General features: G+C 39.6%; 6 protein-coding genes across 7 annotated transcripts; 1 reads left to right on the top strand and 5 right to left on the bottom strand.

Moving 5' to 3' along the window:
• Positions 1-2,956: 2,956 nt before the first annotated feature.
• Positions 2,957-26,132, bottom strand: slc39a8 (solute carrier family 39 member 8). Its single transcript, XM_088353979.1, has 8 exons — positions 25,602-26,132; positions 23,369-23,537; positions 17,434-17,603; positions 17,229-17,351; positions 15,257-15,421; positions 7,105-7,312; positions 4,439-4,623; positions 2,957-3,359 (listed from the first exon to the last, which is right to left on the bottom strand). The coding sequence occupies exons 1-8, from the start codon at positions 25,827-25,829 to the stop codon at positions 3,213-3,215; spliced, it is 1,395 nt and encodes a 464-aa protein (XP_088210105.1). The 5' UTR covers positions 25,830-26,132; the 3' UTR covers positions 2,957-3,212.
• A 1,148-nt stretch (positions 26,133-27,280) lies between these two features.
• On the bottom strand, positions 27,281-44,924 carry manba (mannosidase, beta A, lysosomal). 2 transcript variants are annotated; one of them, XM_088353977.1, is made up of 17 exons: positions 44,680-44,924; positions 42,809-42,903; positions 41,738-41,843; positions 41,486-41,659; positions 41,185-41,308; positions 40,120-40,289; positions 39,944-40,057; positions 38,324-38,475; positions 37,681-37,798; positions 37,531-37,617; positions 35,540-35,707; positions 34,933-35,151; positions 34,472-34,636; positions 33,347-33,491; positions 33,146-33,291; positions 30,471-30,731; positions 27,281-28,692 (listed from the first exon to the last, which is right to left on the bottom strand). In XM_088353977.1, exons 1-17 carry the CDS (start codon positions 44,872-44,874, stop codon positions 28,468-28,470), a joined length of 2,664 nt encoding a protein of 887 aa, XP_088210103.1. In that variant the 5' UTR covers positions 44,875-44,924; the 3' UTR covers positions 27,281-28,467. The 2 variants fall into 2 exon arrangements, with proteins under 2 accessions (XP_088210103.1, XP_088210104.1); XM_088353978.1 differs by having other exon boundaries at positions 39,944-40,054.
• Positions 44,925-46,553: 1,629 nt separating this feature from the next.
• Positions 46,554-53,097, bottom strand: LOC148351981 (ubiquitin-conjugating enzyme E2 D3-like). Its single transcript, XM_088355159.1, has 7 exons — positions 52,637-53,097; positions 50,286-50,349; positions 50,180-50,211; positions 50,006-50,083; positions 49,244-49,349; positions 49,018-49,111; positions 46,554-47,270 (listed from the first exon to the last, which is right to left on the bottom strand). The coding sequence occupies exons 1-7, from the start codon at positions 52,658-52,660 to the stop codon at positions 47,225-47,227; spliced, it is 444 nt and encodes a 147-aa protein (XP_088211285.1). The 5' UTR covers positions 52,661-53,097; the 3' UTR covers positions 46,554-47,224.
• A 1,779-nt stretch (positions 53,098-54,876) lies between these two features.
• LOC148351980 (RING finger protein 145) lies at positions 54,877-66,683 on the bottom strand. Its single transcript, XM_088355158.1, has 10 exons — positions 66,081-66,683; positions 65,877-65,985; positions 64,905-64,981; positions 64,585-64,811; positions 63,098-63,276; positions 62,815-62,955; positions 60,900-61,082; positions 58,257-58,404; positions 57,718-58,074; positions 54,877-55,524 (listed from the first exon to the last, which is right to left on the bottom strand). The coding sequence occupies exons 1-10, from the start codon at positions 66,250-66,252 to the stop codon at positions 55,267-55,269; spliced, it is 1,851 nt and encodes a 616-aa protein (XP_088211284.1). The 5' UTR covers positions 66,253-66,683; the 3' UTR covers positions 54,877-55,266.
• Positions 66,684-71,621: 4,938 nt separating this feature from the next.
• Positions 71,622-90,113, top strand: cpxm1a (carboxypeptidase X (M14 family), member 1a). The gene is made up of 13 exons (XM_088355234.1): positions 71,622-71,975; positions 75,446-75,555; positions 78,204-78,343; positions 78,432-78,516; positions 80,933-81,083; positions 81,162-81,241; positions 81,312-81,435; positions 83,463-83,659; positions 83,728-83,907; positions 85,978-86,272; positions 86,358-86,497; positions 88,062-88,164; positions 88,233-90,113. Exons 1-13 carry the CDS (start codon positions 71,654-71,656, stop codon positions 88,544-88,546), a joined length of 2,241 nt encoding a protein of 746 aa, XP_088211360.1. The 5' UTR covers positions 71,622-71,653; the 3' UTR covers positions 88,547-90,113.
• Positions 90,114-91,947: 1,834 nt separating this feature from the next.
• dcaf10 (DDB1 and CUL4 associated factor 10) lies at positions 91,948-101,577 on the bottom strand. The gene is made up of 7 exons (XM_088355235.1): positions 100,969-101,577; positions 96,715-96,828; positions 96,371-96,568; positions 95,295-95,497; positions 95,137-95,214; positions 94,878-95,023; positions 91,948-93,929 (listed from the first exon to the last, which is right to left on the bottom strand). Exons 1-7 carry the CDS (start codon positions 101,400-101,402, stop codon positions 93,558-93,560), a joined length of 1,545 nt encoding a protein of 514 aa, XP_088211361.1. The 5' UTR covers positions 101,403-101,577; the 3' UTR covers positions 91,948-93,557.
• Between the last annotated feature and the right edge of the window lie 1,296 nt (positions 101,578-102,873).

Here is a 102,873-nt window from a genome sequence, read left to right as displayed (position 1 = left end):
AAACAGAAGGGAAGCCAATCTGTCAACGAGCCGTAGCTGGCGCCACACGGGCGGAGACGATTGGGCGCCATGGCAACCGTGACAACAATAATAAACGTTTATAAATAATTGACAATTTTAAAAGACTCTTATCTTTATGTGCCTAAAATTATTTAAATTTATTTTGACCTCTGATGATATCTGAAGGTTGAGAGTTGCAAAAACTACAGTAATGTCCTGTACTCGGGGAAAAGGTGCACACAATACAAAATCTAACTTACAGCAATGTCCGGATATTTTTTGCCATTCTGAAAAAAAATGTTCGTATCTAGTTTCCTTTTCAATCATACTTTTCAAAAATGTCATATAAATGTGAAATTGCTATCACACTTAGAAGTCAAGTCATATACAGACTACAGACTGTTTTGACACCATCCCCTGATCTAAAACCTACATGAGGGCAAGGAAAAACTCAAAAACCTAGACATGAGTTAAATGAAGAAACCTTGAGAAGGGACCGCACATGAGGTAATCTTCTTTCCAGGATGACCGGGCTGCCATATGTTAAAAAATTTAAATTTTGTGACGTTCATGTGTATGGAAAGTTACTTGTCTAAGATGCCTGTCTGCTATCGGTTAATGCTCTATGAGATGCTGGTCTGCTACTGGTTTGTGTCACAACATCATGAAAATGGCCAAATGCTCCTAGCTGAACTCCTTCCCAACAAGTATTCCTCACTCTCCATTCGTTCAGTTCAGAATCTCCATTTTTTTGTTCTGACTTTTGTCATCAAATTCAATATTTTTTTGTACTTTATTTATTTACTATGGGTGAGCAGTATTAAGAGGTATTTTTTGTATCGAAGTTTGATTCGTCGTTTCACATTTTATTTTACCGCCATCCAGATAAATCCGAACAAAGATAAATGATCTATAATTTCACATAAAAAGTATTAGTCCCGTTTGATTTTACTACAATAAAAAGAAAAATATTCTACAAAGGAAAATCAGAGGTAAAATAAAAATGATAGTCAGAATCCAGTTTGATCTGACAACCAACTGAAGCAAATAATAACAATAACATTATCCCAGTTTGCTTCCACAACAAAAAAATAAACAGTTCAGAAAAGGAAAACCAGAAGTAAAAAAATAAAAATAATTTACAATAGTTCACAAAAAAATCACTGTAAATTAAACAGATTGTTGTAAAATCAAACTAGAATAGTAAAGAATTAAACAGTAAAAAGAAATAATCTCAGGTGAGAATTAAACAAATACAGTGGTAATCCAGTTTGATTTTTTTACAAAAAAAATACAATAAAATATAAAAACATTCCAGTTAGATTTTACTACACAGGAAAAAAAAACAATTGGCAAAGGATAATCAGAGGTTTAAAAAAAATCATATTCCAGTTTGATTTTATAAAAAGTAAAGATAAATTATCTTTAAACTAATTTCAAATAATTCCAGTATGATTAAACAAAAAAGAAAAAAACCCACAGAAAAATCTGTTGTAAAAAAAGGACCAGTTTGATTTGACAAAAAAAAAATAGATAATTTCTTTATGAATTTATACCAATTATTATTAAAGTTAGATTTTACAAAAGCAAGGAAAAAAATCGAAAGAATAATCGAAAGTTAAAAAAAAAGATAATACAGTGATAATCTATTCTGATTTGTCAAAAAAAGTAAGACACATTGACTGTAAACTCATACAAATTATTTTCCCAGTTCGATTTCCTCTCCCCAAAAACCTTACAAAGGATATTCAGAGGTAGAATAAAAATAATACAGTAAAAATCCAGTTTGATTGGACAACAAACCCAAAAAGCTCTAAAAATTGGCATTAAACTACCGTTTTGTTAAAAACAAAGACAAAACCCTTTATAACGGAAAATCTAAGAATTAAAAAAAATTGTTATACAGTAGTAATCCAGTTTGATTTCACAGAAAATAAGGTAATTTTTCTAAGAATTAATGAATTAATACAAATAATTATTAGTTAGATTTTGCAAAAAAGAAAAACCTTTGCAAAGGATAATTGGAAGTAAAAAAATAAAGATAATACATTGATGATCTAGTCTGATTTGTAGAAAAAAGATATATTTACTGTAAACTGATACGGATTATTATTCCAGTTTGATTTCAACTCCCCCAAAAAACTTTACAAAGGATATTCAGACTCTGCCCTACAATACTTTTGAACGAGATTTTTGTATGGAATTTTTGTAAAGGTTTATAGAAATATGTTTAAGGCTTGTATAAGTAACTTGTAGTCTTTTGTACTAAAAAATAAACATTTCATAAAATAATATGCCCTCTAAAGATAAATAGAGTTAGGTTTAACTTACTTTTGGAAGATGCACTTCAAGAGTGAGGAGACTTCCTCCTCCGTGGCGAAAAAAAGCGTTCTGACCATTTTCTCAACCGCATCAAGCTTTCTTATTCCACTTTCATTTCAAAAGAAACGGCTCGCCTCTTCTTTACACTTTACACCAACCATTTTAAATGAAGGCACGAGATATTAAACAATAAAAATGTCAAAGTTCTAGATACAGAATAGAAAGTTTACACACAAACTAGGACGAGGAAGCAGATTTCTTCTTTGGGGTGGATGCTGGGTGACCTTTTACAGCACCACACAAAAGCATTACAATAGTGTCCTCTACTCGGAAAAAGGAGCACACAATACAAAATGTGACTTACAGCAAAGTCCGGATATTTTTCGACATCCCGAAAGAAAACTTCGTATCTCCCTTTTTTTGTAAGTCGAATGGTCGTAAGTAGGGGAGCGTCTGTATAGAGTAATAATAAGTTTGATTTCACAAAAAGATGAATTATCTCTAAACTAATATAAAATCAATATTAAAGTTTGATTTTGACCCCAAAAATTCTTCAGAAAAAAAAGACAAAGAATAGAGTCATAATATATCCTAAATTTAACAACAAACCTGAAAAAAGATGGACATCCTAATCCAAAATTGCGATTCCAGTTTAATCTCACAAAAATCAAAACGTGATATAAAATAAAATTATTTCAATATAGCACCATCTGAAATATCTTACAATATTCCAAGGTGGGAATGACAAGTCACTGTCTCTTTAAGACAAAATTAGACTCAATTTCATCAATGAAACGATTTCAAGTTCATTTGGTTTTGTTTGTACAAAACGTTTCGCAATTGTCCCGAACAGGACAGAACGTTTTTTCCCTCTTTTTTGGTCCTAGAGGTCATCCAAGGTTAATGTCTCCGGCGAACAGAGTGATGAGGAGGATGACCGCGAATCCGGTGAGAAGTCCGGCGTTCTGGATCAGCAGGAAGACCATTTTGGTGGAAGTGCCTTTCTGTTCCTGGGCGATGGCGTCCATTTCTGGGAACTGATTGAGGAAAAAAATGATAATATCGCGATAACAACGTTGATAACGACAGAGTGTGAACTTGTGTCCAGAGTTCCCTCCAAGCTGCTCGTACATTCTCAGCGCACAAGAAAATCTAGCCAGTGCACAAAAATGAGGGCTCAAAATTACTAATTAAGAAGCGACTTAAGTCAAAGTTACAGTGCATGAAGGTAAAAATACACGGGTTCCCCCGACGTTGTGTCCTAAATGCGGTATTTTGAAGTCGAGTCGAAGGAGAACGAAGTTGAGTAAAGTTAGTAGAGTTTGTCGGGGAACCGGCTTCTTCGGCTCAGCTCACTAAAAGGAACCGGCTCTTTCGGGTCCTAAACGGCTCTTCAGGTTGTTTTTGCTTCTTTAATCCCGATATGACCAAATATTATGTAAAATTATGCACGACATGACTTAAAGGAAGGGGGAATAGAAGAAAAAAGAAAAAAATACCAAAATGAAAAAGTAGTGAAAAGCCGAGAAAAAAAAACTAAAGGAAGATAAAAAAGAAGGAAAAGTTTAGAAAAAAAACGCCAGAAAAAAAGAAATGAAAGAAATGTAGGAAAAAAGTAACAAAAAAGTGGAAAGAAAACACGTTTTTTTCAGAGAAAAAGTTTGTGTGTTGCATTCAATTATTTGCCAATTATATCAAGTTGCCAACATTGAACTTCCACTAAAAAATGTGATTAAGTACAGTTCTGTATCTTATAACCGACTAAATAAGCCCCCAAAAATGTTAATATTATGCGACAAAATATGTCAGGAAATAAAAAAGAATTGTAAGAACAAACGACGTTTGTAGGCCGTTCAACCTTTGCAATAGTAGTGAGTCAATTCATTCAAAAGAGAAAAATAATTTTGCATTGCCGGAAACCCACTCAAAATGTAACTTGATGTCAAGTTTTGGACATGTTAGATAATGATTTAGTTCCCACACTTGGGACTATGGTTGCTCACGGTTATTTCAAGCGTTGCTCACCGACTTTGTGTGAACGCTCAGACCCGTAAGGAAAATTACAGGGAACATTGCTTGTGTCTCCATCGATTTTGATCAAACGAAATCAACCCACCATGTCAGCCAGCGCGATGTAAAGGAACATGCCTCCCGCCACAGCGAAGATGGCGTTCGGGGCGAAGGTGCTGCCCAAAATGATGCCGAGCACCAGGCCGGCGTAGCACGCGAGTGCCGAAAGCAGGTTGAAGAAAACGGCTTGCGGGACACTCATGCCCGAGTTTAGCAGGATCACAAAGTCGCCTGCAAGAGAAATGAACACAAAATGCGGTCACCAGAAGGTCATCTACGGGAAAAGCCTGATCCCCAAGCCATTACCTTTCTAAACAACAAGCCCCGCTAACCCAGCGAATTAGTCGGGCCTCATTGTCCCACTGTCGTGTATTTTTCTTATTCAGCTGTTTTTTGTGTTATGTAATGTAATAAACTGGTGAGGATGGCGGGCTCTGTTGTGGGCACAGATATGTACAGCCTGACAACTGTAGCTGAGAGACGGGCACCGAAAATGCTGCGGTCAATCATGAACAATTCATCAAATCCACTACACAGCATCATCTCCAAACGGAGGAGCAGCTTCGGCGACAGACTGCTGTCACAGCCTTGTTCCACGGACAGACTGAGGAGATTATTTCTTCCTCATGCCATGAGGCTATTTAACTCCACCCGGGGGAGAAAAGCCCACATTAAGCCACACCCCCACATTGCATATTACAGTGTGTATTTTCCATAGCACTATTTAAATATTCTATAGCAAAACGTTACATTGGGTATTTATGTATTATATTCCTTTTACTTTATTATTGTTTTTTTTTTCAACACAAGGATACTGCTGGAAGTGTGAATTTCCCTACGGGGATGAATAAAGTATCCATCTATCGATCTGTAGTGTCTGTTGTTTACCTTGGTACATTTGCTGGAAGTGAATTTCTCTAAGGGGGACCGATAAATTGGATTTAAATCGAATCTACTTGGTGTGGCCGCTAGATGTCAGTCAAAGGCTAAATTAGGCGTTCTCTTTCTGTTGCAATGACAGATACATTTCGGGTTCTACCGCCTTTTTCAAGGCAAAATTCAAGCACTTTTTGAGGACTTTCCAAGCCCATTTCTCCAGTACCATAAAAAAAATGAATCCGGTGTGAATCACAAAAACATCTGCGATTTTTCATTCCGCGTGTTGATTTATCAAGACATATGATTTTTCGATTATTTTTGAGTAAATCGCAAAGATATTTGTGGATCTGAACAATACGTTTGTAAATATTTTTGAGAGAAATGTCTCCCCATACAGGTGCTGGGTAAAAATGAATATAATCAAGTCAAGTCAACTTATAATTGGGCGCCATGGCAACTGTGACAGTATCATAAATATTTGAACGCAGAAAGTGTTTATTTGTAATCATTTTTATACGTGTATCATGTTTCATGCCAAAGGATTTATATCATTGCGTGTCCGAATTAAATTTTGTCTACTATTACTTAATTAACCAATGGGAGAACTTTATTTTAAATATCATCAACAAGAACTCCAACTGGTCAGAGGACACGCCTCCAGTGACTGACATCAGCAGCATTAAAAGAGAGGAGAACGCCTCTCTTAATCGCTTTTCTTCACGCCTTATCTCCCGGGACAGTGGTTTGAATCGGGGGCCGTATTGGCCTTTGCCCCCCGTGGGACCACAGGGACAAAGAAGGCTGGGATCTACGGCCTTGGCTCCTCGGCCAGGAGGCCTGGCGAAACCCAGCCACGAGGCCGGGTTTCCCCATTTACCTCTTTTCCCCTCTCCATCGGCTGAAAAAAAAGGCACGATGGATTCAAGAAAGGGATAGAGCCTTTTCTCAGTAGGGAGAGGGATTTCTTCCCCCTCCCCCTCTAACGCCGCAAATTCTTGTGTCAACAATGTTCTTTGTTCTTTCTTTTGATTCCTGGATTCAACTTGACTTGACTTCAATTTTCCTTCCCATGTACAATTAATCCTAGTTTGTTAAAATCAAACCACATGCATGATTTTTCTTTCCTTTCGAACTGATCAATCATTATCCTTATGAATGAACTGCAAAATCGATCATTTTAAGCTAAAAATACAATATGTTGTCAAAATTGCCTCCTTCTGGATGCTAGAGACACAAGAGGCGATTTCAGGAACTAATTTGTGTGGGAAATCGTGAGCACCACCATCTGGCCTCATTATTAATCACTGAATTAGATACTGATCCAAATAAATATAATTTACAGCAATTTTCTCTTCATCTGCATCAATGGAGGTCTAGTAGTAAACTTTTCAATGCTCTAATTCGGAAGTATATTGTTACGCACACCTATAATTACTGTATGCAGTTCCAATTTCATCCACCATATTCTGCTGTATATATAGCCTGACAGGTTATTAGGCGCACTTTTACATTTGTGGCCACTTTGGGGTTTATAGGTGCCCCTTATAGTCCAGAAAATACGGTAACGGAATATACTTAAAATAAAACATTTATTTATCATAATTCCAGGGGCACAAAAATAGAGGTGAATAACCATCAACAATTATAGGGGTAACAATAATAAGTTTCTTTTTTCAATTAAAATTCTATTACCTCATTTATCATATCTAGAAATAATTAGTATTGTACCTAATGGTATTACTAATTAATCCTATATTTGAATGCATTATAGATCAATATGCTGGTAAAATGCCCAAATTTTGCCCCAAATCGTGACTAGTGAAGGCGACGTACCGAGCTCGTGCGGGAATTCCTCGCAGACGATGGCGGTAGAGGTGCTGAATCCGGCCAGGGTGGAGACGGTGAAGGAGGCGCCGATCGCTAAACCGTCAATAAAATTATGCAAAGCATCGCTAAGCGTGATCATCCACGCAACAGTCTTGATTTTCGACAAACGTCGGCCCCTCAGCCAGCCGCACATAATTCCTGGCGCCTGCGAGTCCTGCAACAGGGAAAAAAAACAAAGACAGTCTTAATTTGATTTGAATGTCTAAAAACTTTATTGTGTTACGTTGATAACAAAATATTCAAACATTTGGATATCTAATTAAACTAAATTTGAAAATATTTAGTCATTGAAAGGATTTTTTCAGTTTTTGTTTATTAAAAGGAGCTGTACGGAATTTGGAACCTTAAGCCATCTACTGGCTTGTGCCATCAATTCAGCCTCAATTAGCTTGTACGTGCGAATCTTAAAGCCTTCTGAATAAACTCTTCCTCTATCATCTTTCATGCTGTTTGGGTTGGGGTTTGCACTTTACCTGGAACAGGCCGTTTCTTACTTTCACCGTTTTCATGCTATACTAACAAAACTCTCGAGGACAAGCATGACGTTACTCTCCAGCACTCCACTCACTGCTCATTCCTCTTACCTAATGTTTTCCTCCAAGAAGCTAAAAGTAAGATAAAAGTATAAAGGCGCTTGAGCATTGTTAACACATACTTAAAGAGAAAGTGTGTAATATTTTAGTGCCTCCTAGTGGTACAATCCAGTAAAAAAAAAAACATTGATTTGAACACTAGGCAAAAATACATCAAGTATCATACCAATGTTAATTTTTATAAAAAATCATAGTTTAAAAACTGTGTTTTTCTTTAACAACATGGAATCCCTTCTTAGATCAGTGCTATGTTCCTCCGGCATCCTGATGACACGGTCGGCCGTGTTTTACTGACCATGGAGTACATTGAGAATATATTCGTTTTGGAGACAAATTTCTGCCCTTCTAGGAAATTCTTCCCATCAGAATTTACCGCTTGAAAACGCTACTTCAATTTTTTGCATGGCCCATAATCTCATCTCATTAGCTGCACCGCTTATCCTCAGTAGGGTCGCGGGGGTGCTGGAGCCCATCCCAGCAATCATCGGGCAGTGGGCAGGGGACACCCTGAACTGGTTGCCAGCCAATCGCAGGGCACACAGGGACAGACAACTCGCTCGCTCATTCACACTAAGGGACAATTTGGACCGGCCAATCTACCTGAAATGCATGGAAACCCACGCAAGCACGTGGAGAACATACAAACTCCACACAGGAAGTCCGGTAGCTGGATTTGAACCCACACAGGAGGTTCCCAAGACCTTAGAACTGTGCCGCACATGCGCTAAACACTGCGCCGCCGTGCCGCCATGGCCCATAATAAATGTCCATAATTGATACGTAATCCATGTAGTAATACACATTTCATAGTGCCGTGTGGGTGAAGCATGCACCAGTTCTCTTGGGCATAACCCATAGGGGGCGATGAGGCTTTACAGGACAAAGCCATGCAAAAAAACCCAAGCTTCCGTTAATCAGAAGGAGGGGGTGCAATGGCAAAGTGAAGCTACCAGAGGGCAGTGTCTGTGTCATTTTTAAGAAGACTTGTTGAGAAACATAGCCACAATTCCAAGTATTTACAAGCACCTTACACAACATTCTGTCACTTTTCAATCCTTGTAAACACAACATTAAAATTCAAGCATTTAACATTTCCAGCACCCGTACAAACCCTGAATTTGGTATTCTTAAACTTATAATTAAATCCTTTCTTTTGTTGATTTTTTTTCCACACTCCAGAGCCTTCGCTCTGCAAATGCTAGTCTACTAGTGATCCCAAAAGTCAAGAAGAGATTGGCAGGTTCCAGGGCGTTCTTTATTCGGGACCCCGTGCTGTGGAATGCTCTGCCCTCTGAGATTCAATCTGCAATCTCAGTGGAACTGTTTAAATCTAGGTTTAAAACACACTTATATTCAATAGCTTATGAATGATCTATATTTTATGTTGACAATATACTGGACTGTCTCAGAAAATTAGAATATTGTGATAAAGTTCTTTATTTTCTGTAATGCAATTAAAAAAACAAAAATGTCATACATTCTGGATTCATTACACATCAACTGAACTATTTCAAGCCTTTTATTATTTGAATATTGCTGATTTTGGCTTACAGCTGAAAAAAACTCAAAAATCCTATCTCAAAATATTAGAATACTTCCTCAGACCAAGTAAAAAAAATAATTTTATAACAGCAAAACTAAATCAAACATTTGAAAATGTCCATTGATGCACTCAGTACTTGGTTGGGAATCCTTTTGCACGGATTACTGCATAGATCCGGCGTGGCATGGAGGCAATCAGCCTGTGGCATTGCTGAGGTGTTATTGATGCCCAGGATGCTTCGATAGCGGCCTTCAGCTCATTTGCATTTGCAGGTCTGGTGTCTTTCATCTTCTTCTTAACTATACCCCACAAATTCTCGATGGGGTTCAGGTCAGGGGAATTAGCAGGCCAATCAAGGACAGTGATGCCATGGTCAGTGCACCAGTTACTGGTGGTTTTGGCACTGTGGGCAGGTGCCAGATCATGCTGGAAAATGAAATCCTCATCTCCATAGAGCTTTTCAGCAGATGGAAGCATGTAGTGCTCTAAAATCTCTTGGTACACAGTTGCATTTACTCTGGACTTGATGAAACACAGTGGACCAACACCAGCAGCTGACATGGCTCCCCAAACCATTGCTGACTGTGGGAACTTCACACTGGATTTCAAGCAACTTGGATTTTGCTCCTCTCCAGCCTTTCTCCAGACTCTGGCGCCTTGACTTCCAAATGAAATGCAAAACTTGCTTTCGTCTGAAAAGAGGACTTTGGACCACTCTGCAACTGTCCAGTGCTTCTTCTCCATAGCCCAAGTCAGACGCTTCTTCCGTTGTCTTGAGTTCAGAAGTGGCTTGACCATGGAAATACGGCTATTGTAGCCCATTTCCCGGACACGTCTGTGAACTGTGGCTTTTGATACCTGGACTCCAGCTTCAGCCCACTGTCTTTGAAGCTCCCCCAAATTCTGGAAGCGGCTCTTCTTCACAATTTTGTTAAGGCTGCGGTCATCTCTCTTGGTTGTGCAGCGTTTCCGGCCACATTTTTCCCTTCCGACAGACTTTTTGTGGATATGCTTTGAAACTGCACTCTGTGAACAGCCTGCTCTTTGAGAAATTTCTTTTTGTGTCTTACCCTCCTGATGGAGGGTATCAATGATGGTCCTCTGGACAGCAGTCAGATCAGCAGTCTTCCTCATACTTGTGATTTAGTTTACTGAACCAAGCTGAGTGTTTTTAAGGCTCAGGAAACCTCGCAAGGTGTTTCGAGTTAATTAGATGATTCAGGTGATAAGTTGAATAGCCTACTTGTATACTTTTTCATGATATTCTAATATTTTGAGATAGGATTTTTGAGTTTTCTTAAGCTGTAAGCCAAATTCAGCAATATTAAAATAATAAAAGGCTTGAAATAGTTCAGTTGATGTGTAATGAATCCAGAATGTATGACATTTTTGTTTTTTTAATTGCATTACAGAAAATAAAGAACTTTATCACAATATTCTAATTTTCTGAGACAGTCCAGTATGTGTATTATTTGTTATTGCAACATCCATTGCAGCCTGGTCATCTTGGAAGGGGGATTACCTCATGTGTGGTCCCGTCTCAAGGTTTCTGCATTTACCTCACGTTGAGGTTTTTGAGTTTTTCCTTGCCCTCATGTAGGTTTTAAATCAGGGGATGGTGTCATAATAGTCTGTGGTCTGTGCAGCCCTTTGAGACTCCTTCTGATTAAGGGTGTCACAAATAAATATGAAGAGACTTGACTGAGGTTTTTGAGTTTTTCCTTGCACTCATGTAGGTTTTAGATCAGGGGATGGTGTCATAATAGTCTGTAGTGTGGAATAGTCTTTGGTCTGTGCAGCCCTTTGAGACTCTTTGTGATTAAGGGCGTCACAAATAAACATGACTTGACTAACATAAAATAAAAATACATGGAATAAAAAAGAATATCGCATCATTATACCAAAGTAAAGAATGTTTAATTTACATATCTACGTAAAAATAAAAAACGCCGTCGAAAAAAAGAATTCTTTACTTTAAGATCACAGACAACCAAATAAATTCAAACTTATTAAAAAATGAAAGGAAAAAGGAAAATAATAAACTGACTCAGCTGGCTCTTTGAGACTCTTTGCGATGTGATTTTTGTGCTTTTTATGTGCTGTTGCTGGGATTTTACACAGCAACTCAGCTTCCTCAGATCCAAGCGAATCCCCAAATTTGTAGCACAAATCCACACAAACATAAAGAAAGTTTACAGCAAACTTTAAGGAGGAATGTGAACGTCAAGGTGAGAAGGGACAGACATCAGAAAACTTGGCTGCCTCACAAAGGCGGATGTGTGCCAGCTTTGCAGTCGGGCACAAGGCGCCTTTTGTGCCACGCTCAGAGAATTTCACCATTGACCAGGAGGGGGACGGATCCCTTTTCCCCCTTCTGATTTGTTTATTTCGCTTTTGTTTGCTGCCCGTCAAACATTAACCATGACACCGCATCAAATGGCTTTTTTTAAACTACACGGTGCAACGTGGGGTTAGCGACAGACACGTCTGCGATAAGGACGCAGAAGATCACATGCAGCAAATACTAATGACTTATTGTAGGCTTGATAAGATCAAGAACACTCATTAATGTGATTAGGGAGCAAAGTGCACTACTCGATTCTCAGTAGGCTCAGGTTTTTCTCCGGTTACATATAATAATATCGTATTCAATGGAAACGTCATTGAAAAGAAAGCAAATAATTCTGATTTTTTTGGTGTCGGGACCAACTTGGCCACTGAGTAGCAGTACAGTCCACAACATAGTTACAGGTAGACAGGGTTGGGTAGGGTTACTTTAACTGTATTACATTCAATTACTTTTGGATCACTCCAATACCAAATATGCTAATAAAAGACAAAAGAAACTAAATATGAATACAATTATGACTCACAACACGTGGTAAGCTTTCTCTCCTGGCTTTGATCTATTTGATCTCCGGCAAAACTAACATAAAATGTGACAGAAACAAAATGAAAATAAATCCAAACAGCTTGCCAACATCATTTTTGCCGTTCCATGTATTCCGTTACTCCCCAAGCCTGCACAAAATTTGGTAATTCTATTCATATTTAGTTTATTTTGTCTTTTATTAGCATATTTGCTATTGGAGGAATCCAAAGGTAATTGAAAGTAATCCAGTTAAAGTATCCCTACCCAACCCTGCGGGTAGAGTAGCCCAAAATTCTACCCAAGACAAAGTAGTGCTACTTAAGAGTAATATTACTTAAATTAAGATAAAAATAAGTTATCCAAATAATGACTTGAGCAAAAGTAAAAAAAGTACTTATTATTAAGTAACTGTATTTATTCATTTTTTGAACAACTTTTCAATCAGATCATCAAATCATCAAAATCCTTATCATCAACAAAAAATATATTTAATTTACTACTAGATTAAAATAATAAGGTAAATTCAAGTACTTTCGTACACAATAAAATTTAAACGAAAAATATATATAATAAATTAATGAGGCACATATAGCACATCTAAAGCCCAATTACTTTTAAAGCCCAAGAGTTGGCACCCCAAAATGTTGAAAGAGCCATGTTGGACCCAAAAACGCAAAAAAGCCTTATATAAGCCTTATAATGAACACAAAACATGCTGTATTAGCCTACTATTAAATTGACTATGTTGGAGGCAGCACATCCTGAGAATGATGTGATTACTCTGTTGTATGATACGACCTCATGTTTATTAATGAATTGCGGAAAGTTTATTGTTTTGATAAAATTAAAGAAACGCAATTAAGAAATCCATGTCTTTTTTTTTTTTTGAGAATTGGAAAAAAACAACAAAGGTGCATAGTGTGCCCCTTATCTGGGCAACAAAATGAGTGCAATAAAACCTAGCTTGCATTTGTAAAAATAAAATAGCAAAGGTAAAGGTAAAGTAAATAAAATTACATAACGAAAGTTTAAATTTGATTTCTGCTGAGTTATTTTTCTCGATTTATCTTTGTGCTCGATGGCCGATCGATGGCTGGTTTGCTTTAAAACAGCGACCGGCTTGGTATGTGATTGGGCTGCACAGTGGCTCTCACCTGAGAGTAAAATAGCAGGCAAAGGACTTTCTTGGAGGGGAATTAAATAACTTAGTAACGGCTTCAATGTAGCACAATCTAGCGGAGTAAGAGTACCGTTTCTTCTTCACAAATCTACTATCCAAGTAAAAGTAAAATGTAATGATTTAAAAATACTCTCAGAAGTACAAAATACCCCAAAACTGACTAAAGTAAATGTAACGGAGTAAATGTAAATCGTTACTACACATCTCTAGTTATACGTAGGTAGAAATATCACAAATATTGAAGTTTAGAAATACCATGTTCATTCATGGGAAACGTTTTGTTTTTTTTACCTAAAAAGAACTCAAAATTATGGGTCTGCCTTATTTTCGATGTTTTATATTACCGTATTTGTGCAATGATGGAGCTGTCGAAAAATATTGCTGACCACAATCGCAAAAAATGGAATACAAAGGAATCAAACCTGGGTCGCGGGGGTAAGAGGGCCAAATCCTAACCACTAGAATACAGATGATACAGTTAATACAAAAACTACTTTTATTCATAGTACCAGAAACGAATGTTAGAAAATGGAGTAAACTGAGTCATGCTGAAAGATAAAAAAGAATGCAAAAAAGCACAACGAGGGAAACAACTCTTTGGTATAACCAATGATGAATTAGACTTTGAAAGACAATAGATACATTGTTAAGTTTATGTTGGTTATATTCATCGTTTACTGTGTCAATAAATTATTTTAAATCACCTATTAAACTATATTTGTCACCAAATGAACAAAGAAATAGTGAAACAAATTTCATCCCAATATTTTTATCAAAAAGTAGGGGTGTGTTTTAGATAGATAGATAGATAGATACTTTATTCATCCCCGCAGGGAAATTCACACAAGTGTGCTTTATACTCGAATAAATAAGTAATTATTTTAGCATTTTAAAGTACTAAAATAGTTGATAAGTGCAAAATAATATTTATTTTTACACCCGTTTTAAACTTTTCTTTATATTGGCGTTACAAAGACCCAAACAAAGTAAAAAAGTGCCATCTACTGATACTAAAAATGTAAACGACTCGACACCATGCTGTAAAATTTGTAATTTTTCATAAAAAGTCAAGATCATATGACTTTAAAAATTCCTTTATCACATCAATACTTCTGCTCGGATAACTACACTAGAGATGCTAACCTATTAGCATGCTAATAATGTTTTGCACAGTATGTTAGCCTTTAGCTAAAAGAGTTCCTTAAATCAGAATTATGCATTCGTTTCAAATACATCCCGTTTGATTTTTTTCGTTTGATTTTTTTTTTTGTTCAACCTGATGCCCCTTTTTAAAGGGGCACTGTGTAATATTTGACAACTAAACACCGCTGTGTTGTGAATCGCAAACGAAAACGAGTACCGGTACTAAAAAGCACGAGCAAGAATACAAACTACAGAGACGAGAAGTGACTGAGTTTCTTCTTGTTTTTTGCTCAGCCTTTCACAAGGTTTTTGGGGGTACCCATAGTAGCAAGATGGTGGAAAGTTATCTCAGCTTCCTTTAGGAGTAGCTTGTATATAAACAAGTAAATAAATAACATTCTAATTTATGAGCATTTTTAAGAAATGGATGCTGACGTGATACTTCATGTATTTTGCTTGTTATTGAAATGATATTGTTTTCTGTTTTTTAAATGAGTGAAGTTTCTTTATCACGATGATGCGCTAAATAATACACTCTCTCTCTTAAATACCCAAAGTTGAATTCTGTTTGTTCAGTTTGACTGTTTATTTAATCCAGGATTGACGTTAAAAACCCCGAGGCCTGTTTTAAAGAAATTGTTCAATATTTGTTGAAGAGACGGAGAACTTAAATTGAGTCTACTTCAACTTTAAGTCATATTATGACCAGGTTCGAAAGTCAGGATGCTAATGTGAGACAGAGGTTTTACTTTGAGCGTTTTTCGGACCTGGTCGGTGATGATGTTGGTGTTGGTGTGCTCGGAGCTGATGCTGCCACGCTCGGCGGTGCTGATGCTGCTGAAGCTCGTCAGAACAAGACTGGAGTCCTTCTTAAGGCCCACGTCACCGTTCTGTAGGGGGTCTTCGGACTGGGTCAGATGGGACGGGCCGTGCTGGTAACCGCAAGGAGATAAAGAGAATATGAGAACTGGAACGTCTAAAACAGGGGTTGAAAACCTTTTTCACCCAAAGAGCCATATGGTTAATTATTTAGATTTTTTGGGGGGGAGAAGACCATACTGTATATTCTAAGACAAAATTCAACAAAACTGACAGACCCACTCTACAGAAAAAAGCTAATTTTTCAGTGCATTTTCTGAGTAATGTAAGACGGTTTGATAAAATGTATGAAATAATTATAATAGTAATGGCAGAACCTATGTCTCATATCAACAAATACGGTATACCATTTTAAACTTATCTCCCTCCCTCAGTTACATTTTTTATGGTTTCAAAACAAGGTGCAAGCAGAGTTCTTTGGCTAGTATGTCAAAAAATACTGCAAACGAAAAGTTTATGGATGTATTCCACTTCGGCGCAATGGGCGCGTGTGAGAAAGAGGGGAGCTTGTCGTGTTGCACAGCTCCACCCACCCCTACCGCTCAACCATTTAAATTGTTTGGTGGGTGTGGCTAGCATTTGTGGGTAATTACAGTTTGTTGTGTGGCTTTCTGTCATAAAGTGTCTCAACAGTGAACATAAATTGATTAATTGATTAATGAGCTTCAATATAAAGGATTTTTAGCGATTTACAGCCAAAATGGGGTCTGTTTGTATCACCGAGCCATGCGTACTCATGAAAAGAGCCACATATGGCTTGCGAGCCAGGGGTAAGGAACATATGGCTCGTGAGCCATATGTTCCCGACACCTGGTTGAAAACCAAAATTCCAAATGGAAAAAAAACAAGGGTAGGAAATGCTTTGCCAAAAAAAAGGTGTTGACAAAAGAACAGAAGAGGCGATGAAAAAGGATTCTAAAACAAAATTGATGAAGATGGAATGTAAATAAAAGTAGCAAGCAAAAAGTTAAAAAAAAATTTTTTTAAATGTCAAAAAGAAGAGAAGGGACAAAGAATGAAGGAAGGAAAAAATCTAAGAAATGCCTCAAAATGTGAACAAAAACAAAAAGAAAAGGAAGACAAGGAGAAAAGGACAAAGGCAGATTAAAAAAAAAACTCAAAAATTTGAATAAAAACCGTATTTAACCAAGGTAAGTAAAAACAAAAGGGAAATGTATCTTTGACGTTTTTGTTATTTAATATCTCGTGCATCCATTCAATGTGGTTGGTGTAAAGTGTAAATGGAATAAGAAAGCTTGATGCGGTTGAGAAAATGGTTGGACCGCTTTTTTTCGGCCACTTTCTACCACGTAGGAGGAAGTCGCCTAACTCTTGAAACTCATCTTCCAAAAGTAAGTTAAACTTAACTTTATTTATCTTTATAGAGCATATTATTTTATGAAATGTTTATTTTTTTAGTACAAAACAATACAGGTTACTTAGACAGGCCTTAAACATACTTCTATAAACCTTAAACAAACAAAATATAGCACTGAAGCAACTTACAAATTCAACTGACGGACGTTCGTAAGTAGGGCAGGGTCTGTATTACATGAGTACCCTGGAGTGCCGTGTCTAATCCTGTTGCATACGGTGTTATGCAATGTTGATATCAGTGACAATAAAGACAATTTTGATACTACCAAAAATCCTCACATACAGCGCGCGCCCAAACTTTAAATTCAATTTTGGGTGAAAAAAAGGGCATTATTCACAAATAAATATTCAAAATACAAAGAAAAAAACTGAAGGATAAAAAAGAAGTACAGGGAACCAAAAAATAAATTAAGTTGACAGCCTGATATGGCCTCGAGCTAACATGCTAACACACCAATACTAAGACCAAACTAAGAGTCCCACCTGGTGCTCCACCTGCAAAACCATCGTGAGGATCCTCTCCACCAGGAACAGAAGATAAAATCCTCCGAAGATGCCGATAGCGTTGGACACATAATTGTCCGCCTTGGGGTCGAATCCCAGAGCCTGCGTGGCAAAAAAACAACAAAAAATCTGTTGCTGGGCAACGAAGGAGGATCTGGAGACTTCTCCGGCCAGGACCGCTCACCTCAGGGATGAGCTGAAGAACGGCGTTGGAGAAGAGCGTGCCGATAGCCAGGCCGATGAAGTAGGTGAGAACTTTTGGGAAGTAGGGTTTGCGCGTGAACGGGATCAGGAAAAGGCCCAACAACGCTGCTAGGTTGATCACGGTCACCGACAGGAAGCCCCACCCCCAAACTGTCAAAATGACAAAAGAAAATATGTGAACTCGAACAGCTGTAGAGGATATCAAGCGTTGAGATGCCAAACCATTTTTGACTGGCATTTCCCTTTTTGGCAGGGTCATTGGTAGATGAGAATGAGTCCAGTTGGAGACTGAAATCCTGAAATGGGGTCCAACTAGCCCAAATACCTAACCGTCTACACATACAGTGTCTTGTTTGGAAACTATTAACCTCAAGATGCAAAGAATCCAAGTAGAAAACAAAAGAAAACTGGGAGAGTAGAATGTCTTTTTGGGAAAGCTTTGGTGTCAAAAAATGCTAAATCAACATTTTTTTGGGCAGTTTTCACATCTGGGGCAACTACCTGACCGCCTGTAAACGATGATGTTGGTATTTAATGTTGTTCTGGCCTGGGGGAATGGAATTTCTTTCTGTTAAAGAAATGGCGAGTCAACAAGACCAAAAGTACGAAGTCGTTTTTTTGGGGGGCTTTTTTTAACATCTAGAGTAACCTACTTGACTGCCTGCAAAAGATGGTTATCATATCTAAACTACTTCCCTTTTTTCTTGGGTGGACAGACACACAAACAAGCATACATACACACAAACATTATATATCTACTGTGTATCTATCTATCTACTGTGTATCTAACTATCTATATATGTCACGGTTGCCATGGCGCCCAATTGGCCCCGTCGGTGTGGCACCAGCTGCGGCTCATTGACAGATTGGCTTTCTGTCTATCTAAGCTCAGTGCTCTCATTTTTCCTTTGCAAGTCCGTCAACAAACTTTTGACTCGGTCCTGTTCCTGTTGGTATTTCCTGTCCGGTATGGTTCCCGTTTATTCTGTTCTTTTAATTTCGGTTTCCAGTTTTGTTTACGTCTATTTTTGTCCTGTTTATCATTTTTTCCAGTTTTCGCTCCCGTCTAGTTTGTCCCGTTTATTTTCGATATCCTGTTTCATTATCTATCCTGTCTGTCCCGTCCTGTCCGGTATCGACTCAGCCAATTGGTATCGATCTTGTCGGCCTCTGGCTTCCTATCATTTCACGCCAGACTGCTGTCTAACATGCATGACTCCCCATTTCCTGTAAAATAAAAGGCTTGTGTGAGTAACGTCACACGTTTGGGTCCTGATCCTGTTCTGGTTCCTGACAATATACTGTGTATATATATAGATAGATATATATATATATGTAGATTATATGCATTTTCCATTTCATATATTTTTACTATTACAATGTTAGTGTGATCATAATAATTACATTAAGATATGTAGGTGCAATACTTCTTCATATCGATACTGAAATCTTGAGTAGTCATCGACGCTGATGCCACGCACTGATACCATTTTTACATGAATTTAACATCCCATTTCAAAAAATGATATTTTTCAAGAAATCCATTCATGAACTGGAACTAAATACAAATCAGCTACCATTTTGAGTACTCTAAAACAGGCAAGTATAAGCACAGTGTTTGACACCCGGGGCGTGCATCTTTAACGTCGGGCGTACAACTTTCACAACGTCTCTGCCCGGCTGGCTGACAACTTTTTAAAGGAAAAAAAAAAGTATATATTATTTATATATATATATATATATATATATTTTTTTTTTTTTTTAATTTTTTAACGTTTGCTTTATTCCGATTTCGAAATCTTCGTTCGGTTTGGAAATTTCGGGATTTCGGCTAAACCACAATGTCCTGCTTATCTTCTCACGCATGAGGAAACTGCACACTCCGACATACCCTTACCAGGATTTAAGCCAAAACCTCAGCCCCAGAACAAATATTCAAAAGAAGCTAACAAAATTTATGACGCTTCAAAACGTAAACGTTCATTAAAAGCATCGTGGAAAGAGGAGTTCACGTGGCTTGTAGCAGGCGACGCAACGCAAACATTGCATGAATGAAGATGAGTAAATACAGGTACATACTGATGGCAGATGGAAAACAGCGATGCCATATAAATGCAATGTTATAAGTAGATTTATAATAAACTTAATTTTTAAGCGTTGTTCTGTTATATATTCTGATTATCAATCCTTAAGACTTTGCAACAATTAGTCGTCTTACTGTGTTTCAAGTTGTGAAAAATGGGGCAGGCAACTTCATGTCTGCCCTGGTGTCCAGTTACTTTCTGTCCTGAGTTTCAGACACTGATAAGCACCAATACTGATACCTAGCATCGGTACTCCCCCATCTTTAGTCCGATCCCTGAAAATCAGACGTGTGTGCGAATGTATGTGTGTGGTTAACAGAGCGGTGCGTTTTTAATTACGAAGCGATAACACAGAGCTGATAAATAGTCAAGAGCCTGAAAAATGTGATTAAGATAAACTCGCTGGAGAAATTGTCCTGTACTCAAAACATGAACTCAAACTGAAGCAGCGTGTGGTAGCGTGGTCAGAACCTCAGCGAGTCATTCCGGGACAGAAAAATAATCACTTGTTTTGAAAAAAATTTATGGCAGAAAGAGAGAGAAAGGGAAAAAAAGAGAAATTAGCAAAAGTAATTTGCAATTTTGCCACTGATATCCGCATTTCTTTAGTAATGGTGTCAATTGTTTCGAAAATGTGTTCTTTTCTACGTTTTCAATCACTTTTATGAAGGACTGTTGGTTTTAAAATAATATTTGTGAGTTATTGTCAAGAAATTGTAAATACGCTTTCATTGATCATTGTGTGTCAACTGAATTACTGATATTACGATATATATTTAAAAATAAATTAAATGCATATTTTATTACTTTTATTTATTTTATTGAAATATACTTTTTAATCTATATATTTAGGTTTAATTGTTTCGTTTTATTTTCATTTTTACTTTTATTTGATATTTGTTTTGAAAATGAATTCGAATATTGAGAACAGTATTTTTGTATCAAGATTTGTATTGATATAAACAAACAGTGCAAGTTGATTTTTACATTGTTATTACACAGCTATTACAATATAAATTAATATCTTTGTTGAGTTTTGTTTATTGAATGAACGAATCAATCCTTTCCTATTGGTTTTATTGGAAATGTATTCTGATTGGAGTACATTTTGACTTCAATATCCTGAATGGTCCGAATAGTTTTGACACGGTCAGTGTTATCACTTTAGAAATGAAGGTTCATTTTTTTGTGTTTATTGAATGAATTATTTATCCTCGTGAAAAAAATATACTATTTTTAACGAAAATGAATTCTGACTAGTTTAGACTACAACATCCTTGATGGTTTGAATTGTTGTTACATTGTTATTATAATGGTACTACATCTGAAATGCATTTCTTTTTCTTTATTAGAGAAATACGTTTCAGTTAGGAAAAAAATACTTTTCTATATAATAAAATTTAAAAAAAATTAGGACGACAGTATATTACATATGTACATCCTTAATAGTCCAAATGATAACATATGTCACGATTACCCATTGCCCTCACCTGTGACCGCTCGTTTGGTACCAGCTGTTGCTCATTGCCTGACCGGTTCACTTCCTATTAAAAGTCAACACGTCCTTTCACTCCTTGTCAGTCCGTCAGCAAACCTCCGCACATGCAAGGCAAGCACTATTTGAGTCTGGCTCCCGTCTATCCCGTCCTTACCTGTATCCTGCTCGTCTGCCCCTGGCTTCCCGATCATCTACGGCTCCCTGACTTTTTACTTCCTTCGACCACGCTCCGATGTCACGCCTCGGCTACTTGACCCGTGTTTGCCCACCAACCATGTTCTGATCTCCCATCCCGGCTACTCGACTCATTTCTGCCCATCAATCACGCTCCAATCGCCTGTCCCGGCTACTCAACTCGTTCCAGCCTCTCCGACCACGCTTCGATCCCTTGAGCTCCCTGCTCCTCCTGCCCAGCGATTGCCGGATTGCTGGTGCTTGCTTTCCCATATCTGACTTCTCAGCTTCCGCAATAAAGTTTGTGCAGAAACATTAGGCGTTTGGGTCTACCATCTGTTCTGGTTCCGACAACACAATGTTTTTAGATTTAAAATGTATTTCATTAATTTTGTTTTGTTTCTCTTTAATGAACTAATGTTTTACTTGTGTATTTTTTTTCTTGTTATTCTTTTAATGGAAATATATTCTGATTACAGTTCTTTTTTACTTTAATATTATTAAATGCACCAAACATTGGCGGCACGGCAGTGGAGTGGTAAGCGCGACTACGGCACAGTTCTGAGTTCAAGGGTTCAAATCACACTACGCCTTTCTGTGCGGGGTTTGCACGTTCTGCCCATGCTTGCGTGGGTTTCTTTCTGGCACTCCGGTTTCCTCCCACATTCCAAAAAAAACAGTTGAGGGTGTCCCCTGCCCACTGCCCAAAGATAGCTGGGATGGGCTCCGGCACCCAGACAACCCTACTGAGGATAAGCGGTGCAGATAATGGATGGGTTTTTTCACTTTTTGTTTTTAGTTGAAATGTTGTTTTCTAAATAGAGTACATTTTGACCTCAACACCCGAAACGGTCTGAATGGTTAATACATTATTACAATGTATTTCGTGTTTTTCTTATTGAATTATTTTTCTTGGTGAAAAAAGTAAATTTTATTTTTTTCAATGGAAATGAATTCTGACAAGAGTATGTTAAGACTTGATGGTTTGAATAGACATTACATTGTTATTATAATGCTAGTGCATTTGAAATATATTTATTTGGACTTTTTTTCTCTTTTCTTATCATCTTTAAAGGAACTGTACAGAATTTGAAACATTATAACTCTCAGTCATGCTCGCAGCCTCAGTCAGCTCTTTCGTAATGCGCGTGCAAGTACGTGCATTTTTGAGATATGTCCGAACCAACTTCCTCTTTGGGGTTTGGGTTGCTGTTTAAACTCTATAAGAGCAGGACTTTTCTTACTTTCACCAATTTCATGCTAAAGTGAAAAAAAAGAAAAAAGAAAAATTGTGGAACGAGCATGACGTCACCAGTGCTCACCCAAGCCCTCATATCCCCCTACCTAATGTGTTCCGCCCTGAACAGCTCTGCTAAAAGTAAGAAAAAAGCAAATAGGTGCAGTGGGAAATGAAGCATAAGGGCTCTTTGAACTCAGTTGGGCATTGTTATCACATACTGAATAAAGAAAATATTTAACTTTCAACGTTTTAAAGACCCATCAAACAGCGCACCCCACCTTCGATGGTCTGTATTGTTATTAAATTGTTATTACAATGTTATTACCTCTCAAATATATTTCTTTATTGCCTTTATCAAGACATCTGATTTTTAGATCTTGCGTAAATTGCAAATATATTGGTTTTTGAGACAAATCTCTTCCCAATATTGGGGTTGATTAAAAAATGACAGTGATGTGTAGCTTCCATTTTCCCATTACAATTTACCACTGAGAAACACTACCTTAATTTTTTTGCATAGTCTATAATAAATATCCACGATTGATGTTATCCTGGTATTGATACACATGCACCTGTAATTTGGGGCACGACCTGTAGGGGACAATGACGCTTTACATGACAACGCAATACAAGCTAATGCCAGCCGCCGTTAATCACGAAGGAAGATGAAATGCAATGGCAAAGCGAAGCCACTAGAGAGCAGTGTCAGCGTCTTTTAAGGCAGACTTGTTGTGTAATATGGCAACAATTTCAAGCATTTACAAGTACTTCACCCAAAATTCAAGCACTGTTCAAGCCTTGAAAATACAACATAAAAATCCAAACTTTCTAAAAGATTTCATGCACCCCTACGAACCCTGAAGACGATCTGGCTTCATACAAAATGCCCAAATGCAGATGAACCCCTATACGGACGGACCTGAGTAGTCGATTGGGGGCGCCGCGGTGGTCTCTGGCGTGATGTAGGGACAGGAGGGCACGAGTACTTGGCTCAGCACGGCAGGACAAATGGCCTCCAGATGTTCGGAGCTCACTCGGCTCACGTTACGGAAGCCGAAGTGGGACAAAATCTGCTCGGCCGAAAGGCACTTCAAGACAAAAACACAAAAGGCTTTCATGAATGGTCGCAACGCTTTTTTTCGGCCACTTTTTACCACAGAGGAGGACCTCTTGAAGCGCATCTCCCAAAAGTAAGTTTAACCTCACTTATTTATATTTATAGAGCATATAATTTTATGAAATGTTTATTATTTTTTAGTACAAAACATTACAGGTTACTTAAAGATACAAAATATAGCACTGAAGCAACTTACAAACAAATACGTTCAAAAGTCGGGCAGCGTCTGTACAAATAAATATGACTTGACAAGATATTGGTATTTAAAACGGTGGCTAAGAACCGAGATGAACTAGAAGAAACGAAAATTTAAATCAATATTATGACAATTTATGAGTAGTATTATTTCTTAGGTTTAAATTGATGTCAATTAAGTATCAAAAGTACTAAAACTGGTATCTGTACTTTGTGTCAGTGCACGTGGCTACAAAGTTGAATGCTTTCACTGGTTGGTATCTATCAGAAATAACTCATTACATATTGCTTATTTTATGATTTTGAGGGGTCCAATGATATAAAGTACAAAATAGTTTTAAATCTGGTAATAAAGGTTACTATTGCAGCCACAGCAGATTTTTGGTATGAATATACTTTACTATGCATTTTCTAATGTGTAAATTACAGGATTAAACATTTGTTTCCATGTGTCTATTGAGATAACAGAAAATTTTAATAGGGTATACTTTATGTAAAGATAAAACTACAAATTGATTAATTGAGAGTCAATTGATTATAGAATTAATCCACAACTATTGTTGCCTTATTGTGTCATGATTACTGATTAGCATCACCTGTGCCAGCTCATTTGGCGCCAGCCGCTGCGGGCTACCTGATTGGTTCCCTGTCCCTTTTTAAGCACAGTCCTGTCACTCTCCTGTTGTCAGTCCATCAGCGAACCTCTGTTGTTACAAGGCAAGCATTTTGACCCTGACTCCCGCCTGTCCTGTTTTTGCACCCATTTGTTCCTGATCTCCCGTTTGTCTCCGGCTCCGACCTGTTTTTGATTCCGACTACGTTTTCTCTCCCGTCCGGCTTACGACCCGTTTTTGATCCCGACCACATCTGCTCTCCTGTCCCGGCTTCCAACCCGTTTTTGATCCCGACCACATCTGCTCCCCCATCCCGGCTTACGACCCGTTTCTGACCCCGACCACGTTTTGGCTGTCCTGTCCGGGCTATCGACCCGTTTTCTGTCCTTGACACCGCCATCGCACGCTACGAAAGATCCACCTTTGTGTTCGGATCACAATTTGAGTACGAGAGCGACTTGCTTCTCACACCCAGCGAACACCGGATCGTGGGCGCAGGCCTTCCTCTTCAATAAAATGTGAGAAACGTAACGCAATTGGGTCCTGTTATCATTCTGGTCCTGACAGTCCTAACGTATTAAAAATCATTTTATGACTGATTAATTTGTAAATTATTTCTTTACGTTTTAAAAATCTTATTTTGCGTAGAAAATTTGGAATAACAATATTTGAGAACAGTGGAATGTTTTTATCAGAACCTTTGTGACAACCTCCTATGTCAAAATATGGGATGAATTATACGAAATGGTTTGCCGCTGTGGCTTCAAAATTCAGATGTAGAAAAAAAATCCACAGAATCTTCACGGTTCATGGATTCTTGCACTTTATCCTGCCTCCAAAACGTGTTTGTTTTTCATATCAAATATTTTCCTTTGCCTCTTATATTTTACCCTTATAATTCACAATGCACAAAGACACATACATGTGTTTATATACTGTATTTTGTTTTATCCAGAAAAAGCTTTTAAGGTTGGTCAGGAATTTTACCTATGGGGTTTCTTCATGCTAAAGGTTTTGAGTTTTTCCTTACCCTCATGCAGGTTTTAGATCAGGGAATGGTTTAATCATAGTCTGTACAGCCCTTTGAGACGTATTATGATTAAGGGCTATACAAATAAACATGACTTATGTAAAAACCCCAATTTGATCAACCTCCCCCAGACCAGAGCTCTTAAGTATAAACTAAAAGGGAAATGTTCGGAAAAGCAAGATGTTTATACAATCACCTCGCGTCCGTGTAGCGGGTTTTCCTCGTGCGTGACGTCTTCATGTCTGCGTGCGGCCACGATGTGCAGGAGCTCCTCGAAATTATGCGTAGGGATGGATACATTATGTCCAAAGAAGCGCACAATGTCCCTCAAGAACTCGCTGGAGCCTCCGGCAAATGCCTCTCGTCCTCTCATTGAGTCCACCAGCAGGAAGACCCCCAAAAGTTGCACGAGAAGCGCAGCCATGTCTCCCTCCTTTACGCAGTCCTCCTATAAGAAAAGAAGCTCCTCCACCCCCAGCAAAGAAAGTTTCTTTATTTTTTTCAACTCCTCCGGCAAGACTTCATGACTGCCCACGTGCACGCTCACGACACGCAAGAGGACGTGGCTTTACCCGCGGGAGGTAATCGGCGTCTAGTTCAAAGCTCACCGGTGCGTTCGAGGTCCAATGCTTCTTTAGTGCATCCCCCCTTCCCAGTTTGGAATGCCGTGCACGCGCAAACAAACGCGCACGTGCAGCAGGGGGGGAGGTGCCGGGGGTGTGAGGGGTCACGTTGGAGGCTTTTACAGGGGTAGGTAAAAACAAATGTATAGGGATCGCTGGCGCCCTCTTGTGTGGAAAGAATGCAAGCGCACTAGAGTTGATTGTTATGTACAGGATTTCATTAGCCCGAAAAACAAAAATCTGAGAACGTCCTCTATAAATTTATAAAAACTTATTTTGAAGGTGCACTGCGCAGTTTGAGGAGTCCTTAAAAGGTTTTAAATATTTTTTCTATTAATTATGTGCTAGCATTACCGAACTGAGTCCAAAGAGCCGTATATATATTATATATGAAGGATGTATGTACTCCCACCGCACCCATCTGCTTTTGCAGTGGGACCTCGCTACTTCGCGTTTCCACGTTCGCAGGTTCAGAGCTTCACGGTTTTTTTTTTTAAAGCATTTTTGAAGGGGCGTCGCTACCTCCTGGTTCCACGTTCGCGGGTTCAGAGCTTTGCACGTCTAAAAAAAAATAATAATAAAATAAAATAATTAAAAAAAAAAAAAAAAAAAAAAAAATATATATATATATATATATATATATATATATATATATAAATATTAAGCATTTTTGAAGGGGGCGTCGCTACTTCGCGGATTTTCACTTTTCGCGGCTGGTTTTGGTCCCCATTAACCGCGATAACTGAGGGATTACTGTATCTTACTTTTACCCTCGGTGTTACCTCCACAGATCGCATTATGCTGGAGGAAAGGAGAAGTAGGGGATGATCGAGGAGGAGAATGAGGTTTCCTCTTTTTCTAGCATGAAAATGGTGAAAGTAAGAAAAGGACCGTTTCAAATACAGTCCAAATGCCAACCCAAATCTCCCAAAAAGATGAGGATTTTTTTTTCCGAGTAATTTTAAGAATTTCACATATTTGCACACGCAACAAAAGGACCTTGATGATGCAATGATTATTTCAGCCAGAAGATGGCATCAGCAAGTACTTTTTTGAAGTTATGGACACCACCTTTACCCAAAACAATGTTTAAAATGTTGACTATGTGTCAATATGACCAACAAAACAGAAAACTTATCAATCAATGCAACAGCATCTCCTACTAATCAATGTGTTAGCATTATGATAGCAATTTAGCATTCAAATAACAAATATCTGCATACATTTTTGCCTCAAGAAAATAAAGAGAATGTTTAGGATGTCTTTTAACCAAAAATGTATTTCGAAAATGTTGATTTTTGTCAATAATGTCAATAAAACACCAAATATTATGTCAATCAGTGCTTCTGCATTACAAATTACCATGTTAGCATTATGCTAGCAATTTAGCTATTTGCCGTGCTGGCAGACACCCGAAAGAAATAAATTTGCATAATTATTGTTCTCAATTAGTTATGGATACTAACCAAAAATATATTTCAAAATTGTTCAATAATACTAATGAAACACAAAATATTATAAAAAATACGATGGCATTTCCAAACACTGTTAGAATTATGCTAGCCATTTAGATAGGCACTGTGCAGACCGGCCTCTGAAAAACAAAGAATTGGGCACCTTTCACAGAGTTTAAAATGTGAAAAGATGGAAAATTACCTATTCACAGAGTAGACCGGCTTAGAACAACATTTTCTTACATTTTGCCTTCAACAAAAAAACACTAGAACCAAGAAAATACATTAAAAATGTTGATTGCATTCGTACATAAAAACAGTAAGCTTCCTCATCCTCACAACCTTCAGAAGCACCAGGTTGGGAGAGACACCAAGGTGCAGGAAAGGGCAGGGAGACATCCCTGTCACTGGTCCATTACCAGGAAAGAGATTCAAGGAGTGAAACGTTAAGAAATGGTGTTTCAATGCCGATAATAAAACAAACTATTCATTCAATGCTATGGTATTTCCATTAACTGTGTTAGTGTTATGCTAGCTTATTTAGCCAAAGTCTGTCAGGCAAGAAAATATATTATAATGCACATAATTTTAGATAAAATTGAAGAAAATAATGTTTCTTTTTCCATTTAAGCTTCACTGTAACAATACATTTTCAAGAAGCCCATTTTTATGACCAATATTGACTGAAGCACTATGAAAATAAATATCCAAAAGATCAACATCGGATTTTTCGTTTGAATGGTTTGACATCTAAACTACTTTATAAATCCTGATTTGTGTGTGTATGCGACTTAGAGGCACTGAAATGGCCGAACCGATTTTTGTGAAAATTCACATAGGTGTTCTTTAGGCCTCTGCAAATGTCTTTAGCTCGGTTTCTTGTCAAGGCACTCCCAATAAATACCAACAAAATAAATAAAAAAACATCTACTTTTGTGTGGTTTACTTTTGTGGGGTACTGCCGCTCCCGACCAGAAATTTAAAGCTAGTAGAGGTCAACCAAGGAGGTGACGCTTAGCGCTCGGGAAAGTTCTGCCCTGCTGGCGTTTCTCCAGGCGTGGAACTTCACCGTCCTGTTCCTGGAAAGCATCAGGAAGCCGTTTTCGTCAAAGCGTCCCGAAACAGCGCCCGCGTCCAGCCACAAAAAAGGCGCCACGGCCGAAGTTTGAAGATCCACCAGCAATCCTGTCTCATCCTGGCGCACTTTGGCCTGCAGAAAGAGATCTTGTCATTTTTTTCCAACTTCAATCTTGTTTCTTAATCCCTTAACATTCCGACAGCGGTGAACAAAGTGGTGTCCTCATGATTTCACTGAAATACACAATGCTAGCTTAAACTCTTAGGTTTCAAGATATTAGGAGCTTTTCAAATATACTCATCACAGAAACATCATGATCAGTCTGAAACAATATACCCACAAACTTTAAAACCGGCATAGCTCACCAATAACGTCTCCTGGGAGTCAGCTCATGATACGATTCCCCACAAATATGGTGTGGTTATAGTTACCAGAGTCCAATCGTGTAAAATATTTACCTCAAAACACACGTTAATGCAGACCGATACAAAAAAGCTCCTAAAAGTATTCCTGCATTGTTTGTCGATCTTCCTGGTATCAGTCTTTTGGCTTCACTACTCCTTTTTAAAAATAAACAGACCCGTCAGATTATTCAATACTTCCGTTAGCCTCTGACCTTTTGATTGACACCGCTCTTGGCCAATGGCAAGCTTGTTTTTTTTATGGTCCTCAGCCCGTGACAACCCATAAGGGCCAGTTTTGAAAAAAATCAAATAAACAAAAAAAAACATCATGACCAATTTGGCTTACAAAATTTGGCGGCCAATAGTGACAGATTCAAATGTGGATTGGCACATTGGTAATCCATTGGCTTACCAATGTATTTCTGTACAGATTTACGGTGTGCATTCAAATCAGAGCCGAAGGTAAACATTTTGAAAGCCAACCGTGATTTGTTTTTACACAAAGATATGACACGCAAGTTTGAAAAATCATGGATTCACTTCTAAAAAAAGACAAGTCTAACATCTACAACTCTTTCACAATGTTTAAAAAATGGCCAAAGTAAAATACACAAATGTACCATTGTATAGTCCTTAATCACCGTTTGAAAAATGTTTAAAATACAATTTCAATTTTTCATATTGTAACCAAAGCGGCACATCGGATGAGTGGTTAGCGCCTGCTGCACAGTTCTGTGGTCATGGGATCAAATTCAGCTACCTGTGTGGAGTTAGCATGTTCTCCCTGTGTAGTGGGTTTCTTCCGGGCGGTCTGGTTTGAAGGGTGAGCTTGTTATATTTAGAGATAAAATACTACTGAATAGAGTAATGGTGGTGCTGTCTCAAGCACAGTATAAGGACGGTGACTTTCTCATCATGAAGATATTCTCTCTAGCGTATATGCTCAGATCCAAGCCTATGAAATTGAATACTCAAATCAGGGGTTTAGCTTATATGCAAATATTTGGGTATGTGTCACCAATAGCGAACGGTAGTCAGCACGTGGGGAAGGGGGCATGGCCTATACAAAACAAAAAAAGAAATCTGTAACATATGGAGCAACCGTAAGCACAGAAATGACGGTTAAGTGTGCAGAATTTTGGTCTTATTTGTAAAATTTCGCAATACACCATGCCTGGAGGAAAGAAAAGAAAATGTCTTGGCCAGAAATCGAGAAGCAAATCCTGGGGTGGTTTGAAGCCCACAGACAAAATGGATATGGAGAGTCTCAATTAAGTATTTGTTTTCTTCCGTAGTTTGGTGTACACATTTTCTTCGATTTCTTTCATTATGTTTAGGGGTTCAACTTCTATGTGAGTGCATACGCTATTTTGAAATTAAATGGTGATTTTCGGAGAAACTTGCTACTTTTTGGTGTCAGTAACCTGGGGGTTAATTTAAAATGAAGTAACCATTCATTTTTTCAGTAATACTTCCAACACTGGTCTTAAGTCTTAGGTTTCTCACCGTGATGTTTGGAGGTTGTAGCCCCAAGGTGTCTTTGAGCGAGCACAGAAAATGGTGGTTGGTGGGACCGCGTTGGCGGCCATTACCCTCCTCAAGGTGAAAGGTGACCAGGCAGGTGAGCCGACTGCAGCGCCCACAGCCAGCCAGCAGGGCGGCGACAGTCTCTTTGAAAACCGGGACGGCGCTTCCTCCCGGAAGTGAGGCAAAATCGGAATTCAGCGTGCAAACAGGTTCAAGTTTGCTCCATGTGTATACTGAAACCTAGTGGACAGCAGAGTACGACAAATTATAATTGAACCATTAGATGTCGCTAGTGTAGTGTAATGAAAAAAATGTGCTAAAAAGCACAATGAAGAAAACAAACTATGGAAAATCAGAGTGACCAAAACGTACCATTCCAATTCTCAATTTTTTGCCCAGCCTTTTTTCAAGTTTTTGGATACTCGAATCAGCAAGATGGCGGATGATTCTGTCAGCTCCCTTTAGGTGAGGCTTTTGTTGTGTAAAATAAATGCAAATCCTATGACCTATGAATACTTACAAAATGCAGGTATCTATAATTTTTCATGTATTTCTGCTTATTATTCAAATCAATATTATTTGTTGAAGAATGAAATTTAGTTTTTGTCGGTTTGTACAATCATTTTACAGCATCCAAAGTACCTTGGCATACTAAAAAGCGAGTAAAGTAAATCGGCCCGCCGCTGGGTGTTGTTCCCGTGAGACACCTGAACATTATTGCGAGAAAAAGAAAGATAAATACATCGATAAATAACCATGCCCTGTAAATTATACATGAAAGTTAAGAGTCCATAGGGGGTGGTTAGGACAGGCAACATGTAATTACATCAGGTAGGTTAATCATTCTGGGATGTCAGCGATGTTCATTTCCCTAACTTTGTTAAGGAAGCCAGACCATCTTGAGTAGATTACCAGAGCCCTCAAGTGTATATCTAATGTTTTCAAAATGCAAGTACTGTAAGGTAGACTGGATGCACATAGTGTGAGATGGAGGGACTGATGATTTCCATTTTATTAGGATAAAGCGGGGCAGCACGGCAGAGCAGTGGTTAGTGCGTGTGCGGCACAGTTCTGAGGTCATGAGATCGAACCTTCCTGTGGGAAGTTTGCATGTTCTCCCCGTGCTTGCATGGGTTTCCTCCGGGCACTCCGGTTTCCTCCCACATTCCAAAAACATGTGTGTCAGGTTAAAAATTGTCCTTAGGTGTGAATGAGCGAGTGAATTGTCTGTCCCTGTGTGCCCTGCGACTGGCTGGCAAACAGTTCAGGGACTTCAGCGTATCTTCATGGCATAGAAGAGGAAGCTAGCTTTAACAGCGGAAGAAGACAATGCTAGTTTTTGCTGTACAAGAAAATTAATGGAGTAAACCAGCTAGATTTCGGATAGCACTAATTTTAGACGTAGAAGAAGATGATGCTAGTTTTCTGTATAGAAAATGTATGGGTGTGAAAACAATGCTTGTTTTTGGCATAGAAGAAGATGATGCTAATTTTTAAAAAGGTAGGAGTTGGTTTTAGCAAGAAAACAACGCTAATTTTCACTGTAGAAGAAGAAGAAGAAGAAGGTGCTATTTCTGTTTTAGTTATTTTTTCGGGCATAGAAGAAAAAATCACTAGTTTTCGGCAGGGAATAAGGTCAAGCCAGTCCTGCCCACAGCTTCTGCCCACAGCCCGAAGATGGCTGGGATGGGCTTCAGCACCCCCCGCGACCCTACTGAGGATAAGCGGTGCAGATAATGGATGGATGGACAGGATAAAGAGCCATGCAAGTAATGTGATGAAGTGATTTTAATGTGGTTGATGAAGTTCCGGATAAAGCTATCATATGGATCGATTGGATGGGAGAGCCGCATATTTTCAAAATGATTTTGAAAAACCTCCTTCCAGGAGTTATTTTAATAATGAGCAAATATACATGAACTATCATATAAACATGCATTTTTTTTAAATACTTGTGAGTGGGGAAATATGCATTTATTTTACATAAATGAGGCTTACCTAGAGGCAGCGGACATATTTCTCCACTATCTTTCTCCTATGGCTTTTGAAAAAGACAAAAAGCTTGTGAAAGATTGGGAAAAAGTGGAAAAATTGTGTGGTATTGTTATTTTGCGTCCGCGTAGAGTGTATTTATTCGGTTGACAGAGCGACATCTAGTGGTCAAATAGTACACACCGTCCCCTCAATAAATATCTTGGATTACAGTAATCCCTCAATATTTTGTTGCCATCATGTGGATGTTATTGGGTGAACAAAAATGTGGCGGAAAAATGCTTTTACCTTCTATTAGCATGTCGAGAAGTCCATATTTATCAGCAATAGAAAGCATCCGTTTTGGGGGGTCCAGAGTGTTTTGTTGACGTGATGGCTTTGTGACAAACTTGATATTGAAAAAGATTTGCGAGTATTTAATCTTAGTTTGTTTGTTTTATACGGCTACATATTCAGACGCAGGCAGAAAAGGGGCGGTTCGATTTTTTAGCTAATCGGAATGCAGAACACCATGCAAATCTGTGAAGTAGTAAAACCACGGAAAGTAAACCGCAATACAACGAGGGATTATTGCGTATTATTCATCATTATATGCTTAATCATGACCACTATTATACACAATTTGGAGAAAAAAAATCACTATGAAATATTTGAAGTCCTACCACGGCTCTGAGTTTTAGGTTTTGCATCAGGTCAGACACGGCGTAGATGAAGAGTGTTCCCTCATCGTCCTCGAAGGCGACGGGGAGGACGTCAGCAAAAAAGTTGACGGCAAAATGATGCAACATCTTCCACTTGCCGCCGAATTCTGATGGAGAACAGGAAGTGACACTTGCTGTGACAGGAAGTGATCAACGGCTTACCGATGGACGACCAGGAGGGCGCCTGCCAAATATCGTTAAGTTGCCAGTATAGGGTGCCCATAGTTTTGCCGAGGCCTCCAATCAACTCGCTGCGGCTATGCCGGTAAAATTCCGTCTGAGTCTTCACGCACTGTGCTTGCATCACCTAAGAACAAAATAATAATACCATCAACAGCTAATTTTACCTCTTTAAATTAGCGCCTCTAAACACGAGAATTTTGGTTTACAAGTTTTATTTGCAACAAAAAACTTGCTAGCTGTACGAAGGAAAATCCAGTTCACAAGCAGTCCCAGAAGCTACAACTAGAGACTGCTTGAGACAGCTCTCTGCTAATTACTACTCACTGCCATTATCAGCTCATTCTGGTTTGCACATGCAAACTACTATAGGCAAAATCAATTTTGCTGTAACCTTTTGTATGTTAATTCAAAGATACAGTAACTTTTCTATTAAAGAGAAACCTTCAACAGTCTTTTGATCTCATACCTGTCAACCTCAGCCGATTGCTCCTCGTAATAATGGTTGCCATTCCCCTTATGAAGTGATAAGAAGCACCTATTCACTCACAGCAAGACAGACTATGCAGAATATCACGATAATAAACTCATCTATGATGATGTTGTCTGCTACCAGTGACTGACACGATCTGAATTAGAGCCGAAATGGGCACGACGAGATCAGTCTTTTAAAAAAAAAAGTTTTAGTATAAAAATTGTTGTATGGCGTACACAATGTGAAATTAAATCACAAAACATATAATAGGGGGGGGCACGTATAAGTTGACATGTATACAATTACAACTCTTGCAAACCGGCATGAGGTGCAACTGCTTCCATGGTAAGTTCTCATCATAAACTCACATTTCTTATTTATCCTACTACTGTATATTTAAGTTTAATTACTATTTGAATGTGTTTTAAGTGGTAAGGGAGATATGTTTTCTAGCTATTTAGGATTCATTTTAATATTTTTAGAAGGTCGGGAACCAGCCATTTAAATTTTAATCATCCTCTATTGGAATAATGTGCTCGTTACACGAGCAATTTGAGCAACGACCACAATCTTTGAGGGAATTAAACTCATATGAACAGGTACCACTGTATTTTAAACAACAATTTTATCACCTGAGTGATGTAGATTATGAGCGTGAACCTGGTGAGGGGGTTTTCGGAGTTGGGCAGGCGAAAGTGAATGGACGCCTGTTTCAGCATCTGCTCGTTTCCGTTCTGGTGGTGCTGACGGTGCGATGCAAAATTGCTGCTCAAGTTCCAGTCCTCTGGGATAGACACCTGAAGCGTCACACCAGAGTTTGTCAGCTATGTTTTTGATCCACAACACATATATAAATATAAATATATGTGCAATTTAGAAAAGGAAGACATTTTTTTCAGGCGTAGAAGAAGACAACGCTAGTTTTTAATCATTAAAAAATCAGACGAAAAAAAGGTGTTTTTTAGCACAAGGAGGCACAACATACTACATTGTTTTATTAATTTTTTCATATGGTACTTTTTCCGGGATAAATTTGCGCTTGCCTCTAATGCATAGCTACTGACTTTGAGGGTAGGATCTTCCAAACACTTACCGGCCGCAGGGTGGAGAGCGACGGCCACGACTGGAAGCCGTACTCAGAAGCGAAACGCGTCCGGGGAAAGGTACGCCAGTCCCAGCAGTCGTCAAGATAGCTGTAGAAGTGCGTGTCGCCGTAACGCGGGTCATATGGGTTGCTAGCCACGTAGCCTTCCTGCTCCGACTCGGCACCGTTTGTCGGACTCGAGACCAGGAACGGCCGACTCGGATCCTCCTGTGGGTAGAGGGAAGATTGGGCCTAAAAAAATCCAAATCCAAATTTTTCTATTTTATTTAAGAAGACTCGGGAGGAGGCGCAGGGGTGCTTCAAAAGGGGGACGGAATCCATTGCGCAAATCCTCCACAAACAATAAAGAACAATAAAAGGTGGATGATTTAAAAAAAAAAAAAAAAAAATCAGCGAGAGAGACGCCCGGGCCAGCCCGAACCTAAATGCGATGATTTACATTTTAGACCTGACCCGACACAAATTTCGGGCAGAGCTACGGCTTAAGATCTTACCTCTACTTGTGGGACACAGACAATTTTTTCTTTTATAAATAACAGGTTTCACTAATTTCTAGGGACCAGCGAGTAATAAAGTTGTTTTTATTAAAACGGACCTTCTTGACAATAGTCATGATGTTGTCCACATAGAGCGCAACATAGTCCTTGTGGTAGATGGGTTGTTGCCAGCTGGGAATGTTGAACCAGTTTGTGGCCAGCGCTGCTTCGTTTTCGTTGTTTGCGCTCCAGACTATGAGGGACGGGTGAGACTTCAGACGCCAGACCTGAAGGAAACAAACTTCTTAAATGTGGGGTGCGGTATTTGAAAATTCTAAGACTGCAATCATGACTTTAAGCCAGGAGATGACGGCAGAGTAACAGATTATTTACGCGCAAGAACATGGCATTTCATAGACACGCTCAAATAAACTCTTTGTTTTTCTTTTGGGGGGTCGGTTTTGTCCCAAACAGGCCTGACAAAAGTAAGATAAAAGCAGATAGGCATCAGGAATATAAAACATAAGGGCTCTTTGAACTTAGTTAGGCATTGTTAACACATACAACTTTTTGAGGACATCTCGAATGACACACCCCACCTTTAAGATTTAAAAAAATCAGATAATTAGATTTGGATACAACGTGTTAAAAATAATATGGGTGACCAAAATTGTATTGTATTTTAATTGTTGTTGTAGTTCGGTATTTTTTTTTTCCAAAATGTAAGGATTTATACAAAAACAATTGGGTTTAATTTGACTATTTCCTGTATTTTAATTTGTATTTTTATATTTGTTGTCTAGTGCAGGGGTCTCCAAACTTCTTCAAGCTGAGAGATACTCTTTGTTTCTAATTCGCGCAAAGGGCACCCGGTTTAACAACTTATGTTATAACTATGTTGTCACTATTTTATTACCAGGTTAATTATTGTAAATAAGGTTAAAATAGCCTCAGTCAACCGCTAAAAAAAATCATTTTACTAGAAAAATCACAATAACTAGCACTGGTAAGCTATTTCCATAACAGGTCAGCGGGAACCTCAGCTGTCCTTCAAGGGGACCACGATAAAAACCCCTGGTCTAGTATGTTATGACTATTTTGGGGACATTCTTTACTTTGACGTTTGAATTTTTCCCCTAAAATAGTTTTGTGCTCTCTGTGTAATATACAGTACTTTATTTTTTTCATCCTGTTTTTGTTTTTTCCCTCATTATCTTGGCATTTGTTACAAATATTTGTGAATGTTTCAAATACCATGTGTATTTATTTTTCTTGGTTTCCTAGTACTTTGAAATAACATCTCTTGACAGCATATCTTTTTAAATCTTAACGTTTGTTTTTTTTGATTCAAAAATATTTTTATTATTCTTGAAAAATGCAGTATATTAAATGTTAAATGATTAAATTTATTTTGGATAGGGTCAATATTGTTCATTATCATGCCTGAATTTGTTTTAAGCATTAGCTGATTTTCTTGTGGTTACTATTTTACATTGGCCAAGTCAAAGTCCAGACCTCATCCAATTGAGAATCTGTGGAAAGAACTGAAAACTGCTGCTCACAAACGCTTTCCATCCAACCTCACTTAGCTTCAGCTGTTTTGCAAGGAGGAATGGGCAAAAATATCAGTTTCTCGATGTGCAAAACTGATAGACATACCCCGAGCGACTTGCAGCTGTAATCGCAGCAAAAGGTGGCGCTACAAAGTATTAACTCAATGGGGCAGTTTAAGATATCCAATAAAATGTGTTCCACTTCATGATTGTGTCCCACTTATTGCCGATTCTTCACAAGAAATTAGTTTTATATCTTAATGTTTGAAGTCTGAAATGTGGCAAAAGGTCACAAAGTTCAAGGGGGCCAAATAGTTTTGTGTGTATAATTTGTTTAGCTAAGCAAGCTCATATTTGTTTTTAACATATTTTATTCTAATATTTAGTGTTCTATACTTGGGTAATAATATTTTGCCATATTCTTAACCTGCTATCTTTAATTTTATCTTCTCAAATGTATTTCTATATTTGAATTCATATTGTCTATTGAGTTATTTGTGAATTTTAATGACAGTATTTGAGTCTGAACGATGAATTAATGTAGTGAACCTTCTCACCTGTTGCTTGACCTCCTCCCTCACGTTGCGTACAAAATCGTCTTCTGCGGGATACATGGCACAAGCGAACATAAAATCCTGCCAAACCTAAACAAAAAACTGGAATATGAAATTTGTGTGAGAAAGTGACAAAATATTTATCATGCCCACCATGATCCCCATTTCGTCGCAAGTGTCATAGAAGGCGTCTTGCTCGTAAACGCCGCCGCCCCAAACCCGAAGGACGTTCATGTTGGCATCCACCGCCGACTGGAGCAAGTCTTTCAACCTGGCAAAGATACAAAATAGCATTAGAAATAATAATAAAATACACATTTTTGTGCTGCCAAGCGATAAAGTTTTATTTAACTATTTGTTAGGAGCTCTGTGCATGCTCAAAATGTAGTTTGTATTGCACTAGAATCCCCAGAATGCTGACTCAACAAAACCAATAGTGCCGAGTCAGTTATTAGGGCATTATTTTCACATCTAGGGTACCCTACCTGACTGGCTGTGAAAAATGCCGGCTGTATTTAACCTCATTCCCCCTTTTCTTGGGAGGACACACACAGATATGTATATTTACATACTTAAATCTTGCGTGTGATAACTAGCAAAACAGTTTAGCACAGAGTAGCACATAGGTCACCAACATAGTGCCTGCGGACGTCGGGTAGCACTCAAAGAACATTTGGGTTCGGTTCCGAATATAGCGCACCGTCATTTTTTTGCACTATATTTAAAATAATATTTTGTATATATATATATATATATATATATTTTTTTTTTTTTATGATTAAATTGTATGACTTACTCTCTGGGCGTGACTTGGTCTTGGAACGAGTGTGCCGGGATCCAATTGGAGCCTTTGAGGAAAAGGGGCTTCCCGTTGATGCGGAAAAAAAAACTCAGACCTGGCAAGTCACTGACAGGCTCCTGGATAAGCTCCACGCTGCGGAAATAAACCTAGAAAACACAGAAAGGCAGCCAGCACAGTTGAATTAACACTAAACTTTAAAGTACAGTATATAGCCATCACTGGCAGTGGCTTGCTCATAGTTTGTCCATAGTTTATTTTTCTATCTTGGTATTGGTCCCAGAAAAATTGACAACCAGGAAGTAAAAACATGACAATGCTGTTAATCACAATCTTTTTTTAAACTGATTTACCCTACCATTTTCATATGCATTTCTAAAATAACAACATATTATATTATAGATAGATAGATAGATACTTTATTCATCCCCGAAGGGAAATTCACATTTCCAGCAGCATCCCTGAGCTGAGAACATTACAATAATAAAGCCAAAAGAATGCAATATACAAATACCCAGTGTGACGTGCAAATGCCCACTGTAGCGTGTTATATAGAGTAACTAAATAGTGCTACACAGAATACATATTGTATTGTATTGTATTATTACTATATTGTTACTATGTTTTGTTTTTACCAGCTTGTTAATAATGAAAGTAGGGTTGAAATAGGCTCAGTCAACCATTACTTCTTCTGCCTTATATAAGAACACTAAGTGATTTACATGTATTTACACAAATTAGAAATCAAAATTCGTAGAAAATCGCAATGATCCATTCCTGAGAAGCTCATCTTAGGGGACCAACTGATGCCTGCGGGCAACACATTGATGAGTCCTGCTTTACACCTTCACCAAAGGTGACAGAATGATGAAGTTGCTGTATCCGAGTCAGATCAGGAGGCTTCTCCTGCTACTTGTAAAAACAGAAACCACTACTATCTGGATTATGTGGGGGAGCAATCCTCAACCCAAAAAACAGCCTTGAAGAGGGATGGGTGTCATCAGTCTGTACTTGCCCAAGTCACGCCACAGGAAGTGTTGTCCCAACAACCCAGGCAGTTAAGTCAAGTTATGTTTTTTGTATAGCCCTTAATCACAAAAGGCTCAAAGGGCTGTACAGACTACAGACTGTTATTACACACTTTCCTAATCTAAAACCTACATGAGGGCCAGGAAAAACTCAAAACCTCAGAATGAGGAAAATGAAGAAACCACATTAGGTAAAATTCCTGACAAACCTTCATAAAGGCAATTTCTATTAAGAAGAAAAACTAAATACAGTATATACACACATATATATTCGTGTGCATTGTGAATTTTCAGGGGTAAATATCAAAAGAGGCAGACGAAAATATTTGACATAAAAAGTAAAAAAAACATTTTGGAGACAGGATGAAGAGCTAAAATCCATGAACACTAGTTAAATTATTATTTTTTTTTTACATCTGAATTTTGAAGCCACATTGTCTGCAGTTTGCAATAGTCTGTTGAGCCCTTTGAGAATCCTTGTGATTAGAGGCTGTACAAATAAACATGAAATGACCATTATTTCTTCCATATTTTGACATAGGAGGTTGTCAGCAACCAATTACGAAGTGTGTGTGTGTGAATGAGTGACCTTTGAGTGCATCTCGAATTGCGTTTTCCCGTCCAAGCATGCAGTCACCAAGAGGCGGTATGATGTCTGTGCGCCCAGACCTCTGGGCCACCAAAGCTTCACGTCACTGCTCTTCTAGCAAAACATATATTTTACCACTATAGACTTTTTCCACGAACAAACACGTGCATTCATACCGCGTTGATGCTAAGGGCAAATGAATATTTGGCAGTGCCCTGGCTAATGTTTGTCAGGAAAACGGCACTAGAAAGCAGCTCGGGCACGTCCAAGGTGATTTGGGCGAAGGTGGGATGCAGAGCGTCAACCAGCATGTCCAGGTGGAGGAACCAAGATGGGCGTCCGGCGTCTGTCACATAAAGACAAGTCACATTTATTTAGATATCCCTTAAGTCACAAAACGTCTCAAAGGGCTGCACAGACCACCATCACATGACCACCTGATTTAGTACTTATACTTAAATCAGAGGTAAGATCTTAAGGCCAAGCCCAACCTGAGTTCCGGTCCTAAAACATCAATCATTGTTTGGGTCAGACTAGGGTTGTCTCTCGCTGCCTTTTTTTGTATTAGCTATCAGTCATTATTCTTCTTTGTCCCTCTCAAACTTCCGCACTAGAATCTTAAGGATGTACTGCGGCTGCGGTTTATGGCCCAATATTCAATGTGTAAAAATGACGGACAGCCTTACCATTTTCCCGTCAACTCTTAAAAAAAAAATCCGTCAATGATGGAAAATTGTTGGTTAATGTAACCTCTGCAGACACAGAAATATGAAAGATGTAAATATTTCTATGGAATTGTTCAACTTGGATTTTGTTACAAAAGACAGGGTTTCATTTGATATCATAAATCAACTTCTCCTCCCGAGTCCTCACAAATAAAATATGAATTTTGGGGTTTGCTTCGGCCTCAATACTGCAAACCAAGTAAGGTTCGGGTCAAGTTAGTGGCCCCGGGCCAGGGAGGGCTTTAATACCTGCAGGCCTGGGTCAAGTGCGATTTTTTTCTTGGCTCGATCTTACCTCGGACTTAAATGAAGCTTAATTTAGCGAGTCAGCAAAAATACTTTGGGTTTACTTTTGAGCCACATTTCAAGTGTCTTCTGTGGTATTTTTCCTCCATTATTTTGTTTCGATATTTTTACATTTGTGACAGACAGACACAGATACAGACATTATTGTCATTCTGGTACTCTTGTGTACAGTTTTTTAGACATATGATTGACATGATGCGGGGTACCAACCGTAAAAAGGAAGAGCGGCCAAGTGGACGATGCGCAGCAGGTCAAAAGCCTCCAAGCGAACCCCTTTCCACAACCCGGCGCCGGGAAAGGACGGACCCCAATCCCAACTGAACGAACTCTGGGCCTGTGCCAGACACAATCAGGGAAAGAAAGCGCTCCGTGGTAGATTCATTGTATTCACAACTTGCCAGCCCACACATGGAGAAATTCTGCTTGGAATTTATGCATAAAACTGCATTACAAGTTGATGCCCCCCATAATGATTTTTTTAATGGATGTTGCACTTCACCCCCACACTCACTTTTCTGATGAAATTGACATGACATTGTCCCTTCTGGACGTCCGGGGGACATTCAGGAGGAACGGCATAGGCGGTGTGGGCGTTCCTTTTCTGGGCGGCAAACACAACCGAGGACAACAAGCGAACCGTCAGCGTGTTCCCGTCGGCCTTCAGCAAATCTCGGACGGAAAACACCTGCCAAAGGGAAAAAAAAACACATCAGGCAGGTTGTGGAAAGGAGGGACGGAAGCCACAAAGGTATGAGGAACTTACATATTGTCGGAACATGTTGTCTGTATGGCCCACTAATGCACCATTCAACCATATGGACGCCACAGTGTCCACACCATCCAACACCAAAAGGACTTCCTGCTTTGAACTGATAAGAACACGCAGACTTAAAAAACAATTCTCCTGTATTTTTTCAACATAGTTTTTTAAATGATTTTATGTTACTGCTCAGTTGCATCATTCTGTTGCATATTTATCATTTTTCAAATAGTTATTTTGTTAAAAAAAAAAATCCTATGTTGCATTACTTTGAGTGCGGCACAGTTCTGAGGTCAAGAGATTGAACCTTCCAGTGTGAAGTTTGCATGTTCTCACCGTGCTAGCATGGGTTTCCTCCGGCCACTCCGGTTTCCTCCCACATTCCAAAAACATGCATGTCAGGTTAATTGGCTGGTCCAAATTGTCCCTAGGTGTGAATGAGTGACTTGTCTGTCTCTATGTACCCTGTGACTGCCTGGCAACCAGTTGAGGGTGTCCCCTGCCCACTGCCCGAAGATAGCTGGGATGGGCTCCAGCACCCCCGCGACCCTACTGTGAATATGCATTGCAGATAATGGGAAGATGGATTTCGAACGTTTTTTTGTAGACTCAGTCCCACCCGACAAGTTTGCATTTTTTGCATGATTTTTAGAATAGAAGAGTCTTTATTGCTGTTAATTACAATGTAGTGTACATTGTTTACAACAAGAGTAGAGCGGCACAGGGCGGCACGGCAGATGGGTGATTAGCTCGCAGCTCCACAGTGTGGAGGTTCAGGGTTCAAGGCCAGCTACCGCAGCCTCCTCGTGTGGAGTTTGCATGTTCTCCACGGTTCTCTGGGCACTCCTGTTTCCTCCCAAATTCCCAAAAACATCTCTGTTTTAAGTAAAATTTCCATTATACAAAGTATTTTTCTCTCTTAACAAATATGATTTTAAGGTTAGTGTCAATGTTTTATTTGATGTTATTATCATTTTAATGTTAAAATATACTGGCCAGTGTTCATACATAAAGTGTGTGGGTGTGCAATTCCCCCCCTGTCTTTTCCATCTATTGACGTTTCCATCAGCTGACCTCAACTCTTTGGACACTGCAAATGTGGTGGCGTATGTCCAGTTGTCCAGAGAAATCCACTCATAGAGCAGGTCATTGAAGCGGAAGTAGGGATCCTGTAGAAGATATAGTTATAATTTACACAAAATTTACACAAGAAATGTCGGCATGTAGGATGTTACATACAGTTTGGTATCGTAAGGGTTTGTGCAATATGCATTTGGTGCAAAAATGGTCATCATAGTGCAAAAAAAGATAGTCAACATTGTGCAAGGTGAGCAGTAAACATAGTGCAGTCAACATTGTGCAAGAAACATAGACATGAGTACCATTTACGTTCGTATGAGGTAGTGTTTTTGCAAGAGTTTTTCAGTTTTTTGTGCGGTGTGTGTTTAGGGTGGTAATGGCTCTGGGGAAGAAACTGTCTCTGAGTCCGTTTGTTTTTGTTTTGTGTGACCTGTGTCATCCTCCTTGTTTTATAACCTTATCTTCTCTGTTCCTTTATCTTCTTGGGTTTTTTACCTCACTGTGAATGTGTGAGACTGGAGTGTCATGCCCATTTTTGTTGTCACAATATGTTTACCCATTTTGTAACAATTACAATAAAGATAGATAGATAGATAGATAGATAGATAGATAGATAGATAGATAGATAGATAGATAGATAGATAGATAGATAGATAGATAGATAGATAGATAGATAGATAGATAGATAGATAGATAGATAGATAGATAGATAGATAGATAGATAGATAGATAGATAGATACTTTGTTCATCCCCGAAGGGAAATTCACATTTCCAGCAGCATCCCTGAGCTGAGAACAATCGAAAATAACACGGGAGCTGCTGGAGTGGCTGCCATTCGTGACGGCGCCGGAAGAAAAGATTTAATTTGGTCGACAGCACTAATAAAGGTATATTCTATTCTATTCTATTATGATATTTCAGGCCATTTTAAGGGGCATTGACTAAAATCAGACCAGATGTCTGTTTATGTAGTGCAGGCATGTCAAACATTAAGCCAATTGGATGAATTAATCCGGCCCACCATAAATTTCTGAGTATGCCCAAAAAAAAAGTGAATCTCTAGCTCTAGGTCCTCTCTATGAAAAGCCATGATTTTTTATTTTTTTTTAAACAAATGAAAACCCAATTCACTCTCAGGCTTTCAGTGTTGAGTTCGTATTGTGTGCTGGGTTGGTTTAGGTGTAAAACTGGATTTGCTCAACAGTTCAAATAAACCAGATTGTACATTCGCTGTAGAACATGAAAATCTATGTTTCCCCTATGTTGGTGAATAAATGTGTTGTGTTTAGAAAAGATCCTTCGCCATCTGTGACTTTAACGCAGATTAAGTTCTTAATATAGGCTGAATGATTAAACCGAATACTAAAAAACTAAGCTTAAAAATATGGAGTTGGCATTCTTTTACTGATCTGGCCAGCCTCAGAACAGAAAGTCTGTATCCGGAGGCAGACGTAGTTTGGCATCCCATGTGGAGTGCAATTGAAAACAAGTGCTACAGAACACAAGGAAGAAAACAAACTACGGAGACTCAAAATTGACTAAACAGTTAGATTCTTCTCATTTTCTTGCCCAGCTTTTCACAAGGTTTTTGTTTTGGAGGATACCTTTAGCAGCAAAATGGCGGACAATCATCTAGGTTTACCTAATGTATGTAAAATTAATTGCACTTTCCCACCCCCAAAAGTAATGCACTTTGTATTTTTTCTCATTATAATACATATGGTTTTTTTAACGAATGAAGTTTTTTTTCTTACCCCTAGAAGGCGCTAAATAAGAATAAAAACTATGGAGGAAAGACAGACTTAATGTGTTTTGGGCGATAAAAAGAATGTAAGAGTAAATAAAAAAATAACTTTGACGTGACCTGTATGAATCCTCGTTGCCGTAGCGCCGTGTGGACGCAGCCGGGCACCCGAGCAGGGAGAGAAATTGACTTGTTCGAGTTCCACAAGTTCCATTCACCGTCCAGACTTTGAACGAGTGGAACAAAACCGCCATGACTCAAGACCTCCCAAAATCCAAACGAAAAAAACAGGACGACGACATCACGAACAATCATCTTTTCCTCCGCCAGGTCGCAGTCATTATTGACAAGTCAGATGAGTTACTTCCGGGTTGGGGCACGTGATCAGAATTTTTATTATCCACGAATTATCGCAAAGATAGGCCACGCCCACTGAAATGTGATTGGTTGCTGGACAAAGGACTGAGGTCTCCATTTTTTAAATATTCATGAGAAATTGTATCCATCCGTATTTCTACAGAAAAACGCAAAAAGGGTTGTAGTTAAAATATGTGTAACGTTCTCTACTATAAACGAAACAAGACTGGTAGTCTAAAAAACGATATTAATAATATCATTTTCATTCTGACGTCATCTAACCGTTGATTGATAGGGAAATAGAATTTACTATATTATCACCATTTAGTGACTCCAACTCAATATTTGACATAATTTTCCCTCAAAACCCAAAACATACATCTGAAAACTGTTTTTGAAAATTAAGTAACTATCTGTCATTTAAGTGTGGGTCGTAAAAGCACCGTTTCCTGTGGTGTGTCTTGGGCAAGTACAGCATGGTGGCGACCATCCCTCTCCAGGCCAACACATCTATCTGCAGCACAGTTTTAAGCCGAAAATACAACTCTAAAATGGGGACAATGTGTACTGTTTGAGCACTAGATGTCATTGTATAGTGTAGTGCAACCAGAAACAAGTGCTAATAAAACACAAGGAAAAATACAGACTATTGATAATCAAAGTGACCATAAGGCAAGATTTTTTTCTCATTTTTTGCCAAATCTTTCTTTTGGGTTTCTTTTTTAGATCAGGGGAGGGTGTAATAATAGTCTCCAGTTTGCAATAATCTGTTCTGTGCAGCCCTTTGAGACTCCTTGTGATTAAGGGCATCAGAGCACGGTGGGGCAGTGGTTAGCGCGTGTGCAGCAGTTCTGAGCTCATGGGAAGCACGTGCGTGGGTTCAAATTCAGCTACGAGCCTTACTGTGCGGAGTTTGTATGTTCTCCCTGTGCTTGCGTGGGTTTCCTCCGGGCACTCCGGTTTCCACCCACATTCCAAAGACATGCATTTCAGGTGAATTGGCCCTAGGTGTGACTGAGCGGGTGAGTTGTCTGTCCTCGTGTGGCCTGCGATTGGCTGGCAACCAGTTCAGGGTATCCCCTGCCCACTGCCCGGAGATGGCTGGGATGGGCTCCAGCCCCCCCCGCGACCCTAATAAGGATAAGCGGTACAGCTAACGAGATGACACAATTGAACATAACCTGAAACTGAAAACATCAATCCATTCATCCATTATCTGAACCTCAGTAGGCGTGCGGGGGTGCTGGAGCCCATCCCAGCTGTCTTCGGGCAGTGGGCAGGGGACACTATGAACTGCTTTCCAGCCAGTCGCAGGGCACACAGGGACAGACAATTTGCTCGCTCGTTCGTCCTAGGGACAATTTGGACCGGCCAATTAACCTAACATGCATGTTTTTGGAAGGTGGGAGGAAACCAGAGTGACTGGAGGAAACCCACTCGAGCACGGGGAGTACATGCAAACAGGAAGGTTCGATCTCATGACATCAGACCTTTACCGCACACGCTCCAACCACTGCGCCGCCGTGCTACACTGAAAACATTACCCTTTAAAAATAAAAAGGGAGGAAACGGTAACATTTAAATACACAATGACTTCATTGTCATTTTTCATAAACAAAATCATAAAACGCACACAATTTAGGTTAAATTACCTTTATTGAAGGGAAACTTAAAAACAGCTTCGCATTATACATACTTTGGAACGGGGGGAGGGGCTAGACAGTTCAAGTGTGGGACATAAGCCTTAAATGTATCTACCGTACTGGATTCTAGAAATCGGCGATAGTTAGAGGAGAAAAACGCCTCGCAGGGGGAACCCAATTCTGCCCTGTGCTGGATATAGTAACCTACTTTGTTGTTCTTTTAATTAACATGCATAAAATACAACATTGAAGTTCTTAACAGTTTGTCTCTGAACTAATGCTGTACACGCTTGATACCACAGCAAACCACTTCCCATGCTAACGGGCCAACGACTGTTTGCTCACAGAAAGCTTGTTTATCGGGGCATTTCCCCCCATCAAAATAATTAATCAGCTTCTGTCAGAGAACTGGAAAAACGTGCATCAAACTGGGCATTATTTTTTTTTTTTTAAAAGAGAAAAAAAAAATCCTTGGAAAACCTCGGCTGCTCGTCCTGAGAAAAACACTATGATTAGCGCACTGGTGAGAAAAACAAAAGGGTGTCAAATACTCTTGATTAAACAACAACAAAAAATATATATATATATTTAAGTGAAAAACAAGTTTTTTTCAGTCTGAACCAAAGAAGTAACGTTCCCCCCGCCACCAGACCATTTTTCCTCCCTCACATTGCATATTTTTGTGTCCATTCTTTTGCCATTTTGCTGTACCTGCAAGAGAGAAAAGGTCTATTAGTAATGTTAGCATCCAAGACACGCTAATAAAGCCTAACAGATTTAGATAACATGCGCTGATGCAGGTTCATTGTAAGCAAGCTGATGCCCAAGTTCACATGCGCTAACTCAGTGTTTTTCAACCAGTGTGCCGGGGCACACTAGTGTGCCGTGAGAACTTGTCTAGTGTGCCGCTGGAATTTGCACTATATTCAAGAGGTAGAACAGAACATTTAACTTAATTTGTTTAACAAAGCGGTTTAAGATTGCACTGTAAAAAACTAAAACAAATAGAGCACATCATTCTTTTGTATTTTAGGTATTATTTTCTTTTTATATACCTATTATCGGCTTATGAGGTTGTATAGTGAAATATTTGACATAACTTCATTTTCAAACACTTGACGGTGTGCCCTGGAACTTTTTTATTAATAAGAAGAGTACCTTGGTTCAAAAAGGGTTGAAAAACACTGCGCTAACTGAAATGGTTTATTTTCATGATAAAAAGATTTCGTTAGGAGTTCCACAAGTTAAATATGCTGTACATTCTTTGTACATATATCAAATCAATAAACCTTAAAATCTCAAGACTGTGCAAGAAACAAAAGGAAAATCAAACTGGTTGTAGTGCATTTCTCACACGCATTTTTTTAGTCTTTGATAAAGGCTAAAAATTCAGTCAGCCCTTTGACGCGATAGCAGACTTGTTCTCAAAGTTCGAGGAGGTACACAACACTTTAAACATTTAACAAAAAAGCGAAAATACTAACAATCTAGTAAAACGTAGGACATGTTTTTTTCCTGAATAAAAAAAAAAAAAAAATCAGGATTAACACTGCAAGCCAGATGGAGTGCCCTTTTTGGAATGTCCGTTTCATGCCATTTCCAATACAATCGCATTTCGTTTCACAAAACACATTAAACAACCCATTAAGAAAAACACCATAATGGCAATTATATGATTGTAGGCCAATTAAGTGAGGGTAACAAAACAACACAACATACATACAGTCTTAAGAGACACGTGACATCTGTAGCAAACATCAGCACCACCAGCCAATTCAACACAATAAAGCAAGGTACACCATACCGATATAATTGGACTTACCCTACCTAGATAACACGGGAATAACTTGCTCTCAGATTTTTTGAAAGATTATCCTCCGAGATTATCCCATGATGTGTGTTATGATGAGGACTTGTTCACGAAATACGATCAAAAGCAAACAATAGAATAGCAAACCGGCTATTTAAATCATTTTGTGTTTTGATTCATTTCTTTAACGTGCATCTACCCTGTGCTATACCTGTCCGTTATATACATGTAGAGTGAACTCGCAAAATGTATCAATAGTTGATTTTACCAACAGACATTCAAGTACTGCTAACTTAAGTAGGATGCCTCATACTAATAAAGTATACTTTGAATTTTAATAACATTCCTCATCAAAGATGATCAATTTTCCTGTGATATTTTTGCCTCATACACCAATTTAGAGATAAAAAGAAAAAAATCAATATGTGTGTACCTTACTTTAATCACTCGACAACTAATTCAATCCCTGAGTGACAGCCAAGATGCAGCCTTTATGTCTTACCCCCCCACGTCATTTTTGTTTTAAAGCATGGCGTATTTGGCTGTCCACTCTTGAGCTAGCTTATTGTACCTGAGAGTAAAAGTTCACATTGCTATTTTTGCAGGTTGACTGCTATATACATCTCTCAATTTCCATTCTTTACTCACTTTGAAGAATCTGTTTTGTAGATTCGTGCAATCTCTGGCACTAGAGGGTCGTCAGGGTTGGGATCGCATAACAGCGAGCAAATGGAGAGAAGAACTAAAGCAAAAACAAAACAAGGTGTGTCATTAAAAATGCATTATAATGACGAGTCATTTGGCTTGGAAATTAAAACAACTTCCTGGTTAATGAGCCAGCTTGACAGGCACAGCGGCATAATCATCAAGTCACCTTTAGAAATGGTAAGTGCTGGAGACCACTGTGATCTGAGAATGTCCAGACAGATACTGCCATTACTGTTAATATTTGGGTGGTAGATTCTCGTCGTGAATGCAACCTGTAAAACATAGAGGGAGGAATATTAAAGTGTCACGTCAGCCAAGACAAAAGGCTGAGCATGCGGAATGTTCGGTATGACTTCACATGGCGGATAAAATATGCAGTCACTGTGCCCGTGTTTCAATATCACAATGCTTTAAAAAAAAATGGTAGTATTGTTCTTGCTATGCAAATTTGGGAAAAAAAAAAAAGCTAGGAAGTCCAAAAATATCAAGTATGACACACCTGTTTTTATGTTTACTACTTATGACATTTAGGAAACCACGTTTTTATAATGATTATTACAGTATTCAAATTAAAATCTAACCGAGCCCAATTTATTTAGTGATAAGTCGAGGAGACATTACGTGCCATACAGACAAATGTTAATGACAAAAATACACGTTTGGGAAGCATGAATGTATATTAATTTTCATAACGTACAATGAAACTGGAGCCGTCAAAAAGATGGTTGTAAAGGAAAATTCGGTTAAGGAGGGACAACTTTTCTCCCTTTATTACGAGTCTTCGCTTGTTACATTTCCATGACTCTGCTCGTGCACACCTTGTGCAAAGCCTCACTGAATATAAACTTAATTCTTTTATCACATTTGTAGGGTTCAAAAACAATCAAATAAAACTTATATGTGGGATTGGATATAAAATGTACTTTACCTTGGGTGGTTTGAAGGGGTAGTCTGTTGGAAAATGAATAGTCAAGAAGAAAACACCTCCCTGATATGGACTGTCACACTGAATGGACAAGGAAAAAAAACTAAATCCTGGCATCATGTCTGTAAACAATATAAACATAGTATAAAAGCGGAAGGTAAAAGCTTCTGCACTTACTGGGCCCATGATTGTGGCTTGCCAGTGAAACACTGTAGAAATAAGATTTAGACAACATCACGTTAAAAAAAACCCAAAGGTTGATGAATGTTTGATGAACACTTACTGTCATCACCAACTGGACCAGCGGAGCACTGTGCTGGTGGGTCACGAGCCAGGTCATGTAGCTCCTAAAAAGGTGGAGGGCAGAATAAAACTTCATTGAAAATTTGATACATCCATGCAATATTCACATAGAAGGGGGGAAGGACACACTTGTTTGATTTAGTCATGTTAAAAATGGCTGGAGGCTTCCTAGACAGTTAATGGGACACTAGCAGTTTCAGCGACAGACTGCTGTCACCTTCTTGTACTACGGACAGACTGAAGAGATCTTTTCTTCCTCATGCTATGAGGCTCTTTAACTCTACCCGGCAGAGTAAAAGCCCACATTAAACCACACCACCTACATTGCATATTACCGAATTTTATTGCAATATGTATTCTGTGTAGCACTATTTAGATATTCTATATAACACGCTACAGTGGGCATTTGCACGTCACACTAGGTATTTGTATATTGTATTCTTTTTGCTTTATTATTGTATTGTTCTCAGCTCAGGGATGCTGCTGGAAATGTGAATTTCCCTCCGGGGATGAATAAAGTATCTATCAATCTATCTAGTTTTGAGTCTTCATATACAAAGTATAGTTTCATTTAATTAATGCCATTTGGAAAAACTTGCCTTCATGGGAGTAGTCTGAAATATTTCTGAGTCAGAGATTCAGATCAAGTTGTGTCAAATTGACTCAAACCTATCGTCACACTAATAACACAATTGCCGCATTTATTTTTAGGACTTAAAAAGGAAAAAGATTCCCACATCAAGAGAAAATTGGCAAAGACAGGGTCATGTGTTAGGCAGAAATGCTTTTTGTTTTGTCATTTGCAATATGATTGGCTTACAGACTTGGATACCTGTGGGAAAAAAAAAAATCAAACCTCACCAACATCACTGGAACAAAGTATGTCAAGGTGGGTACTTTGTGTCCATTTGAGCAGGACTAGAGCTTTATCAAAATATTGTACAAGCTTCGTTTAAACAGCATTCCTAGTTTAAAGATTCCATGTAATTATAACAAATAAAATTCCCTTCCAGATGTTTATATCAACACAATTAAAAAATGTGTCAGATCCTATTAAAAAAACACCCAATATTGAATCTAAATTAAAATGGTTAGTCTGAATGTATTGGTTTACCGTTTTAGATAATAATAATTTTGATGTCAAAAGAAGAAATGAACACTGAATGCTGGATTGACTCGTGGAACTAACACCAAATGTATTGGTTTACTGTTATAGATAATAATATTGATGTCAAAAGAAATGAAGGCTGATAATGCTGGGTTGACTCGTGGAACTAACTCCAAACTGTGTTGTTCCCAGTTCAAATAAAACGATGTTTTTATTTTTCAATCGATTGTCGTTACGAGGGTCGGGAGGGTTCTGCCTGGCATGGGGGAGCAAATCCTTAGTGCCCGAGAAAAAAAAAACTCAGACAAGGGCAGAACCTAGAAATTCCACTCAGAGAGGCCAGTAGCAGTAATTGAACCTGAGACCTTTGACTGTGAGGCAGCACGTTTGTTTAAATAGCTGAAACAAAAAAAATAAACAGACCAAATACAACTAAATTCCTATTTGATAGCCTTCACTCCATGCACCAATATTGGCATTGTATCTGAAGTGGAAAAGTAGTATCAGCACACAGCTTCTAACTGAGTAATACATTTTGGAACTTCCATTAATACACACCAGCTCAAGCAGGTTGAGACATAGACCAAACACACACTTTATTTTTAGGCCTTCAGCTAGTGTGAGGGGTTACTTGAGGAGGGTGGGGGTGTCTCCCCCTTCTTTGCCCCACCCATGAGTAAACACATTGGTAATTAACTATTATTGCCATTTTGTTATGTAAACCCATGGTAAACGATTGGAATGTGGCAATCAAGAGATGACCTAAGGGGATGAGTTCATAGACATATACATACCACTGACATGTTTCACTCACGACGCTTTTGACGTAAAATGTGACTCATGATTTCTGGTTAAACACCGCCTTTGGCCCTAAGTACATGAAAGTGTGTATAATTGGCCCCACCAATTCTAAAAACTACCAAGTCGAAACTAATACTTTAAACTGTAGCATTTGAAGCGCAAACACTTGTTTCTTTAAGTCGAGGTGCCGGGGCCCTCGGGGGCTAGCTCGGATGCCGTTTCAAGCTAGCATCAAATATACACTTTTGCTTTCACAACAACGCAGTTAACGTTGTTTTTTGTAATCAAGTTTTCATTTCAAACAATAACGACACGTTTTGGAACTTCACAAAGATAAATAATTTAGTTTTCAAAAAGAGGGGGCCCGCTAATGCTAACCCGGGCATAGCACAGAAACAATCCGGGTGTTCGTGTTCCCTTACCTTGTTAATCCGTTTCAATGCCATCCCTGTGTCAGGCTACTTCGGCTTCTGGTGGTTGTGGATCCGAACGCTAAAGGCCAGTCGTGATATCCCAAAACGAAGGAGCCTCGCTCCGAATGAACTGACGCAAGCGTCTCACACAACACGACGCCCGGGGCCTTGTAGCTTTAGGCTAGCAGTTAGCCGACGAAGCTAAAAAAGGAATTACGTATGCGCGACAAAGAGAGGGGGGAAACCGTGGACAGCTAAGCTGGGCTATTTACAACCAGCTTCTTTTTTGTGTTAACCACCGAAATATCTCAGTTATCTTCACCGTGAATTATCTGTCGTCGGGGTAGGGGTGGTAGGTAAGGGGGAGGGCGCGGAGAGAAAGCCGGACCACGAAGATTTCCCTTGTGAACGCGATTCCGTTAGCCAGCTTGCGAGCCTCTGCTTGCGAACCAGTCTTTATGACGACACTCGGCAAGAGGCGGGGCGAGGAAATGACGCCATGATGTGACGTAATGTTCCGGAAGTAGCTCTACGCAAAAAAATAAACAAAAATAAACACGTTTTGATGTGGCAATAAGAATAATAACACCTGAGAAACAAAACAAAAATGTAATTCATTTTAAATTCAAATACACTGCGATAAATAGATTTAGAATTATTTATTTTAAATTGCTTGTAGAATCGATGCAATTGTCTGTCCGGTATCAACGAAATTGGGACTCCAGGCTAAACATGTGATAAAAACTTTCAAGAGAAAATAAAATAGATATATAAATAAATAATAAGTAAGACTGTCAGAATAAATTGGCAAAAATATTTGCAACACAATGCCTACACTCTTAAACCAAGGATATCAAACATACAGCCCGTGGGACGATCTGGCCTGCTATGAATTTCTGAGAATGTTAAAAAAGGAAGCCAGTTTGTATGTCATTTCTGTCAAAAGGTATGATTTTTTTTAATAAACACAAACTAAATTCTTTCTTCTACCACTACAGGGCATTGTTGAGTTTGTGTAGCGTGGTTCAGTTGTAAGAAACTGCATTCACCCTACTGGTAAAATAAATCATTCAACACATTCAATGCCAAAAATGAAAACACTTCCCCCCTTTTTTTACAAAAATAAATGGATACATGCCAACATTTTGACATTAAAAAGCAATACATTTTAGATTACACACTCAATTTTAACGCACGAAACAATCAGTTTTCATGTTATTTAAAAAAAAAATGTCTCGTCCTTTGCATGCCATAAATTGCAATAAATTGAAAGATTGTGCTAGTTCTATTTCAAGTTTTAAGGGACGGGCAGGGCACCTGTATGATGCGGCAGGGGTAAACCAGTGAAAGCTGTCGGGCCCTGCTGTTGAACAAAGGACTGTGTCGTGTCCCCCTAACCCGAATGACATGGCCGATTTCTTGTGTCCCGTTTCATCAGGAGCATGCAAACTTAGGTGCCGAACTTGTTTGGGTGTTTGGGCATTTGGGTTGGCCGGTGTCCAAAAATGTTTGTGTTTTTTGCTATTTTTTCCCTTTTCATTTTATTTGTTATTGTATGTGTTTGTCTTGCTGTCGGTCACCCCTCTTGAGGGATATGACGAAGGTAGGTAGATAGGTAGATAGATAGATAGATAAAATACAGAATTGGCATACCTTTACAAAAATGGCAATTTCATTGTTGGAGCGGTTTATTCACAGACAAAACACTGAGTTTGAATCAAAATAAAGCAGCAGTAGACTAAAATATGAGTCTTAGGTCAATGTATTTTTTTGTTTAAATTTGAAATAGCTTTGAATTTCTAAGGAGCAAAAAGCAGTAGTTTACACTTAAAGCAGTGGTGTTTGCAGGTATGTAGATGTGTTGTGTTTGGAAAATATCCCTTGTCATCCGTGATTATAATAAGTAGGGTAGGTTATGAATGTAGGCTGAAAAAATACTGAAAATCAAAGCTGAAACTTTGAGGTTAGCTGATACGGCCTGCCTGAAAACAGTGAGTCTGGCTCCGGCCCCAGAACCAAACTGAGTTTGACATCACTGCTCTAAGCCTGAGATTTAGAGAGTCTGACCCAAGTTATAATAATAGTGCAACCAAAGAATAGTGCATCGTAACGTAATCTTAACTTCAAATAACCAGCCTTAGTCATGTAAACGAAGCCAATTTAATTAAAAATTAGAATTACCCAGTATGTAAATTTGAATAAAATATATGTTCCAATAAAAGCTTGCTGTAAAATTGCACACATGAACATGGATGTAAAAATTAGTATTTATTAGTTTTTTAATCATTTTGCAAGTTGGGGTGAAACAATAAACCCCAGTTTATATACATTTTTGGTTAAGTTTCTTAAATAACATTAGAATACCATTTTAACTTCTTCAAATGTCAAACATATGTTGATTTCACAGTGTCTTGCCTAAAAAATGCACCCGAATCAGGGAAAAAAAGAGAATTCAAAAAGTTACATGTTTAAAACCCCAAGTTATTTTTCCATCGACGATGTCAGTTTGGATGCCGACAAAAGGCCACAGTAAGGGAATATCAAAATCCACATTTTCAAACAAACTGAGGCAGCCACCTGTTGGGGAGGTTCAAGAAAAAGTGCGTCCGTTCACATGTTTGTAACTCTAACCATCCTACTTAAAAAACATCCCTCCCAACTGGGTCATCGTTATGATCTTCCTCAAAGTCAAAGTCGTCCTCTGCAGAGTCACGGTCTTCTTCTGGAGGGGCCCGGGCGTGAGCTGCTCGCGCAGGTGACGAGTAGGGTTCCGATGAGTCGGGTTTTGACACTGTCTGGTGGCACATGGGGCACGTCCCTTGTACGTGGAGCCACTTGCTCAGGCAGTTAGTGTGGAACAAGTGATCGCATGACGTCACCACGGCCGATGTCATCTCCTGTTAAGCGTATACATTGATTAATAGAGTGATAAATGGGTGGATGGTTTCAATTAAAAAAATATTTGGAGCAAATAAAAATCATTTTCTAATAACAGGTCAAATTTAGCTTAAAATATTGTTGAAAGTACTGGGAAGACAAAAAAAGCAATATTCAACATGGAAATCTCTTACCATAAGGACAACTTCACCGCTTTGAAGTCAAAAACTGTGACCTATGTGAATTGTATAGATCCGAGGAGAAAATATTTTGAGGAGGGGGAGGGTATTGTGAAATTTCCCAGAGTGAATTGGGCGTTTGAGGTGGTGCGTTTGAATTAAAACGTGTGTCGTTTGCGCAGGGAAGAGAACGGTAAATTGTATGTTGTTCATTCTTCGTGCAAATGGAACATAGTATGGACTTCTTTTATAAGTTAATGTATCTGTACTTAAAGCTGCGCTTAATAATGCCGAGGTTCGGCTTATTTTTGAAAAACGGGATGGCGATTTTCACCAAAAAAACAACGGCAACCAGATGATGAAGGTGCTGTATCTTAGTCAAATCAGGAGACGTCTCCTGCTACTTGTCACCACGGAAACTAGTACCCGTTTCATGTGGGTGAGCAAACCCCTACCCCCAAAAATTGGCCTGGAGTGTGATAGGCCCTACCAGGCTGTACTTGCCCAATACACACCACAGAAAATGGTGCATGAGGACCCTAGTGGTTGAGAGATCCGTGTAACATGAACATATAAGATAGTGCTATCAAAGTTTAACCAATTAACTTCAACTGTAAAAGTTAAAGCTTTAGAAGCTTGAAGTAAAAACAAAAAAATGAGCTGCAATTTGAGGGTTTAAGTTAAAAAAATATATTTTTCTAAATTAAAAAATACAAATACAACTTACACACACACACAAACACGAACTTGTTAATTTTTGTAAGCTATTTTTACTGTTTGATTGGTAATTTAATGAAAACTTAACAACTATGCCTATGTGTATGTGTATTTTTTTCAAGCCGAGTGCATAAAAAAACTAGCTTTGTCAAAATTAAAGCAATATATTTATTAAGTTAAAATCTTTAACGCTTGAAGTAAAAAAATATGAAAAACAAACTACATTTTGAGTGTTAAAAGAAAGAAACTTGGTATTTCCATTGTTTTAAGATTCCAAGAAGGGGTTTTAGTTTTGTTTTAGAAGTAGATAAAATCAGAAGGTGGAAGTCCAGCAGATGGCGACTATCCTTCTTCAAGTTTTTGTTTTGGGTAATACTGCTAGTACTGGTTTCCTCAGTTACCAGCAGCAGGAGAAGCCTCCCGATCTATCTCAGATACAGCACCTTCATCATGTGGTCGGTGTTGTTTTCTGTTGTAAAGCGTCATGACACTCTTTAGAGATGAGCCTGACCTCAGCATTGAACTCTAACCATCCTATAAAGACCCCTTGCTACTTTGCGCTTCAGTTATCGCTGGTTCAGTCCTTCGGCGGGGAAAAAAATAGTGAGGAACGTTTCGGGCCACCAATATTCAAGCCGATTGGCCATTCAAAAAAAAAAGAAAGAAAAAAAAAGGTTACAACAAAACAAAACCCAATAGATGCTTCCCAAATCGACAGCAACACTCTTGTGAAATCACTCTCGCCAGAGGGGAATAGTGGTGGGCGGGGGCAGCCAAGATTCATGCCGATCGGCCAGCACCTCTTGGCTTGAGATCTATGATGCCGATTGGCTAATTCATATAACGGCGTCTTTAATACTGTATTGAACGGACACCTGCTCTGCATTCTTATACATCTCGCTGAGAAGAGTTTGTGTCCTGCTCTCCGTCGTGTCGAAGGTTTTGCTCTCTCACTCTCTCAGTCAGCAGGGTTTTGATCAAGGCACCCCTATTTGTTCTCTCTCTCTTTCTCTCTCTCTATTTCTCTCACCCTCCCTCTCATTAGGAGACAGTAAGTCAGCAAGTCATCTCTAATAACGCCAAAGGAAAAAAAAAGGTGCAACACTATTTTGCGGATTTTCTTTTTTTGCAGGTGGTTCTGGTCCCCACTAACCGCAAAAACCAAGGGATCGCTGTACTAGCACTGGAGAACAACTATTTTGAAACAAAATCATGAGAATCCCATTAAGACACGCAGCAAAATCAAAAAATGGCTGAAGAGATAAACTCATCAGTCTTTTGAGGCGCACATTCGTTCGCCTTTAAACTAATACCAACCATAAAGCAGATAGCGCAGACGTCGTCGTGCTGCCGAAGCTGCTGTGCCGTGGCCCGGGGAAGCGAGTTGATCTTCTTGACCGCTTCCAATCGGAGCAGGAAACTTCGCCAGCCCGACTGCGCCCTCAGCCAAACATTGCAGTACGAGTGGATGATGATAACCGAGGCGCCGATCCAGCTCCACTCCCCCAGCAGCGACTCCCAAATGCCGTACGCCACCACACAAAGAGCCACCGCAAACTCCAACGACTGACTCACAGCGTTCACCCAGTAGATCACCTCGTCCAGGTTGTCCAAGGGCTCGCTGCGGAATAGCTCAGCCATGAAGAGGGAGTAGATAAACAGCGTTCCTGTTACCTGTAAGAAACATGTTGGAAAGCAATACTGGACTTGAAGCCCTCTGTGGGTCCACTCATGCGTTTAATCAATCATTTATTCGAGCATTCAAAATGGCAACAATGATTTTTTCTTTTAACGATAGATCGAAAAAATAAATAGAAAACAATGAGCCGTAAATGATTTAGATTTCATCCGCTTACCTGAAGGGAGGTGAGCATGCATGCTGCCACCAAAATGAGGAGCCAGAAGTCCATATGGAAGAACTGCAAAATCTTATATGCCAAGAAGACTGGGAAGACCAGCAGAAGGAGACACATGCTGAGACCACGCAAGTGCTTCCATACACTTCTGCAAAAAATAATATAAACAAATGAATCTAAAATTGTACTACAAACTCATTTTATCTCAGGGTATTCATGGTGGAAAAAACACTCAGGTGGGCCGGACTAATAAGGGCATCAAAAGTGTGCCTTAGTTGGGAAACTTTTGGAGGCTCACAATTGAATCACCAAAATGATTCTGGGGTTCAATTTGATTATAAAACGATTATTTTTTCCCCCAATATGTTTTTTCCTTAACTAACATACATCATCCTGCAGTATTAATTAACTGTGCTTCATCTTCTACTTTAAAAGAATAAACATAAAAAAAATAATTAATTTCATTTCCACTAAAGTTAATTCCACTCAGGGAAAACTCATGAAAACTGGAAAGTGACAAAAATAGCACACGAATATCAATGTAATTGCAAATGATATAATATTTTTTTCTGCCTTCAACATCCATTGTCCATTATCTGCACCGCTTATCCTCAGTAGGGTCGCGGGGGTGCTGGAGCCCATCCCAGCCAGTGGGCAGGGGACAGCCTCAACTGGTTGCCATTCACACCTAGGGACAATTTGGACCGACCAATTAACCTGACATGCATGTTTTTGGAATGTGGGAGGAAACCGGAGTGCCCGGAGGAAACCCACGCAGGCACGGGGAGAACATGGAAACTCCACACAGGAGGTTCGATCTCATTACCTCAGAACTGTGCCGCACACGCGCTAACCACTGCGCCGCCATGTTTTCAACATTCTTCTTTTAAGTAAAAAGGTTTACCTTAATTTGAGAACTCCGCTGTTGGATTTAATATCTATTATAGAAAGGCGCTTAAGCTTCTTTACACTTCTGCAAAAACAACCAAGTGCTATTATTTCATTCTGTATTTTTGAATCCAGGTGCCCACTGATGATTTCTAATCACTGGTGATACAAAGCATTGTTTAGTAGGAAATTTCGCGGTTACGAGAAGGATCCGATTGTCTTGATTTAAAGAACTGCATCTGTGACTTCTATTTTAAGTCATCGAGATTTCCTCAATTGTTCTATGGTTGACAAACGGTGGTCAGCAAATAGAACCGAGGCACCTGGCTTTAACGACATCCAGTGGGCATATTTAAAACTGCAAGTCATTGTCGCTCAGTTGTTGTGCTTTTTCTCAGCATTATCTCGCGGGGCAGATTACATCTGTAGGTGGGCGTGATCCGGCACTATGACACCCCTGCGCAATGTTCCCTGTAATTTTCCACAGGTCTGAGCGTTCACAAAAAGTCGGTGAGCAACGCTTGAAACAACAGTGAGCAACCATAATCCCAAGTGTGGCAAGATAATTATTTATCAAACATGTCCAAAACTTGACATCAAGTTACATTTTGCGGAGTTTCCAGCAATGCAAAATTATTTTTCTCTTTTAAATGAATTGACTCATGTACTATTGCAAAGGTTGTACGGCCTACAAACGTCGTTTGTTCTTACAATTCTTTCACAAGATATCCATCTCTTTTTATTTCCTGATATATTTTGTCGCATAATATTAACATTTTTGGGGGCTTATTTAGTCGGTTGTAAGATACACAACTGTACTTAATCACATTTTTTAGTGGAAGTACAATGCTGGCAACATGATTCACTTGATAAAATTGGAAATGATCTGAATGCAACACAAACTTTTTCTTCTTTATTCCGTGTTTTTTTTTCTACTTTTTTTTAAAAATTCCTTTAAAAAGAATCTCATTGTGTTTATTTTTTCCGAGCTGTTACTTTTTTTCTTTTTGTTCTATATTTACTTTTTTCCAACATTTCTTTCTTTTCTTTTTTTTCTGGCTTTTTTCAAAATTTTTCCTTTTTTTTCTCTTCCTTTTCTTTTTTTTCTGGCTTTTTTCTAAATTTTTCCTTCTTTTTTCTCTTCCTTTTGTTTCTTTTTTTCTCAGCTTTTCACTACTTTTTCATTTTGGTATTTTTTTCTTTTTTGTTCTATTCCCCCCTTCCTTTAAGTCTTTTGTGCATAATTTTACATAATATTTGGTCATGTTGGGATTAAAGAAGCAAAAACAACCTGAAAGCCGTTTAGGACCCGAAAGAGCCGGTTACTTATAGTGAGCCAAGCCGAAGAAGCCAGTTCTCGACAAATTTTACTAACTTTACTCAACTTCGTTCTACTTCGACTCGACTTCAAAATACCGCATTTAAGACACAACGTCAGGGGAACCCGTGTATTTTTACCTTCATGCACTGTAACTTTGACTTAAGTCGCTTCTTAATTAGTAATTTTGAGCCCTCATTTTTGTGCGCTGGCTAGATTTTCTTGTGCGCTGAGAATGTGCGAGCAGTGCGCAATTGCGCACACGCGCAGCTTAGAGGGAACACTGCCCCTGACTAAAGTGTTCTCCCACCATCAATCTTCCTTTGAAAGTGTTTGAAAAAGTGGCGCTTTGCTGCCATCTTTTGGCGTTTTGCTTTCAATTAACACGTTGAAGTGAGCTAAAGCATTAGAGAAAACTTGCACTTATGTGGAGCGACCTGTTCCCTGAGGCGGCCAGAGCAAGGACGAGCGGGTGGGTAATGTCGAGCATGGCCTGCAGTGTGGAAGTGAGCACGATGAAAAGGATGATGCTTAGCAGGAATGTCCGCTGTAACGTCGCGGTGGCCAGCAGACCAGTCTGCAAGGCGAGCAGCAGAAGCGTGACGCCCTCCGTCACCCCCCTGTAATTCAGTGGGAATGCAGCAGAAACTTTAAACGAGAATGTTACATTTTTTTTGAAATTCTACCCGAACAGAAAAAGGAATAAAATAAAAAAAAATAAAAAAAATAAAACAAGATATGAAAGCTTAACTTTGTCTCAAAAGTAAAACACATTGTAGGAGGAATGGGGTACTGGAGGGAATTATAGAGTGGCTCGTTTATGCGTGTTTGTTAGTGTATTACAGATGATTGATCATTTACTCAGCATTTGCTTGAAAGGTAAGGTCTTTTGAAACGTTACACACTAGAAAATAAAAAGACTACGACATCAAGCTGTTACATATCATCATAACATTGGCAGTTGTAAAGCAGTTTGAATTTAGAACAGTGTTTCTTAACTGGTAGATCATGACTCAAAAGTGGGACCCGTTTTTTAGTGGGTCTTGCTCGATCTTCCTTCCTTTCCTACTGCTCAGTCACTAGGCACCTTTGACCACATCTCATTTGATTGTGATTTTGTAAGTTTTATTTCCTTTTTTTGCTCAAAATAATGGGTCCCTAGAAAGTTGTTAAGGGGAAGGAAAAGTGGAAAAAAGTGACAACGATTGAGTCGAAGAGGGAAATGATTGCAAAATATGAAAATGGTATAAAAGAATCTTATATTTAAGCTCTCCTAATAATAGGTAAATGGTTCATTACTGGTATATTAATCTTTATTATATACATAATTTAATAAGTATGGATGTTTATGTACACATTTTATTAATATTCGAGGTTCGAATTTCTTTTAGTATGTGGCTATTTTAAAGCAGTTTTAGGTGGTAGGCTTATTTGCAATGTAGACTTATATGCAAGGATATATAGATTTTGAAGTAGTTTTGGATTGGTTGGTCATTATTGTTTTATGAAAAAAGGTAAATCATTTCATTACATCTGCTTTAAACTGCTCAATACTTTCATTTGTTAAATTCAAGAAATGGGATATTTTTTCTTAATTTGGGTTGCAGCCTGACATTAGTGTGGGATGGTGGGTCCTCAACTCAAACCAGTAGAGGACCACTGGTTTAAATTTAAAGAAAAATTATACGGTTTCCCCTTGATGTAAGCACTACCTAAACAACACATATCCCAGCACTGCAGTTACTCATGCATTATTACTTTTGGTGCACTCGCTAACGGCACCAAGTGAGAATATTCCCAAAAAAGAGATTTCAAAGCAAGAATAACAAGTACCTCATCTTTTCCTTTTCAGGGGATGATATCCATTGCATGTGTTTAATTCCAACTGGCCTTGTAACTCATTGCTCCTGCTAAATGCCTGAGCGGAACCACAATTGTCCAAAATTTTATCAGGTAGCTCTTCGCTAGTTTACCAAAGTATGCACGTTTGATTGGGCACCAATTGCATTTATCATGAGGCAAATCCCTCATAAGGCGTCATTTTTTGTGCTCTTGAATCCCTGTCCAACGTCCCCGTTTTTAGTTTTCCATCCGTCTCAAGTCTGTCAATGTGCAAATACTTGTAAATGCATCATGAACAACTCAAAAGAGGAAGCAATAATGACACAAGCCAGAAGTGGCGGCCGCGAGTAAAAAGTTGCAAATTTCATACAGCTCCTTTAAATGCAAAACCAGGATTAAATATGAAACCCGAATTTTAAAACCTAATTAATGTTTAAAGCCTTTTTTAGAAAGGCCTACCAAGTCCTGGCACTACTGGTTTAATGTTTTAATGAGAAAAAGTATCGTCACCTATGCAAGACGTTGTGGTTGTTCACGCCATCGTAGCTTCCCAAGAACAACTTGCAGAGGTTGAGCAGACCCAGAGCCAAGTAGGACACCACAAAAGTCAAACCCAGAAGGGAGTACGGCGTGGCGCAGCATTCGGAAACACTGCACACACCCAAAACTAGTATAAACTTGAGAATAGATCAATGTTTTACTTTGAAACTGGATATCTATTGCAGGTGGATTTATGGGTATGGGTGGAAGAGCTGGGTTCCGACAAAAAAGAACACACCGAGGACATCCTTACCAAGTGAGCAGGAAAAAAAGAAAGCCCCTAGGGGCAGCTGGTGAGCCGGCATGCGACTTGATGCTTGAGCACAGACGAACTGTGAAGAGGAGCAACCAGAAGACGCTGAAGAGAAGAGGCACGGCGAACTCGGTCCATAGGGAAATCGCTGCCGCTAGCAGGCGCGACAGCGACATTAACTGCAGGATTTTAGGATAAGATCGAGTGTAAATAAGCAGAATCATAGAAAAGGTATTAGTGTAGGTATTTAAAAACGATGAGACAATATTTTGTCTCAAGGTACAAGCAAATAATAGGAAAAGCAAACTTCAGAAGTAGTATATACACTGACTGAATTCTCACCAAAAGTTTGATTCTGCTGAAAGAAAATCTGCTCCCATTTTGTGTATTATTTTAGAATTTTACATTATATACACATTTTTTTTTTTTAATTTTAACAAGGAAAATAGGCTACGTTTTTTTAAAATATATAACGTATCATATCACTTGTAAAATAAGCTAAAAATATCATAAAAGTTTTGTATATTGTCAAATGAAAAATATAAAAGTGAGCTAATTTAACAGTTATGGCAGATAATCCCGCTCATTGTAAAAACATGGAAGAAACTATTACCTGTACATAAAAAGAGAAAATGTATCCGTCATTTTAGATCATTGTGCTGATTTGAAGTATTATTGATTTTTTTTAAATCCCCAAATCAGTTTCAATTTCTTTCATCAATTGTGCTCAAAATATTCAAGTTTTCTATTCAGAAAAATGAAATTAAATGAAATGATCTTCATTTATATAGCGCTTTTCAAGTCAAGACTTCCCAAAGCGCTTTACAGTGTGCTTCACATTTCCCAATAGCGGCCGTGCAGCCATGTAAGGCGCTAACCTGTTTATTGGGGGCATTAGAGGTTCAGTGTCTTACCCAAGGACACTTCGACACGTAACACGGAGGAGCCGGGAATTCGTACTGCGATCTCTTGATCCCAAGACGAGCGCTCTACCTCCTGAGCTACTGCTGCCCCATAAGAAATGATCTGCATTTATAAAACGCTTTTCAAGTCAATGAAGACTTCCCAAAGCGCTTTACAATGTGCTTCACATTTACCAATAGCGGCCGTGCAACCATGTAAGGCGCAAACCTGCTTATTGGGGGCATTAGGGGTTCAGTGTCTTACCCAAGGACACTTCGACATGTGACACGGAGGAGCCGGGATTTGGACTGCGATCTCTTGATCCCAAGACGAGCGCTCTACCTCCTGAGCTACTGCCGCCCCCCAAAAAAGATGTGTTTGTAGGCATTAAGCTACTGCAACTTAGATGCAAGCTTGGTCACCATGCCTTAGAAATTCTGCACTGTTAGTTGTCAATAAACTGGCAAACTTAAAAAAAGATGAATTGCAAGGTAAAACAATATTGGTTTCCTATTCAGTTTACATCAAATTTCAATTTGGTTTGTTGAATATTTAATAACTCGCAAGTCTCTAGGTTCACCCACCTCCAATTTGTGTGACAAGGCTGCCTTGGTGATGCGGTAGATTGTGGAAAGCAGGAAAAGTACAAGGCCAACGTCGCTTAACATTGTAGCAAAGGCATGAATGGTGGGAAGGTGAGACACAGGAACGCCGCCTAGACGGGCCAGCATCGGAAGGGCTGGGCCGCAGAACAGCCACATTTTACGTGTCTTCGTCAAGAACGAGCATAACATGCTCATGAAGAGCTGACCTGTACATACAAACAAATACACACTGCCAATTAGACTTCGTTGTAGTACAGTAAAAACACGTTATAATAGAACTATCTAGTGAATGTGCTCACATGTTAACGCCCAAACTATATTGAGGATGTAGGGTGACGCCTGGTGGCCTGGCCGCAGTTCCTCCAAGACAACCTCCCTGAAAACCAAAAAAGGAATAAAAATACAAAAGCGTATGACTGGTTTAGGACAATAATAGTAAACACATGCAGAAGACATTTTGTAAAAAGATGAAACTGATTTAGAGACTGGATCCAGGTTCCAAAACAGAATACCAAATGTGAAACAAAAACCCTGTTATAAAACTGTAAACCAATTTCAAACCTAAGTTTTAATTTGACAGTTTATTGATACTAGTACCAGAACGAAATGCTTCAACTATGATTTCAAACACCATAAAGGAAAAACTAAAAAAAATGAAAACTAAAAGGACAATCTTTTGTTGGAAGATGCAACTTAAGAGTAATTTAGCAAATGGGTCTCCTATAAACCTTTGGCTTCAACTTGTCAACACCTTTTTTTCATGTGAATCGTTAATTTTTTGACGTGATGTTAGTTTACATATGCATGTAAATAAAAGTATCAATTATAAATAAACAAAATAATTGTTGAAAACCTTAACCCAAACCTGTGGAGTCCAAACCTTAATTTTTAAGCTTCAATTTTAGATCCTAATACAAAAAAAACCTATTTGAACCCTTTTTAAGGAGCACCGTTTTGGGTTGGAGATCAGCAAATCATTAAATGTTTATTCAAAATTAGTTTTACATTCACAACCAGTTCAGGGTGTCCCCTGTCCACTACCCGAAGACAGCTGGGCTCCAGCACCCCCGCAACCCTACTGAGGATAAGCGGTGCAGATAATGGATGGATTGATGGATGGATAGTTTTACATTCAGGGTTTTTTCCTGCTTGTAGTTCTATTTTGACTATGTGAATACTCGCGAAAGGTCCTGTTATTTTCTTTTTTATTGTGTACTGTCGTCCTTATTTTGAGTGTTCGTTAAACAAAAAAACTTATCAGTTGCACTGACTTGGCAATCTGGTGTCCCGCAAAGAGCAGCAAGGCGGCCAGCACATGCAGATATACGTTTACAACATGTTTCAAAGGCAATATCAGCAAAACCATCATCAGCAAGTGACCTAGAACGTTAACAAAAAAAGTGACTTAGTTTTGAGTTAAGTGTAAAACACAATGTCAAAGGTACACATCAAATCATATATACATTATTACTTACTGAGGTAGAACATTTCGTAGACGACCCATCGGTACCTGAAGATGATTGATTGTTCATGTTTTGACCTAAGATGCTCCAACAAACCCTCGATGTCGTATTTGTAGAGCAGATCCAGTGCCAGGATGCTGGGCACCCTCAGGGCCACGTTGGCCAAATCTTCCAGGCGTGGCATGATTTATAAACAAATAAGTACAAACGTTAATTTGGAAAAGAAAATGAAGGAGTCACGATTCGTTCATCTTGTAATCTATTGAGACAGAACCCATAAAGAACTCGACGTTAACGCCAAACAACAGTTTTCAGCGGACACAAGGCGTTTACCGGTTTTAACTACATTTGCGAAGTCAAATGTTAAATTACAGACTGTAGTTGAGACAAAAAAGACGACATATGTGACAGTTTAAGGAAGCGAAGCCCGGAAACTTGACAATATTGTGATTCTGGTTGAGTGTCCACTTCCTGTTTGTTTACGTCACACAAGAGAAGGAGCCAATTACAGTGACGGATGCTTGCTCTGTTAAAAAAACAAATATATTTACATAGTTATATATTTTATATATTTTCTATGATGTAAGGGTTAAGTTGTAGTTAAAATTTTACCGAAAAAAAGAAAAGTATAATTATGACGTAATGTGTTTGTTGTAAACGAGTCGCACATTTGTAATATCTTTATGCACACGTCACAGTGGAATTACGTATTCCAAAATATTAGCGCATAAATGGTTATTTTTAAAACGCAAAAGTTACGTAAATCTATGTGCAAGTAATATGAAAGTATATAAAGGAAGGGGCAATTCAGACCTGTCAACCTGTACGGTTTTGCCGCACAAAGTACGTTTATTATGCATTTTAAGACGTTTACGACGTACGAGAAAATCTGTACGGAAAAACGCAAATTTGTCAATGATGGGTACCATCCAGTATACACCAACTATCACGAAACGGCAAACCAATCAAGTCAAACGAGTTCGCCGTGGCAGCCTCTATTTCGGTATCGTTTTTTTTTTGTTGCAAACGGAGCAAGCGGTTTGATGTAGTGAAAGGAAGTCCGTCTCTTTTTAGAGAACCGGCTTTTTCGGCTCAACTCATTAAAGAGAGCCGTCTCTCAAACGGCTCACTTGCTTTTCTGCATTGCATTACGAATTATTATGTTGTATAACGAAGTTAAGAAAAAAGGAAGTATAAAATGAGAAAATGAAAAAAGACAGGTTTGTAGTTATCCGTTTAATCAGTATATTACCAACAATAATTTAATGCAGAAAACGAATTCATAATTTGAATAAGAAAATGTATTATACTACTTAATTATATTTGCAGCATGTATATTTTCCTTCTACAGTGAACGTCCAAGCTACTTCATTTTTGAACTTTTTTTTAATAATAAACCTTAATCATGTCGAGAAACTCAGGATCTCACAACAAAATGTTAATTAACAATATATTTGATATAACGAAACACATGTACAAAATAACATGTTAAACTACATAAATAAACACGTTTGAAAAAAAATAAGATTATTGTAAGATTATTTTGTATTTTGTAAAGGAAAATACGACAGTTTGTAAGGGCATGGAGTCGTGGAGTTTGACAGGTATGGGACATCATACTGCAAACAAATCTTGTAAAATATGTCCCATTTATCCAAGCTGTTTTTTTAATAACATGACTGATTACTGTATGTGATTTCTAAATATTTGCAGACCTTAGATCTAGCCTTAGTTTTAACGAGGACAGAAAGAGTGCTGCATCGAAGCACACTAGTGAGGCCCTTAAAGGCATTCACAAATGGGAACGTTTGAGTATTTAATTGAAAAAAGGAAGAAAATAAAACATTTATTATATATAATTGTGAAAAGACTAGGTCTGGCCATTCTTTAGGCATACACACATAAGAGGAGTCTAACAGGGACCGAGCCCCCAACTTTTGCCACGATTTGTGCTTTAAATCAAAAGAAATAATTTCTTCTTTATCTCCTCAGAAAAAATGAAGCAGAGGGTTTCAGTTTTCTCTCTTCAGTCAAATTGGAATGTATATCTTATAAGATAGATAGATAGATAGATAGATACTTTGTTCATCCCCGAAGGGAAATTCACATTTCCAGCAGCATCCCTGAGCTGAGAACAATCGAGAACAATCGAAAAAAACACGGGAGCTGCTGGAGTGGCTGCCATTCGTGACGGCGCCGGAAGAAAAGATTCAATTTGAATCATGTACAAACAAACAAACAAACAATTGAATCATGTACAAACAAACAAACAAACAAAATATTCATGTTTCAATAAGTGGAGTGTTAAGATGGGCAGCACGGCGGCGCAGTGGTTAGCGCATGTGCGGCACAGTTCAAGTCATGGGAACCTCCTGCGTGGGTTCAAATCCAGCTCCAGACTTCCTGTGCGGAGTTTGTATGTTCTCCCCGTGTTTGCGTGGGTTTACTCCGGGCACTCCGGTTTCCTCCCACATTCCAAAAACATGCATTTCAGGTGAATTGGCCGGTCCAAATTGTCCCTAGGTGTGAATGAGCGAGCGAGTTGTCTGTCCCCGTGTGCCCTGCGATTGGCTGGCAACCAGTCCAGGGTGTCCCCTGCCCACTGCCCGATGATTGCTGGGATGGGCTCCAGCACCCCCGCGACCCTACTGAGGATAAGCGGTGCAGCTAATGAGATGAGATGAGATCTTATAAGATATAAGATATTAATGTGCTGCTGTTTGGTGGGCAAAAGTGGAGTTTTACCCCTGTTCTACTTCATTTAAAAAATATTTTAAATCAATTTGGTAAGAAATTTATGGTCGTGAATAATGCATTCAGTGTCGCCTGTCAGGTGCTTTCCCAGCAAAAGTTAGAGAAAACATTTCTAAGGAAAGAAAAACTAAGAGGAGTGGGGTTGCTTAGGAATGAAATTAGACACCACCAGTGTTACAGATTTCAACATCAGACGACTAAAGACACGAACGAAACTAATTGTCAAGGTTAAAACTTAAGATTTTTGGTTTAAAAAAGGTCACATGAATACATAAAACAAATCTGATTAGTTTAGACAGAAATCACATGTTTAAACGAAGCGAAAATGCTGGTCACTAGATAGCGTGCGAGCATAATAAATGAGCAGTAAGAAAAATGAAACTTTGTAACACAAAATTACAATGAGTTAACTGGAAAACCTAGGGAGTGTAGAAGGGAGGCAAGCTTGTGTCCAGACTTCCCGGCTCTAAAGTGAAGGCCATCATGATTAATAGTTGGCAGACCCCAGGAGGATACAATTGTTGCAAGAATACAAAACAGCACCTGGATATAATCTTTTGCTTCCCAAGGTTCTTTTGAGGATAAAATCATACCAAGGCACATTCAAACTATAATCAAGCTATAATTTCCCTTACACTAATAACCACTGGGTAGAGTGAGTAAGAATGAATACGTTTTTTTGACGTAATGCTGATAATGTCTGACTTTTGGGATTATTAACTTTGGCAAATGTGAATCGTGCTTTTGATTAGATCTTCTGCGTGTGCCATTATCCAACTGTGGGTGGGAGTTTGCAGCTGGAAGAGGGACAAGTCCGGCATAAGTGAGTTGTTCAAAACAAATAAGATGAAAAAGAAGAAAAGTGATCGCTGCTGGATGCACGCCCAACAGGATATGACACTTCTTCAGATGGCTTATCAGGCACAAACAAGCTTTTTGCATCACTCGGAGAAGAGTGGGAGAGCTGGTCTTTCCGGTAACCTTAAAAACACAAACCCTGAATCTCAAATGAACCCGTGTTTCAGTCCCTACTTTCAGACTTTCCCCCCAAGAGGTTCTTCAAAACCTTATATCATAATTTTGTGTCGATTTTAAAACAATTCTCCTTGAAACCCTAATTTCAAACCAGAATCCAAGTTTAAAAACCTCATGCCAAGCCTTGAAAGTCAGTTTGAAACTGCATATTAAAACCTTAACCTTTTTTTGAACCCAAGGTAGACTAATTTCTTAAACCGTAATATCAGCTAAATACTGAAAACTGCTATTGTAATGAAAAAAATTGAAACTAGGAATTTGACTTTTTTTGTGATCACTTCAACGCAGTGATGAGATATTGATTTTAAAACAGCCCCTCATTTTAAACCCGTAACCATGTAATAAACCAAAGGTTGCTAACCAACATTGTAGGAAGAATAATATTCAACAACAACAAAAAAATGCATAAATTAATAAAGCATATGTTTGGAGCTGCCAAAAAATAAATACTTAACATAAGTCTTCTGATACTAGTTTGAAATCATGATTGGATACCGTAACCCAGCTTCAAGAATGTAACTATTGATTTGAAACTCTGCAGGAAACCCTAAACCATCATAAAGTCCTAATTTGAAACATCATAACCAATCTTTTTTAAGCTGAGAGACACTTTTGGTTACTGTGTGGCACAAATGACTACCAGTTTGATATGTAATTCTTAATAACAATTTATCATGTTATTACCAGGTTGTAGTTATTAAAAGTTGAGGTAAAATAGGCTCAGTTAACCACTAAAACACCATGCCAATTGGAAATCAAATTTCCTGGAAAATCACAATAACCCATCATTGTTGAGCTATTTTGAGAACCTATCCATGGGCTACTCAGATGTTCTAAGGGGGCCACCTGGTGCTCTTAGGGGTCTACCTGGTGCCCGCTGTAGAGGTAAGATCTTGCGCCCGAGCTCGACCTGAAAATCTGATCAGGCCTAAAATGACAATCATTACGTTTGGGTCATACTGGGCTTCTCTCTCGCTGACTTTTTAATCTTTTATTGTCCACCCGTCATTGCTTTTCTTTTTCTCTCCGCCGTCATCTCTTAAAGTGCCACACGTTCAAAGGATGTACTACTACTGTGGTTTATGGTCCAATTTTCAACTCATCAGTTTTCCCATCAACTCTTTAAAAAAATCTGTCAATTATGTACAAGTGTCAGTTATTGTAAACTCTGCAGACACTTAAATATATAATATATAAATGAATAAAGTATCTATCTATCTATCTATCTATCTATCTATATAAAGGAGGTAAATGTTTCTTGTTTGATTTAGATTAAGGTACAATAGAGGTTATTATTTGTTATCCTAAATCACCTCTCCTTCTCCCAAGTCTTCACACAAAAAAAAAAAAATAAAAAAAAAAAATATATATATATATATATATATATATATATATATATATATGCAATTTTGGGTTTGTTCCAGGCTCAATCCTGCAAATCAAGGTAATTGGTCGGGCTCGGGTTGGGTTTGGCTTTAATATCTGGGTCGGGCGGGCACCACGTTGGACAACCCAGCCTTATAACATGACGTTAAAACCTAATCAATCCCTAGTCTCAATGCAGTGTGAACTGTTGAAATAGTTAGTAATCTTACTAGGTCTTACTGAGGTCTTAGTTGTGCCTTGAATCTTTACTCTGGAAAGCCAAACAGACTAATTAGAAACATTTGTCTGTCTGCAGTCACAATTGCGCTACTTTGGGTTTGAAGTGCTCCTCCTCCCCTCTCAATCTCCCCCTTTTCCCTCCTCCCTCTCTATGTCCCCTCATAAGTACCGATCCCGTGTTGTATCTCCACATGCTGCACACAACGAGCAAGATGGAAAAGTCAGCAATGCTCCTTATCGTCTTCCTGACAGGAACCTCTTGGGCTATCACCGAAGTCCACAACGCTACAGAGACCTCAACCACCACAAACACCAGCTACCAGACCGAGACTTTCAAGACCACCACCTTGGAGCCCACCACAATGGAGACCACTACCTATGGGTGCAACACCAGGAGCACCCCTAATGTGACTCCAGGGTCAAAGTCCACCACGATCAGGGCACCAACGCCGCCTCGCACCACCAAAAGGACCAAAAAGGAGGAAGTAACACAGACGGACAAAATTGAAATGGGTATGACCAATTGCACGTTAACTATGTTGTAAAACCCAAAATTTTGAAGGGACAATGTGTGTTATTTAACCACTAGATGTCTGTATTTTGTTGCGCAACCGAAAACGAGTGCACACTGAAGAATACTCATTACGGAGACTCAAAAGGGACCAAACTGCACTTTTTTTTTCCAATTTTGACCTAATTTAAAATTCCTAACTTGGCTTGAAATGCAAATTTCAAAACATATCCTTTTCAAAACCCTAACCTCGCATTCACACCTCATACGTAATTAACCAACCAATTCAAAACCTAAACATTTACTTTTTTTTTACCCAACATGGATTTAAAACCAAACTATGAAGCAATTGAAACCCTGATAGAAATACCTAAACCTTGTTTTAACCTTAACTTGAAAGATGAAATCTGGTTTGGACTGAGTTCTAAAAAAAAACACACAAAAAAAACATCTAGTTTAAAACCCTAAACCTCAGGTAAAGTGTTTTTAAATCTCGAAATTTGAATCCCAAATCTGCCCTGTGCCTTTAGAATGACAAAAATCCAACTTCAAAACCTTGACATCAACTTAAGTTCTAAATTTGATGCCTCAAACTCTATAGTTTGGAACCGTAACCCTGTTTGACACGAGATACAAATTTAAAAACCCTTATTTATGTCAGAAAGTATTTCATGAAGTATTCTTGTTAAGCAGGGTTATTCATTAGAGCTTTAAAAGCTCTTTATTTCGACTTTATTGTCAGATATGTTAATTCCTCAAAACTTCAAACTTTTCTGTAAAACGGCATATTGAAAGCTGAAACCTGGCTTAAACTAAGTTAAAATAATAACAATGTAAAAAAAACATAGTTTATCGTGACTAAAAACCAACATTTGAAATCTTAACATTGCTTTTATGTCACGGTTGCCATGGTGCCCAATTGGCCCCGCCCGTGTGCGCCAGCTGCGACTCATTAACAGATTGGCGTTCTGTCTTTTTAAGCTCAGTGCACTCTCTCTTAGTTTGTCAGTTCGTCAACGAACTTCTGCCCCGCAAGACGTGGGTTTCGACACAGTCCTGTTCCTGTTGGCATTTCCTGTCCGGTATAGTCCCCGTTTATTTTGTCCTGTTTAATTTCGGTTTCCAGTTTTGTTTTCGTCTGTTTTTGTCCTGTTTATTATTTTCTCCAGTTTTCATTCCTGTATAGTTTCTGCTGTTTATTTTAGATATCCTGATTCGTTAAATATCCTGTCTGTCCCGTCCTGTCCGGTATCGACCCCATCTGTCCGATATCAACTCGGGCAATTGGAATCGACCTCGTCGGTCTCTGGCTTCCTGTCTTTCCACGCCAGACCAGCTGCCTAACGTGCATGACTCTCCATTTCCCGTAAAACAAAAGGCTTGTGTGAGAACGTCACACGATTGGGTCCTGATCCTGTTCTGATTCCTGACACTTTAGTCTTAAATCTGATCCCTTAAACTCTATAATCTGGAACCCGAAACCTGACACCACAGACTGATTTAAAAACCGCAATTAATCCCCAAAACTATATTGTGAAGTGGTCTCACTTAAGGAGGTTATTTATTAAAGCTTTAAAATCTTTGTTTTGGTTTTGTTGCCAGATGTGTTATAAATCCCCCCCCCCCCCAAAAGTTGTCCAACCACAAGAACTAGAAGAACTTTCTCAAACTGGAATCTGTCATGCAAATCGTAAACACAGACCCAATGCTCTTAAATCTCCAAACCAGATGAGTGGTGCATCAGCTTTTCTGATAACCACTCATGTTATTGCTTCAAATTCCCTGCGGGTGGAAGTTTGTCTATTTAGCCCGACTCGGTTGGCTCAGATTATGCGCCAAAATCTTATCTGTGCGTCTTCGTCCTCCTCCTCCTCACGCATTTGAGGATTCAAATGAGTGGGAAAATGGGTTAAGGGGGCCTCTCCAAAACCCGCATAGCAGAACTGCTCCGATTACATCCCACTCATGCTCGATAAGTTTTAACCCCTCGAAGGGGCCGGTAACAGGACTCACTTGTAACAAATACAACAGATGTTACATGTCCTCTGACTTGCAGTCAGTTGTTGTGGAACATATGGTAGCAGGCGTCCTCTCTAGTGAATAATGCAAAAACAAAATACAGATCAGATGTTACCTGTAAGCAAGTGTAAGAACAACACTGTAACTCTACCAAGAGTCAATTTGTCATGCACCAAGTAACAGATTAACAAATACAGTACACTTGTTACTTGTTATTTGCCAATGAATAAGAGTAACAGGAGGCTATTTCTGATAATTGCTTGTGTAGGCGAAAAGTCTCAAACCATCAGGTTGAAGTACTGTAGACAGGACTGAACAAATCAGAATGAAGTGAAATTATTTGGAATAAGTTGAAACTGTTGCATGGAATTTTTGACTATTGGAGGATTAGTTATCAAAAAACATAGATAAAATACTTAAAAAAACTATCTAATAAGTACTGAAAAGTATGAAGCTAGCACTAAAAGGACTAAGAAACATTGATATGACCGAGTGAAAACATTTGTTGGCCTGGAGATGGATGAGCGCCACCAAGCAGTACTTGCCCAAGACACACCACTGGAAATGGTGCCCCTACAACCCTACTCTTTGTTTCTTATTAGCGCAAAGGACACTCACTTTGCTCTGCATTCCTAAAATAGCACCTTAGCTATGTAGCTTGATAGTTAGCTATAAAGATAGACCATTAAACTACTCAAGGGAGCTAGATAATTAGCTAAACAAGTAAAAAGTCACTTAAATAACCAGGGAGGAAACTAAAAAAGCCTAGTAAGAAAGAAGGACAAAATTAGCTTGATAACTTGCAAAAAATACAAAATATTAAAGAGCACACAAAACAAGTAAAAAGTTAGCTAGATAGCTTGCTAAAAAGGTAGGTAGATAGTTAGCTACAAAGCTAAAACGGTACTCAGATAGCTAAAAAAACAACAGCAAAAAAATGAACATATTTTGCTCGTCCGCTTTATAGAACCCTTAAATTAGAATTTAGTTTGTTGTATTTCCTGTAAAATAAATCCATAAAAAGATGAATAAATAAATGTGTTTAATTAATACACTAATGCAATCTCATTGTGTTCTCTAATTTTATTGTCTAAAAATACTTATCAATACTTGAATAGATTTTTTTTTGTCCAAGAAGCCCGTGAACTGGATTTTTTTTTTTTACTATCTCAAATAACAACTTATCATGTAATTACTATGTTGTTACTATGTTATAACCATGTTAACCATTAAAAATAGGGTTGAATAGACTCAGTCAACCCAATTAAAAAAAAAAAAAAAAATCACAATAACCCAGCACTGGTTATCTATTTTAGGAACAGGTCCATGGGCACCTCAACTGCCCTCATTGGGCACCCTGGTGCCTGCGGGAACCAGATCGGAGTCCGCTGTTTCAAAACATAAAACTCACCTGTTGTTACTGAAATTTGTATTTATTCTGGTTTATCTTCAGGTTGTCCTCCCCTGGGTCTGGAGTCCCTGAAGGTGGACGATACCCAACTGCAGTCATCGTCCTTCCAGATGTTTGGTGTAGGTCCGCACAGAGGCAGGCTTAACATCCAGGTTGGATCTCTTTTCTGTACTGTATATTATCCTGTTTTTAACACCCTGTATGGTGGACACGTAGATCTAAAATTGGATAGGAAATACAAGTGACTAAATGCTAACAGATAGCATCTTCTGTAACCTCTCATTTATCGCGTTTAATGGGGACCAGTATCTCGCCGCAACCTGCAAAAATACTTAAACTAGAACCCCCCATTTTTTAACATACACCCTGACGGTCTTCACCTGCAGCAACTGCGGATAATGTATTGCAACCGCATGGGTGCTGTTCATTTTAGGCGGAAAGAACAGAAAAAAAGATGTTCCACACATGGCTCAAATTTGCCCTCTCAGCTCCTGCTCTCAGCAATATGTGACTGGGGTCAATGGATCTTGGCCTAAACAGTATAGTTTATTATAGGTGGCCCAACCGCCCCCAGTAAATGTGCTCTCCCCTGCTCTTAGCGATAATGCACCAGGGATAATGGATCACGGCCACAACCGTGCATTTCACACCTGGCAAAAGTGCCTTGTGCCAGCCTCAGCTATATGCGATCTGGGATAATGGATCACAGCTGCAGAAATGCAGTTCACTTTTTGGTGAACAGAATGGCAAAACAGAGCTGCCCGTCTGATAAAATTGCGCTCTGCCAGCCCCCTCCCTTGGAGATAGTGGATCGCAGAATATTTTCTAAACCGCAATGTACTTAAGCCGCAGTAACAAGGGATTACAGTATACGTGGATCTTGTTGAATTCATGAGTTAAAAGTTCCACTTATGTTATTATACTTGACAGTTATGTATACACGTCAAAGGTTTAAATGATGTGTGCATACTCGTAAAAGAAGAAGCAGGAATGGATCAATACATGCTTGTAATGACCAAAACGGAGACAGAACCCACTTGCGCTACACCTTTCTCTCAGTTTTATTGGGAAGAAAGCTGGTCGAGGGAAGCAGGTCGCTCTGAACTGGGACTTCCGTGGCGAGCGATGGCGGTGTCGGGAACGGAAAAAAACGGGTCACTAGAGCAAAAAACGTGGTTGGGATCAGCAACGAGTCGAAATCCAGGGGAGGAGAGTAGACGTGGTCAGGATCAAAAACCGTGTCGAAGCCGGGGAACAGACGGGAGAAAAATCAGGAGTGAGTCAGTGTCGAAAAAGCTTGCCTAGAGTAAACTGAGGTTCACAGACGGACTGACAACAGGTGACAGAAAGACGTGGGTTTAACTAGTGACAGGGAGCCAATCAGAGTCCGAGGCCGTTGCCGCTAAAGGAGCAGACACAGGTGCATCACATCGGTAATCATGACATGCTAAACTCAGGCCAAATCCTAAGACCAATTGACAGCCCGCAAACTGGGTCCGTAAAATATATAATGGCTTATTGTGATGTTCTAAGAAATATAATAAGTAACTTGCATTATGTTTTTGGTTGACTGAGTCAATTCTAATAATTAAAATCTGGTAATAACATACTGATAAAATGCTATTTTCTTAATGCATATCGAACTTGTAGCCCTGATAATTAACAAAAAGTAGTTTTGCATTTTGAAGACACTTTATTTTTCCATTTCTTTTAACGCAGCTACTGTCAAAATTGCATTTGATGGGATAGTAAAGTATCCTCTTAGATCCCATAATTTCTGAAAATTAGTCTTCTCTCCCTGAGCTAAAACCTAAACATTCCTGGTGCCCTGTTGTCGGGTACATTTCCATACGCCACATGTGTCACGGTTGCCATGGCGCCCAATTGGCCTCGCCCGTGTGGCACCAGCTGCGGCTCATTGACAGATTGGCTTTCCGGCTTTTTAAGCTCAGTGCTCTGATTTTTCCTTTGTCAGTCCGTCAACGAACCTCTGCCCCGCAAGACGTGGGTTCTGACTCGGTCCTGTTTTCCTGTTGGTATTTCCTGTCCGGTATTGTTCCCGTTTATTTTGTCCTGTTAAATATCGGTTTCCAGTCTCGTTCCGTCTATTTTTATCCTGTTTTTAATTCCCTCCAGTTTTCGTTACCGTCTTGTTTGTCCTGTTTATTTCGATATCCTGTTTTATTATCAATCTTGTCTGTCCCGTCCTGTCCTGTATCGACCCCATCTGTCCGATATCTGCTCGGGCAATTGGAATCGATCTCGTCGGTCTCTAGCTTCCGGTCTGTCCACGCCAGAACCGCTGCCTTACGTGCATGACTGCCCATTTCCCGTAAAATAAAAGGTATATGTGAGAACGTCACGCATTTGGGTCCTGATCCTGTTCCTGACAACATGCTTACATTTTTATTCTTATTTTATTACTAGATACAGCATAGCTGTACATTTTTCCGTACACTGCAGTAGTTAATAGACCCACTTTTTATGACCTACCATAATTTAATGCCGAGCTTAGAAGAATTTGAATGTTATGCAATTCAATTGAGGTCACAGTGCTCTCAAGGCCCCACTGTATTTATGTTGGAAAAGGAAAAAAATGGGGGCGTTTAGGGAAAAAAATAAAGAAAACAGCCAACACAATGCAGCTCGGCAAGATTAATACCACGAAACGGTGTATCTCTTATGAAACGGTTCTGGCAGTCTGAAAGCAATTAAGTGTCACTCTCCGGAGCCAACAAGTCTGTGGTTCTTTCCCCATTGCTGACCAAGCATTTCCTCTCGCGTGTGATGGTATTTCCAGTCGGGCATCGAGGACGACGACCTATACGACGGGGCCTGGTGTGCTGATTTCAAGGACCAGGAGCAGTGGCTGGAGGTGGACGCCCTGCATTTGACTCGATTCACTGGAGTGATCCTGCAAGGCCGCAACACCATCTGGAGGTCAGGTAGCAGCAGCAGCTGCAAAGTTGTGCCAGGAATTTGGCGGGATTCTCCATGTTTGGGATGCTGAACAAGCTTTTTTTTGCAGACGAGACTGGGTCACGAGTTACAAAGTGCAGCTGAGTAATGACTCCATAGCCTGGAAGAGTAGCATGAATGGAACCCACGAAGCGGTAAGAAGAAACCCTTACCAAGCCCCAATACTTATGAATCATGAAGACCCAACATAAAGAACATAAAAAAACCTTGGTAAAAAATCCAGGTTTTCATTGCATTTTTAAAATAACTTAGGCCGGTCTCTAAACACAACCTTGTAAATACTCATCCTGAGAGTCTTTTATTAAATGTTTCTCTTTAAATACTTTATTACACGTTTACGTTGTAGTGCCATGTCTAATCTTGCTGCGTACAATGTTTCATTGTGTTTCACTCAATGGCAATTAGGACAATTCAATTCAATATTTTGAAACTCCTTTTTTGAAAACCTTACTTCGAGACCTTCATACTTCTAATCTTTGCTTTAAAATTATATCACGGAATGTTCAGTATTTCCTTAGGTTAAAACTCTATTTTAGGATTGGGCAAACTTTTTGAGTTTCGGGAGACATTGGGTTAAAAAAATTGGCAAAGAGGCCTGGCTAGAAGGAAAAAAAACATTTGACATATGTATTTGATGTTCTCATTCTATGATAATCTCTATTTTGACCCTCGGCAGTACATAAGGAGTGATATTATTTGTGATTGCAACATCCTTTGCTGTCTGGTAATCCTGGAAGGGGGATACCACATGTGCGGTCCCTTCTCAAGGTTTATTCATTTTCCTCATGTTGAGGTTTTTTGAGTTTTTCCTTGCCCTCATGTTGGTTCCAGATCAGGGGATGGTGTAATAATAGTCTGAAAAAATAGTCTGTGTAATAACCTGTGAAGCCCTTTGAGACTCTTTGTGATTAAGGGCTATATAAATAAAAATGACTTGACTAGATAATGTAGACCTATCCATCTATCTATGAATACGTACATACAAACATCTACTTGTATATGTTACATTTTATTTTAGATTTCTTAATAAAAAAATTAATTTCTTTAAAATTGTGAGGGTAGGATGGAACGGGAGAACGACAGACGGGTCGGTGCAGGGTCTGTCAAGTCAAGTCACATTTATTTATATTGCCCTTAATCACAAAAATGTCTCAAAGGACTGCACAGGATTACAATTACACAATTACCTGATCTTATGCCGTCATTCGGACCCTGTACCGGTCCGTCGTGGTGAAGAGGGAGCTGAGCTGAAAGGCAAAGCTCTCGATTTACCAGTTGATTTATGTTCCCACCCTCACCTATTTCACGAACTTTAGGTTGTGATGGAAAGAACACAATCCCGGATACAAGTGGCTGAAATGAATTTCCTCCGGAGGGTGTCTGGGTTCTCCCTTAGAGATTAGGAGAGAAGCTCAGTCATCCGGGAGGGACTCTGTGTAGAGCCACTGCTCCTCCGCATTGAGAGGAGCCAGTTGAGGTGGCTCGGGCTTCTGATAAGGATGCCTCCTAGACGCCTCCCTCGGGAGGTGTTCTGGGTATGTCCCACCGTCCGGGGGACGACCCAGGACACGCTGGAGAGACTAAGTCTCTAGGCTGGCCTGGGAACGCCTCAGGATCCCGTCGGATGAGCTGGAGGAGGTGGCTGGGGATAGGGCCCCGACCCCGGATAAGCAGAAGATAATGGATGGATGGATGGTTTTAAAAGACTAGCAAAGTGATATACAAGATCCCTGTTTGAAAACACTACATTTTGAAAGTAAGCATTGAAAAACTTAAAATTCAATATGCAAATATTATTTGATAATCGTGACAATGATGCAAACAGTGCATAATAGTCAAAATAACAAACAACAGTGAGGAATTAAAGTCAAAACAATGAATAACCCTGGCATCCTATAACAGGATATTAAAAACAGAAACAAGCAGAATAAACTGCTAGCTAAGAAGTTTTTTCTTGCGTGAAATATGAAAAACAGCTTGATGAATATAATACATGACAGAAAAAAGCAAGTACAGAAAAATGTAGCCAGTTATTTGAGCGTTGGCTTTACGCACAGTAGACATTAAGGACCCCGGGACAAGATTAGCTCCTGAGGTAATCCCCATTCCAGGATGACCAGGCTGCAAAGGATGTTGCATTAACAAACAATACAATTAAAAATAAAATATATAGCTAATTGAAGTATAATCAAATCAAAAGGATGGCCAGGTTGCAATGAATTAGCATTAACAAACAATACACAGATAATGTCAACGTGAAATATAGGTCACTCATAAGCTGTAGAATATGTGTAGAATATATCTCTATAAGTGTGTTTTAAGCTTAGATTTAAACAGTTCCACTGATGTTGCTGATCGAATCTCAGAAGCAGCACAGCTCTGGGGCCTGAATGGAGAACGTTTTCGAACCTGCGGATTTCTTCTTGGCTCTTGGGATCACTAGTAGACCAGAGCAAAGTCTGTCTCATATTTAGAACATTCAGAAGAACCTCCCTGAACTAATCAAAACCGAAAGCCCGTCATTAATGTTCGACTTTCCACTCCGTTCAGATTTTCGAAGGCAACAGTGATGGCGAAAGTCCTGTTCTGGCTTTGCTGCCTGTTCCCATCGTGGCCCGTTATATCCGCATAAACCCGCAGAGTTGGTACCCCGATGGAGGCATCTGCCTGAGAGCCGAAATTCTCGGATGTCGAGTGCATGGTATGCACGTGCAAGAAAACAACCCCCAGACATGAAAGGTGAAACTATGTGTAGGAAATCTGAAATCGTACCTTGCAGAACCAAAGGACGAGGAAAATGGGGGCAGACCAAAAGACAAGCTGGATTTCCGACACCACAACTACCAGGAGATGAGAAAAGTGAATGCTCTCGGCGAGTTCCTGTGATATCACCTTGAGAAAACTTCTAACTTTCCTCCTTGCCTTGAAGCTGATGAGGTCCGTGGTGGAAGAGTGTCCTGACATCACCCGCGTTTACACTATTGGGAAAAGCTACATGGGTCTCAAGCTCTACGTCATGGAGATCTCTGATAACCCCGGGAAACATGAACTCGGTGAGGATGATCTGAAACTAGTAAATTAGTAAAGTATGAATGAATGGTCTGCAAGTCAATGAAGACCTCCCAAAGCGCTTTACAACATGCTTCACACTTACCTATTCACACACACACTCACACACCAATAGAGAGTCAGCCATGCAAGGTGCCTACCTGCTTATTGGGGGCATTAGGGATTCAGTGTCTTGCCCAAGGACACTTCGACACATAACACGGAGGAGCCGGGAATTGAACCTGCGACCTCTACATCCCAAGACGAGCGCTTTACTTCCAATGCCGCCTTAAAGTAGTGTCCCAGAATACAGCGACACCACCTTACAATGGTTTTACTTCACGTTGTGGGATACGTTGGTTCTTTGGCCCCGCTTTACAGCATTTACTCCACTGTATGACATCAATAAGGAATTATTTCGCGTGCCCATAAACTTTTGGTTTGAACTTTGAGTTTATATCAGTTACCGGTAATCATTAAAGGTACATTGTGTCATATTTACCACTAGATGGCACTGTATTTGTCATGATTACTGATGCAAGGCACCTGTGCCCACTCCTTTGGCTCCCAGTCACTTTTTAAACCCCCCCATCTTTCTGTCACCGGTTGTCAGTCCATCTGCGAACCGCAGCTAACGCTAGGCAAGCTTTTCGACACTGACACTCTCCTGTTCTGATTCCCGGCTCCGACCCCTTTTCTGATCTCGACCGCGATTTTTGCTCCCCCGTCCTGGCTACTGATCTGTTTTGTCTGCTCTCGACACTGCCATTGCTCGCCACGGAAATACCACTTCCGCGTCTGAGCAACCTGCTCCCGCGACCAGCGATCTACGGATCGTCTGTACTATCCGTTCCCTTGTTCCCAATAAAAATAAGAGAAACGCACGCAAGTGGGTCCTGTCTCCGGTCTTAACAGTATTGTCTAATGCGGACGAAGACCAGCCAAATGAGCACGGCGTAGCAGCAAGATGCCAGACAAAAATAGCGGTGTATACTAGGTACGGATTTCGCTATGTAAAACATCGACACATTTCGTGGCCTATGAATATTCATAAAAAATTAACATTGGTATTATAGTTAATGTATTTTTGCCTATTATTCAAATAAATGTTTACTGAATGAAGTTTTTTTTGTACTATTAGGAAGCACTAAATATTACAAACTGTCCCTTTAGCTTATTCACAGCCAGCCCGATTACAGTAGAACCCCATGGATACTGTGGCTTCACATTACTTTTTCACTTTATGTTGTGGGAGAAGACATTTTTTCAGCCCACTCGTTACAGCTAATTCATTTGAAGTGCCCCAAAAATTTTAACTTTGCGGTGTTGGTGAGTCTATAGAGTTCTGTCTCTAAGATGCCTGTCTGATATTGGTCGATGTCATATAAAATGCCACTCTGATATTGGTTTGTGTCACATCCTTATGAAAATGCAGATATGCTATTGGCCTAATTACCTCCCACAATGCCTTTCTCTTCTGTCAGTTCAGAGTCTTGTGTGCTTTGCAAACACTTTTGTAGTACGTGATATAATAATGTATTTTTTGCTTAGTCACATGGCCATAATGAATCAATGATCGGGATTAAAATTAAAATTAAGGAAATCTAAGGATATGACAAATCTCCCAAATGGGAGTTTTAAAATCAGTTTTGTTTTTAATCTACTGACTTCCCCCTATTTGCATCCACCTGTGATTCTACTTGACCAGCTCAAGTCATGTCACATCAAAGGTAAATAATATATAAATGTTCCTTTATAATCTGTTTTAATCCCACACACGTATATAAAATATGAATAGTACTTACAGCATACTATTTTGTAATTTCATTAATTATATCTGGATTACCGGGGGTCTGTACTGCATGTACGCATTACCATAGGTTTCTATCCCCCGCTATACAGTAATTTTAGTTTGTGATCCCCACCTCACAATGGATTAATGTCGTATCGCGGGGTTCTACTAAACATCAAAAATCCACTGGTTTCAACATTTAAAACACACCTAAACAGTATTTTTTTTTTTCAAAATCAGGCGAGCCGGAGTTCCGCTACGTGGCCAACATGCACGGAAACGAGGTCCTGGGTCGGGAACTGGTTCTCAACCTGATGCAGTACTTGTGCCGCGAGTACAAACGGGGCAACCAGCGCGTGGTCCGTCTGGTCACCCAAACCCGCATTCACCTTTTTCCCTCTATGAACCCGGACGGGTATGAAGTGGCCTACAATAAGGTATGTCGTCCCAGCCGCCGGCCACATTTTCAAAATTGGCACGGATTTCAGCCATCGGTGTTCCTCAGGGCTCCGAGCTGGCCGGCTGGGGTGAGGGTCGGTACACTTTTGAAGGGATCGACCTGAATCACAACTTTCCAGATCTGAACACCATCCTGTGGGACGCCCAGGAGATGGCCGAAGACCCATCCAAAGTGCCCAACCACTACGTTCCCATTCCGGAGTACTACACCAAAGAAGACGCTTTGGTATAGAACACACACAACAATTATGGAATCAGGGGTGTCAAACATATGACCAGCAGCCCGCAAACTGATTTATTCTGGCTCGCGAGACAATACTAAGAAAAGAAGCACAAGATAAAAGTCAGCCGCATCGTGTAAAACAATGACTTGTGTCGCTCGACTGCAACATTTGTTACTAAACTACGCTTTTTATCCCTATTACAGTGGAACCTCAGTTTTCGAACGCCTCTCAGTTCGAACAAATCAGTTCTCGACCAAAAAATTTGAGAAATTCTTGCTTCGCTTTTCGTTCAAAAAATCGGAGTTCGAACGCTGGTATGCTAGGGTGCGATGCTGAGCGGCGTACGGGTGTAGATTGCCCCCACCCCTCGTGAAGAACTGTTATGACGTGCGTGCGCACTTCTTTTCGCTTTCGCTTTTAATATCGGTGAACGGAGTGTTTTAGCCCCTAATTATGCCTCCGAAGAAGGTCGGTGCAAGCGGCAAAGTTGCTACAGGTGAAAAAAGAAGAGTAGTGCGTACAACTATTGCATTTAAAAAAGAAGTTATAGCAAAATGAAGGTGTGCGAGTTTCCCTTCTTTCGAGGGAATAGAGCATGGCTTCTGCAGACCACCATAAAGGTAAGAAATCCTATTCCTAATTCTTTTCTTTATCCTTTAACCGCTCACCACTTTTTGTGAAGACCCGGGTGCTAAATGACGTGTAAACGACCTGATTTTTAAATTTGTACACGTTCATGTTAGCGTAATCTTCCGTACGGAAGATTACGCTAACGCGAACGTACGATCAGCCTGGGTTAGCTTCATATTTACGTTCATGGTAAACATTCAGGGTGTTGGAACGGATTAAAACGATTTTACATTACTTTGAATGGGAAAAATGATTTTCGGTGATCGAACAAATCGGTTTTCGAACAGGGTTCTGGAACGGATTATGGTCGAGAACCGAGGTTCCACTGTAATTGGAAATTATCGGTTGGCAGCGATAAAAGATACCGAATTAAGAATTGGCATCTGCGTGTCTTTACAGAAGTTTAGAATAATTCATACGAAATCTAACAGCGAAGTTCCCAAATTCAGGCAAGCTTTTTTGTTATAATGATTGAATCTTTTCTTCCGGCGCCGTCACGAATGGCAGCCACTCCAGCAGCTCCCGTGTTTTTTTCGATTGTTCTCGATTGTTCTCAGCTCAGGGATGCTGCTGGAAATGTGAATTTCCCTTCGGGGATGAACAAAGTATCTATCTATCTATCTATCTATCTAAATCATTAAATCAATCATTTGAATTATTTGCACTTAGTTTTTTGTATCATTTTTGTCATAAACCGAACGGAATCAGGACCCAAATGCGTGAGTTTTTTCGCACAATCTTCTATTTTACGGGAAATGTGGAGTCATGCACGTTAGGCAGCGGTCTGGCATGGAAAGACAGGAAGCCAGAGACCGACGAGATCGATACCAATTGTTCGACCAGATATCGGACAGATGGGGTCGATACCGGACAGGACACGACAGACAGGATTGATATTAAAACAGTATATCGAAAATAACCAGGGCAAACTTCACGGGAACGAAAACTGAAGAGCCTCAGAAAAATCCCCAACCCTACAGCTAAGGCACGCTTTTTACGCAGTTGATTTACTAACCTGGCCCCCTTGATAGTGGTTTGTCTTCCGTGTGGCAGTAGATCTAAAATGAGTTCGACACCCCTGAATAGAATGCAATTTTAGTGTTTGAATCCTGGTGGCAAAGGAATAAAGCAGTGCTTCTCAAATAGTGAGGTGCGTTTCTTTTTCAACTGTCCGAGAATAAAGTGCACCCCACTACACTAGGAGGCAGCGGCACTCTAACTTAGAGGGGCACAAGAGGTTTTCCTCTTCCTAGGTGGTGCAAGATAGAAAATAATTGAGAAGCTCTGGACTAAAGACACCCCTAAAAATCACTCTTGGTTAAGGACCAAAAAAACCTGATTATATCCATGGCACAGCAATTTTTAGAGGGACCACCCAAACCACCATAAACAGAGGACCTAAAACTCCGATAACCTCAATGCAATCTGCTTGTGTTGCCCAGGTGGCCCCGGAAACTCGTGCCGTTATCAGCTGGATGCAGGACATCCCGTTCGTGCTTGGCGGCAACCTGCACGGAGGAGAGCTGGTGGTGACATACCCGTATGACGGCACCAAAGATTGGGCCCCTAAAGCCAACACGCCCACCCCGGATAACGCCTTCTTTCGCTGGCTGGCCACTGTATACGCCTCTACCAACCTGGCCATGGCCAATCCGGAGCGCCGTCTGTGCCACACGGATGACTTCCAGGCGTATAATAATATCATCAACGGGGGAGCGTGGCACCACGTACCCGGAAGTGAGTCGCCGAATTGGGTCGCAAATTCTGCTTTAATCATGTCCAAGGCCCTCTGGGAAATGTTTTCTTACTTCTTACTTCTCAGGCATGAACGATTTCAGCTACCTACACACCAATTGCTTTGAGCTTACGATGGAGCTTTCCTGTGACAAATTCCCTCACGCCAGCGAACTTCCCATCGAGTGGGAAAACAACAAGGAGTCCCTTCTTCTCTTCATGGAGCAGGTAGATTTTCCTTACAGGGGGTGTACAAAATTTGGAACTTCTTTATTCGCTGCCGCCATCTGCAGGCTCACGTCACCATTGCAGCCTCAGTCAGCAAGTATGTGTAATTCATAGACTAGCTTGAATAAACTCTTTTTTTTTTTATCTTTCTTTGGGTTTGGATTAATGTTTGGACTGTACTTGAAGAAGGTCTCTTCTCACTTTCACCATTTTCATGCTACACTAACATTTCTTTGCCACTGCATCCAGCTGCTTTTAATTTACTTTTAGCAGAACTGTTCGGGGCAGAACATTGGGTAGGGGGACGGGGACATGGTGGAATGGTAAAGTGTCATGCTCATCCCAGGTTTTTTTTTTCCTTTTCTAATTGTTAGTGGAGCATAGAAATGGTGGAAGTAAGAATAGGGTCCAAACACCAACCCAAAGCCACCGAATATGCCGAAAAAAAAAGAGTTAATTGGAGCACATCTAAAAATGCTCATATTTGCACCCAGATCAAGGATGAGATGACTATGGTTGCAATGATGACACAAACCAGACGATGGCAGCAAGGAGGGAAAAACTTATAAATTCCATACAGCTCCTTTAAAATGCAAACCAACCAAAACAAAAACTACCCTATTGAGTACCCCTGTCAGTTATACCCATTATAAGTGCGCCGTTTGAGGTGTCCTTTAAAATGTAAATGTTGAATAGTTTCTCTATCATGTTAACCAATGGCCCTAAGAGTTCAAAATACACCTATGCTATATTATCCACCGCGCTATCATCTTTTACTTACTTTTAGCAAAGCTGTTCAGTGTGGAAAACATTAAGTAGGAGGAATGGGGGTGGATAGTGCTAGAGAGTGAAATGCTGATCCCCGCAGATTTCTTTATTGTTTCAATTTGTTAGTATTGCATGAAAATGGTGAAAGTAAGAAAAGGCCCGATTCAAGTCGTCCAAATGCCATCTGAAACCCCAAAAAAGAAGAAAAAGAAAAGTTTATTCGAGCGCATCTAAGAAATGCACGCACTTGGACGCTTATTATGAACAAGCTGATTGAGGCTGCAATGGTGACACAAGCGAGGAGATGGCGACAGTGGATAAAAAACTTCGAAAGCTCTTTTAGATTAAAAAAAACAATTTGTGAACAAATTAAATGGTAAATGGTCTGGATTTATAGTGCTTTTCAAGTCAATGAAGACCTCCCAAAGCACTTTACAATGTGCTTCACACTTACCCATTCACACTCACACACCAATAGGAAGTCAGCCATGCAAGGGGCCTACCTGCTTATTGGGGGCATTAGAGATTCAGTGTCTTGCCCAAGGACACTTCGACATATAACACGGTGGAGCCGGGAATCGAACCTGCGACCTCTACCTCCTGAAATACAGTACTCCTGCCTGTGCAAACTATACTGATTTTAATTTAAACCACCACCTCAAACACGTTTCGCTCTGGAAAATATCACAATACCCCGTTCCACCTCCCTTTTATCTGTTTTTGATGATGTATCAAGCATATTTACAAGATCACGTCTATGTATATATCCATACAAATATGAAAAATGCTCCGTCAGGTTCATCGAGGCTTGAAAGGGGTGGTTCGAGACAAGGAGAGCAAGAAAGGAATCGAGGACGCCATCATCAGGGTGGAAGACCACGAGCATGACATCCGATCAGGTATGTTAGCAAAATTAGCAACTGCCTCAAAGGCGACCTCACAAAAACCTTTTGGATCCCCCCTGCAGCCCCAGACGGGGACTACTGGCGCCTGCTGAATCCGGGCGACTACAAAGTGACAGCGTGGGCACAAGGTTACCTACCGGCCGTGCGGCACTGCCACGTGGGCATGGAGCCCCATGCAACCATCTGCGACTTCAACCTAACTCAGACGCCGATCCAACGCCTCAAGGAGATCCGCGCCAGGGGAGGCAAGATCCCGCAAGATCTGCAATTGCGCTTGCGACAATTGCGCCTTCGAAAACTGCGCGCGAGCACCAAGGTTATCAACCAAAGGCGAGAGGGTCAAAGGATGCAACGAGAGCAAGCTCGGAGGGCTTAGAGCCTTAGAGAGTCCTCCACTACCTTACGAGGTCTCTGGATTTAACGCAGGACATGCACGGTCGCTTCGTCTCACTGTCACAACATTTAGAGAGGGACGATCCTGTACAAATAAACGTATAATTACTGTATTTTCCATACTATAAGGCGCACCTCTCAAAAATGGTCTATTGCAGGGCTCTCTGACCTTTTCCAAACCGAGACCTACTTTTGGTTGATAATCAGCACAAAGAGAATTCAGTTTTATATGAATTTCTAAAATAACTTATGTTTATACTATGTTGTAACTATGTTATTACTATATTAATACCAGGTTAGTTATTGGAAGTAGGGTTAAATAGACTCAATCAACTACTTAAAAAGTATTCATTGTACTACTAGAAAACCACAATGATCCACCACTAGTGAGCTATTATCAGAAAAAGTTTGCGGGCACCCTTGTGCCCGCAGGCACCACTTTGGAGACCCCAGGTCTATTCTATATTTTTCATACATAAAGTGCACTGGACTATATGGGGCATGGAATTAAAACTACTACAGTAAGTGATACTGTATTCAATCTTGCACACTTACTCATTATTGATCAGTCAACGCCGAGAAAAGTCACATCACATTGTATGAAACAGGAATCGAACCCGGGTTGCGGTGGGAAAATGCAAAAACGATGAGACCACTAGCAATAAATTACATGCAAAAAAGGCAGTAAGTATTATTTCATTATCACATTATTTTTACTCACAGTGCCAGAAACGAAAGTTAAAGAATGGAGAAAACAGACATCCTGAAAGATGTGAATAAATGTAAAAAAGAATGACGAGGGAAACAAATCTTTGGTGTATCTGATGAGTCAGACTTTATTTATATCAGACTTAATTTAAATCTTTTAGGCCGAAATTTCTGGTTTCTCCAGTCTCTAACATTCATTTTTGGTACTGTAAAAATAGCGTGATTATGAGATAAAATTGAAAGCCTTTTTGTATGTCATTTGTAACAGTTGATGTTTACTAGTTAGGAGTCGGCGAGCTCACTGCCACAACCTGTTGCATACATACATCCATCTATTATCTGCACCGCTTATCCTCAGTAGGGTCGAGGAGCTATGGAGCCCATCCCAGCTATCTTCGGGCAGTGGGCAGGGGACACCCTGAACTGGTTGCCAGCCAGTCGGGGCACATAGGGACAGACAATTTGCTCGCTCATTCACACCTAGGGACAATTTGGACTGGCCAATTAACCTAATATGCATATTTTTGGAATGTGGGAGGAAAAAGGAGTGCCCGGAGGAAACCCACGCAAGCACGGGGAGAACATGCAAACTCCGTACAGGAGGTTCAATCTCATGACCTCAGAACTGTGCCAACGGTCTGCCCTGTATCACATTTTTTGGGGGGAAAATGGAGCTGCTTAAATGTGAAAAGTGAACATGCATCCAGTGAAGTCGTGACGATTTTGTACTTGAATTTCCCTTTTTCAATAAATATCAGCTGGTCTGATGTAAAGTTTTTCCAAGTTCTGACAATAGCACCACGGTGTCTGAAATACTAAAAATAAATGCCCCCTATATTGTGTCTGAGTGGATTGAATTCATTTTTAAAAAGCATAACTTATATACAATGCCACCATCCGGAGAAAATGCCGAACAAAAAATTTGAAAAACTAAGCTTTCTTTTGTCAAGACAAAGTACCTTTATTTAAAGTTTCCTTGCTCGGGCTGATTCGATGCACGAGCACGCTAACACAAATGCTTGTGAATAGGAACAATAGACCTGATACAAAAATGTTTTCTGTTGAATTCATATATCTTTTACAATTCCAGCCAACACAGTGACTTTAATATTCATTTTTGTACCTTGATTGTGTCAAATATTGTAAAAGTGGATTTTTCTGATGCAGCACGTTGGAAAAACCTAAAAGACAAGTTCTACGACAAAGCCTACACACAATAGGTTCAGAGAGGAACAAAATCTGGACTGTGATGAGATAAATAAATCATTTACGGAACTTGTCTTTTAGGTTTGTCTTAAATAACATTTCAAAACGACTTTTAAATGGATTCATAGGAAATACTGTACATGCAAGAACTATTAATGCTCGTATGTAATGAGTCTTAGGGCCACACTGGAAAGAAGAACAAATAGAGAAATGCTGAAATATTACAATAGAAAAGCATATATTTTTATGTGTTTGTTTTTTTTAATAAGAAATTGGAAAAATACCAAAGCAAGGAAGGGGTTCTTTCAAATATATTTCTTTAACTAAGAGAGTAAAATAAGTTTTTTTAGTCAAGAAAAAGTTTTACTATTATCTTAGTGTATAATTTCTATGAGTAAAATTGCTTCCTATAAAATAATGCCCCGAAGATGAGATTTGTAGTCACCATTTTGCTGGACATAAATATATCACATTTAAGATTAAATAATATAAGAACTTTTTCTGCAATTGCAGCGTAAATTGAGATGAAATATAACTCGGATAACCAAACTTAATTCCCAGTCTACTAAAAAAAAATGTTTTTGTCATTATTTGAATGTATTCCATGAGATGACTAGAATTTTTATCAGGCTGTGAAAATTACGGTAATGTAAATCTGTAAATACGTTATACAAAACTTTTAATATCACAATACATCATATGTCTTTTTTTTAATAAAATGTATTTTGTCTTCAGTTTTTTATCATTCCAGTGTGGTCCAAACAGCCCTTTTCCCTAACCAACAGTGGATAGTATGCATAGCAGTTCACACTTGGCTTATATTTTGGACTATATTGTTTTTTTCTACCTGTCATTAGAGATTTCTTTGAGAAAAACAAATCGAAAAGGATATATTTCTAGTGGCCTATCTGTTATGATGGATATTTGCATCGGGAAATGTGTCATCATGGTTAAATGCGGAAACTAAAGAGCATTTTGCCAATGTCAATTGAATGTAAGAACCAAATGGTAATTTATTTTTTTAAAAAGTCAGAAAAATACCACTGTTCGCAGCCTCCAAACACAGAAAAATGTTGAGAGGCCATGACAAGAAAACTCAAGAGAAAGGTGTCGGATGACCACATAAAGAGAAAAACAGCACCTGTTGATTGGGATTGACATCCATTTTTTTCCTTTTGTTTGATTCTACATCGAAGCCGCCGTCAGATTCATACTCCACGAGGGTTTGTCTCTCCGAATATCCATTTTGGATCTCGCTCATCCTCGTGAAGAAGGGAGAAGTGGAGACTGACCCGGCTGAAATTGGCCGAAAGGCAGAGTAAACGCTGGACTGGTGGCCAGCCAATTGCAGGGACGGACAAACAGGCATTCCGACATGCATTCACACCAAACTACTATTCTAGAAAACAAGTCAATGTTCATTAAAGAAAAGAAAGGCTAAAATATTATAGAATACATGTTTTGATTTCCCAATTTTGTTTTATGCATTTTCTTTACGTTGTTGGTCCTCTTGAGTAAAGACGTGTAAGACATGAGCTTTGGAACTTGTTTTGTGTGGAGGAAAGTCGAAATTATATATCAACATCGGAAGATTGTTGTCGGCACTTGTACACAAGTCCAAGGAAAATAATAAACATTTGCAGTTTTTAAGGTGACTTTCTGACTAAAAATATTGCAATAGAAAAAAAATTGCCTTACTTCGAAAAAATAAAGGAATATAATACATCTTGGACAAAGTATTATGGTGGTGAAATTAACATTTTCGAGTTTTGTTTTTTCTCTAAACGTTAGACTGTAATGGTTGTGAAAACGCAATCCTAAAAAAATTTTTTTTTTATTGTCAATAAAAGATTTAAGTTTTATTTTACGCCTTTTTTGTGGTAAGACGTTATTTCAACTGTTTTTTCTAAATCAAAGTTAAAAATCAGTAGTTTTATTGGAAAAATAGTGTTCTAGATTCGAAGCGAAGCTCTATTTTTCTCTTAGCATATTTGCATTCTTTTTCTAAAAAAAAGTTGCAGTTGGTTGAGAAAATCAAGGATTAAAATCATGTACATTTACCCTTTTTTCATTTTTCGGTGGTTTCATACCTACTCAAAATAGCTTGTTATTTTTAAGTTGTATTTTTGGTAAGAAAATAATTGTATTTTGAGCAATAACAAATGTCATTTTTTGTTAGTGACTTTGCTCATCTTAAAAGAAAAAAAAAATCCCTGTAAAAAGCCACAAGGTACATATACAGAAACCGGCAATCACACAAACAATTTAGATCAGTGTCTCTCAACTGGTGGGTCGGGACCCAAAAGAAGGATGCAGGGTTTTGCCTTGGAATGCTTATAAAAAAAACTGATGGTCACTTAAACTCCTTTACAGTAAATGGCGATAATTCCCTGCAAATGCTAAGTGTCACCTGCCCTCCCAAACCAATGAAAAAGACCAATATAGTTTGTTTCCATATGTTGAGCATGGCTAAATGCAGGTACAGTGGATAATATATGAAATATGGATTCTAATATCTTGATTTTGAAGACATAGTCACTGAAGTGAAGTGTTTTAGATTTCTGCAGCGAATTAAGCATTATTACTCGAATCAATCTGTTTTTGCTGGTGTTTTTTTTTTTAATTCTGAATGCAGTATATTCAACTATCTCTGATTTAAACTGCACAATCTTTTCAGTGAATGAATTAGATAAAATTGATTTTGTTTCTGAATTTGGGTTGCGACTGGTAATAGGGGCGGGTCCTCCAGTCAGACCAGTTGAGAACCACTGATTTAGATGACAAGCAGCAATATGCTTGTTTTGGAATGTGGATGGAGGCCAGAGAAAGCCCACGTGGTGAGACAATCCACAAGCAAAGGCCAGAGCACGGATTCAAATCTTAGACCCTCAGAACTGTGAAGATCTTCGACCACGCCTCCACTGTGCTGCTCTAAAGTTCCACCTTAAATCTATGACTGAAAGTGGTAAAAGCATCTACACTCCATTAAGAAATCAAACGTCCCTCAAGGCCGTGCAGGCAGGAGCACTTTTCGAAATGATGTGCATAGAAAACGAGCGTACTTGGGCAGGTGGGTTCTGCTAGAACTTGGGCTGATAAAGCGCCACCCTGCCGCTGAGGCAGCCCGAGGCCAGCTGGCAGTGCGTGGGAGAGAACTTGGTAGTGAGCACCACGTCGCTGTGGGAGTAGATGGAGCGCACTTCACGTAGAGTGCTGGTCTGCACTGGCACGCAGTCGGTAAGTTCACCGCAATTGTCGTCGAAGGCAAGAAGACGGACGCCGTATCCGTAAGGGGAGCAGATGAGACGGCCGTCTGGGCTGAAGCAAAGCTCCTTGATGTAGCCCCGTCCCACGTTGGCCTCCTCGATGTAGTGCGTCAAGCGCAGGGAGCAGCGTGGAGACACCAGTGGACGGGTGGGGGCGCTCTCTTGGAACTCGTACACACACGTCCACTATGACCAAGATGGAGAACAAAGAAAAGGTTACCAGAGACGACTAATTTGAGTTAAAGAAGCTGTACGGAATTTGGAACTTAGTTGCTCTTTGCTGTCTTCTCCTGGATTAATGTCATGATTGCAGCCTTAGTCAGCACATTCATGATGCATGTGCAAGTACGTGCATTTTACCAACTTATAGGGAGTGTGTATTATTTAGCGCCCCCTAGTGGTAAAAAAAACAACCTTAAAGACTATTTATTTAAAGGAGATTTACAGAAGAACATTATTTTACTCACTACCACCATCTCCTGGCTTGTATCATCAATGCAGCCTCATGATGCACGTGAAAGAAAGTGGATTTCTCAGACACGCGTGAATAAACTTTTCTTTGTTGTCATTTTTTTGATGGTTTGGGTTGGCGTTTGGAAATGACTTGAAGGGCTCTTATTACTTTCGCAATTTTCATGCCACACTTACAAATAAAAACAGAAAAACCTTGTGCAGGGACAAGTGCAACAGGACTTTCCAGCACTCCCTTTGGCCCCCATTCAGCTCTGACAAAAGTGAGATTAAATCCGATTACACAGTGGAAAATAAAGCATAGGGCTTTTTTTAAACTCAATTGGGCACTGTTAGCACATACTTAACAGAGAAAATAGTCAACTTTGACATTTTTATGGACACCTCAAAAGACACACCCCATCTTAAAGGAACATCTTTCAATTATGGAATATGTCTTTATAAGCAGTGACAGCGCAAGAGTAAATGAGTTGACACTTTTGATAGAGCAATTGAACGCATCGATGAATGCACAAAATCATGCTGGGGTCGTCTGTTACGTGTAAGATTCCAACTAAAAAACATAATTGGTTTTCGAACCAAGCGCGATGGGTCTTCTGTGAGATGTTTCACACTTCCTAGCATGCTTTGGGTGAACCTGAGACCGGCGATGGTAATACTCACCTCAAGGTCATCCATGTTGCTGGAACAGCGTATGAGCGTAGCCCATCCTTTGGGGTGCAGTTGCAGGGACGTGATGCAGCTCCCCCTGTCCCGTTCTCCTGGGATCTCTGGGGTCAAAACCTCTAAGCTGTTCCTTGGAGAAAGGCCTGCAAGAAAATTGATTTGAATTTGATGATCAGTGACTTATCCTCACCAGTTTCCCAATGTTCTCATGATTGAATCATATGGGTGCAAATAAAACTAATTATCTGTCTCGAACCTTCTCTGTGGGGATGCAATTTGCTGGAGTCGTTTGCGTGGCGCGGTCCAGCCGAGCGAGAGGCTAGAGCCCCTCCATCTAAGTGTTCAAAATAAAAACTCAACACGGAACCCCAAAAAGTTAGAAAAGCAACATGAGCAAGGGCCTAAGGCACTAACCTGAAGTGAGAGGTGTTCGCCTGGCTCGCAACATTCGGTAGCTGCCCACTTCTAGCGATTGTGTGAGGTCCAAGTCATGCAGGATAAGCAAGTAGCCCGACGATGTGGAGATGAGCATTTTGGAGCAGTCAGGCGTTAGACGCATTCTCATTAAGTAGCGTGTGTGGAAAAACTTCTTGTGTGGGCAGCCGTCCTCTGTAAATCTGCAATCCAGGATTTTTTTAATATAGAGGTGAGATGGATATGTATGGGGATTTCCTTAAATAACAAGTTTAACCTCTGATACGGGAAGGATGCAGGTAGTTAGGGCTAGTGAGAGTGAGAGCGAGAGAGCGAGAGCATGGATGGGTGCAAATGGATGGAAGGAGGGAGAGACGCAGAGAGGCAAGGATGGATGGAGGAGGGACAGGTAACAAGAGGGTGATGGATGGAGTAATGGATGGAGGTGTAGACAGAGATAGTCAGGAGTGGATAGAGAGGGAGGCAGGCTTGGGACAGACAGACAAACAGAGATGGACAGAGACAGCCAGAGACAAACAGAGAAGGGGGGTAGGAATGGATAGATGCACGGATAGACGAAAAAAGGGATGGACCAAAAGATAGAGGGAGGATATGGATAGATGGACAAGTGGACAGATATTGAGATGGATGGAAAGATGGAGGGAGGAAAGAAGCTTGGGATAAACGGATGTAGAGAGGGGGGGGGGATCGACGGATAGATTTATGGACAGAGAGGGAGGGTAGGGATGGATAGATGCACAGAGGGATGGATGTAGAGACAAGAGTGAAGCAAAGCTATAAATGTATGGACAGAGGGACAGAAATAGTGATGGACGGATGGATGATGGATGGACGGACGAAAGAAGCTGGGGATGGACAGATGCATGGATGGATGGACGACCGAAGGATGGAGGGAGGGCTAGGGATGGATCGATCCAATAAGTTTCAAATTTTGTCAGAAATGGCTCCAAGCCTGGACTTATGATTAAAATCATTACAGATGGATATCATGTTACATCAGATTAGTATTAAAAAAGTTAAAATTTTGAACTCGAAGGCATTGTAACTCTTGCAACCTGTTGGTATCCCAGGTAATGACGTTGCCGTCGAAGCCGGAGGTGACGAGCAGGCGGGTGTTGGTGTCGTATTCGATGTTTTTTACCCAGCTCGCGTGGCCATGCAGCGAGCACACCTTGGAGTTGAGCTTCCGGAGGTCCCACAGAGCGATGGTGGTGTCATCTGAGCACGTGGCAAACAAACGATTGTCCAAGAACCTGCAAAGGACCAGGGCATGGGCATTTAATTAAAATGAGCATTAATACAGTATTTTTAGAGAGGTTTTTCTTCTTGAACAATAGTATACAGAAACTCTGCAAAATTCAAGGAAAAGCAAAGAAACATGGAAACCACAGAAAGTCACCTAATGTTGTTGACACAATCCTCATGGGCCTCTGTCAAAGTTTTGATGTGCCGAGATGAAACAGGATCGAAGAGGAGGACCTCGGTCTGCTCACAGGCCACCGTAAGTACTGACCTGAAAAACACACCATCATCATTAAGCTTATAAAAAAATGAAATGCACTTTATTTTAAGACTGAATGTATCCTCATAGCATTAAAATGGGGGGGAAATTCAGCCAGTGCTGTCGCAGCAGAGCGTGCACCAAATGACCGATTTACAACACCCGGTGCTGCCAGACGGTCTCCTATCCAAGTACTAACCAGGCCTGACCATGCTTAGCGTCCCAGGATCGGGCGTTCACAAGGTTGATTGGCGCAAAACAGGTAAAACATAAAAACAAATGATGACAGGTTTGTTACATTTGCACCAAATTTACCTCAGTGCAAAAAGATAAAAAGATGATTGTATTTGTATAGCCCTCAATCACAAGAGTTCTCAAAGGGCTGTACGGACTGCAGAATATTACAGACTACATTTTATCATTACACCATCCCCCGATCCAACACCTACATGAGGACAAGGAAAAACTCGAAACCTCAGCATGAGGAAAATGAAAAAACCTTGAGCAGGGATCTGTGGATTATCAACAAAACCAAAAAGGGCAAATTTTTGAGTGACTGGTGCGTAAAAACATGCCGTTACGGGTGACAGGTATCAGTGCTGATACAAGCATTTAAAAAAAAAAAGGAAAATTGCAGTGTTGTATTATTTAGCGCCTCCAAGTGGTATTTTTTTTTTCAAATTGAAAGTAAAAAATACTGACTTAAATAAAATGCAAAAATACATGAACTGTCATAGAAACATGAATTTTTAAAAACACTCGTTAGTCGGGTATCCGATTTTATTTTATAGATGTCCGCCGTCATGCTGCTACAGGCTTATGAAAATACAAGATTGTTGGGACTTAAGAATCTCATCTCATCTCATTAGCTGTACCGCTTATCCTCAGTAGGGTCGCGGGGGTGCTGAAGCCCATCCCAGCAATCATCGGGCAGTGGGCAGGGGACACCCTGAACTGGTTGCCAGCCAATCGCAGGGCACACAGGGACAGACAACTCACTCGCTCATTCACACCTAGGGACAATTTGGACCGGCCAATCCACCTGAAATGCATGTCTTTGGAATGTGGGAGGAAACCGGAGTGCCCGGAGGAAACCCACGCAAGCACGGGGAAAACATACAAACTCCGCACAGCTGAATTTGAACCCACACAGGAGGTTCCCAATACCTTAGAACTGTGCCGCACACGCGCTAACCACTGCGCTGCCGTGCTGCCGGATTTAAGAATATATCTTTAAAATATTAGTCCATTTATGCAGAGGGGAACCAATGTTGTACAACAGGCATGTCAAACTCAATTTGGCTCAGGGGGCGGACCCAGACTTTATGTGTTTAGGTGGGCCGGATCAGTAAAAAAATGTCAACAAGATTTTTGTTATATTTCCCCCCCCCACAGAACTATGCTTCATCATTCAGCCTAATTTGTAGCCTATCCTAAATATTATAATCACTAATGTTGACGTCACATGTTTTCATAAATAATTACATTACTGTACTTATTTTCACAGTAGAGAACCAATTCATCATTACAAAGAAGTTACATATGAGTGAAATATGCTTGCCTCAATCATCATACTTCTTTGAAACACAGACGCTGCCCCATTTACGATTGAGGTAGGTTCAGGACGATCGTTTCGTAAGTTGAAATTGTTCGGAAGTTGCTTCAGTCCTATATTTTGTTTGTTTAAGGTTAATATAAGTATGTTTAAGGCTTGTCTAGGTAACCAGTAATGTTTTGTACAAAAAAATAAACATTTCATAAAATAATATGCTCTATAAAAATAAATAAAGTTGAGTTTAACTTACTTTTAGTGGTAAAAAGTGTCAGAAAAAAAGCGTTCCGACCATTTTCTCAACCGCATCAAGATTTCTTATCCCACCTTCATTTCAAAAGACATGGCTTGCCTCTACGTTACACCTTACACCAAATATATTGAATGGGTGCACGACATATTAAACAATAAAAATGTCAACGTTTTTAGCTCGCTGGAGATAGTGTAGGCATAGAATGTGAGGTGGGCATGGTCATTTTATAAAACAATATGCTCTATAAAGATAAGTAAAGTTGAGTTTAACTTACTTTTAGTGGTAAAAAGTGTCCGAAAAAAGCGTTCCGACCATTTTCTCAACCGCATCAAGCTTTCTTATCCCACTTTAATTTTAAAAGAAATGGCTTGCCTCTTCTTTACACCTTACACCAAATATATTGAATGGGTGCACGAGATATTACACAAAAAAAATGTCAACGTTTTTACCTCGCTGGAGATAGTATAAGCGTAGAATGTGAGGTGGGCATGAATGATGTGAGTAGGGCGACAAATGTTGCAAGAGTTGGTGCGAGAGTGTAGGGAAGAGCGAAGTTTATTTTGAATAAAGTTCTGTGTGTTTACAATATACGGGTGCTGACTGTTGTTACTCTCTAAAGAGACCGTAAGTGTTTCTGGGTATTTTTCTGAGGAGCAATCCATTACCCACACAAAGAACATGCTACACTGGTGGCAGCGGTGGGATTACGAGCAAGTGAAGGAGAGATGTTTACACACGAATTAGGAAGAGGAAGCTGATTTTATTACTTCTAAATGGATGCTGGGTGACCACTCACAGCGCCACACGCCGGAAAGAAACACTACAGTAATGTCCTGTACTTGGAAAAAGGTTCACACAATACAAAATCTAACTTACAGCAATGTTTGTATCTACGGATTTGCGTAAGTCGAATGTTCGTAAGTAGGGGAGCGTCTGTAAACACAAAACACGAGTTTTAGCAGGGAACTAGCCAAAGCATCAGATTAAACTATTGGGTTTGGCCTACTGAAACTGAAAAAATACTGCACAATATTATCTTTAACATGAAACCAGACTGGACTTCAGGTTTTTTACAACATTACTGCCCTCTAGCGCCGGGAAGGAACATTTGGTCTGTGTGGATATTTAAAAATACCGTATTTTCCGCACTATAAGGCGCACCGGGTTATAGGGCGCACCCCCAAAAATAGTTTTTGGTCCTATATTTTCCATACATAAGGCGCACCGGATTATAAGGCGCTACAATGGAAACGTCGACAAAACAGCCAGATAGTTCAGTCAAACTTATTACCCCCTTAACATGCCGAAAGCTTGCAAAGAAGCAAATACGTGTCTCAGACATATACGGAAACAGTGTCTGTACGATGTCACCAATCACTCAAATGCATCGTTCCAAATATCATTCGGAAGGTTAAAGTCTTAGGATTCATTTCTTAGTTTCCATTTTATTTTTTGCTGGCAACTGTGTGGACAGCAAAGTAAGAATTTTATTGTGCAGGGAAACGGGGTTCTTTACTGGGCATATGACAATAAACACTTTGAATTGAATTTAGTTTAGAAATAGACTCATCACAGAAACATCAAGATCGTTCTAAAACAAGATACCGGGAAAATATAAAGCCGCATAGCTCACCTAAGTTCTCTTGCAGCCATCACGTTCAATAATGATACGTAACCATGGTCTTCTTACAACCGTAAGTGTAGTAAATCCAGGAGAGTAAAATAATTACAAATACAGAATAGTAAAAAAATGTTTTATCTATGCCGTAGTGCAACCCAACGTGTGATTCACATTCATCTTTTTCGGCCAGTTGCAGGCTTTGTTTCGCCCCTTTAGCCTATGCGAGCCTGTAAATGATAAAAAGGATCCGCACCCTTTACCTCCGAATAACTTTAGCCAATAGTGACGGATTAAAATGATGATTGACACATTGGTTAGGAAATGAAACGCCGGTATATAAATCCCAGCATACACCGTGGACTACTTCGCCTTCGGGGAAAATCTAGTCAGCGGCTGCTTGCCTTAGTTGCAAGACTTTGCGACTTAATATCGATCCACATATAAGGCGCACTGTATTATAAGGCGCATGGTCAGCTTTTGAAAAAAATAAAGGCTTTTAGGTGCGCCTTATAGTGCGGAAAATACGGTACTCAACATTTGATCGTTATTTTTTGGGGACAAACTCCGAAATTTAGGGCCGGATATATCCCTAGGGCCATATATGCTAGTTGTATCAGTATCAATGACTGCTCAAGATTTGGGGTATCCATCTGAAAACAATTGCCCTACTGTGTGTAATTACAGATCCTAAACCTGGTATTCGGGGTTCCCCAGTAAAGGCCTTACCCATCCGGGGAGTACTCCAAGTTGAAGACCGCACCGTGGGTCCTGGTGCTCAGATTGACCGAGTCCGCTGCCGGGTTCATTGAATTATACAAGCTAGTCATAGTCCGAAAGTTGTCCCGAACCGGGTCGACAAACACGCCTCGCCTAGTCGACCTGTTCTGAAGCCAGGAGAACACACTTGTCGTTCGGCTATAGTCGCAGCCCGGTCGAGGCCCGACGACTGGTTCCGGACACTCTCCAGAAGTACCACCAGGCGGAGGTGGGGATGGAGGGGGGATACGGTTGTGGTCTGGGTCGACGTCCTGTTCCGAGTCGTCTAAAACGGGTTCTTTGTCGGAACCAACGCCGCCGCCGCTGCTACTACTACCGCTGCTGCTATTACTGCTCCTACTGTCGGGCCTGTCCCGCGGCTCGTCGGGGTCCTCGGAGCTCATTGTGGATTCTCTTGAGATATCCAAGTTTCTGGGGAACGTAGACCACCGCCGAAGGGTGTTAGCGGGAATGCCTCAACACCGCAGCGAGGCCATGGAGGTACCAAAGGCGGACAAACGACAGCTGCCGCCGAACCGTCGTTTCGTGTATAGAAGCCGATGAGGATAGCCGAAGTTTAGCCCGGATACGTTCTGGTGTTATTTTCAAAATAAAACTACAAAAAACCACACTCACACAACGTTCAACGCTTGAAAATAAATAATAACACTTCATTTAAAATGAAATAACAGCAAACGATGCATTTTCCATTATTTGTTTGGGTCAGTATTACACTCGTATAGTGGGTATTTATGTGTTTTCTCTGTCACACAAACAAAAAACGGAAGCAGTTTTTATGAAATCAGGTTGCCTTGACTTCAGATTTCTCACCGTAAACAGACATGGCGTAGTTCCGCTTCCGCCATTTTCTTGCGTTGGAATGAGTTTGTTGCTTCCACCTTGTGGATGGATCTCTACCTCGTATGTAACTTCTTTCCCTTTCTGGTTTATTTTACCCAGTAATTGTGGAAAAGGTCCCTTGACCGGTTTACTTTACCAATATAAAAATAAGTTGCTGTGAACAGACTCTTAAAGAAGTATCAAAAGCAAAGGCAATGACGGAAGACACAAATGAATCATTTTTTAAAATTCAATTGGCCCTTCAATGACAATCTTAACATCCAGAATTTGTGTCTTTGATATGCACAATGATTTAAAAACAGTCGTTTTACACAAAAAAGACCCGAAAAAAAAGTGGCCTGATTGTAGTTTGTACTCTTGTCTGAACTTTAGGTGTATGAACTATATTTAGTGATAAGTGGTATTATTGAGTTACTAGATGGTTAAAAATAAATGAATCTGGTATTATTACTATTACTATTATTACAACTTTTATGTCACTATTATTGTAATAATATAATTATCATTATTATTAGTATGATTGGTATCCAATAATGTCAATGAGAAGAAGCCTCATACAGTCAATAGTTATTATCATAGCGATTACCATGATTAATATTTCTGTTTTTGTTATTGTCATTATTATCAGAATTATAGACTATATGTTTATTATTGTTATTGTTAAACGGGGCGGCATTAGCTCAGGAGTGAGAGTGCTCGTCTTGTGATCAAGAGATCGCAGGTTCGATTCCCGGCTCCTCCGTGTCACATGTCGAAGTGTCCTTGGGTAAGACACTGAATCCCCAATACCCCCAATAAGCAGGTTGGCGCCTTACATGGCTGCACTCTTTGGGAAGTATTGACTTGAAAAGCGCTATATAAATGCAGATCATTTCATTTCAACATTATTATATCACCATCATATTATGCAAATTCATCACAGTCTAGATCAATATTTATGAACAAACAATTAGGTGAATAAATGTGTAGGTGATGATGGTGACAAAAAAACAAACAAAAACTATATAACTGCGG

Source organism: Urocampus carinirostris, chromosome 15 (assembly GCF_059441175.1).
Source record: "Urocampus carinirostris isolate Australia breed hairy pipefish chromosome 15, RoL_Ucar_1.0, whole genome shotgun sequence".
NCBI lineage: Eukaryota > Metazoa > Chordata > Actinopteri > Syngnathiformes > Syngnathidae > Urocampus > Urocampus carinirostris.
The sequence above is the reverse complement of the archived record's forward strand: the minus strand, read 5'-3'. Positions and strand labels throughout refer to the sequence as shown.

Excerpts from the sequence above, each read along its gene's own strand:
- manba (XM_088353977.1), bottom strand. The coding sequence starts at position 44,874 with ATGATTGTTCGTGATGTCGTCGTCCTGTTTTTTTCGTTTGGATTTTGG. Across the intron at positions 40,290-41,184 it reads GGCCGCTCTTCCTTTTTACG|ACGCCGGACGCCCATCTTGG; the intron begins GTTGGTACCCCG and ends TTTATGTGACAG. Across the intron at positions 35,708-37,530 it reads GGGAGGAGGTCAAGCAACAG|GTCTGGCGTCTGAAGTCTCA; the intron begins GTGAGAAGGTTC and ends TGTTTCCTTCAG.
- LOC148351981 (XM_088355159.1), bottom strand. The coding sequence starts at position 52,660 with ATGGCATTGAAACGGATTAACAAG. Across the intron at positions 49,350-50,005 it reads ACCCCTTCAAACCACCCAAG|GTTGCATTCACGACGAGAAT; the intron begins GTAAAGTACATT and ends TATGTTTTACAG. Across the intron at positions 49,112-49,243 it reads AGCACTTACCATTTCTAAAG|TTCTTCTCTCCATTTGCTCG; the intron begins GTGACTTGATGA and ends TTTTTGCTTTAG.
- slc39a8 (XM_088353979.1), bottom strand. The coding sequence starts at position 25,829 with ATGGCTGCGCTTCTCGTGCAACTTTTGGGGGTCTTCCTGCTGGTGGAC. Across the intron at positions 23,538-25,601 it reads ACCCGCTACACGGACGCGAG|TGCCTTTCGGCCGAGCAGAT; the intron begins GTGATTGTATAA and ends TTTGTCTTGAAG. Across the intron at positions 3,360-4,438 it reads ACATCGCGCTGGCTGACATG|TTCCCAGAAATGGACGCCAT; the intron begins GTGGGTTGATTT and ends TTCCTCAATCAG.
- dcaf10 (XM_088355235.1), bottom strand. The coding sequence starts at position 101,402 with ATGAGCTCCGAGGACCCCGACGAGCCGCGGGACAGGCCCGACAGTAGG. Across the intron at positions 96,569-96,714 it reads GATTGTGTCAACAACATTAG|GTTCTTGGACAATCGTTTGT; the intron begins GTGACTTTCTGT and ends GGTCCTTTGCAG. Across the intron at positions 95,215-95,294 it reads GCGAACACCTCTCACTTCAG|ATGGAGGGGCTCTAGCCTCT; the intron begins GTTAGTGCCTTA and ends TTGAACACTTAG.
- cpxm1a (XM_088355234.1), top strand. The coding sequence starts at position 71,654 with ATGCTGCACACAACGAGCAAGATGGAAAAGTCAGCAATGCTCCTTATC. Across the intron at positions 71,976-75,445 it reads GACGGACAAAATTGAAATGG|GTTGTCCTCCCCTGGGTCTG; the intron begins GTATGACCAATT and ends GTTTATCTTCAG. Across the intron at positions 78,517-80,932 it reads TGAATGGAACCCACGAAGCG|ATTTTCGAAGGCAACAGTGA; the intron begins GTAAGAAGAAAC and ends CACTCCGTTCAG.
- LOC148351980 (XM_088355158.1), bottom strand. The coding sequence starts at position 66,252 with ATGCCACGCCTGGAAGATTTGGCCAACGTGGCCCTGAGGGTGCCCAGC. Across the intron at positions 63,277-64,584 it reads CCTTGTCACACAAATTGGAG|TTAATGTCGCTGTCGCGCCT; the intron begins GTGGGTGAACCT and ends AAAATCCTGCAG. Across the intron at positions 61,083-62,814 it reads AACCACAACGTCTTGCATAG|GGGGGTGACGGAGGGCGTCA; the intron begins GTGACGATACTT and ends ACTGAATTACAG.